General features: G+C 38.5%; 1 protein-coding gene across 1 annotated transcript; it reads right to left on the reverse strand.

Annotated features, from left to right (window-relative positions):
- Positions 1-26,387: 26,387 nt before the first annotated feature.
- On the reverse strand, positions 26,388-117,354 carry SLC27A6 (solute carrier family 27 member 6). Its single transcript, XM_055548421.1, has 10 exons — positions 116,762-117,354; positions 101,330-101,533; positions 88,276-88,434; positions 86,880-87,004; positions 56,176-56,370; positions 38,586-38,676; positions 34,958-35,156; positions 33,855-33,952; positions 32,541-32,671; positions 26,388-26,966 (listed from the first exon to the last, which is right to left on the reverse strand). Exons 1-10 carry the CDS (start codon positions 117,285-117,287, stop codon positions 26,790-26,792), a joined length of 1,905 nt encoding a protein of 634 aa, XP_055404396.1. The 5' UTR covers positions 117,288-117,354; the 3' UTR covers positions 26,388-26,789.
- Positions 117,355-144,179: the final 26,825 nt, after the last annotated feature.

Consider the following 144,179-nt stretch of genomic DNA (forward strand, 5'->3'; position numbering starts at 1 on the left):
CTTTAACCCAGAGGTGACAGACATAACTTCCCCTACCTTCCATTGGTGAAAGCTCATCATTCACCTAACTGAGAGAGAGCTTGGGAATGTAATCAAGCTATGTACTCAGATACAAGAGGAGCTAATCTTTTTTTGATTAATGAACAGCCTCTGCCACACCAATCTTTCAAAATAAATAAAACTGAATATTAAAAAAAACACAATTTTGTGGGGATATAGACCCAGAACACAGACCACGTAAGTGTCAAGGACAGATTGATATATCCAGATTTGAATGTTGGCTTCTGGTCCTCATGGACTTCCCTGGTGGCTTAGACAGTAAAGCGTCTGTCTACAATGAGGGAGACCTGGGCTCAATCCCTGGGTCAGGAAGATCCCCTGGAGAAGAAAATGGCAACCCACTCTGGTACTCTTGCCTGGAAAATCCCATGGACGGAGGATCTTGTTAGGCTACAGTCCATGGGGTCGCAAAGAGTTGGACACGACTGAGCAACTTCACTCACTTTTTCTGGTCCTCATAAGTTGGAGCGCTTAACCAGGTTACACGTTGTCTGATTTTTAGTTGAGGTAATCATCTCTCAAGGGGATTTGAAGATTAATTGGAATTTAATCTATTTAAAGCACTTACTAAAGGAATTGTTACACAGTTATCACTTAATGGGCTTCCCAGGCGACTCTAGTGGTAAAGAACCTGCTTGCCAATGCAGGAGATTCAAGAGACGCAGGCTTGATCCCTGGGTTGGGAAGATCCCCTGGAGGAGGTCATGGCAACCCACTTCAGTATTTTTGCCTGAAGAATCCAATGGACAGAGGAGCCTGGCAGGCTATGGTCCATAGCGTCATGACATGACAGAAGTGACTTAGTACACATGTATGCAATTGCACTGAATCTCTCGTTGTTCATCTTCCCTGCAGGTAAACACAACAGACTCTAAACATGTTGCCAATTGTCAAAGATTTTCATATTGCTCATCCAGGCTTAAATATCTGCTAATTTAGATAATGACTACAGTCCATCAGTTAATAGTATTTACAACAAAAACATGTGGCCAGCACTTAGAAGGTCAGTCATTAGCTAATGTGAGTCATTTCCAGATGATAGAGAGATCATTTGTATTGTCTGTATGAATTTCACTTGAATAGTGTGGTGTCTTCCAGGGTTGACCCTAACAGTAGATACTGGTGGCTCCTTATATGTCGACTTACCGAAAGACTCTAAAAAACCCTACTCATTCTTCAGAGCTGATGAGGTACAGACTGAAAGAACGCTGTCTAAGCTTGAGGGAGGCACAAGAGAGATGTAAGAAGGAGAAGAGTCAGAAAAGATCAGGAGAACAGAAATTGACCAAATTAAAGTCTACTTGAGTCAGAATAGGTGAGAGTTTATGCTGCAGTAACAGACAACCCCTAGAATAATGACTGAACCCAATAAATAATTTTTCCTTATGTACATTACATATTCAGTATGGGTTAGAGAAGGCTCTGACCAATGCAGTTATTTGGGGTGAAAGCTTCTGTGATTAGAGCCTTCTCCCCAAGTTGGTATACATCGTTTCTGACCACACTTGGTTGTCCCCAGCAAAGTTCATAGCCACCTATAACCGACAGACTTTCCATGATATGCCTGGAAATAAATTGGAGATCTTTGGCAAAAAGCATAGTGACTACCTAAAACTGTCACTCTGTTTATAAAAATGTTGGTTCAATGGTTCACTCTTTGCCCCGCAGAGAGATTACATTTGCCCCTACTCCAAGAAAGACAATCCAAAAATCCTACTCCTGGGACTTCCCTGGTGGTCCAGTGGTTAAGCCTCCAGGTTTCCAAAGTAGGGAGCATGAGTTTGATCCCGGGTTGGGGAACTAAATAAACTGAATACTGCGTGGTAGAACCAAAAAAAAAAAAAAAAAGAAAGAAAGAAAATCCCACTCAGTCATGGCATTAAGCTCAATATCTTGGATCTCTGCATTATAGTCATCAGTTTCTACTTCAAATTTGGATGTAGCTACTCTAGAAATGGAAACCTGTCAACAAGTTAAAGTTCAGCACACACATACACATATGCACACACATACCATACATTAGGGTGTGCATGGGCTAATGCTGGAAGCAATAGGAGACTAGTTAAGGAAGTTAAGATCTGCTGAAAAACACTAGTTTAGTGGAAATTCTTTTGTGACTTTTACCAACGAGCATGATCAGTCAGGCATTTTATTCATGCTAAACTAAGGCAATACCTGGAAAAGACAGACACAAGGGCCTTCCAATACTCAATACTTTGCCAAATTAATATGATGAAGTTAAAACTCCTATGTAGTCTGTATAAAGATAGGCACAAGGATATGACACAGTTTACTTTTATCCCAGGCATGTCTATAGCTTTCTGCTGCTGCTGCTAAGTCGCTTCAGCCGTGTCCAACTCTGTGCGACCCCATAGACGGCAGCCCACCAGGCTCCCCCATCCCTGGGATTCTCCAGGCAAGAACACTGGAGTGGCTTGCCATTTCCTTCTCCAATAGCTTTCTAGATCTGCAAAATTAAATTCCCTTGTGGGGCTGACTAAATTTAAACTCCAGACTCCTTTAGCAAATGTATTTCTCATCTATTTCCACCTCATCTTCTTCCCCCTTGTCCTGCCTGTGTGGTCTATAAGCCCCTGAGCTCATTTGGACTGAAGTCTAGTGTCTGTGCTTCTGGCATCTAGTTTGTTTGGTCCCAACTGATTTTTCCCCTACTGGAGATAGATCTATAAAAAGAAAGGGACTATTTTTTTTACAAGGATGGGGAATTTTCACAGAGCAACTCTTTTCATTAACTGATGGCACAATTGGCTGAAAAATAAATTATAGATGAGAAAGTATGGGGATATCTTTTAATATATATATTAAACTTCAAGAGCAGCGACACCAGGAAATAATGAAATAACCCTGAAAGAAGTACAGACTGCCAAACACCAAGGGGAATAAGCAACTGAAAAGAAAAACACACGGGGAACTTTTAAACAGAAGTCAGTGAAGGAGACTCGCTCCTGCTGTCAAAGCATGATCTTTGCACTAGCAGCATGGGGATCATCTGGGAATTTGTTAGAGATGCAGAATCTTGAGTCTTGAAACTTACAAAATCAGAGCCTGCGTCTTAAATACATCACCTGGTGATTCATGTCTGTTGGTGCTGGCGCTCATCTAAATGACAGTTATGAAACGTTCTTAAAATGAAACAATATAATTGTTCACATATTCTTACATTTAGAAGAACATCAAACACAGTGCCTGACAACTAGTTGGTTTTGGTGACTATCATGAAGATAAAACTAACTCTTTTGGACTATAAGTATTTCTTTTGCTGTGTAGAATATAATTGCTGAGATAAAGTTTATGTGGATGGCTAACAATGAACATAAAATCTGAAAAAACAATTTTACGTAGAGGAGTGTCTTACCATTTTCTTACATATTCCTGTAAACGTACACATGCATAAATCAGGTGTACAAATATGTAAAATGTATTATAAATTAAAAAGTATAACCTTTGTCACATAAGTATCTTTATATAATAAAGAGCACTTGGACACAGGGAAGCTAAGCATATCCAAGGTCACATATCGTATAAGTGGCAGAATATGGATCAGAATCTAGTTCCTGTGATCATAATCTTACATTATATCTAATAACTTTGAGGCTTAAATATTTTAATTAAGATTAATTACAGTAGTAGTCCATGATGAATTTCAAACAACAATCAAATTATAATTTGAATGGTATGGTTTCAAGGTCATGTTCTTCTGGAATTTTAAACTAACACATGAAAACTTCATCTTCAGTTTAGAAATATTTTTCCATTATTTATAACCATATATTGTTAGTTTGTATGACTATGGGCTTACTCTTCTACTTTCTAAATAATTTGGTGTAAATTTAATTTAAACATTAAGGCTTTACCTCAGGGAAATTTTAATTTCACAAAATGTTATCAAAATTTTAAATCTGAAAGCTTTTCTTGTACTTGAGTTGCTTTAGTCTATTCAATTTTTGTAATGGAAACCATAAAATATAAAATGGTAAAACTAATTTATTTAGTATTTTCCAAGTGTTATCACTTATGCCATATTTTTATGTACCAGTAAAATTCCTTTTCTTTAAAATGTTAATATACATTAGCTTCAAATTTTATTATGCATAATAGCTTATTATTTACATCCATTACATCTATGTGAGTTATGATTGCAATATAAAAATATCCATGCTCATGCAAGGTAAAATTCAAAGATAAGTTTAATACAGGGTTAACGAGTTTTGCTATTCTAGCCATATGCCTGTATGCTAACTCACTTCAGTTGTGTCCGACTCTATGAGACCCTATGGACTGCAACCTACTAGGCTCCTCTGTCCGTGGAATTCTCTAGGCAAGAATACTGGAGTGAGTTTCTGCGCCCTCCTCCAGGGGATCTTCCCGACCCAGGGATCAAACTTGTATCTATCTGCATTGGAAGGTGGGTTCTTTACCACCAGCACCATGTGGGAAGCCCTTTCTAGCCATATACTTAATGTTAAATATTTTCAATAAAAAGTGAGCACTCTGCACGTGTACATGTTCTCTCATAATCTGTGGCTTGAATTTTCATCTTCTTAGTGATAAATTTAGAGAAACATATGGTCTTAATTTGAACTGAATTAGAGATATTAGCAATCTTCATAGTTAGTGTTTTGGTTCTATTCAAATGTTTCACATCCTGAGTTCATAATCTCTCATTATCTAAAAATTTTATTGTTTTTGCTTTCACACTGAGATTTGCAATCAACTTGTATTGATTTTTGGTTGTAGCATGATGTCAAAACAAGTTTCATTATCTTCCCACATGGATATCCAATTTTCATAACATAATATTTTGAAATCAATATAATTTTCCCACCACTCTCTAGTGCTACTTTTCTCATAAATCAGAAATTTACATGCATACAGGTATGTTTATGATTTCCCTATTTTCTTTTTTTTTATTTTTCTGTTTGTGATGCTATGATAATATCATAAGTAATTTAACTGTATGATAAACCTTTAATTAAAAATTGAATTTACTTAATAGAAAGATATTCAGATTTACCATTTTCTTTTGCATCAGCTTAAGTAAATTGTGTTTTTCTGAAGATCTAACACACATTTAACTAAAGTCCTAGAAAGGAAAAAGAGAGAGAGTGAAAGAATGGGACAAAAGGAATATTTAAAGAGATAACAACTAAGAATTTCCTAAAACTGATGAAGGGCTTCAGTTGCTAGATTCAAGAAACTCAGATATTAATTAAGATAAATTTAAGCTGCTACTGCTGCTGCTGCTAAGTTGCTTCAGTTGTATCCGACTCTGTGCGACCCCATAGACAGCAGTCCACCAGGTTCCCCCATCCCTGGGATTCTCCAGGCAAGAACACTGGAGTGGGTTGCCATTTCCTTTTCCAATGCATGAAAGTGAAAAGTGAAAGTGAAGTCGCTCAGTTGTGTCCAACTCCTAGTGACCCCATGGACTGCAGCCTACCAAGTTCCTCCGTCCATGGGATTTTCCAAGCAAGAGTACTGGAGTGGGGTGCCATTGCCTTCTCCGAAATTTAAGCTAGTGGCAAATAAATAGGATGATGTTTAAAGAAGTAATAACAGTTGAGAAAGGAAAAGCAAAGAGACACACTATATAGAAAGAAAGTAGCAAGATGGTAAGTTTTAATTCAAATACTATTGATACTGGTTATAATTTCAAATACTAATTACATTAAATGTAAATTACTAAGTGCTAGGGTTGGGATTTTTCAGAACATCTCAGATGTCTTAAAGCTATTCTATAGTCTCTGCAGGAGCTGATTCATTCTGTTTACCCTAATTTCTAGAATATAATTTTTGTGCCTTTATTTATACTACTGGGGGTGTATAAGGTTCCCCATCATTGGTGGGTTCTGGAGGATAACTTTTGTCCCATATTCTCCCAGTTTCTTCTATAGTGTTGCTCAGCTTCCCTACCATAACTTCAGGGCAGATCAAAGACCCCTGGGCCAAAATCCCAAAGAGATGCTGCATGTCTCTGCATTTGTGTCAAGACTTAATTCTCAGCACTTAATTCTCGTGTCTTCTCAGCCACTAATTGTTTTACTGTCTCGTTAGGATAGTGATCTTTGCAAATAAATGTTTTATAACAAATTTTATGCAAGTTTTCTAGCTGGTTTCAGTGAGAAGAGTGGTCTTAATTACCTAATTTGCTACTACCAGCAAAGATAATTCCCCTCTTGCTTTTCTCGTGCATAAGGACTATCATTTCATCTTTTTGTAATCTGGTTTAAATGGTTTATTTATTTCTTAAACTTATTAAAACTAAGAGTTTTAATAGAATAGCATAAGACTTCATTGAAAATCAGAATCTCTGAATTCAATCATTAATATTTTATTTAATATTTATAAGTCAAGCGTTTAACAGATTCATGGTACGCAATGCCTCATACCCAATTCTATCAATATTAAAACAGGCATAAGTTTTATGCAAACATGTTTAACATCAACTTCCTTTACCTTAGCTAACACTAGGAAAAACATAGGGAGCACAAATAAAATATTGGGGATATGGGGAAAGTGGACTCCAAATATTTATAGGTTAGAAGAAACAAGATAGGAATACTATGAAGCTAAAAGGAAGGATAGAAATTAAGGTAGATATGTGTAGAAGACAAATTCCACTATCTCTTGGTATTCCTAGGATCTGCTATGGCTCTTTGTAGCTGTTCTAGAATAGCTGGCAGTTTTCCTAGTATGCAAATAATGTTGAATTGGGGGCTCATGTGAATATTTCTCCCATCTCAGTTTCACAACTTTATGCTTGGCTATTCTTGATAATGAAAACAAAGCCAGATGGTATAGCCAGTTAACAGGCTGGATGAGACAGCTACCAGAACTTAAATAAATAGAAGTTAGTCTTAAATAACTCAAAGGCTTTCAGTAGCTTTTCTTAGTGTGAATGAGCAATGTGCAGTCAATTGGCAAGAGATGGACTCAGTTACTTTAATACTTCAAGTTTTGCTTAATGCAGTTTTGTTCAGAAACTATGGATTAAGGAAGATTTCCTGATAAAGAAAAAACTTTGACTATTGAATAATGAGAATGAATTAGAAATGTTGAGAAGGGCACAGTGGATGGATAACTGATGCAGGGAGACATCTAAGAGATACATTTTAAGATATTATTATGTCACCGCCAAAGGAGCAATTTCTGACTCTAAAAAGACACAAGGTTCTGACTTGAGTAATTGTGTGGATGGATAATGGTGCCATTTACTGTTACCAGAAATGTAGTAGGTTGAAATCCTGTGATGCATCAATATTTAAGAACTAAGTTGAGAAAGAGGGGCAAAGCACTTTGAGATAACACAGAAAAGCCAGAGAAAGTAGTGTCTTAGAAGTGGAGAGATTTGAGAGTTTCAAGAAGAAATAAACACTCAAAGATGTCAAATAAAGTCTGTATATCTAAACAGAAAATATTACAAAGTCATTGGATTTAACAATATGTTGATCAGTAAGGACTTTTAGAGAGCAATTTTGGCATCAAAAATAAGATATCACTGAGTTAAGATGCAAAGGAAGTAAGTAACTGGAAATAAGGTCGGAGTAGACTTTCAAGACTTTCACTGACTCAGTCAAAGTGAGATGGGATGGCACCTGTAAAGAAACGCAAGATTGAGTGAGGGTTTCTTTTTCTTCCTCCAGAAGAATAAACTTAGAGACTGAGGAAGGCTCAGGAGACTGATAGGACACATACAGGAGGAAATGTTCATAACTGCTGGAGAAAATACCAAGTGAGAAAGGGGGTCTTAACAGAAAGTAAGAGAAAGTGGTTGGCTGTAAAGTAGGAGGACATGTTTAACAACTGAGGATAGGTGAAATTGCTTAAGGAAGATACAGATGTGAATATGTTTATAGAAGATGAGTTGTGTAGATGATGCATGACCCAGACCCTAAGCTGAGCAAGGTAACATTGATTAAGCTGCACTCTGAAAACTCAGTAGAAGTTGATTTTAATGTAAATGTTACAATTATGAGGAATGACAACTTATAATAGTCATCCACATAATAAAGTACCTAAATAAGATAAATTATACTGTGAACAAATCCAATAATTAGATTTTAATAAAAATCTTACACACAAGATTGAGGTTGAATGACAATTATGGGATATAAGGGAATTGCTCATGTTCCACAAAGGTTATATTCTCATCAGTTAGGCTACCCTGAGACTTAAAGTACATATGGTCCCTCAGGATAGGGTGAATATTTGAGACAGCAGAAGTCAAAGAAGAGGACATGACTAAAGATATGATACAACATAAGAGCTCAGAAAAGGGCTTTTGAAGCTTTCACTACAACTCGCTGCACCTAGGAATCTTCCATTCATATTAACTTTTGCAATTTAGTCAGAGATCACACATCCCTGTTTGCCTGGTCTACAAGTGTTATCCCAGCCTCCTTTTCTATTTAGCATTTGTCATATGGTGAGCTTAGATTTAGGCACACCTAGTTGAATGTGAAGGGCTTCCCAGGTGGCACCAGTAGTAAAGAACCTGCCTGCTAATGCAGGAGACATCAGAGATGCGGATTAGATCCCTGGGTTGGGAAGATCTCCTGAAGGAGGGCATGGCAACCCACTCCTATATTTTTGCCTAGAGAATCCCATGGGTAGAGGAGCCTGGCAGGCTACAGTCCACGGGGTCACAAAGAGTAGGACATGACTGAAGCAACTTAGCAGAAGCAGTGGAATGTTAACACTAAGAAAGGTCACACTGGAGTTGAGTGAATAAGTCAAGTTAGGATAGCCAAGAATTTTAAATCAGATGGTGATGTCTATTGAAATTTGTCCTAAGCCACTCCCAATGTAATTTGCTTTAATCTAATTTGACCTCGTTATTCTTGGTAATATAAGTTTAGTTGTTCAGACTATGGGAAATTAGCTAAGACTGAACTATTGACCTGATGATAAAAATCTATCCCAGGAAAAATGTCTAAGAGGCTCATAAGGCCCTGGAAGCTTTCTCACAGTCTCCTAGCTCCTAGGCTAAAACCCAGTGCCCTAGAAAGAAGCATTTATTTGCAGCCACAAGTGATTAGGAAAGCATTGTATTAACATTTTTTTTTAAGGAGAGAAAGGGGCTTTCCAGGTGGCACTAGTGGTAGTAAAGAACCTGCCTGTCAATTCAGGAGACATAAGGGATGCGGGTTCGATTCCTGGGTGGGGAAGATCCCCTGCAGGCAGGCATGTCAACCCACTCCAGTATTCTTGCCTGGAGAATCCCATGGACAGAGGAGCCTAGTGGGCTATAGTCCACAGGGTTGCAAAAAGTCAGACACAACTGAAGTGACTTAGCACACACACACAAGAAGAGAAAAGCAGTGATAAAAAAGAAATCAAATTAATTTATCCGTCTTCTGTTAACTTATGTTGCCTTCCTTCTTTCCCTTCCCTATCTCTTCCCATCCTGAAAAACCAATACTTTTAACATTGTTTCTTGAATACAAAAATCAATGCAAAATATTCAACAGATAGGTTAGGGATATTACGCTTTAGCTCAATGATTCACCAACTTTCATCTTATGAACACCTGGAGGGTTGTTAAAACACACTGCTGGGCCTGCCTCCAGAGTTTGAGTCAGTAGGTTTGGAGAAGAACCAGGTAACTGCATTTCTAACAACTTCTCATGTGCTGCTGCCACAGCTCCAGAACCACTCCTGAGAACCACTGCCCAGCTCGACCTAGTTGCTCAAAATATCTGCTTCCTTGTGAATTACTTGAGAAACCCCCACTCATCCCCCAGCCACCCACCCAATGCCATCACCATTTAACTTCCTAGAGTCAGTGAAAATTCTGGTGTGCATTGAAATCCCAGATCACTTCTGATTAGTCATGTGCTTCAGGAGAGACTCTTTGTGACCCCCCCTCCCCCCCAGGAAGCTCCAAGAATTAAACTAGAACACGTTAAGTTAAATGGCTACCAAGGTGTCTGACCACATATCCCAGAGTCCATTAGTTACCAACACTATGCTGATAGGAGGGCTTCCCTGGTGGCTCAGATGATAAAGCATCTGCCTGCAATGCAGGAGACCCAAGTTCAATCCCTGGGTCACAAAGATCCCCTGGAGAAGGAAATGGTAACCCACTCCAGTACTCTTACCTGGAAAATTCCATGGACAGAAGAGCCTGGTAGGGTACAGTCCATGGGGTCGCAAAGAGTCGGACACTACTGAGCTTTCTCACTCACTATGCTGATAGGAGATCCAGAGCATCCATGAGAGCATCCTTGTGTGGTAAGTGTGTACAACTCAGACATCTCAGCAGGTCAGAAAGAACTCATGAGCAGTCATTGAAGCTTCAGTTATTTCACATCTTCATATAGATTCAGTTTTAATGATAACTGGTGATTTAAAGACCATTTATTAAATTGAACAATAAACCATGGTTCTAATGTAGTGCTTCTTTCTTAAATTTTCTTAGGTTCTAGACCTACTTTGAGAAACTGAGAAAAGCTGTGGCCCCCTTTTCCAGGTCAGTGCAACCAACTTATTGTGGAAACAGCGATCAACTGAAGGATCTATGTTTTCCAAATTCAGAACCTTTTGTATTTAAGGTAGCATATTCACTGGTTCTGGAAATTAGGACATAGACACCTTAGGGTGTATGTGGGGGAGACCTTATTCTGTCCACCACAACCTTAATTTTATTTACATCTTTCTAACATGCACTAGCTCTTGGTAGATTACCTTTACTTTCAAGATCAGTAAAATACAATGAATAATAACTCTGAATGTCAGTTAATATTTAAACTCACTTTTAACATTTGGTAGAAGTTAGAAGTTAACATTTTTCTTAAAATAAGTTAAATGTTAAGTGTTTTTTTTTGTTTTTTTTTTTAATGCTATGAGGAAGGGAAAGTGTTGGGGCAAAAATCCACTCATTTTTATAACCTATCAAATATTATGGACTGGAGTTCTCTTTCTCTCTCTTTTTCTTAAACTTATATTTTTATATTGTCACTAAGGGGCTTCCCTGGTGGCTCAGAGGCAAAGTACTCACCTGCCAATTCAGAAAACCTGGGTTTGGCCGGGAAGATCCCATGGAGTAGGAAACAGCAACCCACTCCAGTATTCTTGCCTGGGAAATCCCAAGGACAGAGGAGCCTGGCGAGCTATAGTCCATGGGGTCGCAAAGAGTCAGATATAACTTAGCAACTAAACAACAAACAAATGGTTGCTAAAGTAATGCTTGTGTTCTTGCTAGAGGATTGGATTTTTCAAAGCACAACGTAACTTTTATTCTACATAGTAACAGGAAAAGGATCCAGGCACCAGTATATAAAAGCCTTATAGTCTCCTGGTATAAGTACACAATCTACTTATACCTATGATTAATGTAAAGCTACGGTTCCGTAAAGGGAACAGTCTGAAGCTGGCAACATGGGCATGCTTGTCTGGGCCACACAGGCCAACCCCTGCTATTCTGGGCACTCAGGAACTAGGGTGCCAGCTACTAACACCAGCGAGCAGCAAAGAAGTACACCAATATCTTCATTCATGTAATTTACTTTGGCATTTGAAAGCATATTTAATCCATCTTTAAAGTACAATTTATATAAGGTAATATGTAGCAAAATGTGTTCTTGTAAGTGATTTTTTTCCATAATAATGGCCACTTCTAATTTTACTCTCCTTTTTTTCCTTCTGGTTATGGTTCACTACTATCAGACTCTGCTTGACTTGTGCGTGAACCTGACTTAGCTGCTTTCCTGGAAGTCCCTGATGTGATTCCTAGTAGACAGTGATCTCTTTAGGATACTTTCAATGATAGGTAAAAGGAACTCTGCTCAAACTAACAGAAATTTGTTGCCTCCTATAACTAACAATCCAGAAAAAGAACAAATTATAGAGTGGTCCAGTTAGGGCTTTTTCTCCATTTCTCTGCAGTTGTCAAACTCTCTTCTTCCATGTGAAAGTTGCTCAGTCACACTTTGTGACCCCATGGACTGTAGTCTTCCAGGCTCCCCTATCCACGGAATTCTCCAGGCCAGATTACTGGAGTGGGTAGCTGTTACTTTCTTCCGGGGATCTTTCCAACCCAGGGTTTGAACCAAGGTCTCCAGCATTGCAGGCAGATTTTTTACCATCTGAACCACCAGGAAACCCCAAGAACACTGATGTTGGTAGCCTATCCTTTCTCCAGCAGATCTTCTCCACTCAGGAATGGAACTGGAGTCTCCTGCATTGCAGCTGATCTACCAGGGGAAGCCCTGTTCTTCCATAGTTATCAGGTTCTTTTGCTTGTTTGTTTTAGCTTGATTCCCCTCATCATTGTAACAGAATGTCATCAACAATGTTGCCATCAACAGTAATGGCATCCTGCATCCTCATTCGTTCATGTCTGGCTGGAGAGTCTGGCTTTCCATAGTTTTCCATTAAAAGTAAGGAAGGACTTTCTCAGAAAACCTGCCCTGGTTTCTCATTAATTAGAATATGAAGCTCATTTCTGTTCTTAACAAGTCACTAGTAAAGGCAATAGCAAGACCAACCACTTCTACCCCATGAGATCAATCACACAGATCTTATAACTAGAAGGAGAAAATCATCATTATCATCACTATTATCAGCATTTCAGACAGATTTAGGAAATTAAACAGATTGCTCATTTATGAACTTCTTTTTTCTAGTAGAGACCCCCACTTCTGTCTCTTGCCAGTTATATCTTGGGGGCTTATTCCCTCAGTATGGAGCTTCAAGCAGGCTTTTTCTAAATTTCTTATATCCGATTCTTTCCTTCCCATGCCCCTCCTGCAAACCTCCCCAATCAAGCAATTTCTCTCTCTTTAGGGGTCTGCTGAATAAAAGTAAATAAATATACCATATATTATCCATTCATTTAATTGCTATTTAATTAAACTCCTTGTTTTTACTGACTGTGATAGTTTTAAGGAATACAAGACAGGTATTTTGTAAAAAGTTCTTAATTTTTTTTTCATATAAGAATAGGGTTATCTATAAGTTATTGTCTACATGTTGTCTTTTTTTTTTTTTTTAGTTCTGTGTCAGTAACTAATGTCTAATGAAAGCATATAAAAAGTCTGTATTATTGCTTTGCTCTCCTTATATACAGAACTTTCCCACATAGCCTATGAAAATTTCATTCATTTTACTACAAAACTCAATTTGATCTAAATGTCTTTCATGCTTTCATATAGCACACAATTAGATCTTAAAAGAGTCAAATAATATTTTTTTATTTAAATAGGTTTTGAAGGCAACTAAATAGTAAAATCGGGTATTTTGATGAAGATTAAAAACAGTTGACCATTCATAGATTTCCTTTTTGAGCTTAATAGTTCGGCTTGCTTATCAATCACCAAAATATTTGACACAGGATTTATAGGCATAGGTTTGATCATTAGCTTTGATATAAACCAATTAGTTCATATTTCTCCCTTACTGACTTTCTTGGCAATGTCAAAAAAGAATTTCCTTTTTGTTTACTAAACTCAGTCTGATAGCAATTTTTCATTATGTTATTGCCTCTTTGGCATAAGCTTTCATGTATCATCCTCAATCATTTTAAGATGTCTGCATGAGAATATAATATCTCCATGCTGCAGTTCTTAATATATGAAGAATTGCTTTAACTTTCCATTAAGTTATTGACAATCTATATATAAAGCATATATCTATAGAAAACATCATTTCTTGGCTCAGATGTCCACTTACAGATAATAGTACATTCAAGAAGTAGCACAAAGAGCTATGATAATAAAGATAGCAAATGTCTTACCTATTTCCATTTCCACACTTGGCAGCTCGGTGTCAGCACAAGTCTTTCTTTGACACACCGTTACTGATAATGGCTTCCTTGTTCATTCATCATGCACAATGAGGCCATAGTAATCCCTTGGCTGTTCTTCCTATTCCAGACCTAATTCACAGACAAATGGAAAGAAGTAAAATAGCTGTCAATCCTAAGAGATCTGCTCCATGAATCATACTAGAAGACCCCAAGAAGCACAGTCAGTAAACAGTCCTCTGAATGTCTTCCTATAGAGAGGCTTCTTTATAATTCTACACCAAGAATTAAAAGTTAGAGAATTTAAATTTCAGTTCAAGACAGAATTAATTTCCATTTTAAAAGGCAAGATTGCAACACTTAATTTCAGGCAATTTTGACTTTTCTTACATCTATAATTTCTCTTAACATTGGGTCTAAGTTTTTGAGAGTGTGCTAAGGACACTTGGGGAGGAGGGGGGCATTGGGCTACTTAAATAAACAATGATATTTGCATCAAAAACTACTATAAAAAATGAGAAAGCTCCTTGCATACTAATTTGCAAAGATCTCCCATATATATTATTAAATGGAAAACAGAATAGCATTTTATATGCTTGAAATGGTCACAGAAATAAGGATATGTATTTATATTTATTATATTGTCATAAAGACATACTGAAAGTTATCACAAGGAATAAATAAAAATGATTCCTTACCATGGGTGTGAGACAAATGAGGATGAAACCAAGACTTACCATGTATTTTTTTCATCTTGCTTTATGTTTTGCTTTATTTAAAACAATATGGTCTATTTAAAAGAAAATACAAATATTTAAGTTCTCTCTTGATATCACGTACTCTTCAAGTTCTTCATCTCTGTCCGCATTTAATGCAAACTTCATAAAATTATCTCCACTTTCTCATCTACCATTCACTCTTCAACCTATTTGAATCTGTCTTATTGCCTCCCCACCAGTTAAAAACTACTCTTGTTGAAGTCATTCAGTTCAGTTCAGTTCAGTCACTCAGTCGTGTCCGACTCTTTGTGACCCCATGAACTGTAGCACACCAGGCCTCCCTGTCCATCAGCAACTCCCAGAGATCACCCAAGCCTGTGTCCATCTAGTCAGTGATGCCATCCAACCATCTCATCCTCTGAAGTCATTAATGATACCTATTTTGCCAAACCCAAGTAACAGTTTTCTTTCTAGCCTTGTCTTTCTAGGTCAATCAGAATCATTCTACACTGTTGAACTTTACCTTCATAGTCTGTGACAATGTAGCACTCCACCCCTTACTTCTCTGATCACTCCTGTATTTCCACCTCCATCTGAGCTCTGTTCGTTCTCTTTATACTTTGGTCCTAGGCTTTCTGAGCTTGGTCTTGTGTCACCTTTCATTCTGCTACTTGAGCTCCCTGAGTGTCCTTGAGCTCCTTAATTCTAAATATCTTATTTATGTGGCAATTCCAATTTTTTTATCTAACTCAAACCATCCACTGAGATCTAAACTGGTGGAGACAAGTACACTGGATCGTTCCCAGTATTACTACTACAGACAGTGCCCAAGTCAGTGACCTCGTAAGTATTTTTCTGCGTATGTCCAGGTGCAACTCTTAGAATAAATTCCCAGAAATGAGATCACTAGACCAAAGATACCTGCTTTATAAAGTTATAGTTATTACTAGAGTGATTTCTATGGGGTTATATAATTTTATACTTCCATTAGCAATATATGAAGTCCTGTTTTCTTATTCCCTTGCCAACTGTTGGGAAAATTTTGAATTTTGACAATATAAGTGCAAAATAGAAGCGAAGTGTACTTTCAGTATGTATGTGTTTCTCTTGTTATAAATAAGCAAGAACATTTTTTATACACTTGAGAAAATTATTTTCTCCAAACTATTTATGTTTTTAACCTTCATCTATTTTTTGTTGTTGTTTGTTTTTGTTAACTGTACTACTTACCTTTTCTTTTTTTAAAAAAAATTTATTTATTTTAATTGGAGGCTAATTACTTTACAATATTGTGGTGATTTTTGCCATACATTGACATGAATCAGCCATGGGCGTACATGTGTCCCCCCATCCCGAACCGCCCTCCCACCTCCCTTGCCATCCCATCCCTCTGGGTTGTCCCAGTGCACTGACTTTGAGTGCCCTGTTTCATGCATGGAACTTGGACTGGTGATCTATTTCATATATGGTAATATACATGTTTCAGTGCTATTCTCTCAAATCTTCCCACCCTCGCCTTCTCCCACAGAGTCCAAAAGTCTGTTCTTTACATCTGTGTCTCTTTTGCTGTCTTGCATATAGGGTCATTATTACCATCTTTATAAATTCCATATATATGTGTTAATATAATGTATTGGTGTTTTTCTTTCTGACTTACTTCACTCTGTATAATACGCTCCAGTTTCATCCACCTCATTAGAACTGACTTAAATGTGTTCTTTTTAATAGCTGAGTAATATTCCATTGTGTATATGTACCACACTACTTACCTTTTCTAAGAGATCTTTAAGAGATTATCCCTTATCTGTGATGTGAGTTGCAGATATTCCCCTAGTTTTTCATTTGTCATTTGATTTTGTGGTATTTTTTTCCCCAAACTGGAATTTCTCTTTTCTTTCTTCCTCCTCCAACTTCTCTTCTTCTCTCTCTTTCATATTTCCTCCCCATCATCTCCCTCTGCTGTCTCCTCATTTTTTCTTCTTTCCTTTTATGTCATCAAATATTTTTATCTTTCCATTTTGGTTTGTGAATTTCTTTGTGACCCCATGAACTGCAGCAAGCCAGGCCTCCCAGTCCTTCACTATCTCCCTGAGTTTGCTCAAATTCATGTCAATCGAGTCAATGATGCCATCCAACCATCTCATCCTCTGTCACTCCCTTCTCCTTCTGTCTTCAACCTTTCTCAGCATCAGGGTCTTTTCCAATGAGTCACCTCTTTGCATCAGGTGGTGAAAGTATTAGAGCTTAAGCTTCAGCATCAGTCCTTCCAATGAATATTCAGGATTGATTTCCTTTAAGATTGACTGGTTTGATTGCCTTGCTGTCCAAGGGACTCTCAAGAGTCTTCTCCAACACCACAGTTCAAAAGCATCAATTCTTCAGCTCTCAATGTTCTTTATGGTCCACCCATACATGACTGCTGAAAAAAGCCATAGTTTTGACTATATGGATCTTTATCGGCAAAGCGATGTTTCTGCTTTCTAATATGCTGTTTAGGCTGGTCATAGCTTTTCTTCAAAGAAGTGAGCCTCACGGCTGCAGCCACTGTCTGCAGTGTTTTTGAAGCCCAAGAAAATGAAATCTGTCACTATTTCCACTTTTTCCTCATCTATTTGACATGAAGTGATGGGACTGGATGCCATGATCTTCATTTTCTGAATGTTGAGTTTTAAGCCAGCTTTTTCATTTTCCTCTTTCACCTTCAACAAGAGGCTCTTTAGTTCCTCTTCACTTTCTGCCATTAAAATGGTTATCATCTGCATATCTGAGGTTGTTGATATTTCTCCCAGCAAGCTTGATCCAGTTTGTGAGTCATCCAGCTGGCATTTCACGTGATGTACTCTGCATGGAAGTTAAATAAGCAGGGTAACAATATACAGCCTTGATGGACTCCTTTCCCAATTTGGAACCAGTCCGTGTTTACATGTCCAGTTCTAACTGTTGCTTCTTTTCCTGCATACAGGTTTCTCAGGAGGCAGGTAAGGTAGTTTGGTATTCCCATCTCTTTAAGAATTTTCCATAGTTTGTTGTGTTCCACACAGTCAAAGGCTTGAGTGTAGTCAATGAAGCAGAAGTAGATATTTTTCTGGAATTCCCTTGCTTTTTCTATGATCTAGCAGATGTTGGGAATTTGATCTTGGGTTCCTCTGCCTTTTCTAAATCCAGCTTGTACATCTTGATGTTCTCAGTTAACATACTGCTAAAGCCTAGCTTGAATTTTGAGTTTTTTTTTTTTTTTAATTTTGAGCACTTGACGAATTTTGAGCATAATTTTTCTAGCATGTGAAATGGTTGCAATTGTATGGTAATTTGCGAATATACAAGTCACCATCTGGGAACAAAGTCATTTTCATAGTACTTGAAAAATATAAGTCTAAATTGCCTTTCTTTGGGATTGGAATGAAAACTGATGTTCCAGTCTTGTGGCCACTGCTGAGTTTTCCAAATTTGCTGGCATATTGAGTGCAGCACTTTAACAGAATCATCTTTTAGGATTTGAAATAGCTCAGCTGGAATTCCATTACCTCCACTAGCTTTGTTCATAGTAATGCTTCCTAAGGCCTACTTCACTTCACACTCCAGGATTGCTGGCTGTAGGTGAGTGACCACATCATCATGGTTATCCACATCATTAAAATTCTTGTCTTTGTTTCAACATTTTGATCATTTTCCATTGGCTGACCTGTCTATCCATGAACCAGGAACACACAGCTTTAACTACTGAGTGTTTATGAAATGTTTTAATATGAGATATGCCTCATTATCGGAGAAGGCAATGGCACCCCACTCCAGTACTCTTGCTTGGAAAATCCCATGGACGGAAGAGCCTGGTGGGCTGCAGTCCATGGGGTCGCTAGGAGTTGGACACAACTGAGCGACTTCACTTTCACTTTTCACTTTCATGCATTGGAGAAGGAAATGGCAACCCACTCCAGTGTTCTTGCCTGGAGAATCCCAGGGACGGGGGAGCCTTGGTGGGCTGCCGTCTATGGGGTCGCACAGAGTCGGACACGACTGAAGTGACTTAGCGTAGCATAGCATAGCATGCCTCATGGCTCATCCTTTTGCAAAATTATCTTAGATACTTTTGCCTGTTTATTTTTCTACACATACTTTAAAATCACCTAGTTCTAGTTTAGTCTAGTCCTGTTTCTAGAAACAGGAAGTCTTTTTAAATGTGGGAAATAACAGGTCATATTTATATACTAAGGAAAATAATTGAATAGAGAGGAGAGATTAAATTCAACAGATAAAGGAAGATAATCAGGAAGAATTCTTAAGTTGGGGAAGAGAAGATGACTTCCAGAACATAGAAGGTAAGAGCTTTTCATAGTAAAAGGAACGTTCATTCCACAGCAAGAAAAATGAAAGTAAGTGGCATGTGGACTTACAATTTTTCAAGTGCTATGAAAACGACAGTGTTCCCAGATGGTGACTTGTATATTCTCAATAAGTGTGAGGCAGGCTATCAACTGAATGCAGTGGGGTGGATGTGGACTGGAAGATTGGGAAAGCATGGAGAAGTATGATATAGTAAAGAAAACATGAGCAACCAGTTGGTTTAATGAAGATTGGGACTGAATCTTAGAGGAGATATTTAAAATGCAAGTTCCCAGGACCTATACCCAACAGAGTTCCTGATTCAGTAGAGTTGGGGGAGCACCTGAGAATCTACATATTAAAAGATGCACAAATGAGTGTTGCTCACTCTGACCCTGAGAATCATGGCCTCTTGTTGGACGCCGAGGACTGTGGCAATAAGGGCTTCCTGTAGTAATCAGATGAAGAGGAGAAATCATCTCTCTTCACAAGGTCAGGCTGTGCTGACTGGGAAATGCAATCACACTTTCACCCTTTTACCTCATTGTTGAAATATGACAGAGTACACAGATGGTAATCATACAGCTATGCCCCTTTCTCCAGAAGGAAGTGAGTCAAATAGTTTACATGGATGAAATGTCAGTTTAAATCAGGAAACCAAAATTCTGACTAAGGAAAAGACAATGAGAGCACTGCAAGAGGTCAATAAACTCCACAGACATTTTTAATATTGCATATTAACTTTGACTTTTAACTTGGTGAAGATGTTACCCAGAGCTTTCCGGTCTGAAAACTACAGCCCCGATGATAAATCCTTTCACCAGTAAAAAAAAAAAAAAAAAAAAAAAAAAACAAAACAGGTGTAACAAATCATGAAAGATCATCAAAAATGTGGTTCAAACTTGGTTTCTGTTATATATTTTAAAATTTACTTGCAAAGTAACTGAAATGTAGGCAGAATTAATAGCCAGAGTGTGCTTCCTCAAGAAGATAAAACTCATGTATGAAGTTTATAAAAAATACCAATTTTTTTAATTCTTCTCTTGAACTATCTTAATTCATCTTATTTAATGTCAAGAAGTGATATAATCTACAGGGAAGTAAAATATATTGAAAGAGAAGATGACAACCTAAAAATTATTTCTACTGAGAAAGGTTGAGTATATTACATTTTCTCCTATAATAACGCAATTCAATTCTCTGCTATCTTATGCTTTCCTTAGAGATGTCAAGATAGTTAACTTTTAAGCTCTCTTAAAAGTATACATAAGCAGAGTTTTTCAATTCAAATGACACAGAGGATATAGAGTAAAAAGTAAAAACCCACCCATTGCCCATCCAATTCTATACTTCTTAATCAATTAAGTCTATTTGAAAATGTCCTTGCAAATATTTGTATTTCTCAATGTATTTTTAACAAATGATACTCTCTGCAAACTCTATACTTACTCATATAACATGGAAATGATTCCACGTTACCACATACTGACATTTTAGTCACATCTTTGCAATCATTGCAGAGCACCACAAAATATAGATTCTACCCATATTTATTTAGTTTTCTCTATCTTTAGATTGTCTTCAATTAATAATATTGCCCTGAATTGAATCTAATCTAACATAAAAACTGGCTCACTATCAATAACTTTTTATTCCTAGGAGTAGAATAGCTGGGTCAAAGTTATATGCATTTTATATTCTGACAGGTACTATTCTCCAGAAAGTTGCACTCATTTATAGGCCTACCAACAATACCTATAAGAGTTCTATTTTTAGTATGCTGCCAGCTCTAGACCCTCCTATCTTCATAATTGTTCAACTCTCATTGGTAAAAAGTATCTCATCCTTATTTTAAGTTGCAGTTTCCTAATTTGTAAAGAACTTTAAGATTTCTCTCCCCAGTGCTTCATAAATATCTATAATTTTTCCAATGAATTTCACATTGTCTGTGCTATAATTATTATTTGCATTTTGCTTTTGTTTAGTCACTAAGTTGTGTCCAGCCCTTTCTGACCTATGGATTGCAGCCCACCAGACTCCTCTGTTCACTTCCCAGGCAAGAATACTGGAGTGAGCTGCCTTTTCATTCTCATGGGATCTTCCCAATCCAAGGATCAAACCTGCATCTCCTGTGTTTCCTGCATTGGCAGGTGGATTCTCTACCACCATGCTACTTGAGTAGTCTCTTTTGATCCTTTGTATTTCCATGGTGTCCATTGTAATTTCTTCTTAGTTTCTAATTTTATTGATATGAGCTCTTTACCTCTTTTTCTTGATGAGTCTGGCTAAAGGTTTATCAATTTTATTTATCTTATCAAAGAACCAGCCTTCAGTTTCATTGATATTTTGTATTGTTTTCTTCATCTCTATTTCAATCATTTCTGCTCTAATCTTTATAATTCCTTTCCTTCTACTAATTTTGTGTTTTGTTATTTTTCTCTAGTCGCTTTCGGTGTAAGGTTAAGGTTGTTGATTTTAGATTTTTATTTACTGAGATTTAAGTAAATAATTCAAGTAAATTATTAAGTAAATAATTTAAGATTGTATTGCTATAAACTTCCCTCTTAGAACGGCTTTTGCTTTTGTCCCACAGGTTTTATATCACGTGTTTTCATTTTCATCTGTCTCTAGGTATTTTTTGATTTCCTCTTTGATTTCTTCAGTAATCCATTGGTTGTTTAGTTCAGCTCAGTTCAGTCGTTCAGTCATGTCTGACCCTTTGTGACCCCGTGGACTGCAGCACACCAAGCTTCCCTGTCCCTCACTAACTTCCAGAGCTTGCTCAAACTCATGTCTAACTAGTCAGTGACACCATCCAACCATCTGGTTGTCATCCCCTTCTCCTCCTGCCTTTAATCTTTCCTAGCATCAGGGTCTTTTCCAATGAGTTAGTTCTTTGCATCAGGTGGTCAAAGTATTGGAGCTTCAACATCAGTTCTTCCATACTATTTAGCTGCCACATGTTTGTGTTTTTTAGTTGTTGTTTTTTTCTTGTAGTTGATTTCTAATCTCATAGAGTTGTGGTAGGAAAGGATGTCTCATATGATTTCAATTTACTTAATTTTACCAAGGCTCACTTTGTTGTGCAGCATGTGATCAAGCCTGGAGACTGTTTCATGCGCACTTGAGAAGAATGTGTATTCTGATGCTTTGGGATGGAATGCTCTTTAAATTTCAATTACTTCCATCTGGCTTAATGTGTCATTTAAAGCCAGTGTTTCCTTATTGATTTTCTGTCCAGATGATCTGCCCACTGATGAAAGTGTTAAAGTCTCCCACACTGGCTGTGTTACTGTTGATTTGTCCTTTTATGGCTGTGTGTATCTGCCTTAAATATTGAAATACTATGTGCAAATTTATTAATAATTGTTATATCTTCTTCTTGGGTTGATCCCTTGATTATTATGCAGTTTCCTTCTTTGTCTCTTGTAACAGTCTTTATTTCCAAATATATTTTGTTGGATGTGAGTATTACTAGTCCAGTTTTCTTTTGATTTTCATTTTCATGGAATACTTTTTTCCATCTCCTCACTTTCAGTCTGTATGTCTTCCTAGATCTAAACTGGGTCTCTTGTAGGTAGCATACATACAGGTCTTATTTATATATCCATTAAGTCAGTCTATCTCTCTTGGTTGGAGCACTTAATCTCTTTAAGACAATTATTGGTATGTATTTTCTTATTGCCATTTTGTTCATTGTTTTGGATGTATTTTTTATAGGTCTTTTTTCTTCCCTTCCTCCTTTGTTCTCTTCTCTTGTGATCTCATGACTAACTCTAGTATTATGTTTGGATTCTTTTTTTATTTTCTGTGTGTATCCATTGTAGATTTTCAATTTGTTGTTACCATGGGATTTTGATAAAGCAGTCTATATATAGCCAAGATTGTTTTAAGTGGCTGGTCTTTCCACTTCAAAGGCATTTCCAATATTCTGCATTTGTGCTCTCCTCACAATTGCTGGTTTTGATATCATACTTGTGTATGAATTATTTCCTACCTTTACTATATGATTGTCTTCACCAGTGAGCTTTTCCATTCATAATTTTCTTGTTTCTACTTGTGCATTTTCTTTTTCACCTAGAGAACTTCCTTTAATACTTGTTGCAAAACTGGTCTGGTGGTGGTGAATTCTCTTAGCTTTTGCTTGTCTATAACCTTTTTGATTTCTTTGTCAAGTCTGAATGAGAGCCTTGCTTGGTAGATTATTCTTGGTTGTTCTATCTTTTCATCACTTTAAATATATTGTGCCCTTCCCTTTCAGCCTACAGAGCTTCTGCTAAGAAATCAGCTGGTAACCTTATGGGAATTCTTTTATACATTATACATTGCTTTTAATGTTTTTTCTTCATCTTTAATTTTTGTCACCTTGATTGCTATGTGTCTTGCTTGCTCCTCCTTGGGTTTATCCTTCCTGGGACTCTCTGTGCTTTGTGGACATGGGTGACTGTTTAATTTTTCATGTTGGGGAAGTTTTTGGCTACTATCTCTTCAAACACTTTCTCAGTTCCTTTCTCTCTCTCTCTTTTCCTTCTGGGACCCCTTTAATGCAAATTTAGGTGCATTTAATGGGGTCGCAAAGAGTCAGACATGACTGAGCAACTGAACTGAACTGAACTGAACTGACACAGCCTGACACAGGTCTCTTAGACTTTCTTTGCTTCTAATCATTCTTTTTGCTTTATTCTGTTCCATAGCAGCAAATTCTACCATTCTGTCTTACAGGTTCCTTATCCATTTTCCTGCCTCTGTTACTTTGCTATTGATTTGTTCTAGTGTATTTTTCATTTCAGTTATTGTATTGTTCTTCTCTGTTTGTTCTTTAGGTCTTTGTTAAATATTTCTTTTATCTTCTCAATCTGCTCCTCCATTCTTCTTCTGAAATTTTGGGTCATCTTCATTATCATTATGCTGAATTCTTTTTCCAGTAGATTGCTTACCTCTACTTCATTTAGTTGCTCTGGGATTTTACCTTGTTCCTTCATCTAGGACATCTTCCTCTGCTGTCTCATTTTATGTGACATTCTATGACTGAGGTTTTTGTTCTGTGGGCTGCAGAGTTGTAGTTTTCCTTGCTTCAGGTGTCTGCCCTCTGCTGGATGAGGCTAAGAGGTTTGTGCAGGTTTCCTGGTGGGAGGGACTGGTTACTGCCCAGTGGTGGGTGAAGTTGGGTCTTGTCCCACTGGTGGGCAGGGCTGTGTCAGGGAGCTTATTTATTGAATAGCTGAGTGCTGATGAAGACTTTAAGCAGCCTGTTTGCTGATGGGTAGGGTTGTGTTCTCTCCCTATTGGTTATTTACCCTGACGAGTCCCAACACTGGAGCCTACAGACTGTTGTGTGGTGTTACATCTTGATAAGAAAATGGTGACCTTCAAAAGGATTCACACCAATGAGTACTCTCCAGAATTATTGCTGCCACTGTCTTTGTCCCAGCAGTGAACTGCACCCGCCCCCCATGCCACCCTCCAACCTGCACCTTCTCAGAAGACCCTCCAATAGTAGCAGATAGGTATGGTCCAGTTTCTTATGAAGTTGCTGCTTTTCCCCCTGGGCTTTGGTGTGCATGAGACTTTGTATGCATCTTCCAAGAGTGTTTTGTTTCCCCCAGTCCTGTGGAATTCCTGAGCTCCAACTCCACTGACCACCAGAGCCAGATCCTCTGGGGGTTTCTCCTCCCAATGACAGACCGCTCCCTGCCCCCCACCACCCCCAGTATAGGAAGCCTACTGTAGGGATCAGAGCTTTTAATTTTGTGGGAAAACTTCTGTGTAATAATTATCTTCCAGTTTGTGGGTGGCTCACATGGCATGTATGGGCTTTGATTTTATCATGATTGCACCTCTCCTACCATCTTGTTGTGGCTTATTCTTTGTCTTTGGATGCAGGGCATCTTTTTTGGTAGATCCCACTGGTTTTTTGATGATGGTTATTCAGCAGTTAGCTGTATTTTGGTGTTTCTACAAGAAGAGGTGAGCTCATGTTCTTCTACTCCACCATCTTGTCTCTCAATCTAGTCTTCAAAGATTTTAAGGAGCTATGAATTAGTATAAAAAAAAAGTTCATTCAAATTTATAGCATTTTAATCTAAATTTAAAAATATAAACATAAAAGCAAAACAGTTTTTTAATGGGAAAGATAAATAACAGTCAGATAACCGATACAAAAATTAAATAAAACTTTCATTTACTTAATAAATTTTTAATAAAGACAATAATCCATTTTCATTTACACAGTAAGAGCATGGATACCCTTAGATTTATTTAACTTTTTCTATTCCTATTGATTTAAAATTTTTCTCTTAAAATTATGGATTTTTTCAAAGTTGACATTATTTTCCCTTTCATTTTCATCATTAGAAAGTATGACCTTTTGTTTATATGCTACTTATGATTAATCTTTACATTTAAAAAATATTTTACCTTTATAATATATACATTTTTCTAATAATGCCAAAAAGGAACTATCTGCAACTTCTCTTCCAGCCAAAATAAACATTTAGCATGGGGAAGCAACAGGATGCAAAGCTAACTTTCCTTCTGGTTGTACAGAGAATTAGGTTTATGGGCAAAGGAGTTGCCTGCTGGGCCTGATTTTTTTCTTCTTCTTTTTTAACTTCCAATTTGTACTGGAGTTTAGCTGATTAACAATGTTGCGAGAGTTACAGGTGGACAGCAAAGGGACTCAGCCATACATGTACAAGTATTCATTCTCCCCCTAACACCCCTCCCATACAAGCTGCCACATAACACTGAGCAGAGTTCCCTGTGCTATACAGTATTTTAAGACCAGCTCCACCACCCACTCCTGAGGAAGTTAGCTTACTTTGATAAGAGAGTCTTTCACCTGCTTTTGGCTTCAGGCAAACTCTGGAGCCTGGTGCTTTCAGATGGAGATAAGTACCACTGTGATTATTACACAACTCTTGTGATACATTTCCTGGTTAACTACTCAGAAAACCTGTTCACATTCAAGCCTTTATGCATCTGATCTTGGTGTTAACACATGGGTCCTATTCTAGTGTATCATTTCCCTGTACTGTTGGTGGTTTCTATAGCTCTGTTGAGGGTTTACCTCGTAGCTCGGTCAGTAAAGAATCTCCCTGCAATGCAGGAGTCCGCCTGCATTGCAGGAGACCTGGGTTTGATTCCTGGGTCCAGAAGATCCCCTGGAGAAGGAAATGGCAACCCACTCCAGTATTCTTGCCTGGAAAATCCCATGGACTGAAGAGCCTGGTGGGCTCAGTTCGTGGGTTCGCAAGAGCTGGACGTGACTTAGCAACTAAACCACCACCAGAATAGCTCTGTTGGATTTTAGCATCAACTTGATCCCATTTATATATCTTCCCCAAATTCCTAAATGCTTGGGGCTTACCAGTTTTCCTGCTTTATTGTTTCATATTTTTACATTTCTTCTAGCCTCTTCATGTGAATTTAGGAAAGGGGATACAGGAATGCATGCATTTAGTCAGTTACCTTCCTTTGAATGAAAATTTACAATTAAAAACATCAAAACAAAACCTCAAAACTCACCTTAATAAGGATAGTTTTATTGAGTTGTAAGACAGGGCACATAAAAATCAAATATTTGAGTAAAATTCAACCCTTCACTCAAAACTAGAAATTTTAAATATTAATATGTACATTTTTAGCATGTGTCTAAATTGTTAACCACTTGTTTATTATTTAAAAACTTTAAGGCAGATATTTACTTATGCACTGGATTCCCATATAGATAAAAAGAATAATCAACTGAAGTTTGTTATCAATTGAGACAAGTGTAAATTATTACTTAATTAAGGAAAAACTGTTTAATATTAAGGAAATACAGCACATGTATAATTAATGTCAGTCCCCCTTTTCATATTAAAGAATCACTCTTCTCTCATTCCTCCTAAGCAGCATATGAAAATCCCATATATAAAAACATCTTAAAGTTTGATCTTCCCTAATATTATCTGATCATAAATTTCTTTGGTCAAGGGAATATATGATTTTTTCAAGTTATCCATGAAGTAAAGTGGGTCAGAAATTTTCAATGGACTAAATCCTTCTTCCACCAACTGAAACTTCTGTAGTTTGAATGTTCCTGTTGCTTCCATCTTTTCCTATAAAGCAATGACCTGGATTAGTGGAATCATTTAACATTACCTATAATATACAAATAAAATATTCAATAATACAGAGCATAATATTTAATTATAACATTTTTATGTCCAGTAAGCATCTCTATTTTTACTACTAATAATTTAACATTAAAATTTTTTAGATTTTTAAATTCTAAGTGCCCTTTAGAACACTTAAATCTTTACCTTGATTTTCCTGTAAACTTCATTCAATATATAAGAAGTATGAATATAGTTACTAATTGATTACAACTGATTACAAACATGTCTAAAACATATAGATTTATCTCTCCAGTCCAACATCAATACAATACCATGTACAAAGAATGCTACTAGACTGTAAGGAGATAAAAGTTACAAAAGACAGCAATCTATTCCACAAGGAATAATCCTGCAAGAACCAGAGAGTATAAGGAATAATCTAAAACTTGGGTTCCCAAACTATACACCGAGGTGCTTCATGGTACCTCAGTGAATTGCCAGGGTCTCCATGGGATATTTAAATTTTTCAAGGTAAATCCAGTGACATCTGATATCACATAAGAAAACTACTGGCTCAAGGTACTGAACAGTTCACGGTTTCAATATTAGTTTGTGATACATTTTTTCCCATGATGTCATGTCTCTGGGAAATAGGGTTTTCAGTGGTTGCTATCATAAAAAGCAAGCATAACCAAAAATCAATGTGGAGTATGGAATTAGTCTGGTCCTGTTCAATATAATGTAACTCCAAAATTTGAGGAGCTGTGTAATACCCAACATAACATCTCCTTAATACATCTGATTATTTAAATATGAAATAAAAGCATTTTCTTTCCACTTATATGCATTATCTTTACAAATAGCAACTAATTTATTAGACCTAAATATTTATTTTACTTTGTCCTAACTACTGAATAAATGAATGCTTAGGTATTTCTTTTGACCCAAGTGAAGTCGCTCAGTCATGTCCGACTCTTTGCGACCCTATAGACTGTAGCCCACTAGGTTCCTCCATCCATGGGATTTCCCAGGCAAGAATACTGGAGTGGGTTGCCATTTCCTTCTCCAGGGGATCTTCCCAACCCAGGGATTGAACTTGGGTCTTCTGCATTGCAGACAGATGCCACAGGGAGGCTGTAGGTTTTGACCCAAGAGTGCTATGAAATAATTACTAAGGTGCTATGGATCTAGAAAGCTTATGAATCTTTGCTTTAAGGAATTTAAAGGAGACAAGGAATTTAAAGGATCTGTGTGGTAGTTTCAGGCATAAAGAAGCAACCTTGTTTTAAGTCAGATAACATGTAGGGTCCATATAACTCACAGGTTCTATGAGTAGTTTGGCCATTTTTACACATCCTTATGAGCTAATTCAACTAAATCTACTTCTCTTTGAACCTTCTTCTCTAATCTCATCCCCTACCCCACACTGTCATCACAGAATTAGATGTAACTGTGTAGAAGCATATATTATTTTTTCTCTTTTAGAAAACTAGAAGTTCACTACATAAAATTTGATGTTCTGCCTTTTTTTTTTTAATAACAAAAATATTATACTAGATATTTTTCTCCAGATTAGGTAATTTTCATCAAAATATCACAATTTAATGGTTTCATAAGAGTTCCTCTAATTATAATATGCTAATTAACCTTACACTTGTTATTGAACTTATAGAGAACAGAAAAAAAAATTTACTACTATAAAGAATAACATTTTATACATAACATTTGTGCATCTTTAGTTATGTCCTAAGAGTAAATTTTTGGAACTGAAATTACAAAATCAAAATATATGCAGATTCTAAGAGTGTGATCACACATTTACCAAATTATTTTCTAGAGTGATGATAGCAATTTGTTCTTCCATAAGCAGACTGAAAGGACCGGTTTAACTGCATCTAGGCCATAATGAGTAATATCACATTTAAAAATTTTTTGTACATTCATTGGCAAAAGGATCCTTTTAAAATATGTGCTAAATAAAATTTTAATAAGATAGTCATCCTATTCATTTTGCCAGATGTAACTTATACTTTTGCATTACTTAGATCAGATAATTTATTAATTTATTTATTAAATTATTTATTTATTTATTAAATAATTGTGCTGCCAACTATCATGCACTATGCATGACATTATAGCAAATACTATAATAAACATAAAACTCATGGATCATGCGTTTTAGGTGTTTAATGATTCTAAAATATCTTCTAAATTTGTACAAGACTGACTTAATCTTTGGAGGAGTCTTGTGCCCAAAATATTTCTTCTGATTAATGATCGTGAATTTTAAGTTGCCCTTGGAGATACATGTTTAAAATATTATTTGATCCATCAACTTTCTACTCCATTAAAATATATTCTTCTGGGGCAAGATGGGAGGGACAGAAGAGAGCTGGGTGGAATTATAAGAGAGTAACAAGAGGGAGCATTGTGGTAGTAGAATTGTTCACATCTTGACTATGGTAATTGATAAAAGCCATAAAGGTTATAAAAATGTAAGGAATGATACACACATACACACAAATGAGTACAAGTAAAAACAGAGGAAATTTTAATGAGTGGACTGTATCATTATCAATATTCAATAATCATTGTGAAAAATGGAACCATTAGAGGAAGCTAAGTAAAAGGCACAGATGATTTTTCTGTATTGATTTTTACACATGCATGTGTATCTACAATTATTTCAAAAATTTCAATTAAAAATGTGTTACTTCTTCTTCATAATGACTGGAGAATTCCATGGACTGTAAAGTCCACGGGGTCACAAAGAGTCGGACATGACTGAGCGACTTGCACTTTGGACTACATTTATCATTTCAGAGCATTGCTATAAAAATAATCTGAGATAATATATGTAAAAGCTCTTAAAATATAATGTCAATGGAGATGTATCTGTGACAGTTTAGATGAGACATCTCATTGACCAAGCAGTGACTTGGCCACAGCAATTACTGAGCAAATACTTTAAAAAAACAATATTAAGTCAGCTGTTGCTCTCTTAGGGATCTAACAGTGATATGACACATAAACCCAGAAAAATTCTACATGATTATGTTAAGATAAGAAATAGTTGAGCTATTTCAAATCCTAAAAGATGATGCTGTGAAAGTACTTGACTCAATATGCCAGCAAATCTGGAAAACTCAGCAGTGGCCACAGGACTGGAAAAGGTCAGTTTTCATTTCAATCCCAAAGAAGAGCAATGCCCAAGAATGCTCAAACTACTGCACAATTGCATTCATTTCACATGCTAGCAAAGTAATGCTCAAAACTCTCCAAGCCAGAGTTCAATAGTACGTGAATGGTGAACTTCCAGATGTTCAAGCTGGTTTTAGAAAAGGCAGAGGAACCAGAGATCAAATTGCTAACATCTGCTGTATCATCGAAAAAGCAAGAGTTCCAGAAAAACATCTACTTTTGCATTGCTAACTTCACCAAAGCCTTTGATTGTGTGGATCACCACAAACTGTGGAAAATTCTTAAAGAGACAGAAATACAAGACCACCTGACGCTCTTCCTGAGAAATCTGTAATGCAGGTCAAGAAGCAACAGTTAGAACCAGACATGGAACAACAGATTGATTCCAAATCAGGAAAGGAGTACGTCAAGGCTGTATATTGTCACCCTGCTTATTTAACTTATATACAGAGTACATCACGCAAAATGCTGGGCTGGATGAAGCACAAGCTGGAATCAAGATTGTTGGGAGAACTATCAATAACCTCAGATACTCAGATGACACCACCCTTATGGCACAAAGCGAAGAACTGAAGAGCCTCTTGATGAAAGTGAAAGAAGAGAGTGAAAAAGTTGGCTTAAAACTCAACATTCAGAAAACCAAGATCATGGCATCTGGTCCCATCACTTCATGGCAAATAGATGGGGAAATAATGGAAACAGTGACAGACTTTATTTTGGGGGGGGGCTCCAAAATCACTGCAGATGGTGACTGCAGCCATGAAATTAAAAGATGCTTGCTTCTTGGAAGAAAAGCTCTGAGCAACCTAGACAGCTTATTAAAAAGCAGAGACATTACTTTACCAACAAAGGTCTGTCTAGTCAAAGCTATCGTTTTGCTAGTAGTCATGTATGGATGTGAGAGTTGGACTATAAAGACAGCTAAGTGCAAAGAATTGATGCTTTTGAACTGTGGTGTTAGAGAAGACTCTTGAGAGTCTCTGCAAGGAGATCCAGGGAGTCCATCCTAAAGGAGATCAGTCCTGGGTGTTCATGGGGAGGACGGTTGCTGAAGCTGTAACTCCAATACTTTGGCCACCAGATGTGAAGAACCAACTCATTGGAAAAGACCCTGATGCTGGGAAAGATTGAAGGCGGGAGGAGAGGGGGACAACAGAGGATGAGATGGTTGGATGGCACCACTGATGCAATGGACATGAGTTTGAGTAGGCTCCAGGAGTTGGTGATGGACAGAGAAGCCTGGCATGTGCAGTCCATGGGGTTGCAAAAAGTCAGATACGACTGAGTGACCGAACTGATGTTAAGAGATGTTGAGGACTAGTTTTGGGAAGTTATTTTTGAGGCATAGTATTATATGAATAAATGGCTGAATAAATGAGCTTGCAAAGTTACCTAGTAGCTGAGTAAATTTGCTTTCTTTTTACTGGACTTTTCTCCAGCAACCTAACAAGAGAGGGCCCATCTCGCACAGGACTTCTCTCTCAGATGGTAAAGAATCTGCCTGCAATGCAGGAGACCCAGGTTTGATCACTGGGTCAGGAAGATCCCCTGGAGAAGGAAATAGCAACCTACTCCAGTATTCTTGCCTGGAGAATCCCATGGATAGGGGAGCCCGGTAGGCTACAGTCCATGGGGTCACAAAGAGCTGGACACGAGTAAGCGGCTAACACACACACACACCTTTCAAAACAAATGAGTTCAGAATTCCCCCAAGATATATAGTCACTGAGGGAGACTGGACAGAATGAGCATAAAAATTAAAAGCAAAATTGCTTAAAGTCAGTTGCCTTGAGGGTCTACACACATTCTGCAGATACTCTGAGGCGGCCTGGTGGAATCTAATTTTAGATATACAGCATCAAGTATCTTCATAAAGCGCAAAAGCATGTGTAAGATGTCGGTTTGTCTTGCCTCCATCACGGGGACCATTATTTATCCAGATTGAAGAGGAGGAGGGCAACAAATAGGACAAGGGCAAAGACGCTAGCATTTTATTGTGCAAGACCCTGATGCTGGGAGGGACTGGGGGCAGGAGGAGAAGGGGACGGCAGAGGATGAGATGGCTGGATGGCATCACTGACTCGATGGACGTGAGTTTGAGTGAACTCCGGGAGTTGGTGATGGACAGGAAGGCCTGGCGTGCTGCGATTCATGGGGTCACAGAGTCGGACACGACTGAGCGACTGAACTGAACTGAACTGTCTGTAATTAGGCTTCAAATATGGCATAAATTAGCATCCTAAGACTTTTCATTGTTCTTGAAATTTCCTAATAAAAACAAAATGAACATATTGTCTAAGTGGTAAGTATTATTTTGTAATTAAACTATCTTGTAAATTCCTGGTCTTAAATTTTAGGGGTAGGTAAAATTACCTGCATCCTTAAAAATTGTGGACAGGCGTAAGCTGGTAAAAATGTAACAACTTGCTCATAAACTTTTTCCAAGTCTAAAGACATGTTTGGTTTTAAAGTAATAGAAGCCATTCCTGCTTTTCCTTCATAACCTGAAAAAAAAAAAAGTTTGTAATAGAGTTAGTTTTACAAGCAGTAGGTGAATTTAAAAAAACCCTGTTCATTATACACTGTTACAAATATAGACATTACATCTATTGCATTAATAACAATGCAACAGTAGCATGAATGAGTGGGTCTTTCCTTAAGCTTATGATTTACTCTCTAGAAATGATTTAGGAAAGAGAAAGTGCAGAATCTATGTTTAATTACCTACACTTCAAAAATGAAATAGATGGAATAGAAAACACAATAAATTACCCATAATTTGTATGCCATTGCTATTAATATGAAATATTAACAGGAAACATTTTAAAGACAAATATATTTTTTTAATGTCATGTTAAGTATCAATGAAAAAAATAAGAAACTAGAGACTGATATTTCCATGACTAAATTCACAGATCGCTTACTGCTTAACATCCCATCTTTTTCACCAGGGGTTCGGAATTTCTTGTAGCATTTCCCCAGGACCCAGAGACTATTAAACAGACTTTTTTTTTTTGCTGCCCCATCCAAACATCCCCACCATCAGTATCCCCTGCACATGCAAACATCAGTTGGAACATACTGTCATTTGTTAGAAAAAAACAACACAGAAACATGGTGAAGGGAATAGCTATACTGTGATTTCAAGTTGGTTACTTCTCTTTGCCATTTTCACCAAAATGAGACAATACTCATATACATATTTATAAAGTTGAGGCCAAACAGGTTTTAAAATAATTTCTGAAAAAGATTCAACTTAACTACAAGTCAATGTTATTAAACATTTAAATTAGAACATGTTCCTGTTTAGTGGTATGTATAAACCCTAGTCATCTAGTCATTACACATTGTGGTATGTATAAATTCTAGTCATTTCTCTCATCATCAAGAGAAAAATAATAGGCCACTGAAAAGCTGTAACTATTTCTAGCACTAAATACCTTGACCATAGTTTTCAAAAGATCTGCTTAAAAATACACACATACATTAGAATGCAATTGGTACCATTTCCCAGGTGTGACCATGAAGTTTGCTAGCTTGGGGTTATGACATCACTTTGCCAGCCCAAACTAAGACATCTTAATATGTGAAAAATGAAAGGTTCAATTAGCAAGATTGTTGCAAATGAAAGAAAAGTTTCATTTCATTCTAAGAATCCCTCCCATACCTGAAACCAGGTATTCATACCTGGCACAACCACACCATAGACATTTGCTTCCTGTATGAAATCCAGCATTCCAATGATAGCACCAACCTCTGTGGTTGCTACATTTTCCCCTTTCCACCTAAACAAAAACAAGTTCCAGTTAATACCCCTATATGTTAAGAACGAGGCACCCAGTTTTAAGTTTCGGTGCCCTGCATTTGGCTCTGTGCAGGCACCTAATTACCAAAAATAATGGCAGTTTTCAAAATGAAAGACATTTCTAAGGAAGAACTTTGTAAGTCAGCAAAATCAGTATCTGGTTTTCAGTTAAAATTACTTTATCTTATTGTATACCAATTGTTGTCTTATTGGTATAAATTGCTCACTGTAAATGTTTTTTTAAATGTCATAAAAATAACTACAAATCTCTCTGCTTTGTAATATATTGATAATAACAGTTAAGTACAAAGCATTCTCTATCTATAATGATAGAAAACCTGAAAGGAAAGTTATAGTCTTTCAGCTAATTGCACCTCTTTAATTTCTAGGGATTAACCTCTTTGGCTCTTTTAATGCATATGAATGAATATTTTTAAAAAATGATTTTGCATAAGATGCCCTTCTAACATGACACAAAGAAGGTGAGGAAAAAGGATGTTTCTGGACTGTCTATAATCTGGTCCTCCACTGTTCTACAGTCATTGATTAGAAAGCAAAATAAATTAATAAGCCTAAGATAAAGAATTTAAAAAACTTATAAGAAAGATAAATTTTGCTGTTTCTTTATTTTTGCCATGAAGTCAAGAATTAGACAGTATTTGACTGTTTTTCTGTTTTAACCCTGCAATTTAGACTTCACATCAGTCTGCCAGTATCATATTCTAAAAAAAAAAGTCACTGATTCGGACCCAAGTGATCCAAATGATTCATTAAGTTAATTATAAAAATGACATCAAAATGTAACATATGTTTCAATCTAGAAACAGGTGGGCAGTGAATTTTTAAACGGGGAGCCATTACTGAGATAAAAGCACTCTGTGCCCTGCAGGTAGAGAGCAGGTGGTGTATAATGTTTCCACGGAGCCTGCCTCAGAGCAGTGTTCACAATCGAAAAACAAGCTTTGCAACCAATGCTATTCCATACCTGAAAGTGTCTCCAATCCGGTCCCAAAAATAAAGGAAATTCTCCTGGTCTTGGACCATTAAATCTCCTGTGTTAAAGTAAACATCTCCTTTCTTAAAAACATCACAAAGCAGTTTCTTTTCTGTCTGCTTCTTATTCCCAGCATAGCCAAAGAAGGGATTCTTTTCATTCACTTGAGAAATGAGAAGTCCAGGTTCCCCTGAGAGAGAGGCATTTTCAGTGATGTGATTAAAACTATTATTCCACACACTATGTGTGTGCCCTGTTACATCTGACCAATGCATCCAGTGTAGCTTATCCTTCCTTCCTTCCTCTGAACTTATTTTTATTATATTTGACATCAATTACTCTGGGTGCCTAAGTCTAGCACACCCTTTTACAGACTACCAAAGTATAAATAACTCTGGAAAAGCTAACAAAAAGGAAATAGAATGTAAAAAAAGTAATTTTAAATTTATTTTACATCCTGAGAGGATTCACTAATGGCTATGTTTTTGGATTACATAGATTCCAACACCAATAATAATGGCCATAATATAAATAACAATGAAAATGATGATTTTAAATAAGATTATGATGGTGGCAATATTTATTTATTGGGCACTTACTATGGAGCAACCCCCATGGGAAATGCAACTGTCATTACTCTTTCAGAGAGAGTCTTTGAAGTTGATCAATATAATCCCTATTTCACAGGGAAGGTGTTAGGGCCCAAAAGAGTGAAGTATATTAGTAAAATTCAACAGATAGAAAGGAAGGGGCCTAGAACTCAAATTCAGGTCTCTATGATCTTTCTGTATAATATTAGATTTTATTTAATTGGTATGTTATTAAAAGTTTAAGAAAATGCTTATTCCTCTGGAAATCCTCAAAAGAGGAGATAAGCCATGAATTTTTTTGCTTTTACTTATATTTAGACACATTACCTAAAATAATTTTTAATCAGGTATAGTCAAATTAATCAAGATATTGCTCAGCATTCAGAAAGGTAAAAAGCTACGTCTAATAGTAGAAGACAAAGGAGACCAGCAATTACTTCCCCAGAAGATTTCAAGGCCAATGACTTATTGTGGCCACTGTGAAGACAGTTAACATCTGTGTGATGAGTCTGATGAGGTTATATTCCAGCAAACTCTAAAATAGTTTCTGTTATTTTAACACTCTTTCCAACTCTTGCTGCTTTCACTCCTTCTGGACATTGAGGGTTCCCAGGGCACAAGCCATTTGCTGAAACTCGCCTGCCCTGCTTCAGCAGAGACCACTCACTACCAATACCATCATCATCATCATCACTGCCATTGGTACACTTTAGGAGCACTTTCTGGGTACCAGTCACTATTCTGAGAAGTTTACATATGTATTCCATCTCCGTCTCATCAGAAACCTATTGAGTCAGGCCCTCTTATTATCTTCATTTTTTAGGTGAAGAAACTGAGGGGGAAAAAATAGCTCAGTTGGTAAAGAATCCTCCTGCAATGCAGGAGACCCTGGTTCAATTTTGGGGTTGGAAAGATCTGCTGGAGAAGGGATAGGCTACCCATTCCAGTATTCTTGGGCTTCCCTTGTGGCTTAGCTGGTAAAAAATCCACCTGCAATGTGGGAGACCTGGGTTAGATCCCTTGGTTGGGAAGATCCCCTGGAGAAGGGAAAGGTTACCCATTCCAGTATTCTGGCCTGGAGAATTCCATGGACTATATAGCTCATGTGGTCCCAAAGAGTTGGACACAACTGAGTGACTTTCACTTTCACATAGCTGCCAAATGTTGAAGTTTTTTTCAACCACCTCCATCTGACTCCATGCCTCCCTCCATCTGACTCCAGGGCTTCCCTGACAGCTCAGTTGGTAAAGAATCCACCTCCAATGCAGGAGACCCCAGTTCGATTCCTGGGTTGGGAAGATCCCCTGGAGAAGGGATACGCTACCCACTCCAGTATCCTTGGGCTTTCCTGGTGGCTCAGCTGGTAAAAAATCCACCTGCAATGTGGGAGACCTGGGTTCTATCCCTGGGTTGAGAAGATCCCCTGGAGAAGGGAAAGGCTACCCACTCCAGTATTCTGGCCTGGAGAATTCCATGGACTGTAAAGTCCATGCAGTTGCAGAGTCGGATACAACTGAGCGTCTTTTACTTTCACTTTCATCTGACTCCAAAGGTTCTCCTCCCTTGCTTATTCCATCCATCTATATTTCCTATATACATTTCAGAATTTTCTAAGCCTCTTATATTTTCCTTAAAATTTATATTTTTTTCTTTTTCTTCTTCAGGACACAGGTGATACTTCCTTACCTGACAAATTAATTATTGCAAATGCTTAAAAAGGTTAGAGTGTATTCTTATCTTTCCCTCTCAGGAATAATTTATGAAAGACACAATGATTTTGTTTTGGAGGGGCCACATTGCGTGGCATGTGGGATCTTGGTTCCCTGACTAGGGAGCGAGCAAACCCATGCCTCACTGCAGTGAAAGCACAAAGACACAACACTTCAATGGGAAAAAAACTGAGCAAACCTTTTCAAGAACTGCAAAATTATAAAGTGGATATTTGGCGACAATCTGCTTCTAAAAAACCCTGAAATTTCATAAGCAGTTTGGGGATCCAAGTTCCAATATCACATATTATGATAAATATAATAAATAAAACACACTAGAACAGTGTGGATAAACAAAGGTCTTTTCAATCTCCTTAGAAGAAACTGTCTATGGAGTTGAATTAGAAAAAAACATTTGATAAATGCTCTTAGACCTGAAATTCAGAGGATTGGAGTATTTGCTTTTTAATACATAAGGCTCATCTTTTTGTCCAATCTTTAGGTAGTGTGGGGCGGAGGGGAGGCAGGGAACAGGTCTATGAACTTTATCTCCATATTCGAAGGCATCTTCTGAAATACAGTTGAAACATTATGAGGCAATAAAAAGTAACTATGGCCTGATTTTCTCAGACTAGATCTCAAAGCAATTTTAAGGGCACATCTCTACATTTAATTTTCTACCTTCATTATATGCAGCTGCTAGTTAATTGGGGCACTTGCTTTGATTAAAAATTTTCTAACCCAAAACTATAAGAAAGACTAGCTTGGAGAAGGAGGAGCTGGATGATGAAGAGAAAGGGAGGGAGGTAACAAGCTACATGCCAGGCCTTCCACGGGGCTCTGCAAACATCATCTCTTTTAGCTGTCAACAGCAACCTAATGAAAAAATGTTGTCACTGCTACCCCACATATAAAGAAAATGAGACTTTGATGAGTTAAGTGATTTGCGCAGAGTTGGATAGTTTCTAAGTGTGAGAGCCCAGATTTAAATCCAAGTCTGTCTCACTTTCCTCTGTACATAGAATCATAAAGTGCCATTCATTTTTATATCTTGATGACATAGGACATTAGACATATGCGACTGTAGGAGTGGTGGATTAAGAAAACTTTAAGCCCAACAGTAATCACTTGAAAATTTTTGTAATTACCATCTGAGTGACCCACATGGGGCCTCTAACTTTTAACAATTAAACCATTCTACTTGCACTAAAAATCCAAATACATATCAGAAATAACCACTCTTTCTTTTCTAAATTCAGTAACTAAAGAGAAATTCAGAAAATTTACCTGAAGAGGCATCTTCAAATACATTAATCTTACCTTTTTTCACATCACTGCACCAGCCCTGCTCATCTCTAATGGGTTCATCTTTCTGAAAATCATACTTTATCAAGTGAAAAGTGAAAAAAAGCTGCAAAAGCAAAATTAAACAAAAACAAAATTTAGTAATTTATTTGTGCGGTAACATCCACTGGTAGGAGATTTTAAGTTCAGTCAGTTGAAATACTGTTTGTGTCAATTGACTGAACTTTAAACCCTGATGCTGGGAAAGATTGAAAGCAGAAGAAAGGGATGACAGAGGACGAGATGGTTCAATGGCATCACCGACTCAATGGACATGAGTTTGAGCAAGCTTCAGGAGATAGTGAAAGACAGGGAAGCCTGGCATGCTGCAGTCCATGGGGTGGCAAAGAGTCGGTCATTACTGAGAGACTGAACAACAACAAGAACAATTGAAATATAGAATTAGAATGTGGATTTACTGAAACCAAGTAAGCTTTCCTGGTAAAAAAATTAAATGAATATTTCAAAATCAAAATTGAAGTTGTTAGTAACCAGCACTCCTGTACTGGCATTCACTTTCACTTCTTTTATGTTGCATATTACCTTAGAAAAGTTTTACTAGTTTTAATCTTGAATGAATACCAGGAAGCAATCTGTGCACTAAATCACATACTTTGCTAACTACAGTTAAGAGGACCACTTTCTTGCCTTCTCTTTTTTGCAATCTTTCAAAACATCCTTTGAAATGGAGATTTTAATAGAACTAAAATGTAAACTGGGAAGATCTCCTGGAGAAGGAAATGGCAACTCACTGTAGTATTCTTGCCTGGGAAATCCCATGGACAGAGTAGCCTGGCAGGCTATAGTCCATAGGGTTGCAAAAAGAGTCAGACACAATTTAGTGACTAAACAACACAATAGATACTATGTGAATGCAAGGATTTTGCTGTATATTTTAACTTATCATCCTCTGAGAAGGGATTAGATGCCTTAAAAGTACTGTTTTTGTCATTTACCTCGGCCTTTTCCCCAGTCTTTCACCTTAATGTCTTTAAACTAACCCTCAGCACTTCTGCACACTATTGTGTAGGATGGGGATTTTTTGGAACACACTTTTCACACCAGGAAACAAGCTAGTTGGACATCTCTCCTTGACTCTCCATATTTTCTTCTCCTCTGCTCCTGTAACATTCATATTACCATATCATACAGATTCACAGAGCCTCAAAATCTGAGCGTGGGAGAGAACTGTAGGTTGGTTCAATCCAACTCCCTCATGTTATACATAAGAAAATTGAGGTTTTCCCAATCAATTAAAAAAGCAATCTTATTTGAACCAGCACACAGTAAACTAAAACGAAGGTAATAAATTAAAGAACAAAAAACAAACAAAAAAAAACAAGGACAAATAAAAGAGAGCAAGAGAGACGGAGGAGCCTGAGGAAGAGGAGAGAAACTAACATAGAACAAAGGAGAAAAGATGGATAAGATCAATGAGCTCAATGTAATAATACTATTTACTATCAAAGACTAAACACCACTATCTCTGGATAATCAACATGTGACCACAATCACAATTCAAATGAGCTAATGAATTTCAATTAAATACAAAGGAGAGCAACTAATAGTAACTGAGTACTTACTGTTTTCCAGTCACTGTGCAAAGAGCTTTTAGTTTAATCATTAAACATACTATGAGGTAGAAGTTAATATTATCCTGTTTTAAGATGGGGACCAATGAAAGAGAGAGCAAAGCAAAATATATTGTTACTCTAGACATAAAGATTCTTGTTCCAATGCAAGCTTGCATCTTGTTGGTTTTTGTCTTTAATTGGCATAACAAGAGACTGGCCGCTTTCTAATAACTGGTAAGAAAAAAGATTCCAGAAACTCCAGAATTGCATTTGTCATTTTGGCCAAACAAGAACAGAACTTTGTTTATTACCCATCTTTCTCTCTCCTGTTTTACCTGTTTTAGCATGCTTTATATCTTGACAAATTTGCCCAGCAACTGGTAATATCAGCTTTAACTTTATTTCTTTGAGATTAATTTAGCAACCACATGCATGAGTAAGATTCATTCTGCATCAAATCACTGTCAGTGCACTCCTTATTCGATACAGGGGACTTGATGGTCAGAAATCAAGTAATTTTATAATACAAATGAAATTTAAACATATCATAGCATCTTCTAGAAGTAGCGAGGATGAGAGTATTAAGTCTCAGCTATAAGGATTTCTACTTTTTTTTTCTTTACCTTCAAGAGGTTTCAGAGGTTACAAAAATGGTAACAACACAAATAAAAAGTAGATGCCACATTTTAATATCTCCTGAATGTATACATACAGGTGTAGGTATAGGAAAAGGTATGCCTGTCTAGAACACAGCTGCAAGGGGTCTCATTTGTAACTGTCTAGGCAAATGGGTCCCCAGAACTGGGTGGCACTCACCTGTGTGGCTGTGCACACTGGCCTTAGAGTTCCCACACCTGTATGCTTATGCATATTCAAATTTGTAAATTCAGAAGTTGGAAAGGGAACACAAAAATTATTTCCTCTATTAATACATGAGTATACTTTGAATCCAGAGAAAGTGACTTGTCAAAGTCAAAAAGTCACGTAGTGGCAGAGCTAGAATTAAGTCCCTAGGTACAGTGATTCCAATTTGGGATGTTTGGCCTCAACATTATACCACATTGCCTAAACCTGTACATTACAAGCTCATTTATCCTACACACACAAATATAAACTTCCCATCTGTTATATATTTATATATAGTAACATGTAATATTATATAGAGTTGGGCCATTATGAATACATATTTCTAGGTGCAACAGCATAGTTCAGATTGGTTCACAGAGTTATATTTTAAAAATAATCATTTGTGGGGGAGAGTCCCAAAACAGCAGAGGAATAGGATGGGGAGTTCACTTTCTCCCCCACAGATTCATTAAAAGATCATTTGAATGCTGAGCAACTTCCACAAAACAACTTCTGAATGCTGGCGGAGGACACTAGGCACCCAGAAAGGCAGCCCATTCTCTTCAAAAGGAGGAAGGACAAAATACAAAAGACAAAAAGAGGGACATAAGAGTTAGGGATGGAGACCCGACCTGGGGAGGGAGTCGTGAAGGAGAAATTTCCAAACAGCAGGAAACCCTCTCACAGGCGGGTCTGTGGGGAGTTTTGGCATCTCAGAGGGCAACATAACTGAGAGGAAAGAAAAAAAAAGCCCACAGAATAGGTGCCTAACTGCAACTCCCAGCAGAGAAGTAGCCCAGACGCTCGCATCTGCCACCAGCAAGCAGGGGCTGGACAGGGGGGCGTGGGTGGCATTATCAGTTCTTAGGGTAAGGACCAGACCTGAATGCCCTGAGGACAATCTGAGGGAGCTAATGTGAGATAGCAGCCCAAACTGTGGGATTTCCAGAGAGGGAAAACAAAAGAGAGAGAGAGAATTTGACCTGAAAAAGGCTCTAACTCACAGCCTGGCCCATGCACTAACAAAGGATTGAGCGAACACCAAAGGAGAGCAAGCCGGCTGCGTACAGGTCCCTCCCCGCTGCGGGAGGCAGAGAAGCATGCGAGCGACAGCCAGAGCTTGAAGGCAAGGGGCTGCTCCAATCTCAGCTCCAGATACCCAGAGATCAGCATCCTCCACCAAACTGTGAGCAGGCTCTCAGTTGCTAACCATGTCTTCCTGGGATTTTGGATGGTTGACATCTGCCAGAAGGGTCACAGCTTGATATCAGCTCCCCAGAGGACATACATGGCGCACCTGAGATGATGCTCTCACAGCACACCCGGGAAACCAAGCGGCCAGGGCCGGGGAGGTGATTAAGATGTACAGCCTACCTGGGATAGTGCACTCACCAAGCACCTGGTCACCTGAGCTGCTCAGACCTGGGAAGGGCACAAAATGCACGCCCAACTGAGTCTGTGCCCTTGCAGAGTACCTGAGAACCTGAACCTGAGCAGCTTTGACCTGGGAAGTGCGTGAAATGCAGGGCCCACTGTGGGCAGTGCCCTGCAGAGCACCCTGGAGCCTGATCAGTGTAGACCTGGAAAGCATATGCCGCTGTGAGCTGGGGCAAACCCAGTGTGGTCCATCCACTGTGAGCACTCCCCACACATGCCAGTGATATTTGTTTGCAGTGTTCCTCCCTCCCCACAACACAACTGAACAAATGAACCTAAATAAGAGACCACCCTCACCCCCTCAGACACCGGAAATTAGACACCAAAAGATTTTCAAACAGAGGAAGCCAAAATAAACAAAGAAGAGGGAACCACTCTGGAAGTGACAGGTGCAACAGATTAAAACCCTGCAGTTAACATTGACTAAGCATTGGAGGCGGAGAAGGCAATGGCACCCAACTCCAGTACTCTTGCCTGGAAAATCCCATGGACAGAGGAGCCTGGAAGGCTGCAGTCCATGGGGTCGCTAAGAGTCAGACACGACTGAGCAACTTCACTTTCACTTTTCACTTTCATGCACTGGAGAAGGAAATGGCAACCCACTCCAGTGTTCTTGCCTGGAGAATCCCAGGGACAGGGGAGCCTGGTGGGCTGCCGTCTGTGGGGTCTCACAGAGTCAGACACGACTGAATTGACTTAGCAGTAGCAGCAGTAGCAAGCATTGGAGGGGGCCTATAGACCTTAAGAACAAGTACAAGCTGGAACAAGGAACTATCTGAAACTGAACTGACCCCACACTGCCCACAACAGCTCCAGAGAAATTCCTAGATATACTTTTACTATTACCACTTTAAAAATTTTTTTAAGTTCTTTATTACTTCTTTAATTTTCATTTTTATAACCTACTATTACCTTACAAAAAAAGACCCTATATTTAAAGCAAATTTCATATACATATTTTTTATAATTTTTGTGATTGATTTTGTTTTCTATTTTTAATATTGTATTCTTGAGAGTCTAAACTCTAGATTTTTATTCTTTGCTTTTTGGTATTTGTTACCAATTTTGCACCTTTAAGAATCTTATCTTCAGTATACATTCTCACTTAGGGGCGTGATTACTGGCTTGATTGCTCTCTCCCCGTTTGACCCTTCCTTGTCTCCCCCAGATCACCTCTATTTCCTCCCTCACCCTTCTCTTCTCTACTTAACTCTGTGAATCTCTCTGGGTGTTCTGGGCTGTGGAGAACACTTAGGGAATTGATCACTGGTTAGATTGGTCGCTCCCCTTTTGACTCCCCCCTCTTTTCCTCCTAATCACCTCTATCGCCCTCCTTCTTCTTCTCTTCTCCATGTAACTCTGTGAATCTCTCTGGGTGTTCCAGACTGTGAACACATAGGGAATTGATTATTGGCTAGATTGCTCTCTCCCCTTTTGACTCCCCCTCTGGAGATCCAACCAGTCCATCTTAAAGGAGATCAGTCCTGGATGTTCATTGGAAGGATGGATGCTGAAGCTGAAACTCCAATACTTTGGCCACCTCATGCGAAGAGTTGACTCATTGGAAAAGACCCTGATGCTGGAAGGGATTGGGGGCAGGAGGAGAAAGGGACGACAGAGGATGAGATGGCTGGATGGCATCACCGACTCGATGGACATGAGTTTGGGTAAACTCTGGGAGTTGGTGATGGACAGGGAGGCCTGGCATGCTGCAGTTCATGGGGTTGCAAAGAGTCAGACATGACTGAGCGACTGAACTAACTAATTAACTTCTCCTCCTGGTCCTCTGTGAATATCTGAGTATCCCTCACTGTGGAGAATAGAATTGTTTCACCATTAACCTAGATGTTTTATCATCTGTGTTATATGGGTAGAGAAGTCTTGAGGCTACTGTAAGAATAAGACTGAAAACCAGAGGCAGGAGGCTTAACCTCAAAACTTGAGAACATCAGAGAACTCCTGATTCCAGGGAATAGTAATAGACAAGAGCTCATCCAAAAGCCTCCATACGTATACTGAAACCAAGCTCCACCCAAGAGCCAACAAGTTCCAGAGCAAGACATACATGCTAATTCTCCAGAAAGCAGGAATACAGCCCTGAGCATTAAAAGACAGGCTGCTCAAAGCCATACCAAACCCAGACACCCAAAAACTCACTACTGGACACTTCATTGCACTCCAGAGAGAAGAGATTCAGCTCCACCCACCTGAAAACAGATGCAAGCTCCCCTAACCAGGAAACCTTGAGAAGCCACTAGTCCAACCCCACCCAAAGGGAGCAGGCTCCAAAATAAAGAGGAACCACAAACTTCCGGCCTACAGAAAGGCCACCCCAAACACAGCAATCTAAACAAAATAAAAAGGCAAAGAAATATTCAGCAGAGAAAGGAACATGATAAATGCCCACCAAACCAAACAAAAGAGGAGGAGATAGGGAGTCTACCTGAAAAAGAATTCAGAATAATGATAGTAAAGATGATCCCAAATCTTGAAAACAAAATGGAGTTACAGATAAATAGATTAGAGACAAGGATTGAGAAGATGCAAGACATGTTTAACAAGAACCTAGAAGAAATAATGAAGAGTAAATCAATAATGAATAATGCAATAACTGGGATCAAAAGCACTCTGGAGGGAACCAATATTAGGATAACTGAGGCAGAAGACAGGATAAGTGAGGTGGAAGGTAGAATGGTGGAAATAAATGAAGCAGAGAGGGAAAAAGAAAAAAGAATGAAAAGAAATAAGGACAACCTCAGAGACCTCTGGGACAATGTTAAACACCCCAACATTTGAATCATAGGAGTCCCAGAAAAAGAAGATAAAAAGAAAGGGCATGAGAAAATTCTTGAAGTGATAATAGTTGAAAACTTCCCTAAAAAATTTTTTTCAACTATTATCTCATCAAGTATTTTCTGTAAAATAGGGGCTTCCCTCAAAAGTCTGTTGGTAAAGGATACTCCTGCAATGCAGGAAACCCTGGTTCAATTCCTGGAGCAGGAAGATCTGCTGGAGAAGGGATAGGCTACCCACTGCAGTATTCTTGGGCTTCCCTTGTGGTTCAGCTGGTAAAGAATCCACCTGCAATGTGGGAGACCTGAGTTGGGAAGATCCCCTGGAGAAGGGAAAGGCTACCCACTCCAGTATTTTGATCTGGAGAATTCCATCACAAGGAGTTGGACACAACTGAGCGACTTTCACTTTCACTTCATTTCACTTTCACTTTCCCTAAAATGGGGAGGAAAATAGCCACCCAAGCCCAAGAAACCCAGAGAGTCCCAAACAGGATCAGCTCAAGGTGAAACACCCTAAGACACATATTAATCAAATTAATAAAGATCAAACACAAAGAGCAAATATTAAAAGCAGCAAGGAAAAAGCAACAAACAACACACAAAGGGATCCCCATTAGGATAACAGATGATCTTTCAATAGAAACTCTTCAGGCCAGAAGGGAATGTCAGGACATACTTAAAGTGATGAAAGAGAAAAACCTACAACCCAGATTACTATACCCAGAGAGGATCTCATTCAAATATGAAGGAGAAATCAAAAGCTTTACAGACAAACAAAAGCTGAGAGAATTCAGCACCACCGAACCAGCTCTTCAACAAATGCTAAATGATCTTCTCTAGATAGGAAACGCAGAAAAGGTTTATAAACTCAAACCCAAAACAACAAAGTAAATGGTAATAGGATCATAAATGATGCTAAAGCTGAAATTCCAGTACTTTGGCCACCTCATGCGAAGAATTTACTCATTGGAAAAGACTCTGATGCTGGGAGGGATTGGGGGCAGGAGGAGAAGGGGACGACAGAGTGAGATGGCTGGATGGCATCACTGACTCAATGGACGTGAGTCTGGGTGAACTCCGGGAGTTGGTGATGGACAGGGAGGCCTGGCGTGCTGCGATTCATGGGGTTGCAAGTAGTTGGACATGACTGAGCAACCGAACTGAACTGAACTATCAATAATTACCTCAAATGTAAATGGGTTGAATGCCCCAACCAAAAGACAAAGACTGGCTGAATGGATACAAAAACAAGACCCCTATATATGTTGTCTACAAGAGACCCACCTCAAACCAAGGGACACATACAGACTGAAAGTAAAGGGCTGGAAAAAGATATTTCATGCAAATGGAGACCAAAAGAAAGTAGGAGTAGCAATACTCATATCAGATAAAATAGACTTTGAAATAAAGGCGATGAAAAGATTGCCTACATAATGATCAAAGGATCAATCCAAGAAGAAAATATAACAATTATAAATATATATGCACCCAACATAGGAGCACTGCAATATGTAAGGCCAATGCCGACAAGTATGAAAGGGGAAATTAACAGTAACACAATAACAAAGGGAGACTTTAATACCCCACTCACACCTATGAATAGATCAAGTAAATAGAAAATTAGCAAGGAAACACAAACTTTAAATGATACAATGGACCAGTTAGCCCTAATTGATATCTATAGGACATTTCACCATAAAACAATGAATTTCACCTTTTTCTCAAGTGCACACAGAATGTTCTCCAGGATAGATCACATCCTGGGTCATAAATCTAACCTTATTAAATTCAAAAAAAACTGAAATCATTTCAAGCATCTTTTCTGATCACAATGTGGTAAGATTACATGTCAGCTACAGGAAAAAACTATTAAAAATACAAACATATGGAGGCTAGATAACATGCTTCTGAATAACCAAATAATCACGGAAGAAATCAAAAAGGTAATCAAAATATGCATAGAAACAAATGAAAATGAAAACATAACAACCCAAAACCTATGGGATTCAGTAAAAACAGTGCTAAGGGGAAGGTTCATAGCATTACAAGCTTACCTCAAGAAACAAGAGAAAAATCAAATAAATAACCTAACTTTACACCTAAAGCAACTAGAAAAAGAAGAAATGAAGATCCCTGGGGTTAGTAGAAGGAAAGAAATCATAAAAATTAAGGCAGAAATAAATGAAAAAGAAACAAAGGAGACTATAACAAAAATCAACAAAACTAAGCTGGTACTCCTTGGAAGGAAAGTTATGACCAACCTAGATAGCATATTCAAAAGCAGAGACATTACTTTGCCAACAAAGGTTCATCTAGTCAAGGCTATGGGTTTTCCTGTGGTCATGTATGGATGTGAGAGTTGGACTGTGAAGAAGGCTGAGCGCCGAAGAATTGATGCTTTTGAACTGTGGTGTTGGAGAAGACTCTTTGGACTGCAAGGAGATCCAACCAGTCCATTCTGAAGGAGATCAGCCCTGGGATTTCTTTGGAAGGAATGATGCTAAAGCTGAAACTCCAGTACTTTGGCCACCTCATGCGAAGAGTTGATTCATTGGAAAAGACCCTGATGCTGGGAGGGATTGGGGGCAGGAGGAGAAGGGATGACAGAGGATGAGATGGCTGGATGGCATTACTGACTCGATGGACGTGCGTCTGAGTGAACTCTGGGAGTTGGTGATGGACAGGGAGGCCTGGCATGCTGCAATTCATGGGGTCGCAAAGAGTTGGACACGACTGAGTGACTGATCTGATCTGAAGCTGGTTCTTTGAGAAGATACATAAAATAGACAAACCAATAGCCAGACTCATCAAGAAAAAAAGGGAGAAGAACCAAATTAACAAAATCAGAAATCAAAATGGAGAAATCACAACAGACAATGCAAAAATACAAAGGCTCAGAAAAGACTAGTATCAGCAACTATATGCCAATAAAATGGACACTTTGGAAGAAATGGAAAAATTCTTAGAAAAGTATAACCTTCCAAAACTGAACCAGGAAGAAATAGAAAATCTTAACAGACCCATCACAAGCATGGAACTAGAAAGTGTAATCAAAAATCATCCAACAAACAAAAGTCCAGGACCAGATGGAGTTAGAGAAGAGCTAACACCTATGCTACTCAAACTCTTCCAGAAAACCGCAGAGGAAGGTAAACTCCCAAACTCATTCAATGAGGCCGCCGTTACCTGAATACCAAAACCAGACAAAGATGCCACACAAAAAAAGAAAACTACAGGCCAATATCACTGATGAACATAGATGCAAAAATCCTCAACAAAATCCTAGCAAACAGAATCCAACTACATATTAACAATATCATACATCATGACCAATTGGGCTTTATCTCAGGGATTCAAGGATTCTTCAATATTCACAAATCAATAAATGTGATACACCACATTAACAAATTGAAGGATAAAAACCATGTTATTATCTCAATAGATGCAGAGAAAGCCTTTGACAAAATTCAATACATTTATGATAAAAACTCTCCAGAAAGTAGGCATAGAAGGAACATACCTCAACATAATAAAAGCCATATAGGATAAACCCACAGCAAACATTATCCTCAATGGCAAAACATTGAAAGCATTTCCCCTAAAATCAGGAACAAGACAAGGGTGCCCACTCTCACCACTACTATTCAACATAGTTTTGGAAGTTTTAGACACAGCAATCAGAGAAGCAAAAGAAATAAAAAGGAATCCATATTGGAAAAGAAGAAGTAAAAGTCTCACTGTTTGCAGATGACATGATCCTCTACATAGAAAACCCTAAAGACACCACCAGAAAATTACTAGAGCTAATCAATGAATACATTAAATTTGCAGGATATAAATTAATTAACAGAAATTCCTTGCATTCCTATACACTAACAATGAGAAAACAGAAAGAGAAATTAATGAAACAATCCCATTCACCAATGTGATGAAAAGAATAAAATACTTAGGAATAAATCTACCTAAAAAACAAAAGATATATATAGAAAACTATAAAACACTGATGAAAGAAATCAAAGAGGACACTAACAGATGGAGAAATATATCATGTTCATGGATCGGAAGAATCAGTATAGTGAAAATGAGTATACTACCCAAAGCAATTTATAGATTCAATGCAATCCCTATCAAGCTACCAATGGCATTTTTCACAGAACTAGAATAAATAATTTCACAATTTGTATGGAAATACAAAAAACCTCGAATAGCCAAAGCAATCTTGAGAAAGAAGAATGGAACTGGAAGAATCAACCTGCCTGACTTCAGACTATACTACAAAGCTATAGTCATCAAGACAGTATGGTACTGGCACAAAGACAGAAATAGAGATCAGTGGAACAAAATAGAAAGCCCAGAGATAAATCCATGCACCTATGAACAGCTTATCTTTGACAAAGGAGGCAAAATTATACAAAGGTGAAAAGACAATCTCTTTAACAAGTGGTGCTGGGAAATCTGGTCAATCACCTGTAAAAAAAAATGAAACCAGAACACTTTCTAACACCATACACAAAAATAAATTCAAAATGGATTAAAGATCTAAATGTGAGATGAGAAACTATAAAACTCCTAGAGGAAAACATAGGCAAAACACTCTCCAACATAAATCACAGCAGGATCCTCTATGACCCACATCCCAGAGTGATAGAAATAAAAGCAAAAATAAACAAATGGGACCTAGTTAAACTTAAAAGCTTTTGCACAACAAAGGAAACTATAAGCAAGGTGAAAAGACAGCCTTCAGAGTGGGAGAAAATATTAGCAAATGAAGCAACTGACAAATAATTAATCTAAAAAATATACAAGAAGCTCATGCAGCTCAATACCAGAAAAATAAATGACCCAGTCAAAAAAATGGACCAAAGAATTAGACAGACATTTCTCCAAAGAAGACATACAGATGGCTAACAAACACATGAAAAAATGCTCAACATCACCGATTAACAGAGAAATGCAAATCAAAACCACAATGAGTTACTAACTCACACCAGTACCATTTCAGAATGGCTGCTATCAAAGTCTACAAACAGTAAATGCTGGAGAAAAGGGAACCCTCTTACACTGTTGATGGGAATGCAAACTAGTACAGCAATAATGGAGAATAGTGTGGAGATTCCTTAAAAAACTGAAAGTAGAACTGCCATATGACCCAGCAATCCCACTGCTGGGCATACACACTGAAGAAACTAGAATTGAAAGAGATTTGTGTACCCCAATGTTCATCACAGCCCTGCTTATGATAGCTAGGACATGGAAGCAACCTAGATGTCCATCGGCAGATGAATGGATAAGAAAGTTGTGGTACATACACAATGGAATATTACTCAGCTATTAAAAAGAACACATTTGAATCAGTTCTAATGAGGTGGATGAAACTGAAGCCTATTATACAGAGTGAATTAAGTCAGAAAGAAAAACACCAATACAGTATATTAATGCATACATATGGAATTTAGAAAGACAGTAACGATGACCCTATATGTGAGACAGCAAAATAGACACAGATATAAAAAACAGACTTTTGGACTTGTGGGATAAGACGAGGGTGAGATGATTTGACAGAATAGCATTGAAACATGTATATTACCATATGTGAAATATATGATCCAACATCCGCTGGATCATAGAAAAAGCAAGAGAGTTCCAGAAAAACATCTATTTCTGCTTTATTGACTATGCCAAAGCCTTTGACTGTGTGGATCACAATTAACTGTGGAAAATTCTGAAAGAGATGGGAATACCAGACCACCTGATATGCCTCTTGAGAAATTTGTATGCAGGTCAGGAAGCAACACTTAGAACTGGACATGGAACAACAGACTGGTTCCAAATAGGAAAAGGAGTTCGTCAAGGCTGTATATTGTCACCCTGTTTATTTAACTTCTATGCAGAGTACATCATGAGAAATGCTGGACTGGAAGAAACACAAACTGGAATCAAGATTGCCGGGAGAAATATCAATAACCTCAGATATGCAGATGACACCACCCTTATGGCAGAAAGTAAAGAGGAACTCAAAAGCCTCTTGATGAAAGTGAAAGTGGAGAGTGAAAAAGTTGGCTTAAAGCTCAACATTCAGAAAATGAAGATCATGGCATCCGGTCCCACCACTTCATGGGAAATAGATGGGGAAACAGTGGAAACAGTGTCAGAGTTTATTTTTCTGGGCTCCAAAATCACTACAGATGGTGACTGCAGCCATGAAATTAAAAGACGCTTATTCCTTGGAAGGAAAGTTATGCCCAACCTAGATAGCATATTCAAAAGCAGAGACATTACTTTGCCAACAAAGGTCCGTCTAGTCAAGGCTATGGTTTTTCCTGTGGTCATGTATGGATGTGAGAGTTGGACTGTGAAGAAGGCTGAGCGCTGAAGAATTGATGCTTTTGAACTGTGGTGTTGGAGAAGACTCTTGAGAGTCCCTTGGACTGCAAGGAGATCCAACCAGTCCATTCTGAAGGAGATCAGCCCTGGGATTTCTTTGGAAGGAATGATGCTAAAGCGGAAACTCCAGTACTTTGGCCACCTCATGCGAAGAGTTGACTCATTGGAAAAGACTCTGATGCTGGGAGGGATTGGGGGCAGGAGGAGAAGGGGATGACAGAGGATGAGATGGCTGGATGGCATCACTGACTCGATGGACGTGAGTCTGAGTGAACTCCGGGAGTCGGTGATGGACAGGGAGGCCTGGAGTGCTGCAATTCATGGGGTCGCAAAGAGTCGGACACGACTGAGCGACTGATCTGATCTGATCTGATAAGTGAAATAGATCACCTGTCCAAGTTTGATGCATGAAACAGGGCACTCAAAGCCAGTGCACTGGGACAACCCAGAGCGATAGGATAATCTCTTAAGTCCTTGCAATATCACGATGGATAGTACTATTTTTACTTGCCTAAGGGCCTTGGGCAGCCAGATAGTAACTACACTGTTGAGAGTGGGTCTCTGAGCCAGGTCAATAATGTTATGTAGGATAGAGGTTTATAGTCACACATCTTGACTTCCTGAAGGACGAGAGATGGAGGCTGATCACAGAGGCAGCCAACTAGATTTAAATGTCCGAGAACCCCCACTCCCCCCAAAAACTCTGGACATCAAGACTGGGTAAGCTTCCTGACCTGGAAATACATGTAACTATTATATCAACTTTTGATGAGTTTTCTGTAGTGAATTATCAAAAATTATTAAAGGTGGTTTTAGGGACCCCCAACTGCAACTGAAGTCAGGTGTGAAGATGGTCCTGTGTGAATTTTTTTCAAACTTCACAGTTGGATAAATTTCCTAGTCTCTAAAAGATGCTTGAAAGTGAAAGTGTTAGTTGCTCAGTCCTGTCTGCCTCTTTGCAACCCTATGGACTGCAGCCCTCCAGGCTCCTTCCCCCATGGGATTCTCCAGGCAAGAATACTGGAGTGGGTTGCCATGTCCTTCTCCAGGGGACCCTCACAACCCAGGGATAGAACTTGGGTCTTCTGCATTGCAGGCAGATTCTTTACTGTCTGAGCCACCAGTAAAGCTCAAAAGATGCTTACTTTAAGACAATAAAAATGTTTATACAAATGTGAAGGAAAGAAGCCTTTTTTTAACAAATTTCATACTTTACTTTTTGTATCTATGGATCTACCACCATGAAAGATGAAGATAATTAGCACTTATACCTTCTTCTTTCTTCCCACCCAATTCCCATTTTTGTTAGTCATGAATATTTCTATGTTGTCAGGATTTACATTTCCATTCCATCTACAAACGTAATTCAGAGTTTTAAATCTTCTACATTTAAATGGATTCAATCAAACCTTTTAATAGAAGGTGGTTCCTTCATTTCTAAAGACTGCTTTATCTTCATGTTCACCAGAATTTTTCATTCAGTGAATATAAAGCAGTAGTATATTCCTGTAAGTACATAGGAATTACGTTCTCTGATTTCTTAAAAGTTTGAGGACGCCACTTTGTTGCATTTGGATTTGCAGGACAACTTCATTAAACTAGCATTCTTAGCTGAAAACATTACTTTCCCTTTCGGGGGGAACTGGGTGTGATGTTTTCATTTGAAAGATGCCTGAGCCATTTCACATCTTCACCCTCTACTTTGTACATCTTTTGCTTTTTCTGCCTTAGCATCTGCTTATGGTTCTTCAATTTATATTCAGTAATTTCACTGGAAAATATTTTCTGATAATCATTCTGTATCATATATTCCACCCTGAAATATGTGCTCTTTTTGCTAAACATTCAAATCTTTATTTTCAGGAAGTTTTCTTCTATTAGGTTTCAAGTAGTTTTTTTCACTTTGAGTTATTTTTTTTTCTGTAGGAACACAAATTAAGCACATGTCAGATCATTGTCTATGTTTTCATTTTATCTTTTTCATTTATTTTATATTATTATTTGCTTATTCTTTTTATTGTTTGTGTGACTCCTTAATCCCATCCATCTTGCTCCCTAGTAGCGTTTACAGTCTTATTTATTTTTAAGTCCTTCAGTGTGATGTTTAGCTCTGTAACATTTTCATTTTTCCCTTATATTTTTCTCCTTTGGGTTGAGCATGGCTACTTTTCAACTCCTTTTGTTGATTTATGCCTTTCCTGCACTTTTCTTTGGGCTCTTATTTTTAAACAGAATATAATTACAAGTTTTTGAACCATGGGAAATTATTTTTCTAAACATTTTCTGGCTATTTGGGGGGACTTATTTTGATATTCATCCCTATTTTTTTTAGCAGTTTTTTATTTAAATTCATTTTCTTCCTTCTTTTTTTTCAAGTTTTATTTCTTTTGATTTCATGTTTATTCCTTCCCGGTTATAATTACTGGGAATAGAAAAGGAGAAGTCAGTCTACAACTTTTACGTGGATGTCTCTCAATTGAACTGTCACCAAATTTTTTATATTATTTGCTTTGGAGGCATTTATGGGACACACCTCCCTTCATGCATTTAAATAAATAGGAAGCATAGCACACAAGAAGGACATTTGGGTCACAGGAACTTTGTGCTGCCACTTTATCTTTTTCTTTTGGTTATAACATCCTACCTCTGTTTAGAGGCTGACTTCTTTCTGAGAGGGTAACTGTAAGCCTCCAATAGGTTTAAATTTTTGAGAGACACACTTATCAAATTTCCTCATATAATTATGAAACAATTATTGGTCTAATTTTTTTCTGATTGCCTGTTACATAATGAAACAATATGCAAATGAATGATAAAAGACTAGAATTCATATGACATTAGGCACTTTTTTTCTTCCATTTCCAAACTGAAAAAAAAAAATCAGAAGTTTTTCCAAATAAACTGGAGACAATCATAACTTCCTGTATTATGCATTATAACAGTCTGACAGGGACTTTAATATATTAGAAAATTACAACGAAGTCAAGCTTCATTGTATTCCTACTACATAATTACTTAGGAATGACTCAGCTTCACCAAAAATATTTAATATTAATAGCAAATTTTTAATGGAACCAGTGCAATCCACTGAGAAAACTAATCATAAAGAATGTAGTACTTGATAATATCAGCACTTATTATTCCACCAATTATATTTGTTCACAATTCACATGAATTTCTAGAATGTCAATAAGACCTTCACAATCCCAAAGAACATATTTATAAAAACAGTTTGTACCTTATTTAAGTTTCAAATATCAGAGCAATTAATACCAGCTTTGAATCTATTTCTTTACTTTTAAAAATTACACTTTTATCTCTTTTGATACTCACTAAATGCTTCTTTTCAACTTCTTTAAATTATGCTCTTTATCATTTCCTTCCTTTTATATTCTTTGAGTTTGTTTTAGCTGTTTTTAAAAATTAACTTATAAAAATGGATATTTAGCTCACTAATTTTCAGTTACTCTTCAGTTATTATTCTTATTCTTCAATGTAACATTTTAATTATCATTTGGCTTAAATTATTTTCTATTTTTATTTTTCTATTATAATTTTTCTTTGACTTATAGATATTTAGAGATGCTTTATTTTCAAATATTTAGGAAAAGATCTAGCTGTTATTTTGAACATTTCTATCTTAATTAAGCTGTTATCAGAGAACATAATCCATATATATTTGATCCTATGAAATTTGCTGGAATTCACTAAGTGGTCCTGTAATCTTTGTGAATGTTTTGCAAATGCTTAAAAATAATGGATATTCAGCAGTTTTAAAATTCAGTGTCCTATATATGTTCATCAGTGCAAGTAGTTTCTTTATTGTATTATTTAATACATTATATCATTGAAAAAATTTTTGCATGTTCTATCAAAGAGATAAAATATTCTACTGTGATTCTGGATTTGCTTATTTCCCCTTGAGGATTTGCTTATTTCAAATTTTCATTTTTATTCTTTAAAAATATTATTATTGAATATAAATTCTATTTGATAATTATTTTCTCCAAGCAAGATGAAGGTATCTGTCCACTATATTTTGTCTTCCATGGTTGCTATTGCGAAATCAGCTGTGTTTTACTCCTAAGAAGGTAATTCCTTGGCTACTTTTAAAATGTTAGTAATATCTTGGCATAGTTTTTAAGGAAACTATATATTAGAAGCCTACATATAATTTTTGAGTGATATAAAAATGAATGACAGTAGAAATTGTGGATGGAAAACACAGAAAATGAAAAGAATCAAATTAATATATATCAGGACCTGTGCTTTCTGTTTATACATTTTATCACGAAATTTGAAAGCTGAGCAAAAGAACTATCATTATCCCCATATTACAGAGGGAAAAGATGGGAGATAGGCAAGGTTTTCATAATCTATGGCACCACAGTTTACCTAGAGGCAACTATGTTATTTAGAGGAGTTCTTAATTTTTTTTTAAAAAAGTGATAGTATTTACTATAAGTTACAGTATAAAGTCTAGAAGAGAGATTAGCAGATCTCAATATATCTCTTTTTTATTGTACTTACTTTGTGGAAGAAAGTCGCTCTCCCGACTGATCCAATTTTCCCGGTGTGATTCATGAAGTTAATGTTTCCTTCAGTAGCTCCATAAAACTCACACATCTTAATATTTCCAAATCTGTCTAAGAATTCTCTCCATACATCACTGCGTGCTCCATTTCCAATTGCCAAACGCACCCGATGATCCTTTTCTCCTTCCCTCTGTTAGAAGAAAACATTTTCCTCTTAATTTATTAATTTCAATTCCCAATTCTTTCTGTCATTGCTATTACTTAAATGGCAACAATCCAGAAGTAAGTTGTATATGGAAAGGAGTAAAAAAATTCATGTAAGTCCGTGGCATAACTGGGTCCCATAGCTAATGAGCTAACACTGGCCCAGAGTAATACAGCTTTTATTTTCCTATATCTGGGAAAATCTCTTCCTAAATTTGAGATGCTGAAGTCTTATTTTCCCTGATACATATTTTCTTCCTTACCAGAATGGAGGTTCCTCAAAAATTTAAAAACAGAACTACCATGTGATCCAATAAAGTGCACCCCATGAAGATGGGGAAAAAATGGAAACAGTGACAGATTTTATTTTCTTGGGCTTCAAAATCACTGTAGACAGTAACTGCAGCCATGAAATTAAAAGATGCTTGCTTCTTGGAAGAAAAGCTATGACAAACCTGGACAGCATTTTAAAAAGCAGAGACAAAGAAACTTTGCTGACAAAGGTCTATATAGTCAAAGCTATGGTTTTTCCAGTAATCATGTATGGATGTGAGAGGTGGAACATAAAGAAGGCTGAGTGTCAAACTGTGGTGCTGAATGAAGAAGACTCTCGAGAGTCCCTTGGACAGCAAGGAGATCAAACCAGTCAATCCTAAAGGAAATCAACTCTGAATATTCATTGGAAAGACTGATGCTGAAGCTGAAGCTCCAATAGTTTGGCCACCTGATAAGAGCCAGCTCATTGGAAAAGACACTGATGCTGAGAAAGGTTGAAGGCAAGAGGACAAGGGGGCGACAGGGGATGAGACGGTTGGATGGCATCACTGACTCAATGGACACAACTCAAGGAGAGAGTGAAGGACAAGAAAGCCTGGCATGCTGCAGTCCACAGGGTTGCAAAGAGTCCGACATGAATGGCTACTGAAGAGCAATAACAAATATTCACTGCGGCATTATTTACAAAAGCCAAGACATGGAAGACCCTAATGCCCATCAACAGATGGATGAAGAAAATGTGATATAGATACAAGTGAATATTATTCCATCACAAAGAAGAATGAAATCTTACCAACATAGATGGACTTTGAGGGCATTATGCTAAGTGAAATAAGTCAGACACAGAAAGATAAATACTGTATGATCTCATATATATGTGGCATCTGAAAAACAAACAAACAGCAGCAAAAACAAAACCCCAAAACCCTAAACAGAAAACATATTGGTGGTTGCCAGGGGCAGGGTAAGGAGTGAGCAAAAACGGGTGAAGGGGGTCAAAATGTACACATCTCTAGTCATAAAATAAGCAAGTCCTGGGGATGCACAACACAGTGTGGTGACTATAATTAACAATACTGAATTGCATATTTGAAAGTTGCTAAGAGAGTAGAAAGTGAAGTTGTTCAGTCATGTTCGACTCTTTGTGATCCCATGGATTGCAGCCTACCAGGTTCCTCCATCCATGGGATTTTCCAAGCAAGAATACTGGAGTGGGTTGCCATTTCTTCTCCAGGAGATCTTCCTGAATCAGGGATTGAACCCGGATCTCCCGCATTGTAGGCAGATGCTTTACCGTCTGAGGCACCAGAGTTGACTCTTAGACAACAAGGGATTAAGGATAAGGACCCACCATGCAGTAGAAAATCCAAGCATAACTTCTAGCTGGTCCTTAGTATCATCAGTTCCACATTCCCAGATTCAACAACAGCAGATCATGTAATACTATGATATTTACTACTGAAAAAAATCTCCAAATAAGTGGACCTTTGCAGTTCAAATCCATGTTATTCAAGGGCCACTGTAAATCTTAAAGTTCTTATCACAAGGAAAAGAAAATTTGAAACTATGTATGGTCTTGAATGTTAATTAGACTTACACTGGTGATCAATTTGCAATACATAAATATACTGAATCATTATATTGCATCCCTAAAACTAATATGTTTTTTCTCATTATACCTCAATTAAAAAGTTACAGTAAGGATATAATATCAGCTTAGTCATGGTAAAACCATGATTCCCTCTGATGTACCATTATCCTTACAAAAGTAATATAAAATAACAAGAAATAATAATAAGTCAGCAATAATAATAAGATAGAAAACACAATGTCCCTGACACAATTAAAAATGGCCCAATGAACATTCTTTATCTCAGTTCCTTCTCAGTCTTAAAGGAGATTTTAATCTATTAACTTTAAAGAACACAGAGAATGGGAAAGGTAATTTCTCAACCTGAAAAGTGAAGAGATAAGAGGCATGTGACTAAGCAGAGTGGATAAGTTTGAACTCTAAGCCTGCATTTGGGAACACAATACACACCCCAGAGTGTGTCAACAAAGCATCAAAACAAAAAACAAAAAAACATGAGGAAGGCAGAAATCTTGGTTGCAAATTTGTGGAGGAAGCAGTTGCACTCGGAGACATCCTAATACAGACAATGTATCTGGGTGTTTGCCCTCTGCACATTGGTCAAATACTGGAGACTTACTCTCTGAAGAAGGCCAGCCAGATACCATTTCAGGTGTAGGAATCTATTGAAAACAGTAGATTCAGTGCAAGCCTGAATATTAAGTGGTGAGATCTCAGAGCCAAACTAATCTGCAGAGGTAGAAATTAGAATACTGTTTACATTCGGTAGAACAATGACTGATTTTTTATGATACCTAGGGGAATATCTTCAAGAAAAAATGAATAAAATTGATTAAAAATACTTGAAGTGTTATTAAATCATGTTCAGAAATTTCAGCTATAATGGAAAGTTTTGAGATGAATTAGTAACAGGCATTTAGAAAACAAAATTTTAGAAGTCAATTAGCATCAGGGATAAAAAGCTAAAAATTATCATTATATTTTAATTACATTGTATATATGCTATGAACAAACTATATATGACTTTTTAAAATGAAAACAACTAATCATCAGCATATTTTAAAACATATTTAAAACATTAATATAATTAGATTGGTGCCACAGAGGGAGAAGAAACATATGTGTGCGTGAATGACTGTGAGTAGGAAGGGCAGCAGATGACCGCTAAAACTGAAAAATCAAGAAGTAGTAACATACATGTTTTATTAAGAAATATAGAAGTAGGGGCTTCCCTGGTGGCGCAGTGGTAAAGAATCCTCCTGCCAATGCAGGGAACATGGGCTAGATCCCTGATTCAGGAAGATCCCACTTGCGCAGAGCAACTGAGCCCTGTGCCACAGTTATTGAGCCTGTGCTCTAGGGCCTTGGAGCCACAACTACTGAACCACACGCTGCAACTACGGAAGCCCAGGTGCCCTAGAGCCCATGTTCCCAAGAGAAGCCGCTGCGATGAGAAGCCCACGCACCACACTAGAGAGTAGCCCCTGCTCGCCACAACTAGAGAAAAGCTTGTGCAGCAGTGGAGACCCAGCACAGCCAAAAATAAATAAATAAATAAAATTATTAAAAAAAAGAAACATGGAAGTAAATAATAATCAAAATATCTTAAAATAATTAAATACATTTACCTCTAGAGATCAAGTATTGACAGCATTGGGTACTGTTTTCTCTTGAGAGTACTATCTGATTTTTTTTAAAATTGTAGAAGTACTAGTTTAGTAAAATAAAAATCAAATTAAAAAAATAAAATAAGAGCCAAGGGCTGTGGATACATCAGAATCTGACTTGCTGATTTCGTTAGGCCTTTAAACTCTTAAGGTAAATATTCCACTGATAAACGAAACACAATGAACAAACAAAAACATCACTCAATCACAGTAGCTTCTTCCAAGACAGAGGATTCTTCTCTACCACTAAATACAATCAGGAGCAATTCTGTCCTGGTTCTTCCTCCCATGGGCATGCCCAATACTGCCCACCTGGCATGGAACCAGCTTAAGGATTTTTCACTGCCATCTTCGTATATAAAATAGTAGTCCTGCAAATCTTAGGATTTATTCTGCTTTAACAGAGAACAATCTTTCGTACAGCATGACTCCTGGATGCTTTTCAGGTAAGAGATGAGTTTTAGCAAGTATCATTAATTATAAAATGATCTGGCATACTCTGGAAAACCAGTAAGAAGGTTGTTTGCAAACCCAATTACATAGATTTTAACCTGTGTGGTCTATAGCTGTATAAGCTTACTATTAATAAATAAGAATATTCATTCAGAGTCATTCAATGATATAGAAAATAAAATCACCAAAACTAGGATAAGGCCTTTGTCCAGAAATATTAAATTCACATATTTAACTCTTCAGATATGTATTTATTTAAAGTGTTTAAAAATTTATTCTACTTTTCTTTCCTTTAAAAGAAAACCCAGAAGATCATGCTTTGAGGGGTATGAAGAAAGGTCAACAGATTCATTATTTAGTGTTGTGGGAAAAAAGAGAATGAATATTTCCTTTGTTGCTGGTATGCATATACTCCTAAGAGTAAAATACAAATAACATAATTAACATAAGGTATATACATTACAGTTATTTTACAGTTTATTGAGATATAATCTAAAGTTTCAATGATATTATTCAGATTTTTGTTTAACTGATTAAAATCATGAGCATGGAAATATATAAATGAAAATAATATTATTCTTTTATGTATAATAATGATATAAAAATATATGAAGCTCTGGAGCAAGACCAAACTATATAATTGTATTTGGCATATGCCCACACAAAATCACATGTATACACATATATGGAGATGTGAGGGGAGAAGAGAAACAGAAGCTTTTAAAAGACTAGTTTACATAGGAGTGGAAGCTTTAAAGATATATAATACCCAGGGAGATGTTATCATAAATGCCATCAAGATGTTATCAAGGGTTACCTGGGGCTAAATCCAGCCTACTTCCTCTTTTAGTCAATAAAGTTTTATTAGGACAGAATCATACCCATTTATTTGAATTGTCTACCCTGCTTTTGCAATATAGCTGCAGAACTAAGTAGTTGTGCCAGACAGCATAATCCACAAATCCTAAAATAATTACTAATCTGGTGCTTTATGGAAAAAGCTTATTGACCTCTGCCCTAAATTATACACAAAGTGAGAAAAGCAACAACTTAATGTTAACACATAGCAAACACCACCTGGTAAACTGGACAACACACTGGTGCTACAAATTAGCTCATTAAGCCTTTCATCCAGATTCATTCTATGTTTTCTTCCTAAAAGAAGGGCTGTATCTTATTGGAAATAAAGGGGAGCTGGTTTTATTTGTAAAGCAGGTGAAGAGTTTCTTATGTATACAAGCACATTGGTTGGTGGGCAAAAGGTTGTTCAGATGAGCCTTGGAAAAATCCTACCCACCTAGTGATGTTGGGAAGCTCTCTTGGTGACCCTGCAAGATGACTGGAAGCCAAGGGAAGGTATCAAGCAGAGCCTGAGGTAATAACAACAGTAAGCTGGCACCAGTGGCATGATGGACTGAGAGTTTTGCTGCAGACAGCAGTTGAAATGATCCAGATAAAAGATGATAAGAGGAGGAACCCACTATATGGTCAGAGAAATGGTAAAGGAGGGTCAGCAAAAAGACAAATGTGCAGAAGAAAAAATTATCAAGATTGGTAAAGGGAGACTTCAAGCATACTCTGGCATATATGAAAATTGAGACTCTTCAGAGTCCCTTGGACTGCAAGGAGATCAAATCAGTCAATCCTAAAGGATATCAGCCCTGAATATTCATTGGAAGGACTGATGCTGAAGCTTAAGCTCCAATACTTTGGCCACCTGATGCTAAGAACTGACTTGTTGGAAAAGACCCTGATGCTGGTAAGATTGAAGGCAGAAGGAGAAGGGGATGACAGAGGATGAGATGTTTGGATGGCATCAACTCGATGGACATGAGTTTGAGCAAGCTCTGGGAGTTGGTGATGGACAGGGAAGTCTGGCGTGCTACGGTCCACAGGGTCGCAAAGAGTTGGACACAACTGAGCAACTGAACTGAACTGATATGGAAATTGAGAGCAGGGTCTGAGGTTGTGAATCACACTTAATCTCATGTGTGTCCTTTTTGAAGGTGATTTGTGAAATCAGTGGTAAATCATCTAAAATGTAACCAAATCTTCCTAATGCATGCGTGCCAAGTCGCTTCAGTTGGGTCTGACTCTTTTTTGCAACCCCATGACTGCAGCCCACCAGGCTCCTCTGTCCATGGGATTCTCCAGGCAAGAATACAGGAATGGGTTACCATGCCCTCCTCCAAGGGATCTTCCCAACCCAGAGATTGAACCCTTGTCTTTTGCATCTCCTGCACTGGCAGGCAGGTTCTTTACCACTAGTGTTACCTGGGAAGTCTTTCTTCCTAATGCCCATCTATAATTTAAAGAAGTTCCTCTCTGTCTAAAAGTCTCTTAAAGACTTCTTTTAGGAAAAATTCCAATTCCTTTCCCTTCTTCCTGAGTTATGAGGTTACTACCTAAATGTCACTGGATATCTAGGCTGTGTTGGGAACAGGATGAGGAAAGCATGCATAAATATAAGCACAATTAAATGAACAAATGAACACATAGCACCTACATAGGCACATACACAAAAGAAAGACACAGAGTGGCAGAGACAAAGAGACAGATGGAAGAGGAAAGGCAGAGAGTAAAAGTTAGAGAGAGAGAATATGAAAAAAAAAAGAAACAGAGCGAAATAGAGCAACACAGAAACATGGACACAGTGACATATGCAGAGGCAGAAAGAGACCCATCTGCATGTGACAGAAACACAGAGATACTCAAGACAGTTGAAGACACACACACACACACATGTGCACGCAGGGGTGTAAAGTGAGACACAGTCACACAGCACAGAGATCCACAACACAGAGTGAGAGATGGTGACAAAGACGCATGCACACAGAGGGGTGTTTTCTCTCTCACAAATACACATGCACACACACACAAAGCCAAAAAAAAAAGATATAAACTAGACACAGATATCCTGGAAGACAGAGAGAAGCACATACACAGAGACGCACAGCTGCACACAGAGGCATCAGCGTGCAGGCACACAGAGCGAGACGCATGCAAATAGAGAGACTTACGATCAGAAACCAAGACAGAGAGAGAGTCCAAGAAAGAGGGCAAAGCAGAAATCTGGACAGTGTGGGACGGGAATGAAAGACAAGCCTGCAGTCGTGTCAGAAGAAGCAAGGGAGTATGTCTGTACCCCGTGACCAGGTTATTATATTATCTCATTTTAATCACCATGACAACTCTACGAAATAAGAAGCATTATCCCCATTTTGCACACTGGGATAATGAAGTTCAGGTCCAAAGTCAAACATCAAATAAACAGAGATAGAATGTGAATTCATCAAAGCCTACGTGCTCCGTGGGCAGAGAGGGAAGGAAGGAAGGAGGAACGGAAAGAAGGAAAGAAAGAAGGGGAGCAGGGAGAAAACCAGCTCAAAACCTCTCAACAGCTCTTGCTCTATTTTCCCAAGCCTTTCCCCATGATTTTAGTAATAGAAAATAATTGAAACCTGGGTGTCTGGGCTTCCCTGGTGGCTTAGTGGTAAAGAATCTGCCTAACAATGCAGGAGACACGAGTTTGATCCCTAATCTGGGAAGATCCTACATGCTGTGGGGAAACTATTCCCGTGTGCCGCAACTATTGAGACTGTGCTCTAGAGCCTGGGAGCCCAAACTGCTGAAGAACCCAACAGCCTGTGCTCCGCAACCAGAGAAGCCACTGCAAAGAGAAGCCCTCATACCACAACTAGAGACCAGGCCCCATTCTCCACAACTAGAGAACGGCCCTCGCAGCAACAGAGACCAAGCACAGCCAAAGATAAATAAATACATAAAACTATTTAATAGTAATAAAAAAAGGAAATTCTAATTTAGCAGTAAGGGCTCAAGTGTTTACACACTGGTGCACACACAGAGTAAGCCACTTCATTGTACACAGAACAGACACATTTTATCCCATTTGAAATTTAAGAGAGAACTTGTTCAATGGATCAGAGCTTTCAATGCCGACATTCCAGGGTCACAGTTTGCAGTAGGTGGTTGCCCTCTGGCTTCAGTGCCGCCTCACAACGATGTGCCCATAGCAGTGGAGGACTCACAGTACTTTGTACCAAGGCTCTTGTTTCTTCAAAATATCCTCTGGGAGCTGTTTTCCAGGAGTGTCTGTTGAGCTTCTGTATTTGAGGGAGTGGCTAAACTGCAATTACCTCCTACCAGTCACAGATTTATTCCTGTGCTGAAATATACAGGTCTCTAACAATGCCTCTTAGAAACAAAGCCTCCTTCTTCCAGACCACGTGCTTAATCCTATTCAGTGACTCTACAACACACCCGGGCTGAATAGCCTCTTTATATACTTATGAAAAGTGAAACTCTGGAGGCTCTGTTTTAATATAGGTAATTTTGTGTATCAACCCTGATTTCTCAGGAGACAAAGACTGTTGATAGATGGAGAGACAAAAGAAAAAAAAAAACTCACAGTGAAAACAAAGGGGCAAATCTTTTCTGCCTTTTAGCCCTGGATAAGCAATGACTTAAGGGACAAAACAAAAGTATGGTGTAATTCGTAAAGGATCATCAAAAACATACAACTTGTGTTAGGGATTACAATTCTTCCATCTTGATTCTATTTAACAGAAGACCTCTTTTCTCCAAAACCCACTGTAATTACACATATACAAGTATCACACCCACACATCCCTGTAATAAGAAGAATGACTATAACATTCCAACAGTTTGCTTCTTTCATGGACACTCTACTACTACACACTGGAAAAATACAGACAGCAAGCCCAGTGGGTGTCACAGAAAACGGACAAAGAAACTTAAGTTCAAACAGGGTAAGAGAGAATCCTGTTGACAAGAAAACAGGCACAAAAGAGCAGATTTTATACTGAAGCAGGAAAGGAATGGTGGAGGGGAGAGGCCAGGGGACTCTTTCCAGAAAGGACCTAAGAGGATTTGAAAGCAGAGTCCCCTATTGCTAAGACAGTATAGGCTCAGCTGCCCCTAAACGTCATGGGTATGGGCAAGCCACGATTTCAGAGATGACAGTCATCAGTTCAACAAATCAATCTACATCATAAATAACAGTAAAAAAAGACCTCTGGGACTGCAAGTGTTACCACAAAAAGCTGTAACACATTGTTGTTTGGTCCCTAAGTCCTCCTCTTTGCAGCTCCATCGACTGCAGCATGCCAGGCTTCCCTGTCCTTCACTATCTCCCGGAGTTTGCTTAAACTCATGTCCATTGAGTCGGTGATGCCATTCAACTATCTCATCCTCTGTCACCCCCTTCTCCTTCTGCTCTTGATCTTTCCCAGCATCAGAGTCTTTTCCAATAAATTGGCTCTTTGCATCAAGGGAGCTTCAGCTTTAGCATCAGTCCTTCCAATCACACCGTGACACCTAGTGGGCTTATCTCCACTCATTTTCTAGAAAATAATAAGTAATCAAGATTACCATTTGTAGACCACTCTGCACAGGTGCTTTCTATCCTGGCAGCACTGGGAGAACTGAGAATGGGAGGAAAGCAATGCTTCAGACCAGCGGCGCTGCAAAGTGGCTTTGTAGAGAAAGACCAGCTCCAGGAGGTGACAAGACTCACCTCTAACCCAAATGACTGAGTTCACTCACCTAAAAGGGAGGATGATCCTCCCTGGAGACCCAGAAAAAGTTCACCTGAGCCACACTGCCATGAGTCACTAACGAATGTTCTGAAAAATGCAGGATAATTTCTGCTGAGCGCAGCAATGGCCTCAGGCCCTTTAGGCAATAATGCCGACTGTGATTTTTCTGAACTCTCCCTGGACTCTGTCCTCCCCAGGAACTCTGACTTTCTCATGGCAATTGAGCTTCCCTTTCAGGTCTGGGACTAGGCAAAGGCTGTGCCGATCATGAACACTTGTATGTCCCAGCAACTGGTCTTCTCATATTTGTTACTTTATTTTTAAAAATAATACAACTAATTTTTATTGAGCACTACGATGTCAGGCACCATTTTGAGTACTGAGGATATAAGTATAGATAAAAATGATAAACCTCCTGCTTTCCTGGAACTTATATAATAGTGAGGGTGGGGAGATTAAATGACAACAAATAAAAATTATCTATGAAATATATAACGAGGTGATCAGTTTTATGAGGAAAATAAGGCAGTGAAAGAGAACTAGGAGACTGTACTGAAGAGCCTGACTCCATTCTTCATGGTTGACTATGGAGAGCTTTCAAACCACCCCCATCCCCCTTCCTCTTCTGCCCTAAATCTGTGCAAACTATTGAGAATGGCCAGGGCTCCTTCCTTTGGCAGCAACAGGAAGTTCAAAGCACTTGAGCAACCCTATGTGCACAAGGTCCCTCACCCTAGGGCCAGCCTCTTAGCACAATAAAAGCTGAACTGGTCTCTTTCCTCCGCTATCTCAAGTCAGTTTTTGACCTGCTTGGGCCCCTATCTTCCTCTCCCCAGAAAGTCACATTATGTGAGTAATAAATCCATTCACATTCTCTTAGTGCACCTGTGACATCATCAGTCTCAAAATTACAACCCGGTTTTGAGTGTGGGGTCCACGTGAGTTGGGAAGGTGACTTGTACCAGACATGAATATGGGTTGTGGCCAGAGAAGCCCTCTCTGAGGAGGAGGAGGAGGGATCTGAATAGCCAGAGAGTGAGACATGCAAATATCTGGGGGAACATTCAAGGGGAGGAACTGAGAGTCCTGGTGCATTGAAGAAAAAGCTAGGAGGCCACTGAGGCTGGGGTGGATGAAACAAGCAGAGTGTGTGTCGGGGTGGGGGTGGGGGATCCTAGCAGGGCAAGCAGATCCCACAGAGCTGTATGGCCCCATGCTAAGGGCATCTGGATTTTCCTCCAGGAAAACTATCAGAGGGATTTGAATAGTGAAGTAACATAATCTGATTTACATTTTAACAGAATCATTCCAACTGCTACGTAAGAATCGAAGTTAGAAGGGCAAAATGGAGTTCAGAAGAGGCCATTTCTGGGATTTGGGGGGAGAAGTTGTGCCAATGCAAGATGAGAGCAGCAGGGCAGTAAGACGAGGTTTGAGTCTGGATATATTTAAACATTGAAACTGCAGGATGTGCTCGTGGAGGTGTGAGAAAAAGAGAAGCTGCAAGGAAGATTAATGACAGAGCTGCAGATACACTTTTGAGAGTTAAGTTGTAGATGGTATTTTCAGCTGGGAACACGTTCAGGGAGAGGGAGAAGGGAAAGGCTTGACCGAGAGTTCTGGACATGCTACCATTTAGAGGTCAGGAAGACTGAGGAAGATCCCAGCAATAGAGCCAATTTAAAGCTATAAACTGGCATTCCTGAGCCTGATTTATATGAGTCTAATATAGAGATACGGGCTGATAGATGCGATTGCGAACCTGTCAGGCTGGAGACTAGAACAACTTTGGCACATTTGTTACAATAACAAAAACATCTCATGAGGCCTCTTTGGAGAAGGCCGTCTCCTCTTCCAGGAGACTCCATCATTATGGCCCATCTGTCTCCATTTGTACTTCTATATCTGTCTCATTAATACTTATGTCAGCTTTGGATGTAATTGTTATTATACTCATCCTGTAGATGAAAAAACTGGTGTGGGGACTGCTTAGAGAAGCTGAACAATTCACCTATGATCACAGAGCTTATAAGACAGGGAAGACAGGCTTGAATGTGAAGCTCCCCAACTCCAAGGTGCAAAGAAATTAAATGATTTGCCTGATGCCACATGATGAATTAACGGAAAAGATGGACTTAGAACCCTTTTTTTTATTTAAATTCATTGTCTTTCTTTCATTGGGAATAAAATCATCTGCTGGAAAATTCAGGCTGCTAATACTTTGCTAAAGAATCTTGTATTTTCTGGTAAGCCTTACTAGAAAGGCAGAGATCCACAATTTCTGACCTTGACTTCATATGTCCATAGCATGGACATTAGAAACAGATTATTAAAGGAAGAGGCAATGTGGAAAATAGAAAATAAATAGTAAAATAAATAATCTTGAATATAAATTTTAAAATGTTAAATCAATATGGGAGGTAGGAAAACCGACTAATACACCATGTTTATAGTAACAGCAGGATATACCCCAAGAGGAAACAGGTATAATATTTTCAGGGTTTCCGATTTTGTATTTTTATTTCTAATGTTTTGTGTGACAAGCGCAACATAAACCTGTTAACATTTTAACATTAGTAAAGCTTTATTTTAAAATAATAATGGTCTAAATTGATTTTTGCAATCAATGTTGCATGGTTTTTATTATTCAAAGGCCAAATATTTTTTAACACTACAAAATTCCTCTAATTTTATAATGACATTCATGGAAAACATTACCACATCCTGTTTAAAAATAATATCCTTCCATTTGTGTTTGGCTTATCACTTCACATTTTTTCACATACATCTCATAACTGGATGATTAGAATCAATGGGCAGATTAGGAGAGGTAGGTACTGTTATCTATTTTATATTGGGTTAGCCAAAAAGTTCATTCAGGTTTTTCCTGTTTGTCACAGAAAAACATGAATTAACTTTTGACTACACTAAAGCCTTTGACTGTGTGGATCACAATAAACTGCAGGAAAGTCTTAAAGAGATGGGGATACCAGACAACCTTACTTGCCTCCTGCAAAACCTGTATGCAGGTCAAGAAGCAACAGTTAGAAACCGGACATGGAACAACAGACTAATTGCAAATTGGGAAAGGAGTACATCAAGGCTGTATATTGCCATCCTGCTTATTTAACTTATATGCAGAGTATATCATGTACTGGCGGGTTGGATGAAGCACAAGCTGGAATCAAGATTGCTGGGAGAAATATCAATAACCTCAGATATGCAGCTGACACCACCCTTTTGTCAGAAAGCAAAGAGGAATTAAAGAAATCCTTGATGAAAGTGAAAGAGGAGAGTGAAAAAATTGGCTTAAAACTCAACATTCAAAAAAATGAAAATCATGGCATCTGGTCCCATCACTTCATGGCAAATAGTTGGGGAAACAATGGAAAGAATGACAGACTTTACTTTCTTGGGTTCCAAAATCACTGCAGATGGTGACTGAAGCCATGAAATTAAAAGACACTTCCTCCTTGGAAAAAAAGCTATGACAAACCTAGACAGCATATTAAAATGCAGAGATATTATTGCCAACAAAGGTCTGTTGGCAAAAGTCAAAGCTGTGGTTTTTCCAAGTAGTCATGTATGGATGTGGACCATAAAGAAGGCTGAGCACTGAAAAATTGATACCTTCGAACTGTGGTGCTGGAGAAGTCTCTTAGGAGTCCCTTGGACAGCAAGGAGATCAAAACAGTCAATCCCAAAGGATATCAACCCTGAATATTCATTGGAAGGACTGATGCTGAAGCTGAAGCTCCAATACTTTGGCCACCTGGTGTGAAGAGCTGACTCATTGGAAAAAAAACCCTGATGCTGGGAAAGATTGAAGGCAGGAAGAGAAGGGGACGAAAGTGGACGAGATGGTTGGATGGCATCACTGACTCAATGGACATGAGTCTGAGAAAACCCAGGGAGGTTGTGAAGGACAGGGAAGCCTGGTATGCTGCAGCCCATGGGGTCGCAAAGAGTCAGATGTTACTGAGCAACTGAACAATGACAACAAATATAAAGACAGGACCTGTGGTTCCAAGAGAAGAGACCAGTAGAGAGTCACACAATAAAAGCTTGAACTGAGCCTGTGTCTTTTGATTCCACAGCCAACACACTACCTGATGGCTTTCCATATAAAGCAAATTTGTGGGGAAATCTAGTAAAAAAGGATATATGTATTCTAGTGGAAATGACAGCAGCAAAGGTATAATAGATAAGACAGAAAAAGACATGTATGCTTTATATGTACCACTACCCATGAACTATGAATCACTAAGCATTAAAAATGCATTTACAAAAAGCCTTTAATATAGTTCTAAAACTATATTAAAGTTCTAAAACTTTCCAAAACATTAATTCCCTTCTAATTCTACCAACATTTAGGTTGCTAATAGCTATTTTTTAAATATTAATCCCTCATATTTCTATATTTGTAGCTTCTCAGCAGAAAAGAAAGTTCTGGTTCCTTGCCAACTTTTCTAAAGCTTTCATATTTAGTATGAGAATAATAAACACATCTCTGATTTATTAAAGAAAAACTGGGTTTTAAAAGAGAGCTGATTTTCTCTCATGTAAAAGTATGCTTCAAATATCTGAGGAAAATAAAAAATTTAAAAAATACTAAATATTTTTAAACAACTAGGTCTTGGAGATAAAATCAATTATTCTGAGTGCTGTCAAGAAGACGATGGCAATGAAACTAAATCAGAACATCTTGATAACAACTAAAATTCACATTAATTTTAAAGTGTCATTCTTTGGAAGCTACTACATGGGATAAGAAAAGTTTCCAAAGCTTAATGCTTTGAGAAACTACATCTTTCACAAGATGTGAAATGGGAAAACCTGATGGTAAAACAGTTGAAGTTATACAGAGACTAAGAAAATGAACACACAATAAAAGAACAAATGCTTTAAAAATATTCATTTTTCAATTAGAAAAGAATAAATGGTAATGCCCTGAATCAGGGACAAGGTAATGCCAATGAAAGCCTGTAACTGTCTTCAGACCCATTAAAAACATAACTGATAAAACAAATATACAAGTTCAAGAGATCTAGGTTAAGTCAGCATCATTTAGTTACCGAGTGGTAAAGAATCTGCCCACTAATGCATGAGAGGGGGGTTCGAACCCTGGGTTGGGAAGATCCCCTAGAGAAGAAAATGGCAACCCACCTATGTATTCTTGCCTGAAGACCCCTTGGGTAACGAAGCCTGGCGTGCTACAGTCTATAGGGTTGCAAAGAGTAGGAAAGGACGTAGGGACTAAACCACAAGAATTGGAATTTTATTCTCTAGTACTATTGAATTGTCTTTATCCTTACATCTTATCTAAATATGATGAAGTGAAAGTTTTAGTTGCTCAGTTGTGTTTGATTCTTTGTGACACTATGGACTGTAGCATGCCAGGCTTCTCTGTCCATGGAAGGAAACCTCTTAAAGCTTGAAAGAAATGATGGATTCTCTTTGGAGAAAGTACAGCAGGTTCCCTTTCATAATGAAGTCTTAAAAAATCTCACATCATCAATGTCAACATTTTCATTTTGCTACCTTCAAAAAAACACAGCAAACACTTAAGGGTTCACTTCAGGACTGTCTAAACATTACTAAATATTGTAAAGTAAAATAATAATAATAATAATAAAAAAATTTTTAAAAAAAGAAAGTTTAGTATAATCTATACAAAATTGACGGAGAAGGCAGTGGCACCCCACTCCAGTACTCTGGAAAATCCTGGAAAATCCCATGGGCGGAGGAGCCTGGTAGGCTGCAGTCCATGGGGTTGCTAAGAGTCGGACACGACTGAGCGACTTCACTTTCACTTTTCACTTTCATGCATTGGAGAAGGAAATGGCAACCCACTCCAGTGTTCTTGCCTGGAGAATCCCAGAGACCAGGGAGCCTGCCATCTATGGGGCTGCACAGAGTCGGACACAACTGATGCAACTTGGCATACAAAATTGAATGAAGAATATTTAATATTTAATGAAAAATATTCAATAAATATTTATCAAATATGTTTAAAATGTTTAAAAATGTCTCTCTTCATGTTGAGAGCTGAACATAAACTATTTTGTCAAAGTTTTAATATTGTCAAAGTTTAATATTCAACATTAATATTCACTATAATATTCAGAATCATAAGTATATTTTCTAGTTTCCAATAAATTTCTTAAATTTTAAGAAAATAATATAAGGGAAATAGGATATAATTAATAGAAAACATATATACAAATGTACATATACTAAAGAATATAAGCTATGCTTTGAGAATGTCAAAATGTGGGTGTTCCACATTGAGAGCTATAGACAAACTATATAGTGTAAATGATAGACTATAATGTTAACTTGAAAAAGAGGCATGATACATATGCATCATAACAGAGGGCTTTGTTAATTAGGCCCCATTCCCTGTACATTTTGGGCTCCAGATTCCTGCATTCAACTGCCTATTTTACTACTTAAACTGGATGTCTAACACACCAAACTTAACATGTCCAAAAGATATTTAATTTTCACTTCTTGAATCTCAGTTTTCCTTATCTCAACAAATAGTTCACAATTGCCTAGACATTTGAACTGCAATCCTGGGACTGACTCTTCCTTGATTCTATCCATTTCTTCACTCTTCCCTCCCTATTCCTGAACTAATGGGAATCTTATTATCTTGCTATCTTTCCTTCAAAATGGATTCCCGAATGGGTATATTTTCTAGTTTACTTTCATCTTTTCCCCAATGCTCTGAAGGGTACAAAATCCAAATTTCACCTCCAGGATCTACTGAGCCTCGTAAGATCTGATCCATGGATGGCCCAGCCAGTTTGCATCTCTTTAAACACTCAGTGGTGTGTCCGCTGTGGGCTGCGTTGTTTTCAGTTTATTCCATTATGACTGCAGTCCGCTAGCTTTGCCTTGGCGGTATCCCAGCCACACCATCATGATTCCTCAGCTCTCAGGTTACCATGTCAGTGAAGCCTTCCCTGACCGCTCCATCTAATCAGCAATCCCTCACTCCTACCACTCATTGGTCTCCATCACCTCAAAGATCTAAACGTAAGACCAGAAACTATAAAACTCCTAGAGGAGAACATAGGCAAAACACTCTCTGACATACATCACAGCAGGATCCTCTATGACCCACCTCCCAGAATATTGGAAATAAAAGCAAAAATAAACAAATGGGACCTAATTAACCTTAAAAGCTTCTGCACATCAAAGGAAACTGCTGGGAGCCGGCATATTGCATATTGAGTGAGGATCTGGAATAGCTCAACTGGAATTCTATCACTGCTGGGAGCCAGCGTGAGGCACTCCGCCCATGACAAAGGTCATGAGGAAGGAGGCTCGGCATACGCAAAGGCGGGATCGAGCCTCAGGAGTCCCCCTGGAAATTCTCGAGCATCTACCCCCAAAACCAGAGTCTGCCTACTTTCTGCTTTGTGCTTTCACCTACACCTCTGACTTTACGGGGGGCTGTCCCCCACTACCTCTCTCTGGAAAAAGAGTTAGCTTACGGCTCCAGTTAATAATTCCTGGGTGTGACAGTGTTCAACCTACAAACTCCTTTGGAAATCCTCTAGCCTGCCTGAATGGGTTTTTCCGGCCACATGTGATTGTTCAGAGCCTCCCAACTGTGAGAGGCAGGAGATGTTCTAAACTGCCTAAACACAGATTCCTTTGAGTAGTTAAAAGATTGATTAGAAATTGTATTGGTGAAGGGTTTTTCACTTGTTGGGCCAATGTTTGCTGCTAAGTCTCCATACTCCTTACCTACTGTGTCTTTGGCAGTGTATTGATTGATATAATGGGTGTATAGAAATGTAAAATGCAGCTTTGTCCAATGCTTTTTGGAAGGCTGGTGCCTGACTTTGGAATAATCACCTTTAGAGAAAAATAAGTTTCTTAAAATGTTAACAGGCCTCCTGGCCAGAAGATGATGTCAATCACCTGAACTTTTGCATATGATAAGGAAGAAAGCCTGGCTTGCTGCATGGCTCTACCCCTTCCCCCATTATCCTCTATGCATACCTTTAGGTATAAAAACTACTTTGGAAAATAAAGTGCGGGCCTTGTTCACTGAAACTTGGTCTCCCCATGTCACTATCTCTCCCAAATTCCAGCTGAGCGTCCATCTGGAGCGTGGATATCCTCTGCGACCATTTATTTGCCTGGGCTTCTAAGACCCACTCGAGAAGGTGTCTAAGGTGGGGCACCTTCCGCTATTCGAGAGGGCGCCTGCGGCCTCCGTGGTCAGAGCTAACCTGGTGTCACGGGTTATATTGATTTTCCGCGTAAACCAAGCCACTCAGCTTCTTTTCTCCACTGAATTTTCCTACTGAGCTATCCTTATTTCAGCCGCTTTTCTCCACTGAATTTCCTCACTGAGCTATCCTTATTCTATTACTCTTTGTATCCTTAATTAAAGTGTAATTAAGCAGTTATTCCCTGACCCTCGCCTAGCCGTCTCTCCTTCGAATACCCTGGATCAGCCGGGGCTGGTCCCCGGCAGGTGGCGCCCGAGACAGGCTATTCCAAGGTAAGCTCCCTGCAATTAGGGTCATCAGCCCTTTTGCTCCCCCGTTCTCGGAACAACTGGGTCATCAGCTCTCTTGTTCCCCCACGGAGCAGTTTGGGTCATCAGCTCTACTGCTCCCCCCTCGGAACAGTTTGGGTCATCAGCCTTCTGTCCCCCCCCCCCCCCCCGGAACAATCTGGGTCATCAGCTCTATTGTTCTTCCAATGTTCGGGACGGCTAGGACCCCACTCAAGGGTGCCGCGGACCCCCCTGTAGGATAGACAGGGCTGAGGAGTGGGAAGTGTTGAAAGTGTTGAAGACTTAGAGAAAACAGTTTCTGAAGTTAAAAGGCCAAAGAAAAGCCTGATCTTTTAAAAGCTAAAAGCTTTATCTTCTATTATACTTAATTTTCTGACATGGGTAACACTGAAACTAAGAATGGCAACTCTTTATACAAGTAATCGTGAAACTGTTAAAGACGCTACTGTTAATTTAGATACTTGGGTGAAGGTAAAAAACAACTAAAAACTTATCCTATAAGTATGATTAAAAATGTTCTGGACCCTCGTCATGAGGCTGTGGGATAGCTATGGGAGAGGCTATAGCGGTGGATGGTAGTGGGTCTCCACCTTCTGCGCAGATCATGTTTTCTGCCATTGACAAAGGAAAGGAGGGAGACTGTGCTCTACCTCCCGAGGAAGGAGAGGGCTTACAGGACACTGCGGCCGGGCGCCCTGGCGAGCCCCCTCCCCCTCTACACAAACCTTTAAAAATTTATCCAACAATTTCTGATTTAAGGCAACTACCCCACCTCCGCTTGCACCTCCCAGGGCCTAACAATTCCCCAGTTTACATCCAAAGTCTCCCAGACAATTGCCTAAAGCTGAAAAAGATAAAAAAGATTTTTTTTAAAACAAAGGAGCTTTTAAAGAATACACAATATACAGAGCCTGCTCATTGCAGAAAAACTCCTCGGGGGGCCTCACCCAAGCAAAAAAAAAAAAAAAAAAAGTGGAAAAAAAAAAAAAAAGGAAAGAAAATAGAAAAAGATCTAGAAAAAGAGCTAAAGAGTGAAAAGGAGAGGAACGGAAAAGGAAGGAATCAGGGAACGCATCAAGATAGAAAAAGGAAGTTAAAAAAGGAGATACAGAGAAAAAGATAAAAAAAAATTATTAAAAAAGAGAAGAGGGTAAAGAGAAAGAAACGAAAAAAAGAAGGGTAGCGAAAAAAGAAGGGTGAGAAAAAAGTGAGAAAGGCAGGAAGAAAGAGAAAAAGACAGTAAGAGACGGTGTGACCAGGTGCCCTGGCGAGCTCCCTCCCGCTCTGCACAAACCTTTAAAAAACAAAAAACTTATCCACCACTTTCTGATTTAAGGCCATCGCCGCCGCCTCCGTTTGCGCCTTCCAGGGCCCAAGAGTTCCCCACTTTGCCCCCAAAGCCTCTCAAAGTGTTGCCTAAACCTGAGGAAGAGAAAAAGTTTTTAAACAGTGGAGCTTTTAAAACAGACTGCCTGCACAATATGCAGAGCGTGCTCCTTGGAGAAAACCCCCTCAGGGGGGTCTCACCCAGGCTAAGAGAAAAACCTTAAGGGGATTTAGCAACAATATTAACCCTTGACTAGCTGGTTACTCCAATTCCAATGGGAGTGGCTGGCCCCCTGCCTGAGGGCATTGTAGGACTTGTGCTAGGGCGAAGCTCGCTTTCTTTAAAAAAAAAAAAAAAAAAAAAAAAAAATTCGGTGGTGCATGGTGTAGTAGATTCTGATTATATTGGAGAAATTAAAGTTTTGATCTCACAGCCTACTAAAACTGCAAATTAATAAAAGTCAAAAAATAACACAGTTTTTGCTTTTACCTTATCAGACATGAAAAAATTTGACTTCTCAAGCTAAGAGCCACAGAGCGTTTAGATCTAGTGATCTAGCCTTTTGGGTGCAAGAAATTATAGCTCCAAGGCCATTAAAAGATCTTTTAATTCAAAAAAATAAAATCTCAGGGCTATTAGAAGCAGGAACAGACGTCTCTTAACATTGCTGGGAAAGACTGACCCAGCTCCTGGCCAACACATACTACTGAAAATGAGTTGGTGGGATTAGAGAAAGTGGTATGCGGGGTGGGAATGCTGTAGAGAAAAAGGTGAGGGAGCGTTTAAAACCTTGAAGAGTAGTGAGTTCTCCATTGCTAGAAGTATTCAAGCAAAGTTAGATGGTTACTTGTCATATAAAAAGCTATAGACCAGATTTAGTTTACAAAACGATAATTGGAGAAGCTTATAAAGATGTTGTGCAACACCTCTTTACTTGCTTCTCATATTTAGGTGCCAAAAGTTTTGAAAATTGATAATGCCCATTTGAAGATTGTTTACTAACTTTAAATGATTTCCAAAAATTATTAGGGGACATTAACTAGATACGCCCACATTTAAAACTGACTACTGCAGATTTAAAGCCTTTGTTTGATTACTTAAAAAGCAATCCTAATTCCAGTTCTAAGAGAAAGTTGACTAATGAGACAGACGGCTCTTGTTAAAGTAGATGAGACTTTAAATGATCCGTTAATTAGGATTAATATTACCAAAAGATGAGATTAAATTATTCTTGCCACAAAACATACACCTACAAGGTGCTTGTGACAAAAAGGCCCATTGGTTCCATCTACCAGTGACTCCAAGAAAAATAGTTTTATCTTATCCCAGCTCGGTGGCACAATTAATTATAAAAAGAGGGAAAAAGTGTGAAACTTTTTAGAAAACAAGTAGCAAATATAATAATTTCACTCAATAAGGATCAACTGCAAGTCTTTTACAAAATACTGATGATTGGCAAGTTGCCCTGATAGATTTCAGGAGTCAAATTTTGTTTCATTTGCCCTCAAGCCCCCACAGTAGTTAAAAGTTCAAAAATGTTAGATTGGAAGTTTGAGGATACCTGTGGAACTTTCCAACCCTATGTAGTTCCTACGCTCCCCTTTACCCTATGGGGGAGGGACGTGCTATATCAAATAAGAGATATTCAGAGAAGGAGTTTTCTCAATTTCTTAGTTATCAACAGGAGGTACAATTAACAATACTTTATATATGTTATAAATACATAATATAAATATATTCGCATAATTACAGTTTGCCTAATTAGGTATGGGTATAAATAAAATATAATAAAGGTATACCTAATTCTATTTATAGATCTATACTTGATTAATTTGTATATAAATATGTATACTATATATGCATATTATATATATACTGTATAATTAAATATATATTGCAGTAATATAATGTGTGTGTGGCTGATATTAATTGGTATAGATTGATGTGCTGTGATGATATATGTTCTATATACTGTATAATTATATTATATATGTATGACATGTATTATTGCAGTACATTGGTTTGTGTTGGTTGGTATTAGCTGTGTATGTGTTGTATTGCTGTAGTATATATATTAATTAATATATTAATTATAACGATTAATTCAAGTATATTGATTTATATATATGTCAATAAGTTTATACTTGTTGCCATATATAAATACATATATAAATACATTTTGCATTTAGGTATATCTGTATACTAAAATGAGATAAGGAGGTTATACATTTATTATTTAAATTTATACAGAGACTTAAACTAAACATTAGACCTAAATTAACATATCTTTAAATTCATGTTGTTAAAATGTAAATTTTAAAAAAAATTAAAAAATTAAATTGACAACTGCTTGACAATTCCTTTGCCATAAAACCCCCATAGGTGCAACTGGGGAAGCCAGACAAAAAATTGGTTTTATGGCAAAACGGCCCCCTAGAGTGGGTCCATCTTCCCGCTCAAACTAAAAAAGTAGCGGCTTCTCATCCAGGATTGATAGCTACTTTGATATTAAAGAAAAAAAGCAGAACATTAAATTATTTGGTAAAGAGACATCAGAAATTCTAATTCCATATAATAAGAAACAACTTGATGCTCTTCTAATGTTTGAAAATTGGAAGATTGCTATAGGAAACTATTTTGGTCAAATTTTTGCATCATTTACCTTCACATGCTTTGCTGAATTTTATATCCAGACATCCAGTTAATTTTCCTGTCAGATATAAACAGTCTCCTATTCCAAATGCTCAGATAGCCTTTACTGATGGGTCAGCAAATGGTAAAGCCTTCATAGTTACTAAAAATCACCAAAAAGTTTTAAAAACACAAAAAACTTCAGCTAAAAGAGCTAAAATAACAGCAGTCATAGAGGCTTTTGCTATGTTTGCAGATGAGGAATTTAATCTTTACTCTGATTCTCAGTATGTGGTCAGGTTGTTTCCACACATTGAAACTGCGGTTTTGCCTGAAAATAAAACTACCATATTTCATTTGTTAACTAAATTACAGCAACAAATTTGGAAAAGAAATAAAATATTTTTCATTGGACACATTCGGGCTCATTCCGGATTGCCTGGCCCTTTAAATGCCTTTAATGATTTGGCTGACTTGTTAACCAGAAATACAGTGGCTACTGTGATTGAGGAGGCCAGAGCCTCTCACTCACTCCATCATCAATACGCTACTGCCTTAAGGTATCAATTCCAAATTCCCAGAGAGACTGCTCGAGAGATTGTGCGTTCTTGCTTACACTGCCCCACTGTTTATAATAGTCTACCTATGGGAGTTAATCCCTGTGGTCTCAAACCTAACGTACTCTGGCAAATGGATGTAACTCATGTCTCTTCATTTGGAAAACTGTCTTTTGTTCATGTAACTGTAGATACCTTTTATCACGTTATTATTACAACTGCTCATACTGGAAAGGCAGGTAAAGATGTGATACAACATCTCTTTACTTGTTTTTCATATTTGGGCCTGCCAAAAGCTCTGAAAACTGACAGTGCTCCTGCTTACACTTCTAAGTCTTTTCAGAAATTTTGTATAAAGTTTCAAATTAAACATAATACAGGCATCCCTTATTACCCACAGGGACAAGCCATTGTGGAAAGAACACATCAAACATTAAAAATCCAAATTCAAAAACTAAAAGAAGGGGAGTTTAAGTATAGTTCTCCCCATCAAATCTTGCAACATGCTCTTTTCATAATAAATATTTTAAATACTGATTCAGCTGGAATTACTGAAATGCTTCCCATTGGTGCCTGGAGCAATTAAATACAAAACCATTAGTCAAATGGAAGGACCTCCTCTCAGGACAATGGAAGGGTCCTGACCCATTATTAACTATCGGTCGAGGATGTGCGTGTATTTTTCCACAGAATGCAGATTCTTCAATTTAGACAGGCTGATTCGCCATGTTGCAGACCCCCAGACATCCAGTTCACCCATTGCTTCGATCACAAAAGAGGAGCCCGCCAGAAGGGGAGGCAAGATAAACATTGAGATCCCGGCGGGACCGACAGGGCTGCTGCAGCGCGAACTCCAACCAGAAAATAATTCTACTTATTCTGTTTTGGCTTGTCTACCCTCTTCTTATGTTTTTCTCTTTACCAATGATTCTGGAAAACTTAATGTACATGTGACTTTAAACTGGTGGACCCAATGTAGTGACCTGTGAATAATGTATGCTCTCATCTTATTTAAACCCTCAATATAATGTTTGCTCTTTTGTGGTGTTACAACGCCCACCCTATCTCATGATACCTGTGACAGTGACTAGCCACTGGTATGACAATTACGGCCTTGCCGTGTTACAACAACTACGAGATTTAATGCGACAACGGCGATTTGTGGGCTTACTTATTTTAGGAATATCGGCTTTGATAGCAGCAATTACTTCTGTTACTGCGGCAGCAATATCATTGAGTCAACAAGTGCATACTGCCCAATATGTTGATACCATGTCTAAAAATGTCTCTTTAACTCTAGCAACACAGGAAGTTATAGATAGAAAATTGGAGATGAGAGTAGATGCCTTAGAAGAGGCAATAATGCATATTGGGACTGAGTTACAGGCGTTAAAAGTGAAAATGGCTCTGTCTTGCCACGCTGATTACCGGTGGATATGCGTGACATCTTTAAAGGTAAATGAGACAGATTATGAATGGGAAAAAATCAAAAATCATATCTCAGGTGTTTGGAACAGCTCTGACATTGGCCTGGACTTAGGGAAACTTCATAATCAAATACAGACCCTGGAACACTCTCGACTGGATTTTACTGCCGCTGGGGCAGCTAATGACTTTTTTCACACTTTCTCTAACTTCATTTCAGGAAAAAACATTCTGTCTAATATCCTTGGATACATCGCTGCTGGTGCTTTAATTTTGCTTCTCATATTCATTCTTCCTTGTATTGTCAGGATTCTTCGGCAGAACATTCAGAAGCTCGCGACTGAGCTGCATCTGGCTGTTTTAAGAAATAAAAAAGGGGGAGATGCTGGGAGCCGGCATATTGCATATTGAGTGAGGATCTGGAATAGCTCAACTGGAATTCTATCACTGCCGGAAGCCAGCGTGAGGCACTCCGCCCATGACAAAGGTCATGAGGAAGGAGGCTCGGCATACGCAAAGGCGGGATCGAGCCTCAGGAGTCCCCCTGGAAATTCTCGAGCATCTACCCCCAAAACCAGAGTCTGCCTACTTTCTGCTTTGTGCTTTCACCTACACCTCTGACTTTACGGGGGGCTGTCCCCCACTACCTCTCTCTGGAAAAAGAGTTAGCTTACGGCTCCAGTTAATAATTCCTGGGTGTGACAGTGTTCAACCTACAAACTCCTTTGGAAATCCTCTAGCCTGCCTGAATGGGTTTTTCCGGCCACATGTGATTGTTCAGAGCCTCCCAACTGTGAGAGGCAGGAGATGTTCTAAACTGCCTAAACACAGATTCCTTTGAGTAGTTAAAAGATTGATTAGAAATTGTATTGGTGAAGGGTTTTTCACTTGTTGGGCCAATGTTTGCTGCTAAGTCTCCATACTCCTTACCTACTGTGTCTTTGGCAGTGTATTGATTGATATAATGGGTGTATAGAAATGTAAAATGCAGCTTTGTCCAATGCTTTTTGGAAGGCTGGTGCCTGACTTTGGAATAATCACCTTTAGAGAAAAATAAGTTTCTTAAAATGTTAACAGGCCTCCTGGCCAGAAGATGATGTCAATCACCTGAACTTTTGCATATGATAAGGAAGAAAGCCTGGCTTGCTGCATGGCTCTACCCCTTCCCCCATTATCCTCTATGCATACCTTTAGGTATAAAAACTACTTTGGAAAATAAAGTGCGGGCCTTGTTCACTGAAACTTGGTCTCCCCATGTCACTATCTCTCCCAAATTCCAGCTGAGCGTCCATCTGGAGCGTGGATATCCTCTGCGACCATTTATTTGCCTGGGCTTCTAAGACCCACTCGAGAAGGTGTCTAAGGTGGGGCACCTTCCGCTATTCGAGAGGGCGCCTGCGGCCTCCGTGGTCAGAGCTAACCTGGTGTCACGGGTTATATTGATTTTCCGCGTAAACCAAGCCACTCAGCTTCTTTTCTCCACTGAATTTTCCTACTGAGCTATCCTTATTTCAGCCGCTTTTCTCCACTGAATTTCCTCACTGAGCTATCCTTATTCTATTACTCTTTGTATCCTTAATTAAAGTGTAATTAAGCAGTTATTCCCTGACCCTCGCCTAGCCGTCTCTCCTTCGAATACCCTGGATCAGCGGGGGCTGGTCCCCGGCAGGAAACTATTAGCAAGGTGAAAAGACAGCCTTCAGAATGGGAGAAAATAATAGCAAATGTAGCAACTGACAAACAACTAATCTCAAAAATATACAAGCAACTCCTCCAGCTCAACTCCAGAAAAATAAATGACCCAATCAAAAAATGGCCCAAAGAACTACATAGACATTTCTCCAAAGAAGACATACAGATGGCTAACAAACACATGAAAAGACGCTCAACATCACTCATTATTAGAGAAATGCAAATCAAAACCACTATGAGGTACCATTTCACACCAGTCAGAAGGGCTGCAATCCAAAAGTCTACAAGTAATAAATGCTGGAGAGGGTTTGGAGAAAAGGGAACCCTCTTACAATGTTGGTGGGAATGCAAACTAGTACAGCCACTATGGAGAACAGTGTGGAGATGCCTTAAAAAACTGGAAATAGAACCACCTTATGATCCAGCAATCGCAGTGCTGGGCATACACACTGAGGAAACCAGAAGGGAAAGAGACACGTGTACCCCAATGTTCATCGCAGCACTGTTTATAATAGCCAGGACATGGAAGCAACCTAGATGTCCATCAGCAGATGAATGGATAAGAAACCTGTGGTACATATACACAATGGAGTATTCCTCAGCCATTAAAAAGAATACATTTGAATCAGTTCTAATGAGGTGGATGAAACTGGAGCCTATTATACAGAGTGAAGTAAGCCAGAAAGAAAAACACCAATACAGTATACTAACACATATATATGGAATTTAGAAAGATGGTAACAACAACCCTGTGCACGAGACAGCAAAAGAGACACTGATGTATAGAACAGTCTTATGGACTCTGTGGGAGAGGGAGAGGGTGGGAAGATTTGGGAGAATGGCATTGAAACATGTAAAATATCATGTATGAAACGAGTTGCCAGTCCAGGTTCGATGCACGATACTGGATGCTTGGGGCTGGTGCACTGGGACGACCCAGAAGGATGGTATAGGGAGGGAGGAGGGAGGAGGGTTCAGGGTGGGGCACACATGTATACCTGTGGCGGATTCATTTTGATATTTGGCAAAACTAATACAATTATGTAAAGTTTAAAAATAAAATAAAATTAAAAAAAATAAATTAAAAAAAAAGGTTTTGTTTCTTCGTAATATTTATCATTATCTGTAATCACTTTTGTAATTCTGGAGAGGGTTGCCATTTCCTCCTCCAAGGGATCTTCCTGACCCAGGGATTGAACCTGAGTGTCTCTTGTGTCTCTTGCATTGGCAGGCAGATTCTTTACACTGTGCCACCTGAGAAGCCCTAATATTAAGAAAATATAGAGCTAGATCTATGATAAAATGTATGATGGCCTTCAGTAATGTAGAAAATATGTAAGATTGGAAGATGGGGAAAGAGCTGCTTTTCTAGTCTCAGGGGAAGAGGATAATTCCAACGCTCCATGACTAAGCGGAGCGAGTACCTCAGATACTTTTTTTTAGATTTTCTTTAAGGACAGTGCTGCTGCCAGCAGTTTGAGGCATATCCAAATGTTTATGCCAAAAGAAATTTTGTAACTGAAGTTTTTAAAAAGAGAAAAATGATGGGGTTGAGGGGGAGGGGGGGGGGGGTTGTAGATAAGTGCTTCCAGCTAGGGACAGTCAACTCTAGGAGCTTTTTATGCAACGACATACAAACACTCAACTCAGACTGTGGCTTCTGCCTTCAGGGGAATGTCCAGAATATATTACTTACCCTGAGATGGACAACAACTCTAGATATAGAGAATATGTGGTTTTGCTTTCTTTTAAATATGTCTATTAAATATCTCTGGGGCTTAAAACCACATCTAATGAGACATGCAATTTACTGTCTTTGAGGGTGTGTGGACTGTGTCACTTGTTAACTCTGTGGCCCGACTTGAACCCACTGCTATGCTGCCTGCACAGCACACGCTGCCACTTCCTTTCAGGGGAAGTTCATTGAAAGGAAGGAACACTGGGCAGCAAGAGAACAAGATCCCCTTGAAGGGATAAGATGTCATAACAAAATGACTTTCTTCTTTTCCCAATCTTTAATGCCAAGAACTGTTTGTACTCTGTCTGTGAGAAATCAACAAAGAAGATTAGGTAATACAATGTATCTTTGTTAAAAAAAAAAAATCGCTACGTTTTCCTTTCAGCAAATATGTTTGTTTCCCTCTCTCCTCATCAACTTGTCTTTGGGTAAGTGCTTAGAGATTATTTCACAAACACGAGTCTTTCCTCAAAGAACTTTAAGAATTAAAATAATTAACTAAACAACCAGGAGGTCTGCTCTCAATTCAGTTCTCTAAAATTTTCTTCAGCTACAGTATTTCTCCCAAATCAGCGCAGTACAAGTTTAGAGAAAAGAATATTTCACCTCACTTAAAAACGTCAAAGGAAAACATCTTGAAAAAAGGCTTATAGCAAATATAACAAACTTAATTAATTTATTATATGAAATAGGAGCTCAAATGAATAAGATAAAACATGTGCCAAAGAGATAAATAAGTAAAAGAGGTATTCTAAAAGGGAGCTACAGTTAAAAAACTACCCCATTTTGCCAGTAATCTTAACAAAGAAATCAAAAATATGTTAGCTTCTAGTTTATAAAACTAGAAATAAAATTAGAACTCTTTTCCTCATTTTTTAAAAAAAGAAACAACATTCTTTGTTTGAACAATATTACTACAAAGCCCAAGCAAGTTGGGTTTCATCCGCTATATCTGAAAGAGTGAGCCAGGGAGACTGGTCTTTTCTCCCTGTTCTCCATCCTACAGGGACTTTTGAAGAAACTTACAAAGCATAACGTATTTTAAGCGCTACCCACGTAAATAAAATGTAAGCGTTACTAACAATAACAATGACAAAAACAACTAGTGTCTAGTTTTTCGTGAAGGACACTGGAAGACCATTATTTTTAATACCACTCAGTATCAATAAGAGACTGTGCAGTGGGCATACTCCAAATTGTCAATGAGATTCTAAATCACATCTATCACTCTGAACAGCAATCTGGAAACTTGCCATAAAACTCACCAAAACGTCCGTGTTCTTTGACTACCTTCACTTCTGAGGCCCTACACTGACTATATTCCACGAGGATACTAAATACAGCATCATTTAAGATGGTAAAACTTATAGAAAAAAATTAATGTATGTATCCAACCATGTAATAATGACTTACAGAGCAAATGATCTTGCAAAAGTTCATGTTGCTAATAAAGGATGAGAGGAAATAGGAATGGCTGGGGCCATGGTCTAGAAAGGCTATGAAGAAGTTTGTTAGGTAGTGCTTACGATGTCCTGCACTGAAAAAGCCTTTCCTTTTACTGGAGGGCATTAATTCCTCAAATAGTTCAGGTATCACATCATCAAAAAATACAATAAAATCTGTAAGAAGAAATAAATCAGTCTGTACCCCTATAATTATTCTACTGGGAATCTTCAGCTAAGACCACAATTCTGATATTGGCAAACTCTCCTAGAGAAGAATAAAAGTCAAAAAGCTGAAACACTTTTATGAGACTCCTTGTCTAAGCTATGAACGTGGGGAATGCATAGGGATTTGAAGCACTCTTGACCAGACAAAAGGGTAGCATGGCCTCTCCCACAGGAGGCAGGTCAGGAGTCAGATAGGAGATCTCACGATGGTAAACTCCAAGCTTAAAATGACAAGCATTTTGTAAATAAGATTCTCCAGTTTCAGATTCTTCTCTGTGTTCTTTCTCCTGTGTAATTCCATATCTTTAATACAGTCTTATTTAAATGCCTCCAGTCTAGCCTCAGCTGTGCTGTGGGTAAGGAAGGATTACATGTCCGTATTTTAGCTGCCAGAGAAGGCATTCCAGTCCACCATCCATGCCTTAAGCCAGGGTGAAGATGGGAAAAGGTAATGAGTGAGAGATGTCTTAGAAAACGTTTCTCTCAAAGGTCAAGGGCAGGTCATCAGTCAGGCTCTGCTGCTCCACCTTGCATAGTGAGGCATCCTTTATTAGCACCCTTCAGGGGGCTGGTGTAGATTTGATTACAGAGTCCCTTCTTTGTAGCCTCAAGTATGTTTAGACCATCAGATAGTTGAAAAATAAGCATCTTGAAATACAAATGAGACCAGGAAAAGGACGATAACGCCTGAAGGCAAAAAAGCAAACCAACTAATATAAAGACAGCCTTCAGGCTTACACAACTGGCCCTACCTGTCTGTTTTCAGAAGGGGTGATTTATCAAAAGGTCGTGATAATGACCACCTTAGCGGGAAGATAAGTGCAAAGTGCAAAGCAACATTTCTTTTTAAGTCTACAGCAAAACCAAACAAAAAAATATTCTAATGCAATCACTTGTTCAAAAAAAAAAAAGGAAATAGAAAAACAAGTATAATCAGTGTCATTAGTTTTTGTGTTTTTTTTAAAAGACCAACATTGTAAAAGATGATCTAATTCAACCCTTGGAATAACTGCTCTCTGTAAACAGAAAGTAATTTCATAATCAGATGCATGCTATGTTTACAGAAATTGTTTTTGTTGTTTACAGAAATGTTAATCAGTATAAGCATGAAGTGGACCGGATTGCGAGTCTCTCTTCCCTTGCCTCAATAAAAAGCACATTAGTACATTCCTAAATAGCTCTTCTTTTATTTTCTTTGATTGTTTTATATTTATTTTATTTTGGGGTTTTGCATATATCCTTGTAAGTCAGTTAAACTATGTTCTGGAAAAAAAATGGAGTATAAGCAAACAAAAATTATTATCTCTCAATACCTTTTCTTTCTGAAATTACTTTTTCTCTTACCTTAGGTTGTTTGCAAAGGTAGCGACAAAGTTCTCCAATGTACTGAAACACAGTCACATTATACTTTCTGCAGTCATTCCAAAACTGGCTTGCTGAGAATTTCTTCCTTAACACACAAGTGGCACCTATGAGAAAAGGCATAAAAAGGCACAAGGGAAAAAATTCAAGGGCAGAATCAACATAAAACACAAACGATGTTGCTCTGTCCAGAAGAGTTTTGCTCACTTTCAAGGCTTTTATAATCTATCAGCGGCCATTTATATCAAGCTCATTTGAAAACATTAATCTTACAGTCCAATAAATCTTTTAAAAATATTCATGCTGTAATTCTATATTTGACTGTAGATATGCTTCTTATAATACATGGGATGAAAGAAGCAGTCAAAATAAACAGGACAGTTATAAGTAGTAGAGAATGAATATAGATAAGGGTAACCTTCTCCACAGAGACTAAGAATATTCACTTACTTTTGACCTTGAATATATACATAGTATTTATTTTTAAAAATTTTAAAGCAGCCTCATATATTTTGAGGTTGAGTTAGCAAGGCAGAATTAGTAAGAAAGCACCAACAAAAAGGTTCATTGATGACTGCAGAACCTAATTTTAACAACCTAATTTTAATAACAATTTAAAGTCATATGAATATGTTCCAAGGAAAATGCTAATGTCTTGACCTTCATCTTTATTTACTGTGGACATTTATCACATTCTAAACATACCATTCTACAAAATTACTTTATAGTATTTTAGATATATATATATAAATCGTGGTGAGTGATCTCTAAAATTATTTCTGAGTGAGCTAGTAACAGACACATAATCTCAGCATGATTATCAGTGGAATCTACTGAGTTGTCAGTTCCACCAAATGACTTCTTGGGTGTACAATGTTTGCAAAGATAGCCTCAATAACTCCTCCTCTGCACTTACCTTCACAATGTGAATTTGACACTCGTTCTTTCAAGAAGTGGGGTCTATTTCCCCACTCGTCAAATCTTGATTCTGAGCTGGCTTGTGACTTGCTTTGATCAGCAAAATGCAGATAAAATGATCCATGTGACTTCCAAAGCTAAGACTTAAGAAATACTAGGCTTCTGATTGGGAAAGCTCCTACCTCCACTTAAGGAGGCAGGGCTTGGCCACTAAACAGTGAGAGATCACATGGAGAAGGAAATCCTGTCAACAGCCAGTTCTAACCACAAGGCCAAATTCCCGCAGCACTGCTCTTTCCAATGGGTGATGAAGCTGTGTCCTTTTAGTAAACATTTTATAGTTGTATAACATGCACACAATTACTCTGAATTCTACCAATAGCATTTCAAACTTTAATGAAGACAAGTTCTAATTATTAGACATCATGAAAACTTATTCAAACAGACAATGAAAGCGTACCTAATTCAATACATCCACCAATTCCCACAAGAGATGCTGCACTATGATACAGAGGAAGAGTTATATAAATGATGTCATCAGAAGTACAACCAAAAGCCCATAATCCAGTAGAACTCTTTATAGCTGCCAGATGACAAATCATAGCTGGTTTTGGTAGACCTGGAAGAAAAGGAAAAATATATATATAACAGAAAAGATACTGTGTTGGTATCAACTACAACAGCAACCGAGACAAAAATACATCAAAATGGTCTATATGCTTGGCAAAAGGGGCCATACAAATGCCAGCTATGACTTTAGCCAATCTCTAGAATCTCGGATCTACCCAGAGGATTAAAACTATAAAATTATGAAAGACTTTGAAATCTCAGTTCAGTTCAGTCGCTCAGTCATGTCCGACTCTTTGCAACCCCATGAATCACAGCAGTTCAGGCCTCCCTGTCCATCACCAACTCCCGGAGTTCACTCAAACTCATGTCCATCGAGTCGGTGATGCCATCCAGCCATCTCGTCCTCTGTCGTCCCCTTCTCCTCCTGCCCCCAATCCTTCCCAGCATCAGAGTTTTTTCCAATGAGTCAACTCTTCTCATGAGGTGGCCAAAGTTAAGTTGGCCAGTTTCAGCTTCAGCATCAGTTCTTCCAATGAACACCTAGGACTAATCTCCTTTAGAATGGGCTGGTTGGACCTCCTTGCAGTCCAAGGGACTCTCAAGAGTCTTCTCCAACACCACAGTTCAAAAGCATCAATTCTTCAGCACCCAGCTTTCTTCACAGTCCAACTCTCACATCCATACATGACCACTGGAAAAACCATAGCCTTGACTAGATGGACCTTTGTTGGCAAAGTAATGTCTCTGCTTTTGAATATGCTATCTAGGTTGGTCATAACTTTCCTTCCAAGGAGTAAGCGTCTTTTAATTTCATGGCTGCAATCACCATCTGCAGTGACTTTGGAGCCCCAAAAAATAAAGTCTGACACTGTTTCCACTGTTTCCCCATCTATTTGCCATGAAGTGATGGGACCAGATGCCATGATCTTCGTTTTCTGAATGTTGAGCTTTAAGCCCATTTTTTCACTCTCCTCTTTCATCAAGAGGCTTTTTAGTTCCTCTTCACTTTCTGCCATAAGGGTGGTGTCATCTGCATATCTGGGGTTATTGATACTTCTTCTGGCAATCTTGATTCCAGCTTGTGCTTCTTCCAGCCCAGCGTTTCTCATGATGTACTCTGCATAGAAGTTAAATAAGCAGGGTGACAATATACACCCTTGATGTACTCCTTTTCCTATTTGGAACTAGTCTGTTGTTCCATGTCCAGTTCTAACTGCTGCTTCTTGACCTGCATACAGGTTTCTCAAGAGGCAGGTCAGGTGGTCTGCTATTCCCATCTCTTTCAAAATTTTCCACAGTTTATTGTAATCCATACAGCCAAAAGCTTTGGCATAGTCAATAAAGCAGAAATAGATGTTTTTCTGGAACTCTTGCTTTTTTGATGATCCAGCAGATGTTTGCAATTTGATCTCTGGTTCCTCTGCCTTTTCTAAAACCAGCTTGAACATCTGGAAGTTCACAGTTCACATATTGTTGAAGCCTGGCTTGGAGACTTTTGAGCATTACTTTACTAGCATGTGAGATGAATGCAATTGTGTGGTAGTTTGAGCATTCTTTGGTCGTTGCCTTTCTTTGGGATTGGAATGAAAACTGACCTTTTCCAGTCCTGTGGTCACTGCTGAGTTTTCCAAATTTGCTGGCATATTGAGTGCAGCACTTTCACAGCATCATCTTTCAGGATTTCAAATAGCTTAACTGGAATTCCATCACCTCCACTAGCTTTGTTCGTAGTGATGCTTTCTAAGGCCCACTTGACTTCACATTCCAGGATGTCAGGCTCTAGGTGAGTGATCACACCATCGTGATTACCTGGGTCGTGAAGATCTTTTTTGGACAGTTCTTCTGTGTATTCTTGCCACCTCTTCTTAATATCTTCTGCTTCTATTAGGTCCATATCATTTCTGTCCTTTATTGTGCCCATCTTTGCATAAAATGTTCCCTTGCTATTTCTGATTTTCTTGAAGAGATCTCTAGTCTTTCCCATTCTGTTGTTTTCCTCTATTTCTTTGCATTGATCGCTGAGGAAGGCTTTCTTATCTCTCCTTGCTATTCTTTGGAACTCTGCATTCAAATGGTTATATCTTTTCTTTCTCCTCTGCTTTTTGCTTCTCTTCCTTTCACAGCTATTTGTAAGGCCTTCTCAGACAGCTATTTTGCTTTTTTGCATTTCTTTTATCTAGGAAGCTTCAAAGAGCCATATTTGGTATAAAAATGCCCCAGTTACACCGTTTTTTCTCTAGTTTGACCTATTTACTGAATAAAACTAAGGTTGTCACGGGATTTTTAGTGAGAGCAGCACATGTGACTGCAAACCCCAGTCTACGGTGACTTCCGGACACTCTTCCAGAGTGAGCTTCATGTTGGCCTTGTTGTTGCACCTGCTTTGACATTTTCTGACAGCCTTTGTGCTTCAGTTTCATCAACTGGAAGAGATTGGTCTCAGACACAAAGTTGGCATGGTCTTGCCTCAATCCTAACTAAAATTCATTTATTAAGTTTTTTCAAAAGAAATCTCTGTGGCTCTTTATGATAGCTAGGCATCTCACAACCTGAAAGAGTTTCTTGTCCTCCACATGGATAGAGAATCCCTCCAAAATTTCTTGTCAAAGCCATTATAAAGACTTTGAGTGAGACTAGCATCCTTGATTCTTGATACTGTAATTGCTTTTCTCATCTTCGTCCAGAGAATCTAATATTTATGCATTTTCTGCCTCTGAGAAGTTCCTACCTGCTGTTCTTCAGTTACCATATTCTCTACTTTCCATATTGTTCCTGATCTCATGGCAGCCCAGCTTTAAAAATAATTTTTCAGTTGGAGGTGTGTCAAAAAATGAAGGATGCTTTATCTAGTTATTTTTCACCTGTGTGCTTATGTCACTCCTGTAATGCGCTTTAGTAACAAACAAATTACTCATGTTTTGGTTCTTTTTTTGGTTAGTTTTAAGTGAATAATGATCTCATTAACTTATTATAAAAGTTATTATAAATTATTTAAGGCACTCAGACTTTTTGATAAAGGAGACAACAGATAGGAGCTTATCCAACAATGAAAATGATCAAAGGTTCATGAAGCTTAAAGTTTTAAAGAGAGAGCCAACAGAATAAATGAAGCTTGTTAAAACTGCAACTTAGAGTCTCTTTTGGAAGAGTTGGTTCATTACCATACTAAAGCCTTTGAGGGGCCCAACTGTACAAAAATGTTACTTTTTTTTCAATGGTGTTTCTCAAACTCCTGTGGTCATAAAGCACCTCTTCAAGTTTAATTTTTTTTCTTTGTAGACATGAAGGAATATGTGTGGCACAAGCTTGGAAAAATGCTACCTTAGATGGTCTCTGAAATCCTCTGCTTTTCTAACCTTCTGTGGATCCCTAGCATTAAAACTCCACATGCCCACAGATGTGGGGAGACCACTGTGATGAGGTCCAGGCATAAAGGTGGGAGTGAGGCTCTGTCCAGTGAATTGGTGATTAGCAGGAAGAAGGAAGAAGATATGCTATTAAGAGAAAACCAATTCATGAGTAGGGATGAAAAAATCTGGGAATCTGGGGATGATTTTGGAAAAGGGAAAGAACCCCTAAGATTAAGCAGGCAAGACAAAAGGAAATAAACTTAATGGTGATTGCAACCGGTCCCAGTGCAGCCTGGAAGGCAGGTCCATCTTTTACCTCCTTCCACTGCTTGCAGGAGTGGCTGACCACAAGGCTGCTGTTTCCAGGGTTCAAAAGCCTTTCCTGGAGATCTTGAGGTGCCTAATGAAACTCAACAAGACACCTTGGAAGTAGATACTGGCAGACTGAACACACACATAGGCCCTCAAGGCAAAAAAGAATGGAATTGGAGGTGACAGCAACACGATTTTAGAAAGGCAGGTGGACAGCTGACACAGCAGACCCAAGAAGATGGGCCTAGAAGAAAGCTGATTTGCTCCCACAAAATCCCAGCAAGGCTCAGAAACTTGGGGACTAGGTACCTCCCAGAGTGGAGTATCAATATGGAACTATAAAGAGGGAGCTAAATGGGAGTTCTGTTTAAGAAGCAATTCCACCAGTCATAAATAAGGGAAGCCTCTCTTGTTCATCAAGATCTTAATCTCCCAGGTCAAAGACACATGAATGGTATAAAAATTGACCTCAGCTTTTCCTTACTCAGAGACAGTCTAAGTTTGTCCCTAGGTCGATGGATATATTATTTTGGTGAGTTTCACAGCAGCAAAATGATTAGGAAAGGTTTGATGTCATCCAAAGGGCTCCCATACAACTTGCTTGAAAGGGCCTGTGAGCAGACTCTGCTCCCATCATTTTTAACTTTTCTAAGTCTCACTTCTTTACATCACTCCCTAACTTGCATCAACACTTACTTCATTATCAACATTATAAGATTTTTTGTTTGAGAAAATCTGCTTGATTTTTATGATAATAGGCAATACTAATATAAATTCTCATGATCATTACAACTACTATCACTTAAACCAGCTCTGGGTTTCGAGCTGCAAACATCAGTTTAGAGAAAGAGAGATCAAGGAAGAGAGAGAGAGATGCTTTTAAATAAAAAACATCAATTCAATCTTTAATGAGGCTCAACATGAGACAGGCTGGGATCTGGGGCCTGGGATCCTTTACGTGGGCTGCCTGCACCTCAAGTGACAGAATAGAAGAAACTATAAGGGACTAAAAATCACTGCATGTACAGTTGAGGCAATTATGAAAAACATGCAAAAGGGGCACAAATCAACTGCCATTTCTGAGATGCCAGGAGCAAAAGGAGGTTACTGTACATGATGCCTGTAAACAGCACCTCAAAGGGGGTGGGCAGACCACTTAAGCTACCCCTGCAGCCCCACCCAGCAATCCACCCCTACCCTCACCCCATTTTAGGAACCAGCCTGCCCTCCCTAGTTAGGGAGCCAGCAAGAGCGCTTGTTACTTATTTTTACTTCTCTGTGCTGCGGCAGCATGAGTCCCAATCAAGCCTTGCCTGAATTCCTCATCTGATCCCTTTCCATTTTCTATTGATTAAAGAGTCCAAGGACCCTAGTCTGTAGCAAATGTGATTTTGCTACATTTTTTGACAGTTTTGTATTTATAAAGCATGACATCTACTGTATGCCCAATTCTGTATGTTGCTTTGCTCTCTATAAGACCCCAAGTTGCTCAGAACTTTAAGCTAAAGAGAAATGATATTTGTAACTTTTCTTATATAGGATCATTCACAATCTAAATTTGAAAGAATGTCAATAAATGCTTTTGACATTTTAAAATGTAAAAAATAAAATGAAATTACAGCATCAGATTGCTTCCCCCACACTGGTAAAGATCTGATATGTATTCTCTGGAAAAAGATGAGCCTCTGGAAACATCAGGGAGGAGAGAGACTGAACATATTGCGGGAATAAGAGAAAGTGGGCATCCTCCTCCAGCTCCTTTTTTACAGTTTACTAATTTTCCCTTCAAGGTTCTGGTCTGAGGAATATAAAGCACCTAGAAGTAAAACTGATAGTCATGAATCTGCCAACAAAACGCCCTGGACACTGAAACTAACCAGCTCACAATCCCACTCAGTCACACAGAGCTTCTAGTTAGGATTTGGTTTGTTTTGGTATGTGTGTTTTGACGGCTAAACTTTAAACATGAGCAGCCAAAGGTCAACAGATATGTGAGGAAATCCTCTAAAGAACAGAGGTCACTGTAAAATAAAAAGTAAATGGATGTTAGAGAAAATAGAGACAAGGTAGAGAGAAGAAATTTTTAAAAAAATATTAATATTCTGAGAGGTATGAGACAATGAAGTATCAATAATACAAAAATAGCATGCTACAAAATGAGAAATATTCAGAGAACATAGACCTAAAATATAAATCTCTCAAAAAGTAAACCAAAAGGTAAGAGAAGGAAAATAGGATAGAAAAGATGAGAAAATTAATAACAGTTCAAGGAGGCCAAGCTTTAAAAAGTTAGAGATCCAAAGATAAAAGAATGAACAAACAAACAAAATAATGGAAGGAGAGAATGGGCAGAAAAACATAGAAATAAAGAAAAGAATATGCAGACATCTTTAAAAAAATTTTAAAGTACCTAGAATTGCAAGACAGACAGGAGTTTCTAGATTTAAAAGGCTGACAAATTTACCAGCAAAATGGATAAGTAAGACTAGTCCCAGTACAAATAATCTTGAAATCATAGAATACTGAAGGCTCATGAAATTGTAAAAATTCCTCCCCCTTGCCACCCACCACCCCCGCCCCTGCCAAAAGAAAGAAAAACTATACCAGGTTGACATAAAGGATATGAAAGCAGAAGAAAAAGACTTCTCAATATATATACTGGAAGACAGAAGGTAAAAAAAGCAATGCCTTCAAACCCCTGCACCAGTATCATTTCTTACCTAGAATTCTATACAAGGGTAAGGGTAGGAAAAAAAAATTCAGGCATGTGAGAACTTCAACTTACCTACTAACAAGCAGCTGCTAAAAAAAAGGGCAGTGATAAAATGAAAAGTAAACCAAGGAAATAAATTGAGAATCCAAGAATCAGGGGATTGGAAAGAAGGTCTAAAGGGAATTCTCAGGGTGATGGTGAGAAATGAACCCAGGACATGTCAAGATTGAAATCGTAGGGAGGAAAGCTTTGCGAAAGATGTGATTGAGAATTGACATATATACACGAATATGGATGAAACAGAAAACTAATGAGAACCTGCTGTATAGCCCAGGGAACTCTACTCAATGCTCTGGTGACCTAAATGGGAAGGAAATCCAAAAATGAGGGAATATATATATATACATCTAGCTGATTCACTTCACTGTGTAACAGAAACTAACACTACAATGTAAAGCAACTATGTTGTTATTGTTGTTCAGTTGCTCAGTTGTGTCGGACTCTTTGCAGCCCCATGGACTGCAGCATGCCAGGCCTCCCTGTCCTTCACCATCTCCCAAAGTTCGCCCAAGTTCATGTACATTGCATGGGTGATGCCATCCAGTCATCTTATCCTCTGATCCTTCTTCTCCTTCTGCCCTCAGTCTTTCCCAGCATCAGGGATTTTTCCAATGAGTTGGCTGTTTACATCAGAAGACTCCAGCACCACATAAGGCATCAATTCTCTGGCATTCTGCCTCCTTTATGGTCCAGCTCTCACAACCATACGTGACCAATGGGAATACCACAGCCTTGACTACACGAACCTTTGTCCGCAGAGTAATGTCTGCTTCAACACATTGTCTAGATTTGTCACAGCTTTCCTGCCAAGGAGCAAGTTTCTTTTAATTTCATGGCTGCAGTCACCATCCTCAGTGATTTTAGAGCCCAAGAAAAGGAAATCTGTTACTACCTCCACCTTTCCCCTTCCGTTTGCCATGAAGTAAAGGGACTGAAGACGCTTACTCCATGGAAGAAAAGTTATGACCAACCTAGATAGCATATTCAAAAGCAGAGATATTACTTTGCCAACAAAGGTCCATCTAGTCAAGGCTATGGTTTTTCTGGTGGTCATGTATGGATGTGAGAGTTGGACTGTGAAGAAGGCTGAGTGCCGAAGAATTGATGCTTTTGAAGTGTGATGTTGGAGAAGACTCGTGAGAGTCCCTTAGACTTCAAGGAGATCCAACCAGTTCATCCTAAAGGAGACCAGTCCTGGGTGTTCATTGGAAGGACTGATGTTGAGGGTGAAACTCCAAAACTTTGGCCACCTCATGCGAAGAGTTGACTCATTGGAAAAGACCTTGAAGCTGGGAGGGATTGGGGGCAGGAGGAGAAGGGGATGACAGAGGATGAGGGGGCTGGATGGCATCACTGACTCGATGGACATGAGTTTGGGTGAACTCCAGGAGTTGATGATGGACAGGGAGGCCTGGCGCACTGCAATTCATGGGGTTGCAAAGAGCTGGACATGACTGAGCAACTGAACTAAACTGAACTGAAAGGGACCAGATGCCAAGATCTTAGTTTTTTAATACTTAGTTTTAATCTGGCTTTTTCACTCTCCTCCTTCACCCTCATCAATAGGCCCTTTAGTTCCTCTTCACTAAAGAACTAAAGAGGAACTAAAGCAACTATACCCCAATCAAAACAAAATAGAACAACAACAGAAAGAACATAGGCTTGACAAAATACAGACAAGCTTTTCAATGTCTAAAGGTGAGTTACTTTTTGATAGAAGGATGGGTACAAACTTGTCATAGATGTAGAGAAAACTAAGCAAGCAAATGAAAAAACAAATGATCAATTCCAGATTGGGGAGAGTTTTACATGAAAGAAAACAAATATAATTTTATTATACTATAGAAGGCAACTAGAAATAGTTATGATACTGATAACTATCAAACTATCAATACTAAGTTATGATATGGATAACTAATCAAACCAATATTTATGATGAAACAATATATAGAGTGATGTCAGAGAGAGAAAGTATGTGTATCAGAGGAAAAAATCTGAGAGAGTGGTAAAGAAAGAAGATAAAATTTTCATCTTCCATTGTGGACAAACTGGGGGGTGCACCTATTAAGTACCCAATAAAATTCTCAAGCTATTTAGATATATGGAGATGATTACAGAAAGATCTGTGCTGGTGAAGACTCTTGAGAGTCCCTTGGACAGCAAGGAGATTATATCAGTCAATCCTAAAGGAAATCAACCCCAAACATTCAGTGCAAGGACTGATGCTGAAGCTGAAGCTCCAATACTTTGGTTATCTGATGCAAAGAACCGACTCACTGGAAAAGACTCTGATACCGGGAAAGACTGGAGGCAGGATGAGAAGGGGTGACAGAGAATGGGATGGTTGGATGGCATCACTGACTCAATGGACATGAGTTTGAGCAAACTGCAGAAGATGGTAAAGGACAGGGAAGTCTGGCATGCTGCAGTCCATGGGGTTGCAGAGTCGGACACGACTTAGTGACTGAATGACGATAGCAAGAAAAATACCGAATAAAATTGGTTTGAGAATAGGTAAGCAGGGTACTTCTCTCTAATATTTCTAAAACTATTAGCATTTTTATCTTTGTACTGTATAACTTTAATATGAATAAATATCAAATAAAAAATTAATAGTGCTTTTGCTTTCAGCCTGCTGTGTGAATGTATCAAACACTGGTTTTAATCTTCAAGAACAGGAGCTGTTAATAGTCTGCTCCCCACTATTCTCTTTGGGGTGAGGAGGGTTGCAGGGAGAGGAGAGTGGTAAAGACTGTTTTGAAGACCAGAGTCACTTTTTATAAGAAAACAGCATAAAGACAAATTGTCAAGTACCTTCTGTTGGAAGTTTTCAAAGATATAATTTCCAAAATTTTATTGTCTCTTTCAAAGTTAAGTCAGGTCATCTTTATGCTGACAACTTGATACATATTAGCATTTCCCAGTTCATTTATAAGAGCTGTTTTAAACAGAGTAGCAACAACAACCTGAACCATGAACTTTCAGATGTTCAAGCTGGTTTTAGAAAAGGCAGAGGAACCAGAGATCAAATTGCCAGCATCCGCTGGATCATCGAAAAAGCAAGAGAGTTCCAGAAAAACATCTGTTTCTGCTTTATTGACTATGCCAAAGCCTTTGACTGTATGGATCACAATAAACTGTGGAAAATTCTGAAAGAGATGGGAATACCAGACCACCTGATCTGCCTCTTGAGAAATTTGTATGCAGGTCAGGAAGCAACAGTTAGAACTGGACATGGAACAACAGACTGGTTCCAAATAGGAAAAGGAGTACGTCAAGGCTGTATATTGTCACCCTGCTTATTTAACTTATATGCAGAGTACATCATGAGAAACGCTGGGCTGGAGGAAGCACAAGCTGGAATCAAGATTGCCAGGAGAAATATCAATAACCTCAGATATGCAGATGACACCACCCTTACGGCAGAAAGTGAAGAGGAACTAAAAGGCCTCTTGATGAAAGTGAAAGAGAAGAGTGAAAAAGTTGGCTTAAAGCTCAACATTCAGAAAACAAAGATCATGGCATCTGGTCCCATCACTTCATGGGAAATTGATGGGGAAACAGTGGAAACAGTGGCTGACTTTATTTTTCTGGGCTTCAAAATCACTGCAGATGGTGATTGCAGCCATGAAATTAAAAGATGCTTACTCCTTGGAAGGAAAGTTATGACCAGCCTAGACAGCATATTAAAAAGAAGAGATATTACTTTGCCAACAAAGGTCCATCTAGTCAAGGCTATGGTTTTTCCAGTGGTCATGTATGGATGTGAGAGTTGGACTATAAAGAAGGTTGAGCACCAAAAAATTGATTCTTTTGTACTGTAGTGTTGGAGAAGACTCTTGAGGGTCCCTTGGACTGCAAGGAGATCCAACCAGTCCATCCTAAAGGAGATCAGTCCTGGGTGTTCATTGGAAAGACTGATGTTAAAGCTGAAACTCCAATACTTTGGCCACTTGATGTGAAGAGCTGATGCTGGGAAAGATAGAGGGCAGGAGGAGAAGGGGATGAGAGAGGATGAGATGGTTGGATGGCATCACTGACTCGATGGACATGGGTTTGGGTAAACTCCGGGAGTTGGTGATGGACAGGGAGGCCTGGTGTGCTGCGGTTCATGGGGTCGCAAAAAGTTGGACACGACTGAGTGACTGAACTGAACTGAACTGAACAACAACAACAGAAAAGTACAACATATCTCCAGGATAAGAGAGGTTATTGTTAGCCTCCAAATAGAAAAAAGGAAAGAACAAAGTAAGAAAACTTTACTATGCAATAGTAGTTTTGCTTACCATTCTACCTGTGCATAAGAAATAAGTACTCTTACACTGTTGGTGGGAATGCAAACTAGTACAGCCACTATGGAGAACAGTGTGGAGATTCCTTAAAAAATCGGAAATAGAACTGCCTTATGACCAAGCAATCCCACTGCTGGGCATACATACTGAGGAAACCAGAATTGAAAGAGACACGTGTACCCCAATGTTCATCGCAGCACTGTTTATAATAGCCAGGACATGGAAGCAACCTAGATGTCCATCGGCAGACGAATGGATAAGAAAGCTGTGGTACATATACACAATGGAGTATTACTCAGCCATTAAAAAGAATACATTTGAATCAGTTCTAATGAGGTGGATGAAACTGGAGCCTATTATACAGAATAAAGTAAGCCAGAAAGAAAAACACCAATACAGTATACTAACGTATATATATGGAATTTAGAAAGACGGTAACGATAACCCTGTTTGCAAGACAGCAAAAGAGACAGAGATGTATAGAACAGTCTTTTGGACTCTGTGGGAGAGGGAGAGGGTGGGATGATTTGGGAGAATGGCACTGAAACATGTATAATATCACATATGAAACCAAATGCCAGTTTAGGTTTGATGCAGAATACAGGATGCTTGGGGCTGGTGCACCGGGATGACCCAGAGGGGTGGTATAGGGAGGGAGGTGGGAGGGGGTTCAGGATGGGGAACACGTGTACACCCATGGTGGATTCATGTTGATGTATGGCAAAAGCAATACAGTATTGTAAAGTAATTAGCCTCCAATTAAAATAAATAAATTTAAATTAAAAAATAAATAAATAAAAAATAAAACGTAAATCTCAAAAAAAAAAAAAAAAAAGAAGAAATAAGTACCAAAACTTTCAAAGTGAAGTGAAAGTCGCTCAGTCAAGTCCGACTCTGCAACCCCATGGACTGTACCCTGCTTTTAACACATCTCAATTCAAACTCCTGGTCATCTTCAAATTAATTACAAAAGTTTATTCAAACTACCTTTAATACCATTCAATTTTTCTCAGAATCAATTAAGTTTAACATTTCTTTTGAATTCCCAAGTAGTTTCATTATTCTTTGTGTCGCAAAGAGTGTGTGTATGTTGTTACCTGATAAAAGGAGTTAGTTTCTTGATTCTTATTTGTAACCTCCCCCAAACGTGCAAAGACCTAAAGATTTCCTGTTTCTCACATGTTCCAGTCAACCCAAGGAAAACCAGGAGAGCTTACTACAGGTTTTTAAATGGTAGCTCTATACTTGGATTGTGTTTAGGAATTAGCATTTTATACAAGAATAGAGAAACCTGTTTTAAAGTAGACTAATGGATTTTTTAATTCAGAAGGATGATTACAAACATTTAAACATCTTTTCATTATATATCGGGCATCTAAGGGAGGCTAGCAAAGATCCTGCCAAAGAAGCAGTCCAAATTTCACACTCTGAGTAACTGGGCTGGATCAAGTCTTCAGATATTCCAGTGCCATTTGTACTACCAAACTTGAAAGTCTTTCCACTTGCAACAGTGGCCAAGTGAACATGGTGACTTGCCAAGCTAAAGGTAAAGCAATTACATTTTCCATCCAAGTTTGAGAGTTCAAAGATCTACAAAAACCCAGGTCTTCTTGGATACATGCTTTCTCAGATTTTTGGTAGCTATGAAACTGAGCCCCACTAAAAGCAAATTCTTTTACCAACTCTCTATCCAAAGCTTTGTTCCCTTTCTTGTCCCCTCTGACCTCAATCCCCAGGGAACTGAACAGTAATCAACCAGCATCAGATGACTAAAATTGCTGTTGCTGATGACATAGATAAAGCACTAAAGTGATTATCACAGCTATTGTTAACAGATTGTTTCTCCAGGGCAAGATGAGCTCAAAGACCCTCAAGCCATGGACCACCTTGCCAGAGAGTTGTAAACCAGAGTCATCCTGACTCCCCAAATTGTCACAGAACTGTCACAAGATGATGACTAACCCTAGCTTCTTTATTCGTCTCCTTTAAGAAACCCCCAACTCAAAGGTCAAGTTGAAGTGGATCTGAGGCTTGGTGGGCTGCAATAAATCCTTATTTTTCTGCAATCTCCTGCTATCAGAGTTTGGCTTTCTATACCTTGGGTACTCAAGTCCTTTGCTCAGTTACAGCTGCACACGGCAGATTTGTCCAAACCGGTTGCTTTTCAAATATAATACACTGCGTTCTTTTTAAGTTTCACGAACAAATGGATCATACCTGTTGTTCCAGAAGTAAAAATATAAAGATAAGGAGTCTTGGTGTTTGAGATAGCATGGTGGCTGCGTGGCACCCGACAGTCAGATGATGTGCTCAGTTTTTCTTTGAGTGAAGTTATGCCTTGTGGAACAGAGTCTTTCATTGCCCAAATGCTGATACCTTCTGGGAGGCTTGGAAGAATGTCTTCTATAGTTTCTAGAAAATCTAAAAACCAAAGGATTAGGAATAAGTAAATAAGACATAAATCTCAAACCACTCACCTTGTGCATTCTTTTGCCTGTTGGAACAGGGATGAAATGTAAATACAATGCCAACTTCCTTTTGACATTGGATAAGTAACATCCTAGCCATTTTATGATTCTGTTTCAACATGACCAACTTAAAGGAAAATCTAGTTATTACCTAATTTCATCAATGCAAAAAACCCAATTCAAACTGAAATTTGGAGATCCCATTATCCAGGCTGTGTTTTTTTCCCCCCTCAATTTTTTAAATAAAACTCTGTTTCTGTAATTTGCCTTAAATTTAAATTCTGGACACTGCCCTGAACATCTGAACATTCTTTCTGAAATACAACTCAGTATCTCATTATTCTAAAAAGCCATCTGTCTGTCACTGCTCAGCTCCACTGTAATGCAACAATCCAAGAGAAACATCTGACGGCTCCGGAAGCACAAGATTCCAGATTATGGATTCACAAGAGTCTGCCTTAGATGCCATTTCAGAGTGAAAAGTTAAAGGAGGAGATATAGAGATGCTCTTTCCTCTGGATCAGAATTATTAAAGGTAAAAGGTCTTTGAAAGCAAAAGAAGGAAAAGAACGCTTTCCAGAAAAGGTGGCAGGATTCACAGTGCACATTAGCAGTGCGATCCAAGGCCTCAGTAGAACCCGCATCAAGCAAAAAAGAAGTCAAAAGAGTAGAAAACTGCAAACGCGGGTGTCTTCAGGCCTGAAGAGCTTAGGTGTCTTCACAGTATCAAGGGTCTGGGTTGAAATCCAGGCTTGAGAAAGGCAAAGGGATACTCATCTCAGGAATCATCTACTGTACAGATAACCAAAGCATGATTGTGTAGGGGAGACTGTGTTGAGGACCTCTGGGAGACTGACTAGACCTTCTTAATCTGATCTGCAATGTAGGAGACACTGTCATCTCTCCAGGACAATACTGGTAGAAAATGAGGGAGCTGGAAGGTGGGTGCAAATCCTTGAGGAGGAAATATTTAGTGTGAGGGTACCTGGCACTCTATGGGACACAAAAGAAGCAGAGCATCATCATTCCTGGATGATGTATAAGTGAGTGAGGCATCTTTTTTTTTCCCCTAGAGTAGACAGACAAACAGTTCTTAATACTCTTTAAATTCTTTTAAAATGTAATGCTCCCTTCCTTTAACATGGATCTTTAACCATGTCCTCTTTCATGTTCTACATGCTGCAGTTTTAGTTTTTGAGATAAAAGGGATTTCTGAGTGCTACATTATTTATCTTAAAATCTATGTTAACATCCACAGGGACATTAAGCAGTGACCTTTTGGAGTTAATGTGAGGAATGCTTAAGCTCACCAGCAGCCACCCAGAAGTTATGAAGAGGATAGGGAAGATTTTTTTTCTTAGACCTTTCAGAGGGGTCATGGGCCTGCAGACACTTTGTGTACTTTTAGTCCCCATATCTGATAGGGAATGAATGTTTGTATTTTAAGCTTACCCAGTTTGTGTTATTTTATTACAGCAGCCCTGGCAAGCTAACTCAACCAAGGTCACAAGTTGGTGAATAGAACTGTTAGTCTAACCTAAGTCTAACTAACTCTAAAATCTATATATTACCTCATGAATGAAGCCAATGATAAAAAATACAACTAAATGTAAAATATACCCTGGTCAGAATGGTAAAGTCCACATAATTATAGACCTGTCCATCTAAGTACTTTTTAAAAATACTTTTTAAACAAGAATTAGAAAATAATCACTAGATATATTCTATTTTAAAGTTAAATTCAGGGTGCTGCATTAAACATATTTCTGGAAATGTAAAGAAGTGTCTGGTTCTTTCAAAAAGCTATCTGTCAGTCCTGACTCAGGTCTACTATAAATACAAAACATTTGGAAAAAAACTCACGATTTACTTCCTCAAAATCTATAATCCAGATTGATTACAAAGAAGCAGCAAGAGAAATATGTCAAATTGGACTAGGAAACTCACAAGAAAACTAAGGAAACACAGAAAAATGGTAAGGAGTTGACATGTTAGGATTGGGGAGGCAAATTGGCGATTGAAATATTTTTAGTTAGTTTTTATTTTTTTAACAAATCCAAATAAAATAAGATGTCAGATTCCAGAGAAAAGTCTTTTTCTACTGAGCATACACAGCATATTGCTGTATACAGATTGCTTTCGTAAGAAGAAGAAGTGAAAAAATCATAAGGAATGCTGGGGGAAGGATGAGTCATAAATAAATGAAAAAGCAAGACAAGCAAATGATCTGGACTTTGTATTTTCTCTTAATTTTTAGCACTAGATTTTGCTTAAATGATTCCTTCTGGCATTTTGAATGTATAAGTACAAGTCTGAACTGACCCATTTCATTCCCTTAACTTCAAGTCTGTCACCTGGAACTGTAAATTAACAAGATAAATTTTATATGTTCTTAATAATATGTGTGTCTAAATTGGCAAAATAGCTGCCAAGAAAGTTACAATATGATTAACTGTGGATCAAAATCTTTGCTGGAACTGCAGAGTCTAAAAAATCTTAGTATTTACTAAGAGTGATGACCTTTACAAGAAAAAGGAAGTGAGTGGATTTCTAGGAATCAGAGGAGATACAATTTAATCTCCTTCATAGATTATAATGAAATTGACTTAGCTGAGACATTTAGAATTAACAAACAGAATTTTATCTAAACAAGTTATTTCTTTAATAACGGTAGGAAGTATGGATGAGGAGAGTGAAAATTGATATAGAAATTTGAAAAATCTTGTAGGGGATAAAGGATCATTATCTACTTATCACTGTCAGGCTTTCTTGATAAAATGGCAAATAAATGGCAAATAAAATGACACTAAAACGTGTCACTTTGAAAGTAAATTTTACATATTTATTCCTGCAAAAAAAAAAAAAAATAGCTTTTGTTTAAATACTTCATGAAGACTTGGCTGTGTTTTGTGAAGATTTACTCTTAGTGAAGTGTCCTTCCACCGAAAGCTACAGAACTGTAAGTACCTCAAAAGAATAATGGCTGTCCTGCTCTGCCCTTTCACCAGCTGTGCCTGGCACACAACCATAGGTGCTGGATATGGAATCCAACTCATGGGATCCAATGTAGGTGCAGGTAGTAACAGTAAGTTACCATAAGAAATTGAGACAGATGAAAATTCCATGAGATTTAACAAAGTCTACAATACAGGAGAAGACAGACTCTCTCTTTTCAAAGCAATAGATTCTTCCAAGAAATACACACTGTTTCTCGCATGCACTGGTTTAGGTGGGGTTGCAAGCATAAAAAGAGGTTAATTACGATCTCTGCTTATAAACATTTACCACTGTTTGTACAAATTAATTTCTTGTTTCTATACCATTGCTATGTTTCATTCACATTTCTGAGACTATGAAATCAATGAGTAAAAATGTAATATATCCCTTGAATATACCATTAGTGTGAATTATGTTATTCATTCTGCATTAAAAACTTTTTTTTAAATTGAGGTATAGTTGATCTACATCGCTGTGTTAGTTTTTGATATACAGTAAATGATTCAGTCATACATACATATATATTCTTTTTCATTATAGCTTATTATAAGGTATTGAATATAGTTTCCTGTGCTATACAGCAGGACTTTGCTGATTAACTGCTTTATATATAGTACTGTCTTAATATATCCCTTCCCTCCTTTCCCCTTTGGTAACCGTAAGTTTGTTTTCTATGTCTCTGAGTTTGTTTCTGTTTTGTAAATAAGTCCATTTGAATCTATTTGAAGCACTTTTTAGATTCCACATATAAGTGATACCATATGATATTTGTGTTTCTCTGCCTGACTTACAGACATTATTTTAAAATTATCTTGTGCTGTGCTCAGTCGCTCTGTCATGTCCGACTCTGCGACATCGTGGACTGTAGCCCACCAGGCTCCTCTGTCCATGGGATTTTCCAGTCAAGAATACTGGAGTGGGTTGCCATTTCCAACTCCATAAATTACTTTATTCTACATAAAACAAACTGATATTTTCAAAGGTAATTGCTCATAGCTCTTAAAACACTGGCAAACATTTAACTTTAAACTTTTAGCCCAGGACCAGATGGCTTCACAGCTGAATTCTACCAAAAATTTAGAGAAGAGCTAACACCTATCCTTCAAACTCTTCCAGAAAATTGCAGAGGAAGGTAAACTTCCAAAAGTCATTCTATAAGGCCACCTAATACTAAAACCTGACAAAGATGCCACAAAAAAAAGAAAACTACAGGCCAATATCACTGATGAACATAGATGCAAAAATCCTTAACAAAATTCTAGCAAACAGAATCCAACAACACATTAAAAAGATTATACATCATAACCAAGTGGGCTTTATCCCAGGGATGCAAGGATTCTTCAATATCCACAAATCAATCAATATAATACACCACATTAACAAACTGAAAAATAAAAACCATATGATTATCTCAGTAGATGCAGAGAAAGCCTTTGACAAAATCAAACAGCCATTTATGATAAAAACCCTCCAGAAAGCAGGAATAGCAGGAACATACCTCAAAATAATAAAAGCTATATATGACAAACCCACAGCAAACATTATCCTCAATGGTGAAAAATTGAAAGCATTTCCCCTAAAGTCAGGAACAAGACAAGGGTGCCCACTCTCACCACTACTGTTCAGCAGAGTTTTGGAAGTTTGGGCCACAGCAATCAGAGCAGAAAAAGAAATAAAAGGAATCCAAGCTGGTTTTAGAAAAGGCAGAGGAACCAGAGATCAAATTGCCAGCATCCGCTGGATCATGGAAAAAGCAAGAGAATTCCAGAAAAACATCTATTCTGCTTTATTGACTATGCCAAAGCCTTTGACTGTGTGGATCACAATAAACTGTGGAGAATTCTGAAAGAGATGGGAATACCAGACCACCTGATCTGCCTCTTGAGAAATTTGTATGCAGGTCAGGAAGCAACAGTTAGAACTGGACATGGAACAACAGACTGGTTCCAAATAGGGAAAGGAGTTCGTCAAGGCTATATATTATCACCCTGTTTATTTAACTTCTATGCAGAGTACATCATGAGAAACACTGTACTGGAAGAAACACAAGCTGGAATCAAGATTGCCAGGAGAAATATCAATAACCTCAGATATGCAGATGACACCACCCTTATGGCAGAAAGTGAAGAGGAACTCAAAAGCTTCTTGATGAAAGCGAAAGAGGAGAGTGAAAAAGTTGGCTTAAAGCTCAACATTCAGAAAACGAAGATTATGGCATCTGGTCCCATCACTTCATGGGAAATAGATGGGGAAACAGTGGAAACAGTGTCAGACTTTATTTTTCTGGGCTCCAAAATCACTGCAGATGGTGACTGCAGCCATGAAATTAAAAGACGCTTACTCCTTGGAAGGAAAGTTATGACCAACCTAGATAGCATATTCAAAAGCAGAGACATTACTTTGCCAACAAAGGTTCGTCTAGTCAAGGCTATGGTTTTTCCTGTGGTCATGTATGGATGTGAGAGTTGGACTGTGAAGAAGGCTGAGTGCTGAAGAATTGATGCTTTTGAAGTGTGGTGTTGGAGAAGACTCTTGAGAGTCCCTTGGACTGCAAGGAGATCCAACCAGTCCATTCTGAAGGAGATCAGCCCTGGGTGTTCTTTGGAAGGACTGATGCTAAAGCAGAAACTCCAGTACTTTGGCCACCTCATGCGAAGAGTTGACTCATTGGAAAAGACTCTGATGCTGGGAGGGATTGGGGGCAGGAGGAGAAGGAGATGACAAAGGATGAGATGGCTGGATGGCATCACCGATTCGATGGATGTGAGTCTGAGTGAACTCCGGGAGTTGGTGATGGACAGGGAGGCCTGGAGTGCTGCAATTCATGGGGTCGCAAAGAGTCAGACATGACTGAGCGACTGATCTGATCTGATCTGATCTGAAATTGGAAAAGAAGAAGTAAAACTCTCACTGTTTGCAGATGACATGATCCTGTACATAGAAAACCCTAAAGACTCCACCAGAAAATTACTAGAGCTAAGCAAAGAATATAGTAAAGTCGCAGGATATAAAATCAACACACAGAAATCCCTTGCATTCCTATACACTAATAATGAGAAAACAGAAAGAGAAATTAAGGAAACAATTCCATTCACCATTGCAACGAAAAGAATAAAATACTTAGGGATATAGCTATCTAAAGAAACAAAAGACATATATATAGAAAACTATAAAACACTGGTGAAAGAAATCAAAGAGGACACTAATAGATGGAAAAATATACCGTGTTCATGGATCAGAAGAATCAGTATAGTGAAAATGAGTATACTACCCAAAGCAATCTATAGATTCAATGCAATCCCTATCAAGCTACCAACGGTATTTTTCACAGAGCTAGAACAAATAATTTCACAATTTATATGGAAATACAAAAAACCTCGAATAGCCAAAGCAATCTTGAGAAAGAAGAATGGAACTGGAGGAATCAACCTGTCTGACTTCAGGCTCTACTACAAAGCCACAGTCATCAAGACAGTATGGTACTGGCACAAAGATAGAAATATAGATCAATGGAACAAAAGAGAAAACCCAGAGATAAATCCACACACCTATGGACATCTTATCTTTGACAAAGGAGGTAAGAATATACAATGGAAAAAAGACAATCTCTTTAACAAGTGGTACTTGGAAAACTGGTCAAGCACTTGTAAAAGAATGAAACTAGAACACTTTCTAACACCATACAAAAATAAACTCAAAATGGATTAAAGATCTAAACATGAGACCAGAAACTATAAAACTCCTAGAGGAGAACATAGGCAAAACACTCTCTGACATACATCACAACAGGATCCTCTATGACCCACCTCCCAGAATATTGGAAATAAAAGCAAAAATAAACAAATGGGACCTAATTAAACTTAAAATCTTCTGCACAACAAAGGAAACTATAAGCAAGGTGAAAAGACAGCCTTCAGAATGGGAGAAAATAATAGCAAATGAAGCAACTGACAAAGAATTAATCTCAAAAATATACAAGCAACTCCTGCAGCTCAATTCCAGAAAAATAAGTGACCCAATCAAAAAATGGGCCAAAGACCTAAACAGACATTTCTCCAAAGAAGACATACAGATGGCTAACAAACACATGAAAAGATGCTCAACATCACTCATTATCAGAGAAATGCAAATCAAAACCACAGTGAGGTACCATTTCACGCCAGTCAGAATGGCTGCTATTCAAAAGTCTACAAGCAATAAATGCTGAAGAGGGTGTGGAGAAAAGGGAACCCTCTTACACTGTTGGTGGGAATGCAAACTAGTATGGCCATTATGGAGAATAGTGTGGAGACTCCTTAAAAAACTGGAAATAGAACTGCCATAGGACCCAGCAATCACACTGCTGGGCATACACACTGAGGAAACCAGAATTGAAAGAGACACGTGTACCCCAGTGTTCATCGCAGCACTGTTTATAATAGCCAGGACATGGAAGCAACCTAGATGTCCATCAGCAGACAAATGGATAAGAAAGCTGTGGTACATATACAGAATGGAGTATTGTTGCTGCTGCTGCTAAGTCACTTCAGTCGTGTCCAACTCTGTGAGATGCCAGAGATGGCAGCTCACTAGGCTCCCCCGTCCCTGGGAGTCTCCAGGCAAGAACACTGGAGTGGGTTGCCATTTCCTTCTCAATGCATGAAAGTGAAAAGTGAAAGTGAAGTCACTCAGTCCTGTCCTACTCTTCGCAACCCCATTGACTGCAGGCTACCAGGCTCCTCCATCCATGGGATTTTCCAGGCAAGAGTACTGTAGTGGGTTGCCAGTGCCTTCTACTCAGCCATTAAAAAGAATACATTTGAATCAGTTCTAATGACGTGGATGAAACTGGACTCTATTATACAGAGTGAAGTAAGCGAGAAAGAAAAACACTAATACAATATACTAACACATATATATGGAATTTAAAAAGATGGTAACAATAACCCTGTATGTGAGACAGCAAAAGAGACACAGGTGTATAGAATAGTCTTTTGGACCCTGGGGAAGAGGGTGAGGGTGGGATGATTTGGGAGAATGGCATTGAAACATGTATATTATCATATATGAAATGAATTGCCAGTCCAGATTCTATGCATGATCAGGATGGTTGAGGCTGGTACACTGGGATGACCCAGAGGGATGGGATGCAGAGGGAGGTGGGAGGGGTGTTCATGATGGGGAACACATGTACAACCGTGGTGGATTCATGTCAATGTATGGCAAAACCAATACAATAGTGTAAAGTAATTAGCCTCCAATTAAAATAAATAAATTTATATTAAAAAATAAACTTTTATGCATTACTAAAACTAATATGAAATTCAACTACACATGGTTAATGTGAGGTTTCCATACTACAAAGCAATATTTACACAGAAACCAAATTGAAATTGTAGATCTCATCACACACTCTTAACTACCATCTGTTGCTTAACAACAGCTCAATGGGTTTCTCACAGAACACCTGGGCAGGTTATAGTGCCTAAGAAAATTGATGCTTAAGTAAGCAATCCTAAAGCAATATATACCATGATGTAGATAACAATAGTTCTTATCAAGCCAGACACTAATCTCATCATCAACGATGTGTCAGTTATTTTTACAAATAATAGTTTACTGATAATAATAGCCCTAGGAAGTGCATAATTATTTCATTCATGATAACATATTCTTCCCTGAAGCAATTTTATTAACTGCTCTGAATGGGTACACACAAGTTTGTAAATGGGTTTCCGGGTTTCATTTTCCGCTGTCCCCACATCTTTTAGGGCATAGACAGTATATTTATTATAGGCAAAATTGTGCAAGAAAGTAAAATGTAGAATACTTCGTTTGTTGTTATTTCAACACATCGTATTTCCAATAATTATTACTGAGATGTGTGTTTTTCCAGTTCAGCCTTGCAACTTCTCTGAGGAGGCACTGCTGCTGCTGCTAAGTCGCATCAGTCGTGTCCGACCCTGTGCAACCCCAGAGACGGCAGCCCACAAGGCTCCCCCGTCCCTGGGATTCTCCAGGCAAGAACACTGGAGTGGGTTGCCATTTCCTTCTCCAATGCATGAAAGTGAAAAGGGAAAGTGAAGTCGCTCAGTCGTGTCCGACCCTCAGCGACCCCATGGACTGCAGCTTTCCAGGCTCCTCTGTCCATGGGATTTTCCAGGCAAGAGTACTGGAGTGGGGTGCCATTGCCTTCTCTGCTGAGGAGGCAAGTCCCTCTTTAAATTGTTTTTGCTCCTGTCAGTATTCAAGTTTCATTCCCTTATAGCAAACACGTGTTCAGCATAAACTGTATATAAGAACTCCTCATGATCAGTGAAGAAAATAATCATCCTTAGAATACTACCTTTTCCAACTAGTAAATCATGAACAATCAAAATTAATTATATATATATATTTTTTTTTTTTTTTGGAATGGAGGTATTCCTTGACCTAGCTGAGTCTAAAATGGGAGGAAAAAAAAGGCAAAACAGCCATTCAGTCTACTCTACTTAAAAGTATAGAAATGCCTTGAAAATGAAAATAGATATGTCGAGGCTAGCATAGTACATGGATAAAATAGTTCAGGTTCACATGAGCCACATCTCATCTATCTGAATATGTCTTACTTTCTATAGAACTTAAAGGGTTTTTATTTTTTCCTCTAACTATTCCTCTTGGTCTTTGAAAAGCAGATGTCTTTACGGTTGAAAGTCATTTGGAGAATTACAATGGTTTGATTGTTAACTGGAACATTTGCTCCTGCACAGTGTGAATGCAACAGATCATGAAAATGGACAGGGCAATGCTGCATGCATTATTTTAAGTTTAGAGAACCAACATAAGAGTGTATTTCTTGTGAAAAGAAACAAAACCCTTCCCAGAAGGTTGAGACACAACATACTATTGAATCTAAAGTAAAAAGGTCCAGGGTAATATTAATATATAATTTTCAGTTGTTTACTTATAATTATAATGATTTAATATGTGATACACTGAGAAAGGAAAGAGTGCAAATTACATGCATGCATGAATGCACGAATGCTCAGTTGCTTCAGCTGTGTCCAACTCTTTGCAACTCCATGGACCGTAGCCCACCAGGCTCCTCTGTCCATGGGATTTTCCTGGCAAGAATACTGGAGTGGGTTGCCATGCCATTCTCCAGGGAATCTTCCCAACCCAGGGATCGAACCCATATCTCCTGTGTCTCCTACACTGCAGGCAGATTCTTTACTGCTGAACCCAGAAAATACAAAAATGCAAGTAAATCTGAAATTTTGTGGATACTAAGTCTAGAAACTAAAGACCGCTGCAGCTGCTGCTGGTGCTAAATCGCCTCAGTTGTGTCTGACTCTGTGCGACCCCATAGACGGCAGTCCACCAGGCTCCCCCGTCCCTGGGATTCTCCAGGCAAGAACACTAGAGTGGGTTGCCATTTCCTTCTCCAATGCATGAAAGTGAAAAGGGAAAGTGAAGTCGCTCAGTCGTGTCCGACCCTCAGTGACCCCATGGACTGCAGCCTACCAGGCTCCTCCGTCCATGGGATTTTCCAGGCAAGAGTACTGGAGTGGGGTGCCATTGCCTTCTCCAGAAACTAAAGACTACAAAGCTTAAAATGCTTTGACTTTCAGGGAGTCATGATTCTAACATTTAGCAACACTGATATAAAATAACATAACCAGTAACTCATTGATATATCTACTGCCAAAATCAACTACCAGAAGAACAGCACAGGGACAATTTCTGGGCAAAAACAGGCAAGTAAGTAAAGAGTTACTGAATGCCCCTTGTGTACCTTAAAGTTTTTCATTAGGTTGATCACCTATTCATTCATCCAGGCAGTAATTACTTATTGAGCATCTCTTTTACACTAAGTTCTCAGAAAATAGCAGCAAACAGAACAAACTTCCTCAGCTCAAAGAGCTTACATTTGAGCTCTTGGCCAAGTCCTCCAAGTTGCACAAGTACCTCTACGTGATCTGGCAAACACAACTTTACCATTCCACTAAGTCACTGAGAGAGCCATGGCACACAGTGCCTGAGGCAAGAGGATTGGTGGGAAAAAATAACAAAACCAAGTAGATGACCAGATGGAAGATGACAGAGAGAGCTCTGGGAAAGCAGCAGGGCAGAGGGAGGGGCCTGGAGGGAAGGGAAGAGAAAGGGAAAAGATGGAGATGAGGAAATGTGCTGGAGCAGAAATGAGGACAAAGACAAAGGTGTGCTCAACATCAGAAAATCCAGGCTCCCGTCCCACACTGCCTCTCCTAAATGCACGAGCTTGAGCAAAGTACTTGCCCACTCCGATCCATGCTTCCCTCCTCTTTAGAATGAGACTATGGCCGTGGTGAAAATGACATAAGGCAATGCGTCTAAAAACAGTTTATTACTTACAAGGTGCTTTAAAAATGGAAGAGACTTATTTATTATTGCTACATATGTCAAAGGATATAATTATATAAACTTTTAAATACTACATACAAATACCTCAACATTTCATGTTTGTACTGAGTAAAGAGAAAAGCCTATATAGGTAGATGATAATATTGGCTGCAGGCACTGTTGGCAAAGTCAGAGTTGAAATATTGGGGGGAGAGGACTAGGTTTGATCTAAGATGATTTAATATTCAATAAGTGCTAAAATTTTCCAAAGAAAGTTGGGACGCCACTTGACACATTTTCTAAATCAAACTACACAAATACAGTAACACTTCTTTGCAACTATTTTTGAGTCTTCAGACTGAGAAAAAGGAATCATAGTTTTATAAGCATTTACATTTTTTCTAGTGATAGGAGCATGAAAAACCTGATTCTTAACACTGGCAACTTTTAATTTTACTATATTTATATAACTGGAATGCAATTTTTTCATGGTTATAGCAAAAGGGGATTAACAGCCCCAGAAACCTACAGTGTGTAATACAGCAGAGTCTTAGATCAGAGACCAGGTTTTGAGTCTGATCTGCACCTACTAAGCTGTGTCGCCCTAGACCCTCGGTGAACTTCTTTCCCTCTTAGTTTCTAAACCATAGCTGTGCACTTGCCTTTCAAGGGTACTGAGTGCACCTTTTACAGAGTCAGCCTTGAGTAAATGGCAACATTGATATCTTTGTTAGCAACCACTAGAGCAAGAATAACGTTTATTCTTATTCTGGAGACAGAACTATCGGGCAACTGTCATGATTGTAATGTCATCTATCACCATGGACCACCGTGGACATTATCTGGCCTGCCTATAAAACTTGTTTGACACTGGTTTTATATAACATGAATTTTGCTAAAACATAGCAAAGTGTTCAACGTCCTGGACCAAAAAGATGATTTACTAGTCTTTTTTGTAGCTAATACCAAATTAGAATGTGCCATCAAAATTCAAGTGAAATCCCTTAGTAAAAGCCTCCAATGACTTTACAATAATAGCAATTATTTCGATTCACCAAGGATTTACTTTGTATGCACTAGTGACTCAGCTAGTCATTTCACCAAAACTCTGCCATTTAATCCTCAGAATTACACCGTGAAGGAGATGGTATTATCACCAATTCACAGCAAAGCAAAGTATCACTCAAAGCAGCTGAGGACCTTGTTTTTCAATCACACAATTAAGAAGTGGCAGATCAGAAGTGAGACCTGGGGCTGTCCAGCTTATCTAAACCACTGTCTGGTCTTTCCACTTCAATACACTCTTGCTGGAGATATAAGGATTTAATAGTACATCTCCATTAGAAACATCCAATGAGAATTTAAGAACTCTGAAATGTAAAGTTTTAAAAACTATATGTATATATTGCTCATGGATTAGACTCAAGATGCCAAGAATACAGTTTTCAGGGTAAGAGCTTCAAATACAGAAAAGTGACTATGATGGAAGCCATGCTGTCTTACAAAACAAAACAAAACTAGCAGTTAACTAAAAGGGAACTCTCCTATCTTTGAAAGAAACATATGCTATTTATATATTTTGGAGGTGTGCTACAAAGAACTGTTACTAGGATTTAAGGTTGAATTCTCCAGGTACCTACTTACTGAGCAAAGTAATTAAACATGTTTGGCTTAAAATTCCAGCATCCCAATGTGGCTTTCATACACAAAACTTGTCTGGTAATGGTAAAAACAAAAATAAGGAAACAATGCTATTAGTTATTGGCAAGCAAAGCAAAAGCTGGCACAAGTAAAACTGCAAAATTAGTTGGTTCTAATTGGGCAACAGCTCAGTCAACACCAAAGTTTGAAAACTCTATTCTGAGAGTTAAACAGCCCTACACACTTCAGGAGGAGGCCCTCAGGAGACCGGATATGGGATGTTTCTCGGATTGACCTCAGCATCATGGCCACAGAAATCTTTTCAGAGATATTGTGGCCCTTTTAGGTTGCTCTTCTTTCTTTGTGCAATTTAAGGTTTAGATTTGCTCCAGAAACTGCAATCTAAATTAGAATGAGCAACTAAAATGTCAGAATATATCCAAAGATGAACTGTGATAGTTTTCCCTGCTGTATTCATATTATCACTGCCCATGGCACGAGAGGTAAACACTGCTTCACCATGTTATGGAACCTCTGTGTGACTCCTTTATTCTACTTACTGCTACAGTTCAAAGAAATGTTATACTAGCTAACCTTTTTCCAAGGTGAAGAGTTGAATTTCAATCTTGGAGGATATAACTGCTGAATTAAAAAAAAAAAAAAACAAAAAAAACACAAGAGAGGATTTCTGGTTTCTCTACTCCAGTAATTTAAGATAAAATCTGTCCTTAAGAGTAATAAGACACATTTGGGAGTCTGGGATTGACATGTACACACTGCTATATTTAAAATAAAATGCCTTTCCATTAAAAATATGATCATAAATTAAAAAGAACAAACATTTTGCTTCTTCATCCAGTCACAATTTGAGCTGGAAGAACAAATGAAACAAGCAAAAGTGAAAGCCTTGAATAAATAACCCTTTTTTTTTTTTTTTTTTACTATATATTGGCTAACTCATTTTCATGTGCTATACAATTATTATATAAAAAAGGGTACACACAAAGTATTATACGTTATAAATCACTGGTATATAAATGTAGACTCCCCCCCCCCATATTTCTCTGTGAATCTAAAGATTCTATATGACTATAGCCCACCAGGCTCTTCTGTCCATGGGATTCTCTAGGCAAGAATACTGCAGTGAGTTGCCATGCCCTCCTGCAGGGGATCTTCTTGACCCAGGGATCAAAACCGCATCTCTTATGTCTCCTGCACTTGCAAGCCGGTTCTTTATCACTAGTGTCATCTGAGAAGTCCATATGAGGTGTCAGAATGTATCTATTAACCTAAAATACTTAAATATTTTTACTAAGGTCTTTGCCATGATCCTCTACCTTCCTACCCTCATGAAAGAAACATATGCATAGACCACTTAGATTATACCAAATAAGTTATCAATTTTCATACTTCCCTTCCCTTGTTATGCAACTTATCATCCTAGGTTCTTCATTAGTCAGGCACTCAACCAAAAACTTTTCTTTATAGTTCACTGTCAGTATACATATCCAAAGCCTAAATCCAAGGGGAGGGGAAGAAGGTCAGCACTTACTGGAAAGAAAAATAAAATGATGCACCGGTGGGGTAAGGAGATGGGGGAGTAAGAGACTGAGAGTCTGCCAAGAGCTTGCCACTGGCTGGAAGTCCAACTTTGTCAGGCAAATCCTAGCTTGCAGGCAATGCAGAATAAGAGCAGACATGAAGACAGGAATTCATGCACTTCTAATTAAACATGTTTCTTCTGCAAAGGCAGTCAACTTCGATATTGCTACTATTAGAGGCAGAAGGTATTCCACAATGAAACAGGATTGTCTTCCTTCACATCAGATAATTTTGTCAGATCTGACAAAATTTAGAACTTACCAAGCTCTCTCTGTGTTCTTGTACTCACTGAAGGTAGCAAGAACAGTAAAATGTGCCCCTTAGACTCATCCTGTCCCTTTGCTAAAATAATAAGATTTCAGAAAAGTCTGAGATTTCAGTAAAGCTCTTCAGAAGCTGTCCTGATAATTAGTTATCTACAACAGTGACTGAAGTGAGGGAAGGGGAAATTAAACCACTTGTACCCTTAACATCCACACTTCATCACATACCCAGGATACTAGTTGCTAATTGGTTCTAACAAAAAAAAATGAGGCCGGTGGGGGTGGGATAGGAGGCAGGGCTGCCATTCTGCTCAAGCAGCTCGTTTCCCATACTCTACCTGCACCCACCACGAGGACCCTGGGCTCACAGCTGCGGATGCAATGCAGGAGGGAGACCGATCGAACGTTGGAGTTGAGGAAGGCCACCACGCAGCCCAGCTTGGCCAAGCCAAACCACACGTGAACGAAATCCGGTTCGTTGCTCATCAGCAAAGCCACAGTATCGCCCTTTTTCAGTGGGGAATGGTTCAGCAAGACATGAGCCACTTTATTACTTCTCCTGTCCACATCCTCATAGGTGTAGATGTCTCCCTCGTAGATGATGAAAGGTTTCTGGGGCCGCTTCTTGGCCTGGATCAGGAATTTATCCAGGACAGTGACTAGCTCCCCTTTCTGTCCGTGCTTCCCTGTCCAAAGTCCACAGCGAACCACCTTCAGCAGGTACCAGAGGTCACTCCAGAAGTAAGGGTACAGGAGTTTCTGCAAGAAGCTCAGGAAGACCATTCCAGCCCCTAGTCCTGTTAGCCACAGCAGGAACGTGGGGACCGCAAGACCAGAAAGCAGCCCAGATCCCGGTTCTGCCATTGTTCTCTCCCTGGGGCACCTCTCTGCCGAGACCACCAGTCGGCAATGTGCAGGGCTAGCACCTGCAGTTCGCCCCAACTTTTATGGGAGGGAGAAGAACTCTTGCGAAACTGAGTTAAAAGTCTTCTGCACAGAAGTTGCTCCAAAGAATGCTGGGGATAAGTCCTAGGACACCTGGCGGGTGAACAGTTCAAGAGTGAGATAAGCACAGGGGCCTCCGGCGGAGATCGAGGAATGCAGCACAGCACACATTGACTTCTGAACCACGACGGCGGCCCGCGCCCTGCGGAGTTCTGAGGCAGTTCTCTCCGGGTTGGTTGGATCAGTCCCCGGTGCCTTTCAAGCTCCTGAGAATAGCCCACCACCCTCGGGGGCAGATGCTCTCCGGTGCCTGCAACTTGGAGGCTGAATTCGAGCAGAGAGAAGCTGGGGTGGCGAAGACTGAGATACACAGCGGCTTCCCGCCTCGATCCTGCAGAACCGCGCAGGGTGTCGCGGCCACGCCTCCGTCCACGGTGTCTCCAGGTCTTGTGGGATCCCCGGGCCCGCAGCGCCGCCCCGGCTGTGCCCCGCGCAGCAGCCCAGCGCCCCCTGGGCTCCCCTCGGGCGAGATGGGTCCCCGCGCTGCTTCCAGGTGACCGCCGCGCCCGCTGGAAAAGCTGCCTCCTGCGCGGATCGCAGCTCCCCTTCTAGGTTCTTGAGTTGGGGTATCTCTCCTCCGAGCCCCAACGGAGGGGCTCGCCTCCCGTCCGCCACCAGGCGCAGGGCCAACCCTGCTCGGACCGCGGTCGCTGGAGCAGCTTCCTCCGACCGTCCTCCCCTGGCTGGTGTGCAGCTACCCGAGTCCCAGGAGAGAAAGGCGCACGGCATGGGGCAGAGGGCAGCCAGGCTCCTGGAACCGGGTCGAGGAGTTCATTCATTCCATAAATGGTCAATAAACGAAATTAAACTAGAGGCTACAGAGGCGAGGGGAAGAATTAAAGTAAAGAAAAACTAAAGCTGCCACCGGGGGCGGGTGGGGGGGGGGTTAGCGAGAGGGGGTGGCGGGGGTGGGAGGATAGGCAGGGAACAGGGAAACAGGCGACGAAAAGGATATTTATGAATTGGACAGATGCAGGAATATTTGAACTCTTTGTTCATGAAACATAACAAAGTGAGTTTGAGGTTATGCAAAAAGTAGTTTTGAAAACTTATATTAGTAGGTTGGTATTGACATTTATACTAAAGTTCAATCCTTAGAGTGCCTTGATAGTGCTTTTTACAAAATTTTCCAAAAGTACTGTTTGAGGTGAGAGCTTAAGTCCATATTCACAACCACATTTTAAAAAAAGGGTAAAATGATTTTTATCCAGTGAAATCATTTAAAAAATGATCAGAACATCACACTAAAGATTCTAAAAGGGGGGAGGGCAAAGTGGAGAGGCAACAGGTAATTAAAAATAACAATAAATTTTATACAATGGTGAAATTTTACTGAAGATAAACTGAGGGGTACTTAATTACATATGTTTTTCCTTGCAGATACCACCATTCCAGCTCTCTGCCTTTAAGAAGTGTGTATAAATGGTTAATTGCACATATTGAAATAATTAAGCATTGCCTCACTTTGTCAGCTTTTCCTTCTTCAGTCATGTTCTCCAGCTGGGTTCTAGATAACCTCAGATTTCCTAATAAATGAAAAACTATAACTCCAAGGCAGACTTTGGTTTATTAATCTGAAAATGATTACTTTGAAGTCACAGTGAAGAGCTTAAAAGAATGAGAGGCTGTTAAAACTCTTTTGTGTAGATCAAGAAAATCCTTTCTAAAGTTATTCAGAAACACTGCTCTTTTCAATTCAGAAACACCTTTCCATTTGAAGAAAAGTATTAGTATCCAGTACTTTACAACTGAGAAGTTAGTTTACAACTTGAAAAGCATCTTTGACATTCTATGCTTTTCTTTCCTAGCTCTAGTTTGAATCAGACACCTCCTAGAAAACAATAGTTGAAGCAGAGAATAGAATATGTAGCAGTTGGTCTCAGACTTTTGAATTCCAATACAAGTAAAATCTGTCCTTCTCTAGTGGAAAATGAGTGAAGAAACATAGGTGTGCCATATTTTTGATGTGTAAAATTAAAAACATGAAGCTCACATTAAAACAATTATCATCTACTGTCATTGTTTCATAAACAGAAGAATTTATTAAAGCATTAAAAAGAAGAAAAGGAATACCATTATAATAAAAGACAGTCTTTGAGAATAAATCAAATTAACTTCATGAAAAACTCATGTGTTACACTGATTTTTCATATTATGTATCTCCTAACATGATCACACGGAGAAGCAATGGCACCCCACTCCAGTACTCTTGCCTGGCAAATCCCATGGATGGAGGAGCCTGGTGGGCTGTGGTCCATGGGGTCGCTAAGAGTCGGACACGACTGAGCAACTTCCCTTTCACTTTTCACCTTCAAGCATTGGAGAAGGAAATGGCAACCCACTCCAGTGTTCTTGCCTGGAGAATCCCAGGGACGGGGGAGCCTGGTGGGCTCCCCCATCTATGGGGTCGCACAGAGTCGGACACGACTGAAGCGACTTAGCAGCAGAAGCAACATGATCACAGGCCATGGAACAAAATTTCAATAACTACTGATATATGTGAGTTGAGAAAATATTTGGCACCATAAATGTAAGACAGTTTGATTTATTAGGAAAACTTAAAACATATGTTGCCAAAATTTATATTGGCCAGAGCCAATTCCATGCCTGAAATCTCACCACAAAAGAAGGAATCAGTGATCATCTTGGGACAGCTAGAAGTGTTGTGTGTATTTCTACATCAGCCCGTGAATCTGTTTTCATTTTTTCCAGGGATGTTGATTCATTTTCAAATAGTGTCAAAGACAGCTAAGTAAAAACAGATATAATCATTAATCACAAGTGTTAATTAACACAAAATGGGGGAAAGGCAGTAACAGTAATTACAAGTAAGCTTATCATTTAATTAAAATAAAGAGAAATAAACACACACACACAGTCTAGACATTTCTGTTAACATTACTTTTGATCAAGAACAATGCAATATTTCTCAGGTTCCCCTTTAGGAAATAAAAAATATATATATATTTTAATGTAATTTGAAAATAATTATTGTGACTAAATACAAATCAATGTAGAAGAGAACTTCTGCTTATTTTCAGTCTAAATATGCTCTACTCCTCTCTCATTTCTGATTTGACTTTCCTCTCTAATCCACTCCTACCCACCTCTGTAGCCTTAGTTATGTTGAGGATGAATTGTTTAGTGAGTAGATCAAAGTAAAACTGAACAAAGCTTCATATGATGAGCCATGGCTCATCTTGACGCCCATAGGGTTTTACCAATGTAAGTTAAAACTTTTGACTTTGTGCAGATCAATTACTTGTGTTCATGTTTTCTGGTGAAACTGTACAGTAGCCACATTTTAAAATATGGGAGGTCTGGGGGGAAAGGCAGAGGTTTAGAAAGGCACCAGATGATGCTACGTTGGCACCAAAATACCACAGCAGGTATTTGCACTGTGCCAAGAAGCACTGAGTTCCTACACTGCAGCCCACACGGGGAAAGGGTGGGGATGGAGTAGAATGTGTGAGAAAGAAAGATGCAGAAAGGAGGGTGAGAAATGCTGAGTATAAGATTTATTCCCTTTAAAATTCTGTTAAAGAACAGACTTTTGCTCAGGTTTTAATTAGTGTTTTACTCTCTGATCAGAGTTTATTATTTTTTTAATGGGAAGCTTGCAATCTGTGTGTATTAATGAGCAATTATTGCCCAGAATATTATTCCTCACAAGGATACATGAAGTGACTCAACATTAAAGATGATGAGGTTTGTTGTTAGAGAGTTGGGAGGCATTAACTTTATCACGTGTCTTAGATACACTAAACACTTCCTAAAGTATAAAATTTTTATAGTAGGAAACAAGTGATTTGATAATAATAGTCTGGGGAACAATTCCCAAATAAACTAAATATTTAATTATCATTTCTGCTACAGACTACAAACTATGCCAAGAAACTCTTGCCAGTCAGAATTCTGCCAGGAAGACACTTTACACTCGTATTTTATTCATGGTTTTTAAAAACAGTTTGCATTCGCCCAAATACTTCTGTTTATGATAACTTCCTCAGTGTTGGTGAAATACACCATTTGGAAAAGATAAAATACTTATATAGTGTTTTATAACTGATTCTGAGTCCTCAATGTAGCCTCATTTCTATTTTAATATAAACCACCTTTATTGACTGGTTCCAAATAGGAAAAGGAGTACATCAAGGCTGTATATTGTCACCCTGCTTATTTAACTTATATGCAGAGTATGTCATGAGAAACACTGGGCTGGAAGAAGCACAAGCTGGAATCCAGATTGCTGGGAGAAATATCAATAACCTCAGATATGCAGATGACGCCACCCTTATGGCAGAAAGTGAAGAACTAAAGAGCCTCTTGATGAAAGTGAAAGAAGAGAGTGAAAAAGTTGGCTTAAAGCTCAACATTCAGAAAACGAAGATCATGGCTTCCGGTCCCGCCACTTCATGGCAAATAGATGGGGAAACAGTGGCTGACTTTATTTTGGGGGGCTCCAAAATCTCTGCACATGGTGACTGCAGCCATGAAATTAAAATACGCTTACTCCTTGGAAGGAAAGTTATGAACAACCTAGACAGCATATTGAAAAGCAGAGACATTACTTTGCCAACAAAGGTCTGTCTAGTCAAGGCTATGGTTTTTCCAGTGGTCATGTATGGATATGAGAGTTGGACTGTGAAGAAAGCTGAGTGCCAAAGAATTGATGCTTTTGAACTGTGGTGTTGGAGAAGACTCTTGAGAGTCCCTTGGACTGCAAGGAGATCCAACCAGTCCATTTTGAAGGAGATCAGCCCTGGGTGTTCTTTGGAAGGAATGATGCTAAAGCTGAAACTCCAATACTTTCACCACCTCATGCGAAGAGTTGACTCATTGGAAAAGACTCTGATGCTGAGAGGAATTGGGAGCGGGAGGAGAAGGGGACGACAGAGGATGAGATGGCTGTATGGCATCACTGACTCAATGGACGTGAGTTTGAGTGAACTCCGGGAGTTGGTGATGGACAGGGAGGCCTGGCATGCTGCAATTCATGGGGTCACAAAGAGTCAGACATGACTGAGCGACTGAACTGAACTGAACTGAACTGAACTGAGTCTACTCCTCAGAAGGATGGGGAAGACCTAGGAGACCAAAGCCTTTTTCTACAAACAAGAAACTGAGGATATGGAGGGGCTTTTGTACCCAGGAAGGCCCTGAAGAGTCTACTTTTCAGTTTGCCCTTTTCTTTGCTCTCCTCAATCCTGAGAGGAACAGGGGGCAGAGCAGGAAAGAGAATAAAGTTTTTGATTGAGACATTAATCACAAACTCAGCAGGGGAGCTCGGTTTAGGGGGACTTGATTTCACAAGGCCACCTGCCTGTCCCCCGCCTCCATACTTATCACTTGGGTTTCATAATTGTTAACATTCTGCCGATTTTGTTTCAACTGTTTTTTTTTTTCTTCTCCTGAAATATTTAAATTACATATGACATAGACTATTTCTACCATAAATACCTCTGGGTGACTGAATATCTGATAAAAGGATGTTTCGCTACCTAATTGCTGTACCATAGTTACATGAGATAAAATTAACAATTCTTTCAGTTCAGTTCAGTTCAGTCGCTCAGTCGTGTCCGACTCTTTGTGACCCCATGAATCACAGCACACCAGGCCTCCCTGTCCATCACCAACTCCCTGAGTTCACTCAAACTCATGTCCATCAAGTTGGTGATGCCATACAGCCATCTCATCCTCTGTCATCCCCTTCTCTTCCTGCCCCCAATCCCTCTCAGCATCAGAGTCTTTTCCAATGAGTCAACTCTTTGCATGAGGTGGCCAAAGTACTGGAGTTTCAGCTTTAGCATCATTCCTTCCAAAGAACACCCAGGACTGATACTCTCAAGAGTCTTCTCCAACACCACAGTTCAAAAGCATCAATTCTTCAGTGATCAGCTTTCTTCAAGTCCAACTCTCACATCCATACATGACAATTCTTTAGTGCCATCTAATACTTAGTCCATATTTAATTCCTTCCAAAATGTCTTTTAGATTTAGTTGGTCTAAACTAGAATCAACTCAAGCTCCAAGTTCTCTTTTTAATCTGAATAGACCTCATCATAAACTCTGTATCTTTGCCCAAGACATTTCCTAGTTAAAGATAACAGGCCAGTGGTCTCGCAGAGTGTCCTAACTCCTGCACTGGTATGATTCTTCCCCATATCTCCTTTAACATGTTCTTTGTCCCCTGTATTTAAAACAAAATAGAAAGCCCAGAGATAAATCAACACACCTATGGACATCTTATCTTTGACAAAGGAGGCAAGAATATACAGTGGATTAAAGACAATCTCTTTAACAAGTGGTGCTTGGAAAACTGGCCAACCACTTGTAAAAGAATGAAACTAGAACACTTTCTAACACCATACACAAAAATAAACTCAAAATGGATTAAACATCTAAACGTAAGACCAGAAACTATAAAACTCCTAGAGGAGAACATAGGCAAAACACTCTCCGACATTCATCACAGCAGGATCCTCTATGACCCACCTCCCAGAATATTGGAAATAAAAGCAAAAATAAACAAATGGGACCTAATTAAACTTAAAAGCTTCTGCACAACAAAGGAAACTATAAGCAAGGTGAAAGACAGCCTTCAGAATGGGAGAAAATAATAGCAAATGAAGCAACAGACAAACAACTAATCTGAAAAATATACAAGCAACTCCTATAGCTCAATTCCAGAAAAATAAATGACCCAATCAAAAAATGGGCCAAAGAACTAAATAGACATTTCTCCAAAGAAGACATACAGATGGCTAACAAACACATGAAAAGATGCTCAACATCACTCATTATCAGAGAAATGCAAATCAAAACCACTATGAGGTACCATTTCACGCCAGTCAGAATGGCTGCGATCCAAAAGTCCACAAGGAACAAATGCTGGAGAGGGTGTGGAGAAAAGGGAACCCTCTTGCACTGTTGGCGGGAATGCAAACTAGTACAGCCACTATGGAGAACAGAGTGGAGATTACTTAAAAACTGGAAATAGAACTCTTATGATCCAGCAATCCCACTGCTGGGCATACACACTGAGGAAACCAGAAGGGAAAGAGACACGAGTACCCCAATGTTCATCGCAGCACTATTTATAATAGCCAGGACATGGAAGCAACCTAGATGTCCATCAGCAGAAGAATGGACAAGAAAGCTGTGGTACATATACACAATGGAGTATTACTCAGCCATTAAAAAGAATACATTTGAATCAGTTCTAATGAGGTGGATGAAACTGGAGCCTATTATACAGAATAAAGTAAGCCAGAAAGAAAAACACCAATACAGTGTACTAACGTATATATATGGAATTTAGAAAGATGGTAACGATAACCCTGTATGCAAGACAGCAAAAGAGACAGAGATGTATAGAACAGTCTTTTGGACTCCATGGGAGGGGGAGAGGGTGGGATGATTTGGGAGAATGGCATTGAAATATGTATCATATCATATATGAAACGAGTCGCCAGTCCAGGTTTGATGCACGATACTGGATGCTTGGGGCTGGTGCAGTGGGACGACCCAGAGGGATGGTATGGGGAGGGAGGAGGGAGGAGGGTTCAGGATGGGGAACACAGGTATACCTGTGGCAGATTCATTTTGATATATGGCAAAACCAATACAATATTGTAAAGTTAAATAAAATAAAATTAAAAACAAAACAAAACAAGCTGACAACTAGATTCAAGGACCTGATGGGATTCAGGTTAAACACTTTTGGCTGAGACTGCCTATACAGCATCACCTATAACATAACACAATATGTTATAACATAACAACGTTAGGTGATGCTATATACTTTATGTTGTAGTTCATCAAGATAAGCATATCTAGTTGTCCTGAAATAGCACATCACTACTGATGATAAAAGGTATCTGTATACAGTGTATACACTTATCTCCGCCTTGCTTCTTTCACCTAATAATCCCTGTGGTTATAAGCTATCATTATTTAGAAATCCTTGCTCTTTTGTGTACTTGCATGTACTCCACTGTGTGCTATTATCATAACCTGCTCAACTCACTCTCTACTGATAGACTTGTTTTTTAATCTTTTGCCATTACAATGTTACAGTTAATGAGTCTGTGTACATAGTATATACTTTTGCCAGTGTAACTTTGGGATATCTTTCTAGAAATGAGATTGCTGTGTGAAAGTGTAAACATATCTGTGATTTTTCCAGATATTGCCAATTTCCATACCAGCTGTATCATTGGCATGCTCACCATCAATGTATGAAAGTATTTAGGAAGTGCAAAAGCAGTTACTAATGACTTTCATTGAACTGGAAATATCAGAGACTATGTATAACATTTTCATATTATACAAGTTAGTTCACATATGTACAAGTTAGTTCATGAAATATATTGAAAAGCTTTTGGTTCTGTTTTATAACACTATTACCAAAGTGTTTCATGCCTATCAAATGTAAATTTTTCTTTTATTTTACATAAAACTATTTTGTTGGGGTCCTTTAATGGACCAGAACCTGGTGGTCTGGAGTCGATGATAAGAAAGTGAAAGAAAGAGCCAGAGGGAGGGAGAGAGAGAGATAGAAAGAAAGAAAGACATGGGAACACAAGCTCTGATGGAGCAAAGGTATTTTATTAGCAGAAATGCAGGCTTATATATCTTTAGTAAGATGATTACTCAGCTATTACACAGGATGAAATTTTATCAATAGCCACAATATGGATAGTCTAATACATACAAGGTCACTGACGCTGAAAAGAGTCACTGAAAGGAATCCACACAGATACTGTTTCTCATGATCTCAGTCCTGAGAGCTGCGTGCAGTTCTACTTGTTCTTAGAATAGGAACTGATAAGGAACAGAGAATTTATGAGAAACAGCATGTAGGAATTCTCCTGTTAAAAATTCCCAGACAATTCCCCCTTATTTATTTATGATATTTGTAAAAAGAGTTTGACCATTTGAGTTTGTTTAGATTTAACAATTTTTGCATGAAGGCAATGGTAAATGACAAATAATTGTCAAGGCAATCACCAAAATTACAGTTCTAGACCCAATGCTGTGAGTAATGCTTTGAAACCATCTGCGTGGGTCTAGCCCAGATAATTGATCAGCTAGTTGTTCAGCTAAAGTTTTCAAATTAGTGGAAGAGGGCAGATTTTTAGAAAAGCTTTCAAAGATTTCTTTTTGTGATAATTATACATTCAGAGAGGCATTATTATGTATGTTTAGTAAATGAAATTTGATTTGTTCCCAGTTGTAGGCACTATTATTGAAGTGAACAGGAGTAACACAAAATTGAGTAGAATTTCAATCACATTTTAGCATCACCTGTTTTTGTACATCTATTAATTGATCTCCAACCCATTTGATGGCTGTTTTTCGTTCCTGTATTTCATCTTGAATATCCTCATCTATCTGAGCCTGAGTGGCCTGCATAATATGGGCATCTTTAGTCTAATTTTGGATAAAACTATGTGTTTGAATTGAGGTTTGTAAAGCAATGCCAGTGACGGCCGCAGTGGTGCAAATAGCTATTAATTCCAAAATGCCAAAAATCAGCCATCCAATGAATCGTTTAGATCACCGGAGCAGTTTAGTAAGTAACCACGAAGCAAGTCCAGCCATGGGACCTTCTTCCCAGGGCCGCTGGAAATTTATTGGTAACCATGGATTATGTCGAGATCAAAGAATCAAAAAGGGAATCATGTCTTAAGGAAATAGAAGAGTTAAGACAAGTATATAATTTGCAATTTATACAAGTTACAGAATGTAAAGTCTTACTGAATTGTAAACTTCCTATAGCTAGAACAAAAGGAAGGGGAACACAAGCTTGTATGAAATATCATTGATTATAATGAAAGAAATAGTTTCTATGACTATGATAGGTCCCTGTGAGATGTCCAGTCCAAGTCCCAAGTTCTTCGGTGCTTGCAGCAAGTTCCAAATGTCCCATTGTTCAGGCCCAATCTGTTTATCAAGGACGGTTCGAGGACGAGGAGGGGCCATTCCACCGTCAAGCCACCCAAGAAGTCCTTTGTCATGGTAATGCTCCACTGTGGTGTTAGTAACCTTCTATGCTACTTGAGTAGCAGAGTCACACATAATGTTGTTAATATCATCTGAGCAGTTAGATACCCACATAACATGGGTCCCCAATCAACAATGGTGTAACTGGCCACAAACATTAATTTTCCTGATTTAACGTGACATCTACCTCAATAAATAGGAGCATATTTAAAGTCTTTATAAGTAAACCCCTTACATTCCTAACTTTGTCCTTTCCCTAGAGTTTTGGTAGTATTGACATGGTTTTTATAAAATGACAGGGCAGTAAACAGTCCAAGCAATGTGTGGAAGTTCCTTTATGGAGGCAGGACGAAAGCCCATGTTTGTCGACTAACAGTAATACATAACTTTGTTGGGCCCATGCATAAAGGAAGGATTTCATAGCCTAGAGAAATGTTAATTAGTCTTCCTTCTTCCTCAGGATAAGAGGGCTCCTCCAAGCTCCAAGGAGGGGGCATATATGTTGAGTCATTAGTGGATACAATTGGTCCTCTATGTGTCCATTGTATCAGTTCAGTTCAGTTCAGTCGCTCAGTCCTGTCTGACTCTTTGCGACCCCATGAATCAAAGCACGCCAGGCCTCCCTGTCCATCACCAACTCCCAGAGTTTACTCAGACTCACGTCCATCGAGTCAGTGATGCCATCCAGCCATCTCATCCTCTGTCGTCCCCTTTTCCTCCTGCCCCCAATCCCTCCCAGCATCAGAGTTTTTTCCAATGAGTCAACTCTTCACATGAGGTGGCCAAACTATCGGAGTTTCAGCTTTAGCATCAGTCCTTCCAATGAACATCCAGGACTGATCTCCTTTAGGATGGACTGGTTGGATCTCCTTGCAGTCCAAGGGACTCTCAAGAGTCTTCTCCAACATCACAGTTCAAAAGCATCAATTCTTTGGTGCTCAGCTTTCTTCACAGTCCAACTCGCACATCCATACATGACCAATGGAAAAACCACAGCCTTGACTAAACGGACCTTTGTTGACAAAGTAATGTCTCTGCTTTTTAATATGCTATCTAGGTTGGTCATAACTTTGTTTCTAAGGAGTAAGCGTCTTTTAGTTTCATGGCTGCAATCACCATCTGCAGTGATTTTGGAGCCCCCAAAAATAAAGTCTGCCACTCTTTCCACTGTTTCCCCATCTTGCCATGAAGTGATGGGACCGGAAGCCATGATCTTAGTTTTCTGAATGTTGAGGTTTAAGCCAACTTTTCCACTCTCCTCTTTCATTTTCATCAAGAGGCTTTTAAGTTCCTCTTCACTTTCTGCCATAAGGGTGGTGTCATCTGCATATCTGAAGTTATTGATATTTCTCCCAGCACTCTTGATTCCAGCTTGTGCTTCTTCCAGCCCAGCATTTCTCATGATGTGCTCTGCATAGAAGTTAAATAAGCAGGGGGACAATATACAGCCTTGACGTACCCCTTTTCCTATTTGGAACCAGTCTGTTGTTCCATGTCCAGTTCTAATTGTTGCTTCCTGACCTGCATATAGGTTTCTCAAGAGGCAGGTCAGGTGGTCTGGTATTCCCATCTCTTGAAGAATTTTCCACAGTTTATTGTGATCCACATAGTCAAAGGCTTTGGCATAGTCAATAAAGCAAAAATAGATGTTTTTCTGGAACTCTCTTGCTTTTTCCATGATCCAGCGGATGTTGGCAATTTGATCTCTGGTTCCTCTGCCTTTTCTAAAACTAGCTTGAACATCTGGAAGTTCACAGTTCACATATTGCTGAAGCTTGGCTTGGATAATTTTGAGCATTACTTTACTAGTGTGTGAGATCAGTGCAATTGTGCGGTAGTTTGAGCATTCTTTGGCATTGCCTTTCTTTGGGATTGGAATGAAAATTGACCTTTTCCAGTCCTGTGGCCATTGCTGAGTTTTCCAAATTTGCTGACATATTGAGTGCAGCACTTTCACAGCATCATCTTTCAGGATTTGAAATAGCTCAACTGGAGTTCCATCACCTCCACTAGCTTTGTTCATAGTGATGCTTTCTAAGGCCCACTTGACTTCACATTCCAGGATGTCAGGCTCTAGGTGAGTGATCACACCATCATGATTATCTGGGTCTTGAAGATCTTTTTTGTACAGTTCTTCTGTGTATTCTTGCCACCTCTTCCTAATATTGTCTGCTTCTGTTAGGTCCATACCATTTCTGTCCTTTATCAAGCCCATCTTTGCATGAAATGTTCCCTTGGTATCTCTAATTTTCTTGAAGAGATCTCTAGTCTTTCCCATTCTGTTGTTTACCTACAATAAAAAGGGAGGTTAGGTATATAAGCCCAATAAGTGTGATCAATCAAGTCAGCCTGAGCAGAGGAAGCAAAAGCAAGCAAAGCAAGCATAGTGACAAAAATATTTTCAGGATTCCAAGGCATTCCCTGTTGAGAAATCACATTTTCAGCTTGATTAGGAAGGGTTTTTATCTGTCTCCAAGTAAGGAGATCATAAGGTCAATGACGTCGAGTGCTGCATTTTTTGCAAATTTTTAAAGCCACCATGGCTTGTGCTGGAATTTCTTCCTTCCGGGGTTTTTGTTGTTTCATCTCTAGTTTGAATGTTGGGGGCCTCCCTAGGTCAAATCTTCCGAAGAGGAAGCCATGTGAGTTCATTGGATCCATCTGGAGAAATAGAAGCATACCCCTTTCCCAGTAAGATTAGTTTCCTAGATTTCCATTGATTAGTTAACCCATCTTGATACCAAATGGGCAGAGGAAGGCAGGTGTCCTTCAATGTCTCAAAATGTTTTTCTGCTTTTGTCAAAATATCTCCTTGTGGTAAGTTTAAAAAATTTAAAACAAATAAAGCTATTTTAACAATAGTTAAGGCTTAAAGAATATATTGCATTGAAGTCTAGTAAAGTCTGCTCTGGATAAGGAAGATAAAAGTGTTCCTGTGTATTCCCCCTTATTTAATTTTTTATTTGTAATTTCAATGTGTAATGTGTTTGTTTAATTATGTCTTGTGTTTGTGGATTATAAGCAATGTCTGTAATTTGTTTAATAGAGAATGAATGTAAAAATTGTTTGAACTGCTTAGAAATATAGGCAGGGCCATTGTCTGTTTTAATTGGGTGTTCTCATTATTGCAAAGCAATTAACAGGTGGGTTATAACATGTCATGTTATAACATGTCATATAACCGTAGTTTCACCTCGGAGAGGTGTGGCCCATATAAAAGAAGAATTTGTATCAATTGAGACATGTAAGAAGGAAGAGGAAGAAAGTTCAGGGCAATGAGTTATATCCATGTGCCATAAAATTCTCTTTCATTTGTCATAAACCTTTTTTATATTTTTGTATTCATATTTTTATTTGCCATTTCTTATATCTTTTTATTAAAATCATATATCTTACTTTTCTTTAGCAACTATGAAGTGTCTTGTATGTTAGCATTTTATAGATTGGTGAATATATTTATTATATTATATATTATAATACATATATTTATTTTCTATATAAATATATATTTATATATTTATTAATAGTCTAAAATCTCTTTAGTTTTTCTGTAAGAGGAAGTTAGTGTTCAGTAATTAATGTTTTAAAATCATACTTTATTTGAAAATGACCTAGCTATTTAATAAACTTTTATCATTTAGTTTATCATTTCTAAAATATAATTATTTTTAATAGTTTATCTAAAAGTTTTCATCTTATTTATATATTTATATATATATATATATAAAGAGGTATAAATGTATATAAAGAGAAATGCAAATGAAAACCACAATGAGGTACCATTTCATGCCAGTCAGAATGGCTGCTATCCAAAAGTCTATAAGCAATAAATGCTGGAGAGGGTGTGGAGAAAGGGAACCCTCTTACAATGTTGGTGGGAATGCAAACTAGTACAGCCACTATGGAGAACAGTGTGGAGATTCCTTAAAAAACTGGAAATAGAACAGCCTTATGACCAAGCAATCCCACCACTGGGCATACACACCGAGGAAACCACAATTGAAAGAGACATGTGCACCCCAATGTTCATCTCAGCACTGTTTATAATAGCCAGGACATGGAAGCAACCTAGAGGTCCATCCTCAGATGAATGGATAAGAAAGCTGTGGTACATATACACAATGGAGTATTACTCAGCCATTAAAAAGTAAACATTTGAATCAGTTCTAATGAGGTGGATGAAACTGGAGCCTATTATACAGAGTGAAGTAAGCCAGAAAGAAAAATACCAATACAGTATACTAACGCATATATATGGAATTTAGAAAGATAACCCTGTATGCGAGACAGCAAAAGAGACACTGATGTATAGAACAGACTTTTGGACTCTGTGGGAGAGGGAGACGGTGGGATGATTTGGGCGAATGGCATTGAAACATGTCTAATATCATATATGAAATGAATCGCCAGTCCAGATTCGATGCATGATACAGGATGCTTGGGGCTGGTGCACTGGGATGACCCAGAGGGATGGTATGGGGAGGGAGGTGGGAGTGGGGTTCAGGATGGGGAACACATGTAGACCCATGGTGGATTCATGTTGATGTATGGCAAAACCAATACAATATTGTAAAGTAATTAACCTCCAATTAAAATAAATAAATTTATATTTTAAAAAAAGAGTTACCTTTTTGTTGACAAATTTAATTTTACCTTAAATCTAGGCATAATAAAATTATTATACAATGTTGATGACTTAAGATATGTCTCAATTAGATTAGCAAACAATTATATTTAAATTATATTTATATTTAAATAAACATTAATTTAATATTGAATATATTTTAGTTCATGTAAACTTGAATTTAAATAGAGCTCATTAACTTCATATTATCCAAAAAGAAAGACATACATTGAGACAGATAATTTTAGATAGACAGACAGACATAGTTTTCCACTTGAAATTTAAAATATCTTTTTGATATATATATATATTTTTTTTTTTTTCTGAGTTCCACCAATTTGTTTATGGCTGCAGTCCCAGATAGAGTGGGCTGTGTATCCCAAGGACATGATAAGAGTGACCTTTAGGTTTTTTCTTAGGCCTGTTTTTGTTTCCCAGGCAGAATTGGAGCTCCAAAAAAGTATTTTAACAAGTTAACCTTTTCCTAACTGCACGTGTAAAAAGAACCGGTTTTGCAATTTGAAAAAAGATTTTATTTTAATCAGTTTTCTCTGGAGTCTAAAGAATATCATGGCCATTCAATGTCAAAAATATCATTTCTCTTTTTTGTAGTTACAGTAGATTATTAATGATATATGCATGAGGGAATTGCCGTCACATTGGATGTAAAGCCTTGGCTACAAAATTTTGACAAATAGTGGAACTGTTAAGCATACCTTGAGGTAACATCAATTCAGTTCAGTTTAGTTCAGTTGCTCAGTCGTGTCCGACTCTTTGCAACCACATGAATTGCAGCACACCAGGCCTCCCTGTCCATCACAACTCCCGGAGTCCACTCAAACTCATGTCCATCGAGTCAGTGATGCCGTCCAGCCATCTCATCGTCTGTCGTCCCCTTCTCCTCCTGCCCCTAATTCCTCCCAGCATCAGAGTCTTTTCCAATGAGTCAACTCTGCATGAGGTGGCCAAAGTACTGGAGTTTCAGCTTCAGCATCATTCCCTCCAAAGTAATCCTAGGACTGATCTCCTTTAGGATGGACTGGTTGGATCTCCTCACAGTCCCAGGGACTCTCAAAAGTCTTCTCCAACAGCACAGTTCAAAAGCATCAGTTCTTCAGCGCTCAGCTTTCTTCACTGTCCAACTCTCACATCCATACATTACCACTGGAAAAACCATAGCCTTGACTAGATGGACCTTTGTTGGCAAAGTAATGTCTCTGCTTTTCAATATGCTATCTAGGTTGGTCATAACTTTCCTTCCAAGGAGTAAGCATAGTCCATTGAAATCTTTTATGAGGCCAGATGTGATTAGGAAAAGGAAGAGAGAAAGTGAATTTCTCTCAGTCTAAAGGGTGTAAAGGTATATTAAAAAAGCAATCTTGTAAATCAGTAATAATGTGCCAATTTTGAGGAATAGTAGTAGGTGATGGGATCCCTGGTTGTAATGCACCCATAGGTTTCATAGATGCATTAACTTTTCTAAGGTTTGTTAAGAGATGCATTTGTTAGATTTCTTTTTTATAACAAAAATAGGAGAATTCCAAGGAGAACAAGATTCCTCAATATGTTTTAATTCTAACTGTGTGTCTATAAGTTCTTTAATAGCCTGTAATTTTTCTTTCATAAGGGGCCATTGCTCTGTCCAAATAGGCTTGTCATTCTTCCAAGTTATTTTAATATTTGCTTTGTTTGTTAAATGAGCAGTGGCCCCTAGGAAAAATGTGGAATGCATATCTGAGTTTGCCATCACATAAGTCCCTTTCTATTAGATGAACGGGTGCATCTATCACATAAGGTCTTAATGTTGCAGGCTGGCCTTTTGGTCCTTCATATGGGTAGATTTGAACATTTTGATGAATTTCTTATACTTTGGTTTGAAAAATTCCTGCAATTTGGCAAGAGATTTTTTGTATAGGCCAGGATTTGGGCCATAAGTGTTTGGAAAAAATAGTAATATTATTATTAGATCCAGTGTCGAGGAGACCAGAAAATCTTTTACCATTAATTTTGATATTTATATTTGATTGGGCATATTCAGATCCCAATGATGTCCATAAGGATTGTTTTTTATCTGTACTGCCAAATCTGCCTGTCCGTACATTATTAGAGGAGTTAATAGAAAGTAAAAGAAGTAATTGAGCAATTTTGTCCCCCTTTTTGAATTGTCATAGAATCTGAGATGACATCATAATTTGAATCTCTCCTTTATAATCAGAATCAATTATTCCAGGGTGAACAGTAATTCCTTTAGAAGTCAAACTAGATTGGCCAAGTAAAAGGCCGAAGGTTTGTTGGGGCAGGGGTCCAAAAAGTCCGGTAGGTATTTTAGAAGGAATTGCTTGAGGGTAAAGGAAAAAATAATTTAGGGCTGGAATATTGATGGCAGCATTGCCAGATGTTGAGGGTTTGAGGGAAAAGATAGAATTTGCCCCTGGTTTTTGTTGACGGGGACCTGGCGGGCGGGGGGGGGGGTCCCCTGCTTGGAGTTTCTTGGAATAGATTTTCTTTCAATATCAAATTTAGATTTACAATCTTTGGCCCAATGCATTCCTCTATGGAAGCAAGGGCAGAGTCTTGGAAGTTTTTTATTAGCCTTCTTAGGGCAGTGCCTTTTTAAATGGTTTTTATCTCCACATGTAAAGCATCCTTTATTTCCCTTTCTAAAGGCAGCAGCCATTGTCTCAGCTAGCATTTGCATCTTTTGAGTTTCTGATCCTAGATTGTGATAAGCCTTCAAATAATCAATAATAGTCCCAGTCTCAGGAATTGGAGCAATAGCTTTTTGACATTCCTGATTTGCATTCTCATAAGCAAGTAATTTCTCTAGCTGTTTTTTGGTTTCTTCTCCAATTACAGTGTGGGAAATATCAGTTTCTAATCTAGTTAAAAAATCAGCATAATTTTCATTAGGTCCTTGTAATATTTTAGTGTAGCTACCTGTAGGCTCTTCTTGAGGAGTAATTCAATCCCAAGCTTCAAGGGCCACTGTTTTCAATTGTTCATGCAACAAGGGAGGGGATTGCATTTGAGCTTCTATGGTATCAAATTGTCTGGTGTCAGTTAACATTTCAAAAGTAATTTGGTTTTGGGGAGTGCCTTCTTGTTAGCATGATCTCTGGCTATATCATGAAACCACATTGTCCACTGAAGATATTCTCCTGGTTTAAGGAGAGCTTTTCTAGAATTCGCCAATCATAGGGAATAAAGTTTCCAATAGAAGATGCTGGAGCATTTAGAAGCTCTTTAGTAAAAGGTGAATGTGGGCCATACATAGTTATAGCCTTTTTCATTTGTTGCATGTAAAAAAACTAATACATTCATATTGAGGTATTATGTGCCCTTGAGCATCAGGATTTCTTCAAACTGGAAAGGCAGAGAGAGAATTCAGACACTTGTGATTGCAAAGCCATCAGCTTCAGAGACTTGTGATTGCAAAGCCAATAATTCAGAGAGCCTCTGTCGCAGAGGAGAGCAAGTAAGAGCCAATTTTTTGCAAATATGAGTCTGTGTTAAGGACTTATCATTATTATCTAAAAAAGTATTGCTAGTTTTGATGTCAAAAAGTGTTTCAGGAGAGTCGTTGTTAGAATCATTAGGTTTTAGCAAAGGAGAGACTTTGGATTTGTGCCTCCTGGCAGAGGAGGAGCATTTGGAACAGCCGGGGCAAGGATTATAGGAAAATTTTGAAATATTTTATGTTGTTCTAATTGGGCCTTTTGTAAAGTTTTATCATTTAATTTATATTCATGTAATAAGTGTTCTGTCTGTTGTCAAATATTGGGAGGACTAGAATTTACCTTGAAATGGCAGAATTACAGCTTTAATGAGAGCCCATAGGGGTCAGAAATCAATTGGAATATTTTTTCCCTGCCTGGTGGCTCATTCAACATTTTCTTTGATCTGATGCCAAATTTCTAAATCAAAATTGTCTTTATCAGGGAACCAAGGATTACATTTAACCACTGTTTGAAAGCAAGCCTCTATTCATTGGCATGAAACCAAAAGTCCCTGAGCTTTAAACAAATGGTGAAGTAAAGTAGAGAAATGATGGGGCTTTCCAGCCGTTTGACCTGTGTCTTAGTACTTATCGACCTCAATAGGTCCCGACCTCAATAGGCCATGAATCACTCTGTCTGAAATGCCACGTATACCAGGGTCCCTGTTCGGGTGCTGCTTGTTGGGGTCCTTTAATGGACCAGAAACAAGTGATCTGGAGTCGATGATAAGAAAGTGAAAGAGAGAGCTGGAGTGGGGGAGAGAGAGAGAGATAGAAAGAGAGAAAGAAAGAAAGAGAGAGAGAGAAAGACATGGGGATCCAAGCTCTGATGGAGCAAAAGTATTTTATTAGCAGAAATGCAGGCTTATATAGCTTTAGTAAGATGATTACTCAGCTATTATACAGGATGAAATTTTATCAATAGCTACAATATGGATAATCTAATACATACAAGGTCCCTGGTGCTGAAGAGTCACTGAAGGGAGTTACTGAAAGGAATCCACGCAGATACTGTTTCTCATGATCTCTCAGTCCTGAGAGCTGTGTGCAGCTCTACTCGTTCTTGGAATAGGAACAGATAAGGAACAGAGAATTTATGAGAAATAGCATGTAGGAATCCTCCTGTTAAACATTCCCTGACACTATTTAATTCAAAATTCATATGTTTTATGATTTTGATGATATTAAATTTCCAGCCTGTATCATACAGTAAATTAGAACAATACATTTAAAACAAAAGCTAAATTAAATTAACATATCTTTTCAGAGTTGAGAAATATGGTAGCAACATGGCCTCTAAATACAGACCACACATACTGTTCCCCAAATTATTATAAGAATGTGTGTTCTTATTTGCTACAAGAGGTACATTTAAATTTTGGCTCCTTTAATAGTTGATATCCATGAATTGCATAATGTAGTACCAAATGAGAACCTAAAGATTACAGAAAAGGAAATTCTGATGCATGCCAAGAGGAAAAACTTATTGACTCTAAAATCAGCTTTTGAACCCTTAGAAAGATTACAAAAGGCCTAATATGGACCTTTCTCAATGTGGAAATTTCATGAATAGAATACAAATGTAATAATATATTTTACTGTTAATGAAAGACACTCAATAACAGATGTAGAAAGCCTGATCCTTCATCATAGTTGTGAGTTTCCAACAAGCAGTCAATGCCAGTTTCTGTGGCTCTGTTTCAACAAAATGAGAACCAGTGACTGACACCCTTGTTTAAAAGACCGGAATACAAAAGACATGACTTCCAGCAATGATATGCTGATAAAACCTGTGGCTAGGGGATTTATGCTGAGGAGGTTAGAAGCGCAGTTAGCCCTGGCTGCTGCCATTTGGTCACCTAATTTGTCAAAACTTAGGCACAGGAGTGCCTTGTGCAACTCAGGACCATCTTTGACAAGGCTCTAGAGAGAATGTGTCTTCTCTAGTAGTTCAGCTGGTAAAGAATCCACCTGCAATGCGAGAGACCTGGGTTCAATTTCTGGGTTCTGGAAAGAGCCCCTGGAGAAGGGAACAGCTACCCAACCCAGTATTCTGGCCTGGAGAATTCCTTGGATTGTATAGTTCATGGTGTTGCAAAGAGTCAGACATGACTGAGAGACTTTCACTCACTCACTCAGAGAGAATGTTCATTAAGTCATTTCTCACCAGGGAAGCATATGAATGTGGCTCTACCTGTGTCCTGGTATAGTACTGGTAGATCATCAGCAATATCAAGTGTACAATCAGGGCCTCAGGGTCACCTGGTGATACCTACCTGACATTGTTAGCTAGACTAGATGAGCTAAATAGTTTTCTTACATGCGCTTCACCCCGAAGCACACTGAGATCTGGTCTCAGTGGTCTTTCACATAGGTCTTCGTGCTCATATTAGCAAAGGTTGCCCAATTCAACCCCCTGATATAAATAATCCTCAGGTGGTCCCTGGTGACTCAAATAGTAAAGAATCTGCCTGCAGTGTGGGAAACCTGGGCTTGATCCCTGGGTCAGGAAGATCCTTGGAAAAGGGAAGGACTACCCATTCCAGTGTTCTTGCCTGGAGAATCCCAGGGAGAGAGTAGCCTGGCTGGCTACAATTCATAGGATTGCAAGAGTAGAACACAACTGAGCAACTAACTTTCACTTTTTTTTTTTTTGAGATTGTCACGCTCAGATCTTTATGTCCTCTGGCTTCTAAGATCACATGATAAGATTCTAACTCATATTCTTCTCTTGGTAAATCCTTTCCAAAAATTCCATGTACTTAAATAGTTCTATTTAGTACCCACTCCCATGCCAATAAGAAATAAATAGTAAACTGAAGGGGATTTCACTGATTTATTACCTAGTGTATTACTTACTTTTTTGGGACAAAGTTAACATATTATAATTCTCTCCAGGTATTTAATAAGTACATATTCTTCATTGTGACATTTTTATCCTTCTCACTGTCATTATGGTTATTCTCAAATAAAAGGGTTCAAAGTTGGTAGATCAGAGATAGAAAACCATAGTCAATAAGGCCTACAGGCTCCACGTCAATGCATATTTAGGAGTCTTGATAGGGATAAACTATAGCTCTCACACCTCCATAATCATTCTACCTCTCTCTCTTTAATCACTAAGTTATGTCTGACTCTTGCAACCCCATGAACTGTAGCCCACCAGGCTCCTCTGTCCATGGGCTTCTCCAGGCAAGAATACTGGAGTGGGTTGCTATTTTCTTCTCCAGGGCATTCTACCTGGACCTTCCATTTAATAAAGAAGATATTCCTTGGATGATGCTCAGGGACCAAGCTAACATCCCAGGAAAATTTTTGCCTTCTTCAAGACTTGAACCCTGGCCTCCATCATTCTCTCCCATCACTAACCCACAGGTTCCTAACTGGTTGCCTCTCTCCTTCACCAGCCTCAGTACTAAGACTAAAGTATTAGAATGTATGATGTGATAATCCTGTGTTTATCTAACCACAGTGGTCAGTTGTATGATACATAGGCAAAGAACTGAATCACTTTGCTGTACACCTGAAACTAACAAAACATTATAAAGCAACTCTAATCAGTACTTTCCTGGTGGTTCAGTGATAAAGAATCTGCCTGCCAATGCAGGAGACGTGGGTTCAATCTATGATCCACAAAGACCCCTCATGCCACAGAGCAACTAAGCCCATGCACCACAACAATTGAGCCCATGTACCATAAGTACTGAACCCTGTGCACCCTAGAGCACGTGCTCCACAAGAGATGCCACTGCCATGAGAAGCCTGCACACAGGAACTATAGAGTAGCCTCTACTCACCGCAATGCAGCAAGGAAGACTCAGCATAGCCAAAAATAAATAAATAGTTCAACTATAATATAAAACAAAAATTTTAAAAATAAGACCATTACCCAGTATCAATAACATGGCTCTGCTTTGATGAGCAGAGCAGACAGGAGTTGGATTGAACATTGGTGTGAAGAGTGCTGCTACATGGTCCAACTTGCCAGTCCAAACAATACATGAGTGAAATCAACAGCAAAGCAACATGTCTCTCTTATTAAGAGCTACCTAGTGCAGTGAAGAAGAACTAAAGAGCCTCTTAATGAAAGTGAAAGAGACGAGTGAGAATGCTGGCTTAAAGCTCAACATTCAGAAAACTAAGATCATGGCATCTGGTCCCATCACTTCATGGCAAATAGATGGGGAAACAGTGGAAACAGTGACAGACTTTATTTTGGGGGGCTCCAAAATCACTGCAGATGGTGACTGCAGCCATGAAATTTAAGACGCTTACTCTTTGGAAGAAAAGTTATGACCAACCTAGACAGCATATTAAAAAGCAGAGACATTACCTTGACAACAAAGATCTGTCTAGTCAAGGCTATGGTTTTTTCAGTAGTCATGTACGGATGTGAGAGTTGGACTATAAAGAAAGCTGAGCAGTGAAGAATTGATGCTTTTGAACTGTGGTGTTGGAGAAGACTCTTGAGAGTCCCTTGGACAGCAAGGAGATCCAACCAGTCCATCCTAAAGGAGATCAGTCCTGGGTGTTCATTGGAAGGACTGATGTTGAAGCTGAAACTCCAGAACTTTGGCGACCTGATGTGAAGAGCTGACTCATTTGAAAAGACACTGATGCTGGGAAAGATTGAGGGCAGGAGAAGGGGACAACAGAGGATGAGATGGTTGGATGGCATCACCAACTCAATGGACATGAGTTTGGGTAAACTCTGGGAGTTGGTGATGGACAGGGAGGCCTGGCGTGCTGCCCTTCATGTGGTCAAAAGAGTCAGACACGACTGAGTGACGGAACTGAACTGAACTGAATGGAACTGAGTGTAGTGAGACTTGGTTAGCCTGAGTGCTCTTGTGTTGACATCCCGATAGGTGTGGCTTCTTTCTCATACAGGATAAAAGATTTGTGTGGAAATGTCTTCACTTGCTGAGCAAAATGGTGCACCAATGTCAAGCGTTCGTTATTAATTCTCTTGGAGTTTATCCTTTTTTATAAATGCATCTTCTTCAAGAGGAGCCACTAGGAGTTTGGGCTTAACATATATATATATATATATATATATATATATATATTACACATATACATATATGTGTAATTACACATACATATACACACATATACATATACACACACATATATATATTACAATATATAAAACAGGTAAACAACAAGGACCATAGCACAGGTAGCTATATTCAATATCTTATAATAACTATAAGTGAAAAGAATCTTAAAAAGAATATACACACACACATATATATATCTGAATCACTTTGCTATACACTTGAAACTAACACAGCATTGTATATTAACTATACTTCAGTTTTTAAAAAAAGAAGACCCAATCTTCCCCCGGTATATGGTAAAATGCATTTGAGTAAAGCAAACAATTTTACTGCCACAGGTAAAGTTGCTGGTACTCATAAATTACCACTATGGTGGATAAAATAATGCTTAATTAAATTACTTTATAATGATAACAGGACAAAATATATGAAATAAAAGCTTTTCTAGACATTGGAAGTCCATCAGCAAGGAACAGTGATCCTTGAGTTATAGGGAGAAAATGAGGGGACCCCAATACAGGACGAGAAGAAAGAGCTAGGTGGAATCTTGCAGTCACTCTGAGCTGGAGATGGAACTCAATCCTAGGGGAACCAACATGTTTAGAGGTTGCAAGACATAGTATCGTGGAAGAAAGAGTTACCCAGAGTAACTTTAAATCTATAGAGGGTACTATTTAAAATTTCAACTGAGTTCAGATCAGTGAATGTATATGAATAAAGTATCAAGACCGGGAAAAAGCCAAAAAGCTCTGGAGAAAGCTTTTTGTAGAAAGTTCACTCAGGGCCAGAAATACTTCCTATTCCAACCACCCAGAGTATAAAACCTTACTATTCACACGACATTTGGTAGAGCAGTCAGAAGTGTTTTATCTCAGTAGTGGGGCAGTGCTTTAATTCTGCCTAACAAAGTTTAAGAACAAGTTTCAAACTATCTGTGTCCCTACCTGTATCCCAGAAAATAGATCAGTATTTAAAGAAATACTCCCAGAAAAATAGATCAATACTTAACACAAAAGTATTCAGAGCTAGGTAAATTAAGTTCACACTGCCTAGCCTCCAGTCAAAAACTACCAGGTATGAAAAGAAAAAGGAAAATATGACCCATTTTAAGGAGACATATCCATCCATTAAAATTGATGCAGAAATTATATATGTGATAGAATTAAGCAAACATTAAACAATAAGTGTAACTGTATTCCATATATTCAAGAAACCAAAAGACAGGCTGAGTATGTTAAGTAAAAACATAGAATATATAGATATTATTAATATTATATTAATATCAAAGTAGATTCAAGAGGAAAGAATACTATCAATGTCATTTATATGAAAAAGTATCAATGCATCAAAAGGACATAACTGCTCAATGTTTATCCACTTACTAACAATAGTTTTTAAATATATGAAGCTAAAACTGATAGAATCACAAGGAGATATAGATAAATGCACAAATATAAAGATTTCAACACCTCCCTCTTCAATAAATTGTATAACAATTAGTCAAATGATCAGTAATGCTATAGAAGATGTGAGCAACACTGTCAATCAACTTGACCTAATTTACATTTATAAAACACTCCATCTACCAATAGCAGAGGATACAGTACTTTCAAATACCCTTGGAACACTTTTAGATCATAGTCTGGGCCATAAATCAAGTCTTAGTAATTTGAAATGATTCAAATCATAGACAGTATGTTCTCTGACCACAATAAAGTTAAACTTGAAATCAATAAGAAAAAAGGTATCTAGAAAATCTGCAAATATTTAGAAACTAAACAATAATTTTATAAATAGTCCAGGAGTCAAAGAATAAAAAAAGGATAAGAAAGTATTTTGAATAGAAGGAAATTTAAAAACATACCATTTAAAAATTTTTGAGACACAGTACACAGAAGAAAACCAAGGCCCTTGAGTTCCATCTTAAATAACTACTAAAGAAGATCAAATTAAACTTCAAATAAGCAGAATTAAGAAAATAATGAACATCAGATAGTAATTCAGTGAAACAAAAAGCAGAAAAGAAAATAAACTAAATATTGGTTCTTTGAGGAGGTCAATAAAATTAATAAATCTCTAGACAACTTATAAGCAAAAGAGATGGAAGACATGGATTACTATTATCAACAATGGGAGAAATGACGTCAGTACAGATTCTACAGATTTTGAAAAGGATAATAGTTACTGTAGTACATCATTTTATATACGGGCCTTGAGCACCTGCAAATTTTGCTATGCATAACCTTCCTGGAACCAATTCCCCATTGATACTGAGGTACAATTATACCACAAAGTTATTTTTCTGGAGGTCTGAAGTCTAAAATGGGTTTCACTATGCTAAAATTAAGGTGCAGGCAGGACCGTGTTCTTTCTTGAGACTTTAGGGGAGAATCTTTTCCCTTCACTTTTCTAGGTTCTGGAGGTCACTGAATTCCTTGGGTCATGGTCCCTTCTTCCATCTCTGATTCTGACACCTTCATCCCTCTTTCACTTATAAGCTTATGAGGACCACTGTGATTACACTAGACTCACATGAATAATCCAGGATAATCTCCTGGATATCAAGATCCTGAACTTAATCACATCTGCAAAATCCCTTTACCATTGGTGGGCTGTTAGTCTGCCTTCCACAATAGGTAATACTATGAACAACTTTATACCAACAAATTATACAATTTACACGGAATGGGCAAATTCTTAAAAAAAAATCTAAGGCATAATGAATAAAAAATAGATACTCTAAGTAAACCTGGATTTCTAAAAACACTGAATATGTAGTTATGAAACTTCTCATGAAGAAACATCCAGGACAAGGTCACTTTACTGAGATATTTTGTCAAACATTTAAGAATAATAAAATACCATTTCTACTGATACATAAACTCTTCTAGAAAATTGAAAACAAAATATTTCCTAACTCATTTCATAAGGAAGGTATTATCTTGATATCAAAACTATACAAAGACACTATAAGGAAAGGGTAGAGTCCAGTATTGCTCATGAACAAAGGTGAAAAAATTCCTTCAAAACATTAGCAATTCAAATACAGCAATACATAAAAAGGATAATGTATCATGAGTAAGTGAGGCTTATGCTAGGAATGCATATAAGAAAATCAATGAAAGTAGATTTAAAAAGAAATACCTTAAGATTATCTCAGTACATGCAGAAAATCTAACATCCCTCCTGAAAAGAATTTCACTGAATTAGATATACATGAGTTGGAGAAGGAAATGGCAACCCACTCCAGTGTTCTTGCCTGGAGGATCCCAGGGACGGGGGAGCCTGGTGGGCTGCCATCTGTGGGGTCGCACAGAGTCGGACACGACTGAAGCGACTTAGCAGTAGCAGCAGATATACATGATATACATAGATATACAGGAGAATTTCCTCAACTTGATGAAAGGTATCAATCCAAAATCTATAGTTAACATCATGCTTAATGGTGAAAGGGTAAATGTTATCTTCCTTATACTTTCAGGAATGAGACAAGGATGTCCTCTCACCACCTCTACTGAGCATTGTACTCAACAGAGGAGTACTCAAAAGAGGGGAGTCTT

The sequence above is a fragment of the Bubalus kerabau genome, chromosome 1, assembly GCF_029407905.1.
Source record: "Bubalus kerabau isolate K-KA32 ecotype Philippines breed swamp buffalo chromosome 1, PCC_UOA_SB_1v2, whole genome shotgun sequence".
In the NCBI taxonomy this organism is placed as follows: Eukaryota; Metazoa; Chordata; class Mammalia; order Artiodactyla; family Bovidae; genus Bubalus; species Bubalus kerabau.

Bases quoted from the DNA above. Each gene is read 5' to 3' on its own strand.
- SLC27A6 (XM_055548421.1), bottom strand. From the start codon at position 117,287: ATGGCAGAACCGGGATCTGGGCTGCTTTCTGGTCTTGCGGTCCCCACG. The intron at 56,371-86,879 runs GTAAGAGAAAAA...TTCTTCTAACAG, and splicing joins ACCTTTGCAAACAACCTAAG to AGGGAAGGAGAAAAGGATCA. The intron at 26,967-32,540 runs GTAATTTTACCT...ATTGCTTTATAG, and splicing joins CACAATTTTTAAGGATGCAG to GAAAAGATGGAAGCAACAGG.